At 45.7% G+C, this 144,179-nt stretch overlaps 1 protein-coding gene and 1 pseudogene across 2 annotated transcripts; one reads left to right on the forward strand and one right to left on the reverse strand.

Annotated features, from left to right (window-relative positions):
• Positions 1-33,173: 33,173 nt before the first annotated feature.
• On the forward strand, positions 33,174-34,892 carry LOC121498196 (annotated as a pseudogene).
• An 11,313-nt stretch (positions 34,893-46,205) lies between these two features.
• FAM167A (family with sequence similarity 167 member A) lies at positions 46,206-90,886 on the reverse strand. Of its 2 annotated transcripts, none has more exons than XM_041768255.1 (4): positions 90,779-90,886; positions 84,099-84,198; positions 71,373-72,169; positions 46,206-49,445 (listed from the first exon to the last, which is right to left on the reverse strand). In XM_041768255.1, exons 3-4 carry the CDS (start codon positions 71,739-71,741, stop codon positions 49,182-49,184), a joined length of 633 nt encoding a protein of 210 aa, XP_041624189.1. In that variant the 5' UTR covers positions 71,742-72,169; positions 84,099-84,198; positions 90,779-90,886; the 3' UTR covers positions 46,206-49,181. The 2 variants fall into 2 exon arrangements, with proteins under 2 accessions (XP_041624189.1, XP_041624188.1); XM_041768254.1 differs by lacking the exon at positions 90,779-90,886 and adding an exon at positions 90,180-90,329.
• Between the last annotated feature and the right edge of the window lie 53,293 nt (positions 90,887-144,179).

Below are 144,179 nucleotides of genomic sequence, written 5' to 3' on the forward strand. Positions count from 1 at the left end.
GAGGGTACCTGTCACTCCACATCCTTAGCAGCATTTGGTGTTGCCGGTGTTTAGAATTTTGGCCATTCTACTAGGTGTGTAGTGGTACTGTCATTTTGTTTTTCAATTCCCTAGTGACATTGATGCTAAACATCTTTTGCATATGCTTATTTGCCATCTGTAGATCTTCAATAAGGTGTCTGTTCAGATCTTTGTCCATTTTTAAATTGGGTTTTTCATTTTCTTATTGTTGAGTTTTAAGTGCCCTCTATGTATTTTGGATAACAATCTTCTTCCAGATCCATCTTTTGCAAATATTGTCTTTTTATTTTTAGAGGGAGAGCACACACTGGGGCACCTGAGTGGCTCAGTTGGTTAAGCAACCACCTTTTTTTTTTTTTTTTGGTTTAAAAATAGTTTATTTCCTTCTTCACAAATACTTGAGCCTTCTGCCCATTATGCAAGGCACCACAAATTAAATAAAAACATTTATTAGGGGGATCCCTGGGTGGCTCAGCAGTTTAGTGCCTGTCTTTAGCTCAGGGTGTGATTCTGGAGTCCTGGGACTGAGTCCCACATCAGGCTCCTTGCATGGAGCCTGATTCTCTCTCTGCCTGTGTCTCTGCCTGTCTCTCTCTCTCTCTGTGTCTCTCATGAATAAATAAATAAAATCTTTTAAAAAAACACTTATTAGATTCTATTTGTCTTACATGATTCAAAATCAGTGGGATTTTCAAAGCAAATAGGTGCCAACTGTGAGGGGCTGGGGTGGGGTGGTAGGGGGCATGAATGTAGGAAATCAGGACAGAGGGCACATGCTTTTCTACACTGTCTACTCAGGCAGGCAGTGATAGTACGTGAGCATCAGATGAGCAGTAATTAAAAATGAGCATACCCAGGAGAGGTATGCTGCATCTCATGGGTTCTCTGTCTACAAGATACAATGCCTCAAGTACCTCCCTAAAAAGACTTCTTCAATAGTCTTGATACCACTAACAAAGTACTATTATTAAACATCTTCAATGTGGTTTTCATTACAAAAAAAAAAAAGTTTCACATAAAAGCTTCATAATATAATCCAGAAATAGAATTAGTATATGTTTAAAATCTGAAGTCAGGCTGGCTATTTCTGATCATTTTTTTCATTACTTCCAGTGTTGTTGTTTTTTAATAGTGATAAATATGCACCCAGTTTCCTACCAGTTGAAACATGCATGAAATACTTTGCTCCAGTCAGGATCTCAGGGTCCTGGATCAAGCCCTGTGTTGGGCTCCCTACTCAGTGGGAAATCTGCTTTTCCCTCTCCCTCTGCCCCTGCCCTCCTTCCCATTCTACTTGCTTGCTCAGTCTCATGTTTGCTCTCTTAATTAATTAATTAAGAGAATTAATTAATTAAATTTTGACTTATTAAAATGATTTTAATGATTTATTTATTTAAATTTATTTATTAAAGATTTTATTTATTTATTCATGAGAGACACAGAGAGAGGCAGAGACACAGGCAGAGGGAGAAGCAGGCTCCATGCAGGGAGCCTGACATGGGACTCGATCCAGGGTCTCCAGGATCAGGCCCTGGGCTGAAGGTGACTAAACCATCCATGTGTGCTTAGTTTCTTCAAAATCTCTGCTGGGATTTACATTGAATCTATAGATTAATTTGAGGAGAGCTGACATCTTTACAATGAAGTCTTTAAATCCATGAACAAGGCCCATCTCCCAACTCCATTATCTTTTTATCCAGATAATTCTTTTTTGATTTTATTTAAATCCAATTAATTAACATATAATATATTATTGGTCAGTGATTCATCAGTCTTATGTAATACCCAGTGCTCATTATATCACATGCCGTCCTTAATGTCTATCACCCAGTTACTCCAAACCCCTAACCCCTCCGTTCCAGCAACCCTCAGTTTGTTTCATATGATTAAGAGTCTCTTACAGTTTGTTCCCTTCTCTAATTTCATCTTGTTTTATTTTTTCCCTCTCTTCCCCTATGATCCTGTTTTGTTTCTTAAATTCCACATATGAGTGAGATCATATGATAATTGTCTTTCTCTACTTAAATAATTTCACTTAGCATAATATCCTCTAGTCCCATCCACATTGTTGGAAATGGCAAGATTTCATTTTTTGATGGCTGAGTAGTATTCCATTGCATATATACACCACTTCTTCTTTATCCAATCATCTGTTAGTGGACATGTGGGCTCTTTCCACGGTTTGGCTATTGTGCATTGCTGCTATAAACATTGGAGTGCAGGTGGCCCTTCAGATCACTACCTCTCCCAACTTTACATTTTCTATAATTTTTCTCAGTTGTGCTTTTCTTATGCAAGAGAAGACTTGCATCTCTTGTTAGATCTATTCCTAGGTACTTCATTTTTTTCAATGCTATTTAAATAGTCTCTAAAATATTTTCGTTTTTTTTTCTTCTTTTGTACATTGGCCTATCTAAATTCCTTACTAATTTTTATAGTTTATAGATTCTTTTGGATTTTATTTTTTTTTTCTTTTGGATTTTCTATAAAAAAAAGAAATCACATCACTTGTGAATCTTGACAATTTTGTTTCTTCCTTTCCAATCTTTATGCATTTCTTTATCTTGCATTTTAGCACTGGGTACGACTTTGAACATGAGGTTGAGTGGAAGTGATACTTGTTAGCACATTTGTGTGTTCCCATCTCAGCGGGAAGGCTTTCAAGATATCACCATTCAGTATAATATTTGCTTTAGGCTTTTTATAGATATCCTTTATTAGATTAAAGAAAATTCCTTTCCTTGCTTATTTGCTGTATGTGATCTTACTATGAATTTTATCAAATGCTTTTCTGCATCTATTAAAACAATCACATGATTTTTCTCCTTTATTCTGTTGCTATGGCAGATTACATAGATTAATTTTTGAAAGCTAAATCAATTCCTAGAGATACCAGTTTTTTCTAGTATTACTGGTTTTGATAATATTTTGTTTAAGATATTTGGATCTATGTTGAGGAGAGACATTAGTCTATAATTTTCCCTTTTTTTGCATCTCCTAATTAGGTTTAGTTATCAAAATTATGCTGGCCTCATAAAATGAAGTGAGGACTATTTGATATTCTTCTGTTCTCTGAAATGGTTTGCATAATGTTAGTGTTATTTTTTTCCCTTAAATATTAGAAGAATTCACCAATGAAGCCATCTGGGCCTGCCTTTTTTTTGGGGGGGGGGACAAAATTTTTCTGATAAGTTCTTTTCAGCTGAAATATGGCAAAATTGATTTCTGTTGCTTAGAACTGTGGTAGTATTATACAATATTATAGATCATAATGAAAGAAGGGAATCACAAATGGGTCTAGATTTGAGAAAGGTGAAGTCATATACTTTGGTTTGAACATTATTAAAATTAATGCGATGTCAAAAAAGGAGATCTTTAAAAAGTAGGTTCAATATTCTTTTAATCATTGAACAAAAGAATGTTCTATTTTCTTTCTCTTTTAAAAATGGGTCACATTGTTTTCTGTGAGAAAGTTGATTTTTCTCCTATTAAAGCTTAAAAGGCTAAACTTATTAGAGAAGTTCAGAAAATGGAATTAAAGAATTCTTAACCTCATAGATTTTGTGATTGTAGGAAATGAGTGAATTCAATTTATCAAATGATGTGGGAAACAAAGGCAAAAGAGAAATTATTAAATTTCCTTACTACCTACAGCCCATTGACAAGTCCTTGAAATGGGCAGAGTGATATTCCTCTAGGGACTCAACTGTCTCCATGCTGAGGGCAAAAGGGAATCTTAACCTGACCCCCAGGACCCTGTAAGTCTACTTTAACATATAAACGTTCCCTTGGAAACTTCTTTTATCTCTACCCCCTAAGATACATTTTGGCAATCATCCCCCAAGCATATGGCCCACTGATACACATCTGAAGGGTCTCATGACTCAGGTTTTACTAAACAGTAATAAATGACCCTTTCCCAATAATGGCTAGCCCCCTCAAGGTCCTGGAAACCTAGCTCCCAATATTCCTCAGAGACTTATGCTATCTCTAACCCCTTCCCAACTTGAAAATATATAATGTGCCAGTCCTCATGATCCCAGTGCAGCTCTTTCTGCCCACAGGTCTTGTCCCTGTGCTTTAATAGAGCCACCTTTTTGCACCAAAGATGTCTCAAGAATTCTTTCTTGGCTGTTGACTTTGAAACCTAACGTCTTTCCTACATTATTACATATTTATTTTGTGCATCCAATGAAAAGAAAATGATAAAGTAGGTGTTGGCAGATAAGTAGACAGTCTCTGTGTTTATGGGATTGGCCATCTAATGGAGACATCTTCAAAGGTAGTGTTTCTAGTAGTAGATGTGAATTGTCATAAATAAAATGTACCTCTTATCTTACACAATTGATCTTTTAGATCTATATTAGTGGGAGTGATTTAAAGCCTTCAATATAGCAGTTAAGTCAATGTGGCTCAGGCACTTAAGCAACTGACTCTTGGTTTCAGCTGACTTCATGATCTAAGAGTAGTGAGATTGAGCCCCACATTGGGCTCTGTGCTTAGTGCGGCAGTCTGCTTGGGACTCTCTCCTTCTTCCTCTGCCCCTCCCTCCTGCTCTCTCTCACTCTCTTTCTCTCAAATAAATGAATAAATCTCTTAAAAAAAAAAAAAAAAGAACCAGCATCAACCAATGGGACATAACTGGCATTCATTAAGCACTTTGCCCAACAGCAGAATACACATTCTTTTCAAGTGCCCATGGAAACTCTAGCTAGATAGACCATATCCTTGGCCATAAAGCAAATCTTAACATACCTGAGTGGACTGAAATCATATAGAATGTGTTTTCCAACCACAATGGAGACAAAGTAAAAATCCACAACAGAAGCATAATAGGAAAATATCTGAACAATTTGAGACTAAACAACATACTTATAAATAATCCATGGATCAAAGGGAGGTTTTAAAGAAATAGTTGACAGGGATTAAAGAGTGTACTTGCTGTGATGAGCACCAGGTGATATATGGAAGTATTGAATCACTATATGGCTCACCTGAAACTAATATTATGTTAACTAACTGGAATTGAAATAAAAAGTTTTAAAAAATTTAAATAAAAAATATGTGTTTCTAGAAAAAAATTTAAAGAAACTTTTAACATATATTAAACTGATTTTTTTTTTCTTTTCTTTTTAGAAAGAGAGCTGGAAATCATCACTCTGTCCTAACAAAAACTAAAAAGCTGAGCAAACTGGGGCACGGGAGTGGCTCAGTTGTTCAAGTGTCTGACTCTTGATTTCAGCTCAGGTCTTGATCTCAGGTGGTGAGTTCAAGCCCTGGTTGGGTGCCATGCTGGGCGTGGAGCCTGCATTAAAAAAAAAAAAAAAAAAAGCTGAGCAAGCTGGAAAATCAACAACTCTTAGGTCTGTCAGATAAGTGAGGTCACAAGGCATACTGCCACCATCCAAAACTGAAGAAACTTACAGGTGAATATAGAGAATCACACTCCCCAGAGCAGAAACCCCGGAGCACAAACCTCTGTGGAACTAGTCCGAGATAGGAAGCCCACCCTGCAACTGATGAGCTGCTGGAGGCTCAGCATGGACAAGTCTGAAACGAAATCACAAGGAGACTTCTTCACCCGGGGTCCCTGCACTTTGGTGAATTTTACTTATGAGCTTGAGTGGATTCTCACATGAACATTAAAAAAAAAAAAATCCCCTCGTGAATCTGACGTAATTTTGGAATATAGGTGAGGTTTGGTGGGGTGGGGTCCAGAGCCAATGGCCAAGAAAGAATTCGTGAGATATCTTTGGTGCAAAAAGGTAGTTTTATTAAAGCATGAGGACAGGACCTGTGGGCAGGAAGAGCTGCTGCCCTGGGGTTTTGAGGGGCGACTGATTATACACTTGGGAGTTGGGGGAGGTAAGGAAAAGGGAAATTTCAAAAGGATTTTCATATGTTAATTAAACTCACAGGATCCTGGAGGCTTTGCTATTGTCAAGTTAACGTTGTTTTTCCCTGTAGCAAGGCATTAAAATTAAGACCCTGGGAGCTTCCTGAAGGAACATTACACTCTGCCTCAAGTATCTGTCAATGGGCTGCAGCTTATAAGGATATTTCATTATATCTACATTTTCTTCTGGAAGCTAGATTATTGATAAAAATGCTTTGTTCTTGTAAATCACTAAGATATTTATAAACTGAGGGAGACTCCTGTCTTGTGGGACTGTGATCCCTGTAAGTTAACCACTTTTCCGTTTTCTTAGCTTTAGGGCAGCTAGGAGTGCCTAAGGAAAGTCACACAGATCCCACCTGGGGGCAGGGGTTGCCGGGTGTCAACTTCTGCTTTGTCCTCAGCTAGCCTTCGGCTCCCTCATCAAGTCTGGCATGAACTGAGGAAAAAGAACCAATTTAAAATATGCCAGAGGATTCCATTCTTCTTAACATGAAGAAGCTGGTTAGTCAGAGCCTAACCTCCAGAGATTTTATCAATTAACTGCCCTGGTTGTAGCCTTCTACATGGGAGAAGGGAAACACTCAGCTCCAGCCCCTGGAACTGTCCTGTCCTACCCAAGGGGGCTGGGGCGTGGTGATGAGGAAGCAGAAGTAAATGTAGATACAGTTAAAAGTCCTTATAATCTGCAGCCCATTGACAGATACTTGAGGCTGGCAGAGTGTAACAGTCCTCCAGGAAGGTCCCAACTATCTTAATGTTAAGCCTTTACTAGAGGGAAAAACAACCTTAACGTGACCATGGCTAAGCCTCCAGTATCTCACAGGTCCTCCTTAGAATTTGAAAGTTCTTTTGAAAGCTCCCTTTTCCTTACCTCCCCCAACTCCCAAGCATACAATCAGTCGTCCCTCACTACCCCAGGGCAGCCACTCTTCTGGCCCACAGGCCCTGTCCTTGTACTTTAATAAAACCATCTTTTTGCATCAAAGACATCTCAAGAATTCTTTCTTGGCCATCAGCTCCAGACCTCACTCCACTGAACCTCACCTAAATTCCAAAACAACATCAGTGGGACTAGGAAGCTTTTGTGAAGTTCATAGTCCAGAGGTAGGGACTCATGATAAGCCTGAGACCCAGTCACAGGATTACAGAACACTCTCCGTCCCACACACCTTATTGATGAAGTTTTGGAATATAGGTGAGGTCCGGAGCCAATGACCGAGAAAGAATTCTTGAGACGACTTTGGTGCAAAATGATGGTTTTATTAAAGCACAGGGAAAGGACCCATGGGCAGGAAGAGCTGCTGCCCTGGGCCTGTGAGGAGTAACTGATTATATACCTGGGAATTGGGAGGGGTTTGGGGGTAGCATACTCTCCAAGGAATTTTGGAATAAGGTTTCCAGGACCTTGAGGGGGCTCGGTATTGTTGGGAAAGGTCATTTATTACTGTCTAGTAAAACCTAAATCATGAGACTCTTCGGAGTGTATATGGGTGGGCCATATGCTTGGGGAATGATACCCAACACGCATCTTGGGGGTGTAGTGATAAAGGACATTTCTAAAGGAATTTTTACATGTTAAAGTAGACTTCTAGGATCCTGGGGGTCGGGCTAAGATTGCCTTTTGCCTTCAGCAAAGTAGGCAGTTGAGTCCCTAGAGGAATGTCGCTCTGCCTGTTTCAAGGACTTGTCAATGTGCTTCATCCTCAGCTAGTACTGTTCCCCCCTTATTACCAGCACATTCCAAAAGCCTATTTACAGCAGTTCCTTTTACCCAGTACCTCATGTTCAGTTATCAAAACATTGGGAGAGGTACTAAAAGGTATAAAACAGTTTAAAGAGATGGAGAGAGCATAACCAGATTCAGTTATGATGAAGATGTTGGAATTATCTGACTGGGAATTTAAAATACTATGATTAATAGGCTAAGGGCTCTAGTGGACGAAAGAGACACCACACAAGAACAGATGGGCAATATAAGCAGAGAGGGAGAAATTCTAAGAAAGCATAAAAAAGAAATGCTACAAACCAAAAACAGTGTAACAGAAACCAAGAGGGCTTTTTAAAAAGGCTTATGAGTAGACTGGACATTGTTGGTTGAAGAAAACCAAAAATCTAAGTTTGAAGCTATCTGAATGGAAACCTCAAAGCTGAAAATCAGAGAAACTGAAAAAAAGAAACAAACCAACAACCCTCAGAACAGAGTATCTAAGAATCGTGGAGCAGCTATGAAAGGGCTAGCTATGAGAAGCCCAGAAGAGAGAAAGGAACAAAAGAAATATTTTTAACAATAATGACATAAAATTTCTCCAAAGTAATATAAGACACTTTTTTTTAAATTTTTTTTTTAATTTATTTATGATAGTCACAGAGAGAGAGAGAGAGAGGCAGAGACACAGGCAGAGGGAGAGGCAGGCTCCATGCACCAGGAGCCCGACGTGGGATTCGATTCCGGGTCTCCAGGATCGCGCCCTGGGCCAAAGGCAGGCGCCAAACCGCTGCGCCACCCAGGGATCCCATGACACTTAACCATAGGGAGCTCAGAGAATTAGAAGCAGAACAAAAGCTTCCATAAAGGAAATCTTCCCACCCAGGTAGATTCACTGGAGAATTGTATCAAATGTCGAAAGAAGAATGAACACTAATTCTACACAATCTCTTCTGGAGAACAGAAGAGGAGGGAATACTTCCCAATTATTTTGACAAAGTTAGTGTTATATGAATGTCAAAACTAGACAAAGCCAGTACAGAGAAAGAAAACTCCAGACCAGTATTTCTCATGAATACAGATGCAAAGATCCCTAACAAAATATTAGCAAATAGAATTAAGCAATAAATAAAAAGAATCCTACACACATTACAAGTGCTTACCCCAAGGGTACACTTGTTTCAATATCCAAAACAATTTAATACAATACAACCGATTAATAGACTAAAAATAAAAATCACACAGTCATATTAATCCATGCAAAAAAAAAAAAAAAAACCCACAAAAACCTTTAACAAAATTCAACACCCATTCATGATAAAAATGTCTCCAAAAGAGAAAAAAGGAATGAAGAGTGATACCGTTTTTGGGGTAGTGTTGTTGGGCTCTGGAGCCGATGGCAAAAATGAATTCCTGAGACATCTTTGGCGCAAAAAGGTGATTTTTTTTTAAGCCAAGATCTTGGGCAGAAAGAGTTGCTGCCCCAGGATTGTAGGGAGCAAGCTGGGTTGAGGGAAGTAAAGTTAAAGGAAGTTCCAAAGGGCTTTCATATGCTAAAGAAGACTCGCAGGATCCTCGAGACCTTGCTATTGTCAAGCTAAGGTTTTTCCTCTAGCAAGGCATTAATGTTAAGACAGTTGGGAGCTTCTGGGAGGAATATTAAACTCTGCTGATCTCAAGTATTTGTCTATATGGGCTGCACGTTTTAAGGACTTTTGAATTTAAATTTCCTTCCGCCTTTGTTTTCCACATCAGAGAGGAACTTCTTCAATGTTACAAGGAATACTAACAAAAATCCTACAGCTAATACTATATACCTAATGGTGGAAAACTGAATGCTTTCCCCCTAAAACCAGGAATGAGACAAGGAGGACTGCTCTCACCACTACTATTCCACACTGATCTGGAGGTTCTAGCCCGCGTGAAAGAAGTCAGAGAGAAAGGCGTAAAATTGTCTTTATTAGCAGAAAATGTGATGGGCTATGTAAAATATTGTATAGAGTGCAGAAAACAGCTCCTAGAACGAATAGGTGACCCTGGCCAGGTTGTGGGGTATGAGACTCATCAAGCTGCCTTGGCCACTCTGCTCCGAGTTTCACCTTCCTCTAATCAAAGCTCTGCACTGATAAGCATAAGGAATCTGTGTGCCTCACCCCTGATCAGAATTCTTCAGTTAACTGCTTACTGCCTGCAGTGTAAAATCTAACCTCTCAGGCCGGGCTTATGGGCCCCTCCAGGTTTCCCCGTTCTTGTCTACTATCCAGCCGAATTTCTTCCCACCAGCTCCCTTGCATTCAGCTCAAGTAATGCTGACCAATTTACTGTTCCCCAAACATTGCCTGTTCTTTTGCTTCAGAACCTCTATATTCCCCTTCTCTTTTTTTCCTGAGGCATCTTTTCTTGCATCATCCATTCCTACTTCTTCCATGAGCTCAGTCTTCTAGGTCAGTGCTTCACTGATTTTCCAAGTAACTAATAAATTAGTTAGTTAACTGGTTTATTCATGGCTGGAGTGGGTCCAGTTTGTTACATTCTTGGATCACTCCAACCTGCTTCTCTGACTTCCACCATATCACACGCAGCACCATGACGTCAGTACGGGATTATCAAGTTCTTTATCAAACACTTAGGTAGATCTCAGAATGGTAGAACAGTGTGGTTGCAGCCCTATCTATCTTGGTTCCTGGGCAAAGGTTTCTGCTGGGTGCTGGGGGTCCTATCCTCAAAAAGAAAGAGACTGTCTTCTGAGTGGCTCAGAGTCTACTGGGAAAAAGCAAGAACCAGTCGAAAGGCAGTTATGGCCAATTGTGGTAGATGCTAAATAATAATTCTTTTTAAGGTAACATATGATTTATAGGAAGGAGCTTATAGTCTTGTGGTGAGGTGAGGGCCAGGAAAATGTTGGTCTGAAGCATTTCCCTCAAGAGGAAATACTTAGCCTCTGTATCGTGGACAGACTTGTCCATATAGCGGAACTTTTCTCATCTCCAACTGGACATCCAGATGGCATCTCAGACTTGGCTTGTCCACGATATATCTCTTGTTTCTGTCAGGACAGTTTGTGAAACAGTTTGAAATGGGCAAAAAGTTATCAGCATACTCTTCTGGGTTATCTGTGCCTTTCATGATTGTCGAGTTATTGTGTACTCCGTATGTTCACTGAAAGTCATGCAGATGATTCTTGCTCATAGAATGCAAGTGGATTTTATTTGGTGGAGTTACAATGGATTCCTTTCATCGAGAAGTCAGTTGTGTACCTATTAAATTCTTTTTGGCATTCTTCATTGCTCATGCACAGGGATGTGTGTGTGTGTGTGTGTGTGTGTGTGTGTGTGTGTGTGAGAGAGAGAGAGAGAGAGAGAGAGACTCTTTGAGTTGACTGTAACACCTTATTGATTCCCTCATTCATTAATAAGTTAAACACAACCTTTGTTTTATATTTGTATGAGAGTCATAATTTAATCTTTCTCCCCAAGAATCTTTTAAGAGTATTGGAGGTCATCCACCTAGATGTCCAATGGATCCCCATGACAGAACAAGGTAAACTGTGTCACCAGGGTGGGGTACCTCTCCTCTGACATTAGCCTTGACACATCTTTTCCAGATTTCCAGAGCAAATCCAAGCAGCAATAGCTCTTTAACTTTGCTGATTCTTTGTTTCTTTAGTTTATTCTTCCCTCTTTATTGATTTTGTGTTGTTTTGATTTCTGGTTCCCACATGGCCTGTAAGCAATCCCCCAAATAGCAGTGTTTGGTTTTGTGAGTTTTTTTAATCCATTCTCTAGTGAGTAAAAGACGACAGAGAATCTGGTCCATTTGGCTTTTTTAGTTTTTCTGTTTGTCTCTTTTTAGCTCAAATCGATGAAGAATTCTGTGACCCCTGGGAAGAACAGCTCTTTACCACTTTGTGTAAGGTCAGCTCATACTCTTGTGCTTCTGGAATTTGTTCTTTGTTCTATAGCTGAAATTATGGAAACAAACAAAAAAACTGATAAGCTCTCTATATATCTGTTTTGTTGCAAATAAGGAAATTGAATATCTAATACCAATTCAGAAACATTTTAGAGTCCATGTTTGTATAATTAAAATTAATGGCTGGCAGATGAGACTAGTTCAATTGTTTTATTTAAAAAATAGCTTGTCATTTCTCCTATTTATCAGCGTGCCATGCAATCATACCCTATATTTTACTTGCTTTACCTTTTCCAGATGTAGATAGGATTACTTATTGAATAAGCTAACACTTCATGTTACCTAATACTTAGGATTATTAACAATGTAAATTGATGTTCAGCTCAATTCAATCATTCTGAAAGCCTTTTTCTTCCAACTGTAATTGAGGTTTTGTGGCTGATAGATCATTTCCAAGACTTTAAGGCAATCTAAAACCTTGGACCAATATTGTTCAGTTAGTTTAGTGATAATCATTAGATAACATCTAAACACTATAAAATACTCAAACATTGATTACTGACAAAATTTACTTTTATGTGCTGTTGCTTCTTATGTTTATGCCACAGGGAGGCTGTATCTTGGGTTCATTTTAATGACTGAGTTCATTTTTTGCTACTTGAAGATGTAAAAGGGACACGTGTGGCTGTAGAATGTGGCACCATGTGTGGTTGTGAGCTTTGCCATTCTGTTCAGATGCTTGTGTAAGACAAAGAGCTCTCCCTTGACCATCTTCCCCATTGCCCCCTCCCTACCCAGTTTTCTCTGTGAAATAGAAAGCATCACAGTTATAGTTATAAAAATTCATATGACAGTTGGGGCTATACAAGAAGAAATAGTGATGGAGAAATACAACGGTGCTTGGCTTTTGTTTTTTAAAGGGAAGAGAATCCCCCCACTCTCCCCAGGAGTGATTTTCAAAGCTCTTGGGAATTCCTTCAGACCACAAAGCAGGGACCGCTGGTTTCCTCACAGGCACTTCCCCGCAGTACATCTCTTACGCATCTAATCACATCTTGAGGTCAGATGCTCAGAGGACCCAGACTATCATGGGCACTTCTTCCCAGGAACACTGTTATTGTTCACACAGCTGCCTTCTCATGAACTTTGAGCTCTCCGATAGCTGAGTGTTCCCTCTGTACCCCAAACACATCTACATCATACTGAACTACATGCCAGGGAATCAAAGATGCTACGCAAAAACTGTGCAAAAATTGTCTTTGTTTAAGAGGACAGCTGTGAGAAAGAAATGAAAGAGCATTGCAAAAGCACACAAAAGCACCCACAACAGAGCAGATGCATGTAAGTACATGTTAGTTCTTTTGAAGCCTGATATTTACCGGCCTCCCAGTGAAGCCAGTAAAATTCTGAGGCCAGGATCCAAAAGTGGCATTTCAAAACTTCAGCCTCTCAAGGAAGCTTCTACAGCCAGATGAAAAAGATGCATTAGGACCCAAGGAGGGGCAGTCCCTCCCAGCCAGACATGTCAGGGTCTGGATGTATTTCTTCCTTTTCTTCCTGCCCGGCCTCGGACACAGGCTGCCAGGCTCTCATCTGCACAGCCGTCTGCCCCCTGGGAACAAGACCATCCGGTTCCTACCTCCCCAGAGGCTTTCATCCTTGGCCATGTGCTGATACTCTATCTCTCTCCACTGCTGGGGGGCGAATGGCTGGCCTGTACTTAATGCTGCGGGAGTCAAGATACTGGGATCCCTTAACAAAGGCAGAGAAACCTGCTCCCACCTCTTATAGCAGCCAGCATGGTGCATGGTGCATCCCAGCGGGCTGCAGATGTGGCTGAGGAAGCCCGTATGACTGTGAATATGGGTCTCAGGAGAACCCATCCCTCGGTCCAGCTAGACTGTCTTCACAGGAGACAGCCCTGGGGCGGCGGTGGGGCAGGTGATGAAGGGCAGGGATCAGGTTACACAGGCAGGAAAAGGAGACAGTCCCCAGGTGAAGTCCTACAGGTCTGTCTCCAGAATTGGGGACCTATGAAAGGAGCTCTAGGAGCCATCCAGGAGGGAGCAGGGCTCGGGCAATAGCCTGATGAAGGGCTTAAGGAGAGCAGTTCCCAAAAGGATGTGGTCCTTGCCAGAAGTGTGCTCCAGGAAGAAAGAGAAGAGAGTGCTCCTGATTGGGGATCAGTATTAGGCGGTAGAGGAGAAGGACACAGAGGAGCTAGGGGCCAGGCAGGGTGAGTAGCCAGAGCAGATGGAGGAGAGGAGACTCAGGAGGATTTGTGGGAGCTCAGGGAGCAGGGAAAGAAGAAGTAGCCCTGGGGGCTCAACCCCAAACAACCTTCCGGGGTCCCTGCCACCATCGTGGACAGATTGTCCCAGGGATTGAACTCTAGGACAGCGAGCTGGGCCTGGCTCAGGTAGCGATGGTGGAGGAATGTCTGCCTAAAAGAAAAATCCTCCAACAAGGGAAAACATTGGTCAACACTTCTGACACCCAACGTGTGGGTTTTCCACACCAAAGGCTTCTGCAGTTCTCTGTGGACATCAACTGGGCATCCTGTGATTTAATTCAATTCTGACACTACCTAGAGTTAATGCAGACCCACCAGTTAAGGACCTGCCCCCATAGTCCTGCCCTCACTTCAGATGTCAAGTGCAAGTCCAGGCCTCAAGGGTTTCCTCCAACCTCATCTCTGGATTTGATAATTTGCTAGAATAGCTCAAAAATTCATGAAAGCACTTTACTTGCTATTACTAGTTTATAATAAAGGACACAACTCAGGAACAGCCAAATGGAAGAGATGCATGGGCAAGGTATGGGGATGGGGTGCAGAGCTTCCATGCCCTCTCCAGCTATGCCACCCTCCTCGGAACTCCATGTGCTCACCAACCGGGAAGCTCTCCCAAGTCCTCCAGGTAGGGTTTTTATGGAAGCTTCATTATGTAGGTATGATCAATTAAATCATTGACTATTAGTGATTAATTCAAGTTCCAGTACCTGTCCCCTTCTCAGAAGTTTGGCTAGGGCCAAGGTTCCAACCCTCTGGTTCTCTTGGCCACCAGTCCCATCTTGAGGGGTTTTCCAAAAGTCACCCCATGCATATAAACTCAGGGGGCATTGAAAGGGGTATGGTACAAATAACAAAAGTTGTGCCTTTCATCTTTATCAGTCTAGAGCTATCTAGGGAACTAGGGACAAAAATCAAATATTATAACCAAAAAGATGCTCCTATCACTCCTATCACTTAGGAAATTATAGGAGTTTAAGGAGTTCTGGCCAGCAGCTGGGGATGAAGGTCGAAATATATATTTGTCATAGCACAGTACCATGCTGCCCTACCCTGATGCCCAGAGTCCTAGTTCTTCTTGCCTGGTTCTCGTGTAAGCCAAGTCAATCACAGAGTCTCTGTTTTTAGAAACTTGTCACCAGACAAGTTTGCCATGTTCACAGCCTCTTGAAAGCTTTGATATTCCGACTTAAGAGGTTCATTAGGTGGTCCCTTTAGCCCATTATTTGTCTCTGAGACTGATGGTAGGTCTAGTGGATTGAATTGAGTAGGAGCAAGAAGGATCAGTTTTTTTTTCTTTAAAGATTTTATTTATTTAATTTTTTAATTATTTTTTTTTATTGGAATTCAACTTGCCAACATATAGCATAACACCCAGTGCTCATCCCTCCAAGCACCCCCCTCAGTGCCCATCACCCAGTCCCCCAAAACCCCCACCCACCTCCCTTTCCACTACCCCTTGTTCGTTTCCCAGAGTTAGGTGTTTCTCATGTTTTGTCACCGTCACTGATATTTTCACTCATTTTCTCTCCTTTCCCCTTTATTCCCTTTCACTAATTTTTATATTCCCTAAATGAATGAGACCATATAATGTTCGTCCTTCTCCGATTGACTTATTTCACTCACCATAATACCCTCCAGTTCCATCCATGTCAAAGCAAATGGTGGGTATTTGTCGTTTCTAACGGCTGAGTAATATTCCATTGTCTACATATAGATTTTATTTATTTATTCATGAGAGACACAGAGAGAGGGAGAGGGAGAGAGAGAGAGAGAGAGAGAGAGAGAGAGAGAAAGAGGCAGAGACACAGGCAGAGGGAGAAGCAGGCTCCATGCTGGGAGCCTGACGTGGGACTCGATCCCAGGTCTCCGAGATCACGCTCTGGACTGAAGGTGGTGCTAAACCGCTAAGCCACCCGGGCTGCCCAAAGATCGTTCTTTGAAAGATTAAGGGCAGTTTTGAAAGAAAGGGGTTGGGGATATCCCTGCGCTATCACATTATGACCCAAACATTCTGCACCAGAAGACTGGATTCCAGCCTCAGCCCCATCACATGAGACCTGTGTGAGTGAGCAAGTCACGTAAGCAACCTGGGCCACTTTTCATCATATGTTACCTCTCGTGGTCCTTGGCATCGCAGTTGGCACCTGATAAATGTTAGGTGAATAGAAGAGAAATAAATGTATCATCGAGTATTACACAAATGTTAGCATTATGTAACAGTTAATAACATGAATCAAAAGTTAAGTGGAAACTGGCCAAATTGGAGAAAGGTTTGGTAACCAGAATTCAAGTTGACGCAAGTAATCCAAATTATATAAAAGCTCTCCAAATGAGTAGGGTTACTCAATCTGGACAACTCAGACTTCACTGAAGTCTGGACAGGTTTTTCTAGTTGTGCTTTTGCAGCCATCAGTAATTACTGCACATCTCTTATCTCTATTTTGGATTCTTTTGAGGATGAAGCAAATCCAGGTCTTTGAAGTCTAGGTGGTGGCTTACAGTAACATTGCTCAGGAATAAGGCTTAGATATAGAATAAATTCATAGAATAAAAGGAATTCTCTTCCAACATAGTGCCCAAGACTTTATAAATGCTAAACTCAAAGCAAACACAGTAATGCATGAGACACAACGAGAGACTATATATCCATGTCCTGGATCCTCTCTGCTTTTATCAACCAATATGGACACTTCTAGTCACCACCACCCAGGTGCAGAAAGCCATTTAGCTCCTTTCTCGCTCCATGGCCATGCCAGTTATCTACTGGTGTGTAACAAACCTAGCAGCTTAAGACAATGCATAGTTATTATCCGTAGTTTCTGTGGATCTGGAGTCCAGGTCAAAATCCTAAGAGATGCTAAGGAGTTCTCTGCTTTGGGTCACACAAAGCTGCAAACAAAGTGTTGTTCAGGGCTAGGTTCTCATCTGGAAATTCTTTCCCAGTCAGGAAAGAATTTGCTTCTAAGCTCACTCAGGTTGCTGGCAGGTTTCCTTGAAATTATATCCTTGGCTTTTTGCTCACTATTACCAGAGGTCACATTCAGGTCCCAGAAGCCACTCCCAGCTTCTAGAGGCTTTTGGAAGTTTCTTGTCATATAGGCTTTCCCAACATGGATGAAATAATCCAACCAGCAAGAATGGTCTCCAGAGTAATTCTGCTAGCAAGCTGGAGTAGTGTATAATGTAACCTAATTAAGGAAATGACATTCCATCACCTTTGCTTGCTTTCTGTCAGTTAGAGGCCAGGTCTTGCTTATGTCCAAGGGGAGAGGGTTCCCCCAGGAGGCATGGATTGTGGCACCTTATAGTTTGTCCATTACAGTGGCCAAGTTTAAAAATAGTCTGGCAACCTGAAAACCATATGTAGAATTCTACATGATTGTGTTAAATCATTTACTAAATTGGGGCGCCTGGGTGGCTCTGTGGTTGAGCAAGACGTCTTACCTTTGGCTCAGGTCGTGATCCCGGGGCCCTGGGATGGAGTCCCGCCTTGGGCTCCCAGCAGGGAACCTGCTTCTCCCTCTGCCTGTGTCTCTGCCTCTCTCTGTGTGTCTTTCATGAATAAATAAATAAATAAACAAATAAATAAATAAATAAAATATTTTTAAAAATTATTCATTAAATTATTTACTAAGACCCAAAGAGAAAAGGAAAGAAGGAGATAGTTCTGTGCTACTCTCAGCCTTTCATTAACTACATTCTTCTTTGGTCTCCTGCTGGATACTTCGATGGTCAGGCGATCAGGTTGGGACCATCTGAAAATGCTTTGCTAACACCTAACCCCATCAGGTTAGGATGTGGCTTCCTTTCTTTATTCCAGCAGCCATCCCAGTGAGAGTGCTTCCCATTGTTAAAAAGAAAGACTTCATATCTTACCAAGCTGCAATTTTAGCCTCTCCCAGGAGTGGAATTTTAAACCCAACGGTCCAGAATTTCTTGGTCAGTGAGATCATCTGCTTGATAAGATCCCCTGCCTGGGGGCACCCGGGTGGTTCAGTGATTGAGCGTCTGCCTTTGGCCCAGGTTGTGATCCTGGGGTCCTGGATCGAGTCCCACATCAGGCTCCCCCCAGGGAGTCTGCTTCTCCCTCTGCCTGTATCTCTTTCTCTCTGTCTCTCATGAATAAATAAATTAATTAATAATTAATTAAAAAATATTTTAAAAACTCCAAACCCCTGCCTTCCTCCTAAAGGAAGATGACCTGCCTGAAGCATCCTTTCTTTCCTTCTGCTGGTTCCCTTGCTTATCTTACACCTCCTTTCTGCCTATACAAGGCTTCAGTCTTGAACCTATCTTATACCTCGGAGCTGTTTGTCGGGTGAGATGCTGCCCGGGTGAGGAATGGATGAATAAAGCCAACCAGGTCTTTAAATTCACTCCAATTTTTAATGCCATCTTTCCCCTTACCTCAGGGTTTAACCTTAGTTAACACTTCTCTGTCCTCTCCAGGCTCTCAGAGACCTGCACCAGCTTCTCACCCCACCCTCTAGGGAGCCTTGCTATCCTCTGATCCTGGCTGTGTATCAACCAGGTCTCAGAGCGGTCAGAAAACCAAACTCAGCCGTGCATTAGATGCCACATTTTCCAGGTAGAAGGAGTTGGCTTTTATCAGCTTCTCAAAGGTCCTCTTCTACCCCAGGAGGTAAGGAACCATGGTGTCAGGGGATCCTTCCTGGTGCATTCAGAAGAAAATTCAGACAGCACCTGTCTGTGGGCACGGCTGGCCCCTTGCCCCCTTCTCCCAGCCTCTGCCCGGGGGCTCGGTGCTGAGCTGGGCAGCCCTCCAAGCCCCAGCTGCTGGCCGGAGAAGAGCGAGGTGGGGGGGCGTGTGCCCCTGCCTGGAGCAGTTCCCAAGCCCCACTTAGCTTATCGGCCACCCTGCCCTTGCCATGAGCCTCGGACCTTGTGAGCTGATAGCACCCTCTGATACTGCCAGAGTCAACACAGCGGCGGGGCCTGGGAAGCCGGTGGCAGCTCCTAGGGAGGGGGTTGAAGGCCGCCCTATGGCTAAGACTGCAGGTGTGCTTGGCCTTCATCAAGTGACAGGTCCTCTGGCTTCTCTCCTCATTTTTTTCTCTGCCCAGGCCCTACCGGGAATCCAAGGGAGGCATCTCTTTCCCACCTAGGGCTCTCCTGGATCTGTTGTCAAGGAAGATTCACTGTTCTTTAAATCTTGGCCCCGGGAACATTTCTTCTCACCTGTGCTGTCAGACCCTGTCTTTCTGACACCAGAGCCTTGTGCAGGGTTGCAACCTGGGCACCCAGCGGGTGCCTTGAACCCGTGGTGGACAAACGCCCCTGCATTATGACCGGGCAGGCCGCAGGTGCAGAAGAGATGGCAGTGAGCTGAACATTTGCAGGCTCAGGGATGCTTCATAGAGCTGGTGTCTCAGAGGCCTTCGGCTGGGTGCAGGTTCCTGGGGCGGCCCAAGGGTCACAAGGCTTCCACGCCGGGGTTCCGGCCGCAGCCTCTGGAAGAAAGAAGCAAGTTCCGACAAGAAAGACATCTGAAATTAATGTAGACTATGCCTCCTGGGAAGCACATCTGGCTGGATGGGGGGTCATCATGGCAATGACTTATGGCAAAATCGTAGCTCCAGAACTTAGAGACCCAAGAGCACCCTGCCTTCTCATTCTTTGTGAAACAAAATTCATAAGAGGGAGAGAGAGGGAGGCTATGCTGGATGTTGTTGGGAAATGAGGCCAAACCACCAGTTTGGAATGGGGGTCAGCAGCTCAGACTGGATGGGGGGCAGGTGCAATGGGTGGTCTTCAGCTTGCTGGGGTCAGATGGAGGGAGCAGGGACGGGCAGGTCCTCACCTCTGATCAGAAGGCAACCCGAACCCTGAGCCAGTCTGCTACTCTTGTTAATGACTGTGCCTGCTAGTGTGCCTGGGAGCAGGTTCGCCCTGTGGCAGCTGGCAGGCCCTGGGCCTGGTGGGGCAGGCTTAGGGGGCTGCTGTGATTCAGAGGCAGACACTCCTGCCTGTTGCTGTGTGGCATCTCCTGGCAGGTTGCACCAATGCAGAGAACATTCCCCGGGGTGTCAGGTCAGGTGCCAAGGGAGAAGACAATGTGATGAAAAATCCTGGTTGGGGAGGGTGTGGAGAGAGTGCTTTCTCACTTGTCAGAAGCCACAGTCCTGGGGGGTAGGGGGTACAAGAGCAAGCAGGGCATCTTCTCAGTGACATGGGGTGGGCTTGTGTTCTGATGACAGAGCTTGGAACTCGGATCCACTTCCAGGTCCCCTTAAAGCCCTCACAGTGTGAGCCGTAGCCACTCACCGCGAGGATAGATGGCATCAGTGGAATGTGTGGGAAACCAGTGTCCTCAAAGGGAGTGTAAGAATCTCCATCCAGGGCTTCTCAACTGTGGTGCTGTGAGTGCAACATAAATGTGCAGAGATATGGATACCCTTGGCCCTTGGGGGCTCTCGGAGACCCTCAAGGACCCTCAGAGAACCTCAGGGTGAGCACACTGTGTCAACTGCAGCACTGCCTCCTGTGCTCCAGCATGTGGCATGTGTGTTCTCATCTTCCTTGTGTGCCTAGGTGGAAAGAGTGATCACTGATCCCAGACTGAGCTGGGAAGCCACACCCCAGAAAGTGCTTCAAAGTAGAGCCCCAGCCCGAATCATTAGGAGTAGGACAATTAGTTGGAGAAAGCCTGGGAGTGGCCAGTAAATACTGTGTTTGGTGTCTTTCTCCAGCAAGTGGGAAGAGAATTTACATTAAAAACAATAATAAGAGGGTCTCCTGGGTGTGCAGCCAGTTAAGCATCTGCCTTCAGCTCAGGTCATGATCCCAGGATCCTAGGGTCGAGCCTCCCATTGGGCTTCCTGATCAGCGAGGAGCCTGCTTCTCCCTCTCCTCCCCACTTGTGCTCTCTCTCGCTATCTCTGTCTCTCTCTCTCAAATAAATAAATAAAACCTTTAAACAAAAGATACCCAGCAATAGGAACAAGCATTTATTTGCAAAGGGCAGTCAATATTTTTCTCTGAGGAAGAGGTAATGTGATGAAGAGCATTTATTCCCTGGGACACCAGAGACTTGTCAGAGCAGATGCTCCCTGAGAGAGAAACTTCTGGAGCAGGGACTTGACCTAGCCTCCCAGGGGGACCATGTGTCCCAAGTGTGGCCTTCCAGGAAGGCAGCAGAGCTGAGGGAGAAGCTGGCATGTGGCCTGAGAGCTTGCCCCCTGTCCCCTCTCACATCTGTAGCGAAGTTTCTAAGGTCTCCAGTCATCGTATAAAGCAGGCAGAACGCTGGGCCTTGTGTCTGATTGACGTCAGCAGATGGAAGCAGCCTGATGAGGGCACCCCCAGGCTGAGGTAGATCGTCCAGTTTCTCATATGTCTTAGTTGGATTGGGCTGCTATACCAATACCATAGAATGACTGACCTAAATAGCAGGTATTTGTCTGTCACAGTTCTAGAGGCACGATGTCCAAGATCAAGGTGTGCACAACCTCTGTGTCTGGTGAAAGCCCTCTTCCTGGTCCAAGGATGGTCGTCTTGCGGGGTCCTTAGATGGCAGATGGGAGGGGGCACTCTCTAGGATCTCTTTATAAGGGCACTAATCTCATTCATGAGGGCTCTACCTTGTGACCTAATTATCTTCCAAGGCCCCACCCCCTCACATTGGGGGTCAAATTTGCAACAGATGAATTTTGGGGGAACACATTTGGTCTATAGCATCTTAGCTCACCCACCCTTAAAACAGAAACTCCCATGATTGCTTGGGTCCTAGTAATGTGACTTCTACCTCTTTTCTTGTGTTGCTGCTCATAGCAAGGGACACCAATCATGATCGCCTGCCAAGTCAGAATTAGCTAAGTTCCACATGAATGTTTTTGAGAAACGTTGTTCTACAAGATACTAAATTAGTGATATGGAAAAGAATGATCTCTGCAGGGGGAAAGGATGGCCCTGGGAGCCACACTATCATAGTTTCAAATCCTGACTCCACTGTTCCTGCCCATGTGACCCTCTGCAAATTACTCATCTCATCTGAGCCTCAGTTTCTCACCTGGAGAATGAAGACAATTGAGGTACCAACTTTTTGTGGGACTGGGGGAAGAATAAATAGGCTGATGGATGGAAGCACCTGGTACGTAGTAGGGGCCTGATGGATGAGAATTTTCTGGAGTTTCCTTCTTAGTAGTTTCTTCACTAGTGGGGCTGAGGAAATGAGTGTCTTTATTTTTATTTATTTATTTTTAAGATTTTTATTTATTTATTCATGAGAGACACACACAGAGAGGGGCAGAGACATAGGCAGAGAGAGAAGCAGGCTCCATGCAGGGAGCCCGATGTGGGACTCAATCCTGGAACTGCAGGATCACGACCTGGGCTAAAGGCAGATGCTTAGCCGCTGAGCCACCCAGGCATTCCAAATGGGTGTCTTTAAAAGCACTCGAGTAATTCTGATGCAAGGGCAGGTGATACTGCTTCATATCATTTATACAACCAAATACCTGGAATGGTGCCCAGAGAGTGCCCTTGTGCATCTGTATGAGGCTGACCAGCGTTGGAAGTGAGACTCCTTACAATGAGAAAGAGAGATTGCGATGAGCAATGGTCCAGCCCCTCAGAAGTGTGATGAGGAATAGATTTGCCCATCCTCACTTGGGTTTCTCATCGCTCCCTGACAGTGGCAGGTGTGGTCAACTTTCAGTAAAACTTGAGACAGGACCTTCGAGCCTTCCGTAGTAGATAAAGGGGCACTTGGCAAGCAGGTCTGGGAACTGACGAGTGAAAGATCACAGAATGAAAGAATGTCCATGGAGATGATGGAAATTCAAGGAGAAAGATGGAACTACCCTCCGAAGGGAAGGTTCCCAGCTGAGCTGGCTCTTTGCCCTCTGGCTTCACTGCTCTCAAGGGAGTCAGACTCCTTGCTCTGCTGAGTTGGCCTAAGGGCTCATTCTGGGTTTCAAGTAAGATAAGATAGAAAACAAGGCACTGGTCCATGGCAGGTCAAGGTAAACCCTTGCCAGAAAGGGTTATCATTCTGAGGTCACATGACCATTATATAACTCTCAAATTGGGATATTTCTGCAGCTGGGAATTTCTGAGACCTGTTTATATAGATTTAGACCTACTTATAAAGGATACTGTGACAACTGTCATATTCACCCCGGCTCTCCAGCTGCCCACTTCCCACACCCCCATCCAGGTAAACTTTATTCTATCTTTCCAGACCTTTAAATATGCAAATCCAAGAAAATAAAATACTAGATTCTTACCCACCTCCTTACCACCTCACACACCTTTTTTTCTGAACATGAAAGTAACCTGTTAACACATACTGGTTTGCATCTTTCTCTTATTCCTCATTTTCTTAAAAAAATTGGTAAAATACACATAACATACAATTTACCACCTTAACCAGATCTGTTAGGCTTGAAATAGGTCAGTTATTTAACCAGCAAAATTATTTTATTTAGGAATAGCAGAGGAACTACAGTTTAGTACAAGCAAACTCTGGAGAACTGTAGGCAGGCCTGAAGAGACAAAGGGAAGATCAGCTTTTGTTAGGTTTAGGAAGAAATTGGGGAAGGTTGTTTTAATTGCAAGTTCATAGGAGAAAAACAAGAGCTTGAGGTCTGGCAGTTTCTCGTTGACTGTGAGCAGTGGTTAGTGCTTCATTGCTGAACTGGGTTGGGTGGTGGCGGGGATTTCCCTTTTTTTCCTTAAAAGCAGGAGATAAAATTCCTATGTAAGAACGTCTTCCCTAATGGAGATAGTTCTCTCTGTCCTTTCTGCTGGTTGTGCAGGCTGCAGGAGGGGTGTGCTGCAGGAGAGGCTTCCAGGCTCACTTCAAATGAGCTTTCTTTAGTTTCACGATCTGTTTATAGCTATAGTTCAGAGGTACTAGGTCCATTCGTATGGTTCGTAGCCATGACCACCATTTATTTTCTAGCTCTTTCCATCTTGCAAAACTGAGGCTCTATCCACTAAACTATAACTCCCTATTCTTTACCTCCCCCCAGCCCTTGGCACCCCCACTCCCCCCACCACATTCTACTTTCTGTCTCTGTATTTGACTGCTCTATGTACCTCAAAAAAGTGGAATCAAACAACTTTTGTCCATTTCTGACTGGCTTATGTCACTTAGCATAATGTCCTTAGGGTTCATCCACATGGTACATAGCATGTGTCAGCAATTCCTTCTTCTTTAAGGCTGAATAATTTTAGGACAACTGGGTGGCTCAGCGGTTGAGCCTCTGCCTTGGCTCAGGGCATCCCACATCAGGCTCCCTGTGGGGAGCCTGCTTCTCCCTCTGTCTTTAATGAATAAATAAATAAAATATTTTTTTAAAAGGCTGGATAATCTTGTATGTACTGTGTTTATTCATTCATCTGTGATGGGCACTTGGGGTGCTTCCACATTTTGGCTATTGTGAATAACGCTGCTTAGGAACATGGGAGTACAGATATCTGTTTGAGTCCCTACTTTCAATTCTTTTGGTACATATGCACCTTGCTTTTTTTTTTTTTTAGATTTATTTACTGAGAAAGAGAGAGTGCGCATGCCTAGGGGGGTGTGGTGGGGGGAGGGGCAGATAGAGAAGAGAGAAAATCTCAAGCAGATTCCCCTCTGAGCCCAAAACCCACCATGGGGCTGGATCTCACAACCCTGAGAGCATGACCTGAACTGAAATTAAGAGGGGGACGCTTAACCAGCCGAGCCACCCAGATGCCCTGCACCTTGCTTTTTTTACCCAACAGTATCTTAGAGATACTTCTTGACCAGTGTAAGATTCATGTTATACATGAAAAATCTGGGTTCTGGAGAAAGAAACGTTGACACTGGAACTAGGCTTCCAGACAGGCCTCCTACCCTCAGACCAGTGTTTTTTCTAGTATTCTTTTAGTTACATTAAAATTAATACTAGTGCACAAGCTCAAGGCCTAAAAATACCATTCTGTGAATAAGTGAAAATGAGGAAATTTGAAATGTGGTTTCCACCTCAGGGCTGGACTCCCTTTTGCTCACAATGGTGAGCTGGGAGAACGTGGCTGTGAATTCACACGTGATGGACTAAACAAACTCTTTATAATTTATGTGCATTTTATTTCACAGTGTACCACAGATATCAAAGCATAAAATTTCCTTCACTCAATGTAATGGGAATATTTGCTCAGTAAGCTTTACTGTTGAATGTACTGGTCCGTGTTTTTATTGTCTTCACAATGTTCCTGCTTTGAGGGAAGGAGGGAGCATTCTTCTAGTATTCCCCTACACCCCCCCCCCCCACCATAGGGATGCTGTGTGATCAACCACAGTGTCCAGTCTCCTTGGCAAGGGTGGTGTCCAGTGATTTCTGTTGAGTTGAATTGTGTCTCCCCTAAAAATGTATATGTTGAAGTCCTAATGCACCTCAGAATCTGACCTGATTTGGAGATAGAGTCTTTAGATAATCATATTAGAACACAGTCATGAAGGTAGGCCTTACCTAATCCAATATGAGTGATATCTTTCTAAGAAAGGGAGAACTGGACAGAGATAGACATATAGAGAAGGAAGACGATGTGAAGGCAAAGGGAGAAGACAACCATCTACAAACCAAGGAGAGGGCCCTGAAAGAGACACTCCCTCATAGCCCTTAGGAGGAACCAACCTTAATCTTGGACTTGTGGCTTCTAGAGCTGTGAGAAAATACATTTCTGTTATTAAGGCCCTTGGATTAGATTGCTTTTTTAAGGCAGCCTGAGCAAACTGGTAATTCCTTTCTTGGAATTGGTAAGTGGATCATAGAAGGAAGATGTTCTTTGTTTGCCAGACTTGCTAAGCTGCAGTACTGTGAATTGGGGTGGTGGAGGCCCCTTTCCTAGATGTGGGAAGAGAAGCTGTCTTCAGAACTGAGCCAAGTAGACAGAGGTAAGAGACAGATGGACAGGGACAGGCCTGGAAGCTCTAAGGCCTTTCCAATCCTCAAGGCCCTGTTCCTGAGTTCTTCCTTCAATCCTAGGTACCCTCCAGCACCCTTCCCAGTCCCCTTGGAGCAGATTGCAGTTGACAGTAAGTCTTTCTTTTTTTTAAGGTTTTTATTTATTCATGAGAGACACAGACATAGGCAGAGGAAGAAGCAGCCTCCTCACAGGGAACCCAATGCAGGACTCAATCCCAGGATCCCGGAATCATGTCCTGAGCTGAAGGCAGATGCTCAACCACTGAGGTACCTATGTGTCCCACATTTGAGAGCAAGTCTTGACCACACTATATGGCAAGCATGCTTTCTCTTTGAAGATTTCTTTCCTGCAGCCATTTGTAAAATGGGCCACTTCCCATAAGCCCACTCTCTCCTTGGTTCCTTATATCTTTTCTCAAAGACTTTTCCATAGCTGGTCCATGACTCAGCATTCCAAATCCACTGTCAGCCACACTCTGCCTCCCCACCCCCACCCCAAACCAGGTCCTTACCTCCCAGCAGTCAGATTCAGGAGTAAAAGGTTACCCGCAACCACTCATGGCCATGCTCATGTAGGGGAGAAGCATCATTCTACTAATAAGAAAACCAGAAAATTGTTTACATTTGTCTGATAAATGTTCCAGAGCAGGCCTGAGACTAAGGGTGAGGCAAATGAAGTACTCTTCTCAGGTGCAGAATTTGAGGAGAAGTAAAAAGACCCCAGTAATCAAGACAAATAATATTTTAATGCAGTATTTAGGGAATTATGCTAAAACATACATCATGTAAAATTTATCACTTTAACCAATATTAAGTGTATAGTTCAGTGGCTTTAAGTACATTTCACATTCTTTTGCAACCATCACCAGCATCCATCTGCAGAACATTATCATCTTCCCAAACTGAAACTCTGCCGCATGAAACATGAATACCCCACTTCCTCTTCCCCCTAGTCCCTGGAAACCACCATTCTAATTTATGTCTTTATGAATTTAATGATTCTAGGAACCTAAGTGGAATTAAAGTATTTGCACTTTTGTGACTTGCTTATTTAACTTAGTATAATGTCCTTAAGGTTCATTCATGTTGTAGCCTATGTCAGAATGTCCTTCCTATTTAAGACTGAACAATATTCCATTGTATAGATAGACCACATTTTGTGTATCTCTACATTTGTCAGTAGATACTTGGGTTGCTTCCACCTTTTGGCTATGGTGAATAATGCTGCTATGAACATGTGCATACAAATCATCTGTTTGAGTTCCTACTTTCAGTTCTTTTGGCTATTGACCCAGAAGCGGAATTAAATATTTCTATTTTTAATTTTTTTAAGATTTTATTTATTTGTTCATGAGAGACACCGAGAGAGAGAGAGAGACAGAGAGAGGCAGAGACACAGGCAGAGGGAGAAGCAGGCTCCATGCAGGGAGCCCGACATGGGACTTGATCTCGGGACTCCAGGATCAGGCCCTGGGCTGAAGGCGGTGCTAAACCACTGAGCCACCTGGGCTGCCCACTATTTTTAATTTTTTAAGGAACCTCTATACTGTTTTCCACAGCAGCTGCACCATGTTAAATTCCCATGAGCAATGCATGAATTCTAATTTCTCTACCTCTCCAAAACTTGAATTTTTAAAAAAATATCTTTATTTATAATAGTCTTCCCAATCAATGGATGTGAGGTGGTATTTTATTGTCATTTTGATTTGCATTTCCATGATTAGTGATGCTGAGTATCTTTTCATGTGTTTATTGGGCCATTTATATAGCTTCTTTGGAGAAAAGTCTATGCAAGTCTTTTGCTTGTTTTTTTTTTTAAGATTTTATTCATTTATTCATGAGAGATGCAGAAAGAAAGAGAGAGAGAGAGAGAGAGAGAGAGAGGCAGAGGGAGAAGAAGGCTCCATGCAGGGAGCCCGACGTGGGACTTGACCCCAGGTCTCCAGGATCAGGCCCTGGGCTGAAGCCAGGCACCAAACTGCAGAGCCACCCAGGGATCCCCTTTTGCTTGTTTTTTAAAATTGGGTTATATATTGTTGAGTTTTAGGAGCTCTTTATATATTATGGGTATCTTATCAGGTATGTAATGTGTAAGTATTTTCTCCCATTCTGCATGTCTTTAATAGTGTACTTAGAAGCACAAACGTTTTCAATTTTGAGGAGTTCTAATTTATCTATTTTTCATTTGTTGTTTGTGAGTTTTTGATGTCATAGCTGAGAAATCATTGCCAAATGCAATAAAAAATCCAAATTAGTGCAAAAAACCCCCCATATGAACAAATTATCAAAATCCAACTGACACAGGATCCTATCTGGACTTGCATCACTCACTTTACTCACTTTAGCCCAATCTCAGCCCTATCCAATTTTGTGTTTACTTAAAATTTTTGACATTTTGTTTATCATGGTTTGGGGCATTTTGACCTTTGACAATATTGCATTAAAATACCAGTCATCTTGGTTACTGGGGTTTGGATAGCCTCCTAAAATTTTGTGCCATAGGCAAATTCTTGCCTATTCTCTCTGTAGCGCCGACCCTACTCCAGAGATAGCAGCTAGCCATGGATCCCTGGGGCGGTACGGTTGTCTTCATACCAGGCCAGTTCTTTGTAAAGACTAGGTAGGGCAAGCCGAAAACTGACCTCTGCAGGGAAGCCCTGTCCCTCATCAAAGAAGGGCCAAGTAAAAAAAATTATATGTAAATGGATTTTTGATGACAAAATTCATAAAAACTGTGACCAATGTTCACAAAGCTGTGAATTGCTGATGAATGTAAGTTAATAAAATTAAACCAATTATTGAATATGATGTTTCACTAAACATTTTTATGACCTAGTAGGTAAAATAAATATTGATTGTTTAAGAAATATTGAATAAGTAGGAATATTAAATAGTATTTTAAGAGCTAAGAAAATCTTTGGTGAAATTCCCATTAGTTCAATAGAAGTCAAGAGAAGACTCAGCACCAAAAACTAAAACTAAATTGTTGATGCTAAGAGAAATGGACTGATTAAGACAGAAAACCACCACCAAATATCAACCTAATGTGGAAGTTGTTGAAAGAGTTTCATATGGGGTCCCTGGATGGTTCAGCCGGTTCAAGGTCTGCCTTCAGCTCAGATCATGATCCAGGGGTCCAGGGATTGAGTCCTGCATCAGCTCCCCCCTCAGTGGGGAGTCTCTCCTCCCTCTGCCCCTCCCCCTTGCTGGTGCTCTCTTCCTTTCACACTCACTCTTTCCCCGCTCATGCTCTCTCTCTCAAATAAATGAATAAATAAATAAATACATAAATAGTTTCCTGTGATTCCCTAAGTTGAATTATGGTTCAGGCAGGGGTATCATCTGGCAGGTAGCCATAAGGAAAAAAAAAAAAAAAGAAACTACTGCAAAGACTTCTAAAAAGGAACACATGATTTGGGAACAACTGAAACGATTTGATGATTTATTTTTATAGTAATTTACATTTCTTGATAAGCCTTTGTGGTTTACGGTATCCACACAATTCAGTTTATTTAGATATAAAATAGAAAAGTATATCTGCTGATCTAATTTGCATATGATTTACATGATCATTCTCGCTGTTAAATATTTTCAGATGCAGCTGCACGGGAAGCTCATTTCATTGAGAGACTGGGGCTGAGTTTTAATTGATAAGTTGGGAGAGAGGCTTCAGCTACACACTGTACATGAATTGGAGCAAAAGCATATGAAAGACCTGGTGTAGGCAGGTGAACTTCCTTATTGTTTCATTCAACAAATATTTACTCCTGTAAAAATCTACTATGTGCCAGATGCTGTTTGTTTTAACTGTGAGGGATACTTCAGGGAGCTAAGAAGATAAATATTCTGTTTTTCATGGACCTTACATCAAGGCAGAAGACATAATCAAATACAGAGTGACTTTTTAAAAATAGAAAATTTTGGCTTTTGAACGTTATACAAGTCTCTGCCACCAGGGGGCGCCCCACTGTCGACCAGATGGACGCAACTGGAGAAAGAAAGGGTTTAATGGGTTGGTGTTTGCTAAATTTGTTTAAGAAGACAGGCAAAAGTTATTTTGTGTGTCATGAACAAGGGGCCACTTGTGTAGGGACCATGTGTATCTGAGGAAGCCAAAAATCAGGTTTGTGTCACGCTTTCTGCTCCATATGTGTTTCACGTAAAGAAAATGCATCAAAAGTAATTAATTTTGCATATAATTATGTAATAAAAGTTAGGTGTAGTTCACTTTAATTTTTCAAATAAATGTGCATGATGTAGCACTAGAGAACGAAAGATGAATATGTCAAAACTTTAAAAAGGGGGATGCCTGGGTGGCTCAGTGGTTGCGCATCTGCCTTTGGCCCAGGGCGTGATCCTGGAGTCCCAGGATCGGGTCCCACATCAGGCTCCCTGTGTGGAGCCTGCTTCTCCCTCTGCCTATGTCTCTCTCTCTCTCTCTGTCTCTCATGAATAAATAAATAAAATCCTAAAAAAGAAAATCTCTAAAAAGGACTGAGACCCACAAAACCAATGGGTGTCCATTCTGTTCTGTTACTACCTCTCAGTGTCTGAGCTTCTCATCCTGGAAAATAGGAATAACAGCCTGTGCTTTCCTTCCCTTGCCTTCAAAAGCTTGGGCAGAAATAAAGGGAATGGTGCTTATCACAAAAGTGTCTCTCTCTACGCCACCTCCTTTCTGAGAGGGATGTTTGCGATTCGAGGTATATGTGATGATATGTAAAAGAGGTGCCTTGAAAATTTGTAGGGGAAGATGTACGAAGACCCGGGGACTGTTTCCTTGGTGTCTCAGATTTGGCAGTGTTGTTAACACACGACCCCAAATGTAACATTAGCAATTCTTAAGTAGCTTGAGGATGTCAGGCTTGAGGCTTAAAGCCCAGTACAGAACAGCACTCTGTTCTGGATTCTGATTTAAATGACTCTTTCCTTTTGTGGCCACCAGTGTTCTGTGCTTGTAGATCCTGCCTCCATTCGGATTTGGAAAACACCATGGTACTTCTTGGAAAACAGGAAATCTGGACGTGGACCCTTCTCTTCTCCGTTCTGTTAGTCATGAGCTCTGGCAGTGAGCTCATGGGGTTTCGGGAGGAAGTAATAGTCGGTGTTAGGACCACACACGGGAGAAAACAGGCCTACGCTGGTCAGGAGGGTCCAGGGCTGACTTTTGAGCTTCTGGAAGGCAAAGACCGTGTTTTACTCCCAGCTTCCAATGATGCCTCACCTGCAGAATATTCGTTGAACTGAAATACTAAGTAAAGCCTAGTTGAACACAACGAGCAGTTACCGTCACTCCCTTCTTTGAGAAATACACGTGGCAGGAAATACATGAGCGAGAAAGCGAATGTCCCATCACAGCTCTACCTCTTAGATCTGTTATCGGTCTGTGATTGACATGTTATCCCTCCTGGTGATTCTAATTACGTGACAACCGAAGTTATTTTTCCCAAGGACAAAATGATAGGGGATGTGAGAGAATTTGGAAAAGAAAGTTCCTTGGCACTTTGGACTTGAACCGGGGGTCTGTTGCTGTTAGTGTGACCCTGGGAAAGTCACTAAGTTCTCGGAGCCTCCGTCTCCTTTTCTGTAGTAACAGAGGTGACGGTATCTGAGCAAGAGCAGATGAGAGGATCGAATAAGAAGTGCATGTGAAGACGTCTGGCTGCAGACCATCAGATCCAACGTGGCTATGAAAGATCCATGGTGACGGTGATTGTAACTGTGTGCAGACACAGCCAACAGCTGGTACAGAGGAAAAGTCAGCAGAGCCCACAGATGACCGCAGACAGGGTCCTGTCCCTCGTGCCCTCAGCTATACCTGAGACCAAGGCGGGGGAGAGGATTTCAGAGAATCTCACTTGCTTTACATCTCCTTTCTTCTAGCCTCTGCCTCTAGGACTCCATAAAGTGGTGGTTTTCCTTTTCATATGTTACTTACTAGTGTTTTTAAAACCTCCTTTTTGGGGCACTTGGGTGGCTCAGTGGTTGAGCATCTGCCTTTGGCTCAGGTTGTGATCCGGGTCCTGGGATTGAGTCTGGCATCCTGCTCCCCGCAGGGAGCCTACTTCTCCCTCTGCCTATGTCTATGCCTCTCTCTCTCTCTCTTTGTCTTTCATGAATAAAAAAATAAAGAAAAAAATTAAACCTCTTTCCCCCCCAGACTGCTTAGGGATTTGTTTTCTATTTTGAATTAACTTTATTGAGTTATAATTTACTGAGGTATAATTTATTATGCAACCACACCCCATTTTGATGAAGTTGAACAAATTTATACATTCATACAACCACATCCAAGATACAGGATATTCCTATTACCCCCAAAGTACCCCACGTCTCATCCACAGTTAATCCCTGCCTCTGCCCCAGGTAACCACTGATCTGCTTTCTGTCACCATAAATTGAATTTGTCTTGTAAATGAAATTATACAGCATGTACTCTTTTGTGTTTTGCTTCTTTTGCTCAGCATAGTGTTTTGTGTTGTTGGGTTTTTCTAAGATTTTATTTATTTATTCATGAGAGACACAGAGAGAGAGGCAGGCTCCATGCAGGAAGCCCGAAGTAGGACTCGATCCCAGAACTTCAGGATCACGCCCAAGCCAACAGCAGATGCTTAACCACTGAGCCACCCAGGCGTCAGCATAGTGTTTTTGAGATTCATTTATGCTACGGTTTAGCATATTTCTTTTATGGCTAAGTAGTATTCTATTGTATACCACATTATTTTTAAAAAAGAGATAGAGAGCCCACGCTCCAGCAGAGGGTAGAGGAGGAGAGGGAGAGGGAGATAGAGAATCTCAAGCAGGATCCATGCCCAGCACAGAGCCTGATGTGGCACTTGATCTCATGATCCTGAGATCATAACCTGATCCAAAACCAAGAGTTGGATGCTTAACCGACTGAGCCACCTGAATGCCTACCACCATTTTTTATCCATTCATTTACTAAAGGACATTTTACGCAGTTTCTATCTTTTTTTTTTTTTTACTATTATGAATAAAGATGCTATGAACATTCATGTATGAATGGTCTTTCTGTGGACATCTGTTTTCACATCTCTTGGGCATATCCTTAAGAGTAGAATTGCTGGGTAGTGAGGTAAGTATATGTTCAACCATGTAAGAGATTCCCAAAATGTTGGCTGTACCATTTACAGTTCCACCTGCAGCGTATGAGAATTTGTTCCACATCACTAATACTCTGTATTGTCTTAGTATTGGTCTTTTTAATTCCAGTCATTCCCATGGGTGTGCAATGGTATACCATTGTTTTTTCCTTGTAATTTCCCTGATGGCTAATGATGTTGAACATCTTTTCATGTGCTTATGGGCCATTTGTGTATCTTTCTCTGTGAAGGGTTGGTTTGGCCTCACTCACCTCCAATGGCCTGCCTCACTGCCGGCACATTCTGCCACTGTCCCGAAGAAATGCTTCGATTACCCACAGTCCTCTGCCAGTAGCCAGAGTACGGGCTCCTCATCTCACTCAGGCCTGTGCCAAAGATGTAAAATTTGGTGCAGATGCCCAAGCCTTAATGCTTCAAGGTGTAGACCTTTTAGCCAATGCTGTAGCCGTTATTATGGGGCCAAAAGGAAGAACAGTGATTATTGAACAGAGTTGGGGAGGTCCCAAAGTAACAAAAGAAGGTGTGACTGTAACAAAGTCAATTGACTTAAGAGACAAATATAAAAATATTAGCACTAAACTTGTTCAAATTGTGGCCAATAACACAAACGTAGAGGTTGGAGATGGCACCACTACTGCTACTGTCTCAGTAGGTTCTATTGCCAGGGAAGGCTTCGAGAAGATTAGCAAAGGTGCTAATCCCGTGGAAATCAAGAGAGGTGTGATGTTAGCTGTTGATGCTGTAATCACCGAACTTAAGAAGCAGTCTAAACCCGTAACAATCCCTGAAGAAAATTGCTCAGGTTTCTTTGATTTCTGCAAATGGAGACAAAAAAATTGGCAACATCATTTCCGATGCAATGGAAAATGTTGGAAGAAAGGGTGTCATCACAGTAAAGAATGGAAAAACACTGAATTAGAAATTATTGAAGACATGAAGTTTGATTGAGGTTATATTTCTCCATACTTTATTAATACATCGAGAGGTCAGAAATGTGAATTCCAAAATGCTTATGTTCTATTGAGTGAAAAGAAAATTCCTAGTGTCCAGTTCTTTGTACCTGCTCTTGAAATTGCCAATGCTCACCATAAGTCCTTGGTCATAATTGCTGAAGATGTTGATGGAGAAACTCTGAGTACACTCGTTTTAAAAAGGCTAAAATTTGGTCTTCAGGTTGTGGCAGTCAAAGCTCCAGATTTTCGTGACAATAGAAAGAACCAACTTAAAGACACCGCCATTGCTACTGGTGGTGCGGTGTTTGGGGAAGAAGGATTGACTTTAAATCTCGAAGATGTTCACGACTTAAGAAAAGTTGGAGAGGTCATTGTGACCAAAGATGATGCCATGCTTTTAAAAGGAAAAGGTGACAAGGCTCAAATTGAAAAATGTATTTAAGAAATCATTGAACAGTTAGATATCCCAACTAGTGAATATGAAAAGGGAAAAGCTGAATGAACGTCTGGCAAAACTCTCAGATGGAGTAGCTGTATTGAAGGTTGATGGGACAAATGATGTTGAAAAGAAAGACAGAGTTAGAGATGCCCTCAATGCCACAGGAGCTGCTCTCGCAAAAGGCATTGTTTGTTCTGGAAGGCGGATGTCCTGCTTTGGTGCATCATTCCAGCCTTGGTTTCAATAACTCCAGCTAATGACAATCAAAGAATTGGTATCGAAATTATTAAGAGAACACTCAAAATTCCTGCAATGACCATTGCTAAGAATGCAGGTATTGAAGGATCATTGATAGTTGAGAAAATCGTGCAGAGTTCTTCCAAAGTTGGTTACAATGCTATGCTTGGAGATTTTGTGAATATAGTGGAAAAAGGAATCATTGATCCAACTAAGGTTGTAAGAACTGCTTTATCAGATGCTGCTGGAGTGGCCTCTCTGTTAACTACAGCAGAAGTTGTAGTCACCGAAATTCCTAAATAAGAGAAGGACCCGGGAATGGGTGGAATGGGTGGAATGGGAGGTGGTATGGGAGGCGGCATGTTCTGATTCCTAGAATAGGGCTTTACCATTCTTAATGAACTGAGAAGAAGCTCAAGGCTGTGCTCCTCAACCATAACTTCAGAGAAGTCAGTTGAAGGAAATGACTAAAGAAAAGGCTGGCTGGTATTTAAGAAAATCGCTATAAACATCAGTTACTGTTTCAGTTGACAACATATAATGGTTTACTGCTGTCATTGTCCATGCCCACAGATAATTTATTTTGTATTTTTGAATAAAAAGATGTTTGTACATTCCTGATAACTTAGTACAAGAGCCATGCACCAATGTACTGCTTTCAATTTAAATCGCATTTTTACTACTATTCTGTTAAAATCAGGATTTTAGTGTTTGCTATCACCAGATGAAAAGTTAAGAAGCAGCCTTTCTGTGGAGTAAGAATAATTGTGTACAAAGTAGAAAAATATCCAATTATGTGACAACCTTTGTGTAATAAAAATTTGTTTAAAGTTAAAAAATGAGTATGTTTGATTTTTTTTGCCCATTGAAAAAATTAGGTTGCCTTTTTTCTTTCTTAAAATTGTATTTATTAAAAAATAATAAAATTGTATTTATTTATTTGATATTTATAGAGAGAGCACAAGCAGGGGGAGCAGTAGAGGGAGAGGGAGAAGCAGGTTTCCCACTGATCAGTGAGCCTGATCTGGGGCTCCCTCCGAGGACCTGGGATCATGCCCTGAGCCGAAGGCAGATGCTTAACTGACTGAGCCACCCAGGCACCCCTAGGTTGTATTTTCATTATTGAATTGTAAGAGGTCTTTATAGTTCCTGGATACCAGTTCTTTATCAGACACATATATTAAGAATATTTTCTCCCAGTCTGTGGTTTATAATATCTTTCAAAGAGCAAAAGTTTTTTTTTTAAAGATTTTATTTATTCATAAGAGACAGAGAGAGAGAGAGAGAGAGAGAGAGAGAGAGGCAGAGACACAGGCAAAGGGAGAAGCAGGCTCCATGCAGGGAGCCCGACGCAGGACCCAATCCTGGGTCTCCAGGATCACGCCCTGGGCTGAAGGGAGCGCTAAACCGCCGAGCCACCAGGGCTGCCCAAAGAGCAAAAGTTTTAAATTTTGATGAAGTCCAGCTAGTTTTTTTTTTTCTTGGTTTGTGCATTTGGTGGTGTTTTTCTAAAATATTTTGGCTTCCCCGAAGGTCATAAATATTTTCTTCTATGTTTTCTTTCAGAAGTGTTATGATTTTAGTGTTTATATTAGGTCTATGATTCACTTCAAGTTAATTTTTATATATGTGGTGAAGCCTAGGGTTCACTGTTTTTCTCTATGAATAATGAGTGTCCAGTTCTTTAGCACAATTTATTGAGAAGGTTATACTTTCCCCCACTGAGTTGGCAAGTTGTTGAAAATCAATTAAACATATACTTGGGGGGGGTCTGTTTCTGTACTCTGCCTTCCATCCATCTATATGTCTGTCCCTACACTGATACGACACCGTCTTATTTAATGTCCCTGCACAATGCCTTGAAATCACATAGCGAGGGCCTCTAACTTTGTACTTCTTTCCAAGTGTATTTTGGCACTTTACAATTCCATGTAAAATTCCATTTTTAGAGATTTTATTTATTTATTCGTGAGGGACCCAGAGAGAGGCAGAGACATAGGCAGAGGGAGAAGCAGGTTCCCTGCAGGGATCCTGATGCAGGACTTGGTCCCAGGACGGGGATAAATGACCTGACCCAAAGATGGATGCTCTGAGCCACCCAGGTGTCCCTCATGTAAATTTTAGAGTCAACTTGTCAATTTCCAAGAGAGATCCTTGCTGGAATTTTTTTTTCCTTGCTGGAATTTTGTTTGGAGTTGTATCACATCTATAGATGAGTTAGGGAAGACTGAGTTTTCTAATCTATGAAAACGGTATATTTGTCCATTTATTTTCACCCTCTGGTTTATCTCAACAATGTCTTATGTGTCTCAGTTATAAGTCTTAGCTATATTTTGTTAAATTTATCCCTAATTACTCATGTTTTGTCATGCTAATTTAAAAGGTGCAAGTTCTAATTGCTAATATATAGAAATACAATTGATTTTTGTATATTGACCTTGTAACTGAGACATTGTTAGTCTCATTTATTAGCTCTAATAGTTCTTTTGTAGGTTTGTTAGGATTCTCTGTATACATGACCATGTAGTCTGCGCTAAAGATAATTTTACTTTCCACCTTCCACTCTTTCTTTTTATCCCTTTTTCTTGCCTGATTACATAGGCTAGAATCCCCAATTTACTGATGAAGAGAAGTCATGAGAACAAGCATTTTTTTGCCTGTTCCCAAATGGAGGATGGAAGCATTCAGTCTTTTGCCATTAAGTATGAGGTTAGCTCGAGGTGTTTCATATTTCTATATGCATTTAAGAAGTCTTCTATTCTTAATTTGCTAAGAGTTTTAAACCTCAATGAAAATAGAATCTTTTCAATGTTTTCACCTACATCTCTGAAGATAATCTTTAAAAAATTTATCCTGTTGTGGTGAACTATGATTTTTAAATTTTAACTAACCTTAAATAGCTGGGATAAATCTCATTTTTTTTTGTGTATGTTGCTACATTGAATTTTCTAGTTTTTTTTTTCATGAGGGATATTAATCTCTACTTTTCTTTCTTTTTTTGGTAATGTCTTTTTCTGGTTTTGATGTCAAAATAATGAAGATCTCATAAAATGAGTGGGAAAGTGTGCTCTCCTTTATTTTCTGAAAGAGTTTCCAAAGGATGGTCTTCTTTTTCTTTCTAAATATTTGATAATATTCACTGATGAGACCAATTAGGCCTGGAGTTTTCTTTGCGGGATGGCTTTTTTTTTTTATTTTTAATTTATTTATGAGAGTCACAGAGAGAGAGAGAGAGAGAGAGAGAGGCAGAGGGAGAAGCAGGCTCCATGCACCGGGAGCCCCATGTGGGATTCGATCCCGGGTCTCCAGGATTGCGCCCTGGGCCAAAGGCAGGCGCTGAACTGCTGCGCCACCCAGGGATCCCCCTGCGGGATGGCTTTTAATTAAGAATTCAACTTCTGTAGTAGCTATAGAATTACTTGGATTATCCGTTTTTACTTTAGTTAGTTTCAGTAGTCTGTGTTTCAAGGAGTGTTTCCATTTGTCTAAGTCGTCTAATTTAGGTGGAAAGTTTTTCATGACGTCCCCTTTCCATAGGAATCTATGGTAGTGTTCTTGTTCACTCCTGCTATTGGTAATTTGTGTGTATTCTCCTTCCTTCACTTTAGTTTATCAGTTTAGCTGAGGTTTATCCATTGTATTGATCTCTTCAATTAACTTAAGTTCAGCATCATTGACTTTCTCTATTGTTTTTCCATTTCTATTTAATTGATTTTTGTGTTAATGTTCGTTTTCTTCCTGATTATATCAGGTTTAATTTCTCTTTTTCCTAGTGCTTAATGTAGATAATTGGGATATTTGTTTAGGAATTTTATTTCTTTCCAATAAAAATGTTTAAAGCAAATTTCCCTCTAATGGTTGCATTGATCGGAATATAAATTTTGTTATATCATATATCCACTTTGCTTGACTTAAAATATTTTCTTTCTTTTGGAGGGCTTAAAATGTTTTCTAATTTCCATCTTTGATTTCTTCTTTGATTCATGGGTTATTCAGTAGTATGTTGCTTAATTTTCCAGTTATTTGGAGATTTTTCAAATAGATAAGTTTAGAGAAGAAGAAATTTGTACAAATTCAGTTGGTTTTACTTCTCATGACTTTAGAACATGGAATGCTTAAGATTTTTCTTTTCATCAGTTATCTCTAATGTGTTCTAAAATAATGTTTGTTTGTTTGTTTGTGAGATTTTATTTATTTATTCATGAGAGACACGCAGAGAGAGGCAGAGACATAGGCAGGAGGACAAGCAGACTTCCTGCTGGGAGCCCAAGGTGGAACTCCATCCCAAGACCCCGGGATCATGCCCTGAGCTAAAGGCAGATGCTCAACCACTAAGCCACGTAGGCAGCCCTCTGTCTAATGTTTTCTAAGCTCGATTTTTTTTTTCTGAGATCCAGATGTGATGTCTTCATCACATCCTCCAAGGATGCTTTGAGGTTTGGCCACGCCTAGAAGGCCAAGTCTTGATTTACCTTATTCATGAACAATTGGAAGGAGCACCGGCAGAGGGAGCTAGAGACTCAGGCCAGGGGAAGTGACCCACCTGCCTTAGAATGTCTGCTTTTTGCTCAACTCAATCACAGCCATAAGATAATGCTGTTCTTTCTCAGGATCCAGATACCTACTTTCTGCAAACACTTGAGATTCATAAAATAATTCTGAGCCTATTCACTTTCCTCACTTTTATTCAGGGCCCTGACCATTCTGGGTACTGCGTTAGGCACTAGGAGTTTAAAGAGGAAACTTATAGCCTTAGTGTGGAGTCAGGTACTCACAGGAAAAGAGGATCAAATGCACAAAAGGGCAGAGATCAAATACACACACATAGTAATATACGTTAATCACTGATGTAGACCATAGGTCAGAAATATTCTGATGTTAAGAGTTATCATATAGGAGTGCCTGGGTGGCTCAGTCATGGTCCCAGAGTCCTGGGATTGAGCCCCGCATCAGGCTCCTTGCTTAGCAGGGAGCCTGCTGCTCCGTCTCCCTCTGCTTGTGCTTTTTCTCTCTCTCTGTCTAATAAATAAATAAAATCTAAAAAAAAGTTATTGCACAGTTTTGTTGCTTAAAGTTAAGATGTTCACACTTAACAATTTAACATTTGGTGACAAACATCAATTTGGAATTTGGGCTGGTCTAGAAAGAGAGAATCACACGTCCAATTCCTGAGATTATAGAGGTTGTTTGGATTGGTTTGGGTTGTTTAAACCTTCCTTTCAATCAGTTTTGCATTCAGGTTTTGAGAAAAAAATGATAGGTCTGAATTGCAGTATTTTTTGAACTCGGGTTAAGAGTAAGCTCCAGAAAGTCCCTCCTCTCCCCTCCTACTTTGTTTGTTTGTTTTAAAAAACTTTCTTAGTAATGTATCACATGGAGTTTGCTGTCATGACAGTTTAGATCTTGGTCTGCTGCCAGGGACAGTGAAAGTGCAAGTATGCTGTTGGTTGGAAAGGAAGGTGGCCATCTGGAGAGAGGGGTGCAAATCTGAGAGGCTGCTTCTCCAAGAGGTTAAGAAAACAGAACAAAGCAAGCAAGATCACAAGATCAAAATGAATTGAGACACATCCAAAGAAGCCCAGTGAGTCATGAGGAAGCACACAATAGGCAAGGGGGAGGGCTTGCGAATGTAATAATTTTGTTCCTAACTCATGGGAACAAAGATGGACAGAGAGGGGACCAGCAGAAAGATGGAAGGGGCAAATTGAGTCACTGAGAAAGTTGTCTCTCTTGAGGAGAAAGCCAGATCTCTGCTGCTGGCTGAGGGGGGCTGCTAGAGTTTTGAACCTGAGTGAAGCCCATGATGGGAAAACCTGGGGTGATTCAGGTGTTTTGAGAAAGCAAGTGATAGAAAGATGGAAAGCTTTCTCCCTCCTCAGTATAATTGGGGGAAATGGCCATGATAATTAGGAACTGTAGCTTGGAAAAGCGAGAAGGAAGGTACCAAATGAAACAATAGATTTAAAAACTTCACCTACCATTTTCAGGTTAGCGGCTAGCTTATTTTCTTTATAAAGGATTGCATTCTGGAACTAAGATAAGACATGAGTTTTGCTTTAGACAGTGTGAAGGCAACCAAAGTGTGTGTTTCCTGGAACAGGTGCAGTGCTTGGCACAAATTCAATATTAAAAAATTTTAGCAGGGGCAACCCTGGTGGCTCAGCGGTTCAGTGCCGCCTTCAGCTCAGGGTGTGATCCTGGAGACCCAGGATCGAGTCCCATGTCAGGCTCCCTGCATGGAGCCTCCTTCTCCCTCTGCCTGTGTCTCTGCCTCTGTGTCTCTTGTGAATAAATAAATAAAATCTTAAAAAAAAATTATCAGGTTACTGACATGGTGACAGAGTACTCCAACTAGAGATTTGGGGTTTGGAGTGGTGGCAATAGCATCTGAACTTTGTTTTTTTTTAGCAAATGTAGAAAGGATGACAGTCACAAACGCCAAGGGAATCATCAAACATTCAGGTGTAAAATGATGGTGGTTCTGGAACTCCAGGGGAAAAAATCCACATGTGAACAGGTTTCTCAGTTTCTCCAGCAGAGGGCACTTTAAGGTTTCTGCAACACAGTGGGTCTCCATGACAAAAGTCTGAAAAAAATCTGTTTACAGAAGGAAGAATTTCACAGATTTGTTTTCTCAGACCTCTCTGAGGTTCTGGCCAGGTTATGGGTGGTGGAAGGGTTGCAGGGAAGAGAGGGTGTTGGGAAGAGCCAGAATGAGGATGCATTTCCAGCTCTGTACCAACTGGGCAGCGACCTTGACCAGCCACTTCAGCTCCTGGACCTGCTTCTTTGTTGGTAGTAGGAAAAGATCATACTCTGATTGCTCCAGCCCTGATGCGACAACATGTGATACACCCTATGTCGGCAGCCTGGGGTTGGTAGGAGGCCATGGCTCCTTTTGTATCTTGTAGGATTTAATTCGGAGCCCCATTTCATCACGGCATGTCTGTGTCTCTCTTCTCCCTTCTTTCCTGAGACTCATCACCCCATGATGCTGCTCTTTGCTCTCTGCTTTGCCCCCTGAAGGGAAAACTATCATCTCCAGAAGGTCTGGGCTCCCAGGGCTACAGCCTTGCGGTTCTTCATGTCTATGATTGATGGCATCCAGCCTCCCCCCTTGGAAGCAGTCAGACATTCGGTGTGAGGGGTGCTTCAGAGACGCTGTAGCACTTTAAAATCCACAAGGCGTCCAGATCCCTTTCTTTGGAAGGCTTCTAGGCCCTGACACCAATTTACCCACTCCTTCCTAGCAGTCATCGTGGGAGCTTGACCTACTCTTGTAGGTGCCAAGAGTCAGCTCGCCCTCCCTGAGAGCAGTGGCTGCTGACTTGCCTTTCATCTACTTCCTGAAAGGGACCACTCAGGAGGTTTTTCTAAAGGAGACTCACTGTCTCCTTTGCTAGAAATAGAAGTGACTGGAAACTTAGAAACTTGCTTTTAGAAAATCTAGTTCCACCTCCAAGGACACCCTGCAGCATTTTTGTGATGGTTCATTCGGTCTGGTCTTTCCTTAGAGTTAGCAGAGCTCACCCCCAACTTTAGGCTGGGGTGGGAGAGAGGAGGGGGGATTCAGCAGATGACATTTTGTGTTACTGTGTCTCCTGCAGGCAGTGGCAGTGGGGACGTCCCCCCTCCCTGTGGCCAGCCCGCAGGCTCTCCCCTCCCTCTGTGGGCTAAGCTCTGGTCATTTCAGCAGGGCCTGGTGAGGGGACAGGTAGCTGTGCAGGAGGCGGCCTGTGGCCTGTCAAAGGTGGGGCAGACAGGAAGGGAGCTCTGCTTTGCTCAAGCTAGTGTGTGGACTCCAGCGGCTTGTGGGGTGCCTGGCCATTCCTGCGCCTGCTGGGCCTTGGATGCACGCCTGCCCCCTGGGACTCCAACTCAGAAACCGAGATTTCTGGGCTCTGCTCTGAGAATCAACCAGGACCTTATTAAAAAGGTGGGGGATTCAGCTCAGGAAGGGAAGTTTATTTCATGTTCTCTGACTTGGTGCCAACTCTACACTTTAGGAAATTCTCCCCTCTTTTGCTTTTTCTTGTACCTTCTCCCCCTTTCCTCTCTCTCATCCTCCCTATCTTTCTTCTCCCACCCTCTGTTTTCTGCTCTGTGGTCAAGGGGAGCAGAGCCCAGACCTAACTGGAAGGGGTGCTGTACCTTTTGCCAAAGAACTAAAGTGCAATGACCAGCTGCTGGTGTCCACAGAGGGACACTTGTCACGGGACATACCTGTGTGATCTCTCAGGAGAAAAGCATCAATCCCTGAGTCCCATCTGGCCCAGCCCAGTGTCCAGCAGCAGGCTAAGGTCCAGGACCTGTCTCTGCAGGCTAAGGCTCATTTGTTTGCTGTTGTGCTCCAGTGGTAAGAAGTGTTTTGTGCGTACCCCTCTTCACACTTCACAAAATGTATTACTGTAGCAACACATTATGCACGTTTATTTATTTTTTTAAACAGATTTTTACTTATTTATTTGAGAGAGAGAGAGCATGAAGGGGAGAGAGCAACAGAGGCAGATGGAGAAGTAGACTCCTCGCTGAGCAGGGAGCCTGATGCGGAGTCAATCCCAGGATCCTGAGATCATGACCTGAGCTGCAGGCAGACACTTAAGCGACTGAGCCACCCGGGCACCCCACATTATGCACGTTTAAAGCATGTTAAAAATAGAAAGAAAGAGATTAAGAATACTAACAGAACTTCTCATCTTTTCTTCTTGCCCCCACCACACCATCTTGTGCACTCCCAAGTGCCTATCCCATGCCTTGGACTCTGTGGGCCAAGGCGTCCTTAGGGCTACAGGCCGATGGACTTTTGCAGGTCGCTCAGGGTGAGGTGGGAAGAATGCTGGGTGTGGTCATTGCTATCCTGTTCCCAAACATTCCAGTTCTCCTCTGCATGGGGCACACATTAAGCTTGCATTTCCTCCTCTCCTGGAGGATTGGTTTGGCCATGTGACTTGTTCTGGCCAAAGAAATGTGAGCAAAGGTGCTATGCATCACTTCCAGGTGCAAGCTATGAGAAGCAGGGATAGAGGTAGAGAGAGATATAGAAGAATAGCAGGTGTCTTAGCCTCCTCCCGCCGTACAGTACAAAGTCCCTCAGACTCGTGGCCTCAGTAACAGCCATGTACTGTCTCATGCTGCTGGAGGCGGCAAGTCTGGCAGCAAAGTGTCCACAGGGTTGGGTTCTCCTGAGGCCTCTCTTCTTGGCTTGCAGACAGCCGCCTTCTCCCTGTGTTCTTACATGGTCTTCCCTCTGTGTGTGTCTGTGTCCCAATGTCATGTTTCTATAAGGACATCAGTCCTTTTGGATTGGGTCCATTCGAGTGACCTCATTTTACCTTACTTACCTCTTGAAGGCCCTATCTCTACTTTTTTATTTTTGAAGATTCCATCTATGTATTCATGAGAGACACAGAGAGAAAGAGGCAGAGACATAGGCAGAGGGAGAAGCAGGCTCCCTGCAGGGAGCCCCATGTGGGACTCGATCCCAGGACCCCAGGATCACGGATCACAACCTGAGCCAAAGGCGGATGCTCAACCACTGAGCCACCCAAGTACCCTGAAAGCCCTATCTCTAAATACAGTCCTATTCTGAGGTCTGGGGTGCCAGGACTTCAACATTTGAACTTTGAGGGGACAGCTCAGTCTGCAACCATGCGTGATGCTGTCACTTCCCAGTGGTGATGCAGGCAGAGGTGGGGACAGAAGGCCTCTTGAGAAGCAGCCACTCGGGTCCTGCAGGAGGCCCTGGGAGGCACTTGCCCAGCGTGCTGAAATCCAGCGCACTTTCAAGATGACCTCTGTGAGCCACCTCTCCCAGCAGCCACTTCCCTGACCCTTCTGATAGTTCTGTAGCCCAAACCCCTTTATCAGGTCCTTCGCCTCCTGGAATTCTCACAGCCACTTCCACTTTCCTGCCCCAAACCCTGACTGGTACAGGCAGACAGGGAGGAGAGTCCCCGGCCCATGGCACCCCTTCCAGGTGAGGCTCCCCATGCAGTGGGTACAACCCTTCCCTGTGATGCCTGGGCCACAGACTGGGGAGGTGAATCCCCCAGAGGGAGATGGGGAGGCTGGCTTGTCACTCCCTAACTCAGGTTTGCCTTGGGACCCTGGGTGTTCTCTGGCAAGTCATCCTTCTTAGCACTTCAGCTGTCCTTGTGTGGACAAGTGAGTAGGTAGGGGAGCCGTGGCGGGGGATGGGGGGCCCTCTGTGTGGTGAGATGGTTTAGGGGACACACTAGGAGCCCATGAAGCTGGGCCCAGGGAGTTTGCACACACTACCGGTGCACTGACTGCTGGTCAGGGAGATGTCCACAGTGAACCTAGCACGTCGTGGTGAGCGGGGATGACTGCTTGCCAAGGCCTCAAACGTTTGTGGTTTCCTTTCCTAAAGCAACTTCCTTCGGAGACCGCCTTGCTGTCTCCATCACTGTTGGCTTCGAGCCCGCGAGCAGGGTACTTAAAAATAGCCAGGTCTGAAAACTTGCAGTGCTCCAGAGTGGTTTCCAGCAGAGAGGGTCTGGGATTGTGACAGGCCTGTCTATCCTGGCAGGGCCACCGTCAGCCACACTGCCTTCCTCCTCCCCGTGGGTCCATTGCAGCCTTCCTGGCCCAGCTGCCAAGATCACAGACTCCGCACCTTTGCCATAGTCAGGAGAGGGCTTCTCCTCCTGCTGAGAAGCCAAAGGGAATGTTGTCAGCAGATCTTATCTATCTTAGAAATAAATGAGATAGATGAAATCTGTAGGTGGCTCTAGAAGCCACTGTTTTTGACCTATTTCGCCAGTCCCAGACGAATACACTTAGCTGCGGCCACCGGGCAGGTAGGGTAGCATCAGGCTGTGTCTCTGAGTGGAGAAGCTGTATCATCCCTAAAATGTCACTCTGCTCCCCTCATTGACTGGGCATTGACTGGGCATTGCCTTCCATTCCATCTCCAGACCTCTAGATGTCAGGGTCTTAGGATGCTGTACTTAGCCCCTGACTCTTGCTTTTTTTTTAAGATTTTATTTATTTATTCATGAGAGACACAGAAGGAGAGGCAGAGATACAGGTAGAGGAAGAAGTGGGCTCCCCTTAGGGATCCCGATGTGGGACTCGATCCCAGAACCCCAGGATCATGACCTGAGCCAAAAGCAGACGCTCAACAACTGAGCCACCCAGGCATCCCAGCTCCTTCTTCTTTTATGTCCTCTCTCTCTTCCTTCAGGAATTTATACAGGCATGGTACTTTTAATGTCATCCAAATATCCTATGCCAGAATCCCAAATTTATGTCTCCAACATTGGCCATTTCCTGTAATCCAGATCCCTATATTCAACCACTTATACACTCCCCACATGGATGTCTAATAGGCATTTAAATGTACCATGCTTGAGACACAACTACTGGGTGTTGCCCCTCTGCCCCAATCATGCTCCCCTCAAAGCTTCTTCATCTCAGTAAATGGCACCCCCTCTGTCCAGCTGCTGGCCAGAGGGTGGTTCTTAATTCCTCCGTCTTCTTCACACACCACATCCAAGCTGTCAGCATGTCTTGTTGGCTTTACCTCCAAAGTATATCCAAAAGCGTGTCCCAAACCCATCCACCTCCACCCACACTTCTTTCCTTCCTTCCAACCTCCCTCCCTCCCCTCCTCTCTCTTTCTGTATGTGCTACAATAGGAACAAGGTAAAAGAAAAGAAATCTCTCCTCCTTATATAGTATCTTCTTTTGAAATATTTTTATTTCACTTTTTCTAACAGCAATATAGAAACAAATAATAATAAAAAATAAGATTATAAATTGTCCATCGATTATGTAATAGCACTTGGTATTGCTACAGGGAGGAGGCCCGGGGCTGGATCAGGCCCTCTCTAGCCTCCCCAGGCTCCCCGGGCCTCTGTGATCTCTGCTGAGTCCGTGAAGGCATCACACACTGCTATGTAATGGCAGTGTCAGTGGAGACCTCGTGGTTTACACTCAGGGTCCTTGGGGATGACACAGAGGTGGGTAGATAATGAGTCAGACTGCAAATAGTACTGTGTATAGGTAGGACACCAGAAGGTGGCCCCAGGATGCTGCGATGGCACAGGTTAGGTTGCAGGTGATCCACAGACATCTCTTGATCCCCCCAACCAGGCAGGGACTTCACACAGCTGAACAGACCGGGTGAGTTAATTGTGTTTCCTGTGGGACTAAGGGAACTCCCGGACACTGGATGATGAGTCAGGGGACGCACCCGGTCTGTCCCCCTCTGCTGTCATCTCTGGTCCCCTCCCCTTTCTCCACCATCCTCGCCCCCAGATTAAATTCTCTTGGGGTGAGCTAAGCAAAAAAGAGGAGACATCTAATCTATTCAGAAAAAGTGTTTCTTGATCTGGGCTTCCTCTCAGAGAACAAAGATGGGAAGGGACCATTAGATGACCCGAACAATAAATTGCCCAGCTGATGCCAACTCCATTGGATTGACAAAATCAACTATATCACTCAGCTTTAGTAGAATCCAATTTTTTCAATTACTATAATGACTGATTTCTAGAAAGAAAAAAAAAAAACCAAAACACCAGTTTGGCATTACTTTCAGAATATGCAACGGGCTTTTTGGTGTGGGTTTTCATACGTGTACCTGTGTGCCTCTCGAGAGTGAGTGGTGTGTGCAGACCAGCCTGCCGCCCTGCCCTCTCAAGGAGGCATCTCAGAGAAGCCTGGCAGGAACGCCTCTGCAGGACTTGGCAGTGCTTGGATGTAATCCCTGAGGAGAGAGGGCGCTGGGTAGAGAAAGTCCCCTCCTTCCCTGCCTGAGGGGGAGCAGGTCTAAGGGTCCTGGCATTGCACTGAGGTCTTTTCTGTGGACCAGTCCTCTGGGCCTCAGGCTGCAGTCATTGCTCAGAGTCAGGTTGAGAATGAATTTTAGCTGTGGTGCTGTACCTTCTTTGAAGGAAGCATAAACCCTCTGGCTCTTTGAAATCACAAGAAAGAGACCAAGTTCTTTTCTAACGAGGGACCATTCATTCACATCCTCCCACTGCCAGCCCACAAAAGAAAAACAACCAATGTGAGTCAGGGTGTGTGTGTGTGTGTGTGTGTGTAAAAGTGTGCATAGGCCCCAGTGAGACTAAACAGGAAGATGAAACATGAAAGAACATCAGGACACCTTACTTCGACTATGGAAATGTGATTGGTAAATGCATGGACTGCGGGTCTACTTTCCAGGCATTGCTCTGACTTTGACCCAACTATTCTGACTTGCAAAGTGAGAGGTACATGTAGGGGCTGCACGAGGTGGAGAGTAGAGGGCTTGGCAGTTTGTGGGTTTGGCAAAGGATTAGGACCATCTTTGGGGTTCAGGTTCATTGATATATGATTGGTCTAGGCATTTTTAATAATGATTTAACATGTTGATATTCTACAGCCACTAAGGAGCTATGAAACCTGAGGAAAGTCATCTCCTTCCCTGGCTTCACTTCACTCCATTATGAACAAGAAGCCTCGGCTAGGTGACGTCCAAAGCCACCTCACCCCCAGCTGGCGGGAGAACATGCTCCACGCAGCATTCTATCAGGTTAACTTTCCTCCCTGTTGAGGTGTCAGCCCTCACCTTGCTGATCTTCATGCCCGATGTCAGGGACAACCCTTTACAGTCAAATCCTTAACTACTGTACTTGAGCTACCCAATTGGCATCACCATTTGGACAAAAATCAAACAGTTGTTAACAAGTTAGCAACAGATTAGTAACAGTCTGATTCAATTAAAATTAGTCGTTTAAATCAGGCACAGAATGTCAGAGGAGGCTCAGGGTGAGCTCCTGAGCTCCGTGGAGTCTCTCTGGGGAGGGCAAGAAGGGGACAAAAGTGACGCCATCAGGAGAATTCGGTGGTGGGAAATCCACCGACACACTTGCCTGGTTCTCTCAGGCACTCCCCAGGGGGCTCTTTGGAGACTGGGATTGGTGTGTGCGGCCAGGGCGGCAATAGAGGGCATCTGTGCTTGCTCCACCCACATTCCCTGGTGCGTCCTGGCACGCGCTGGAAACAATTTACACGGTGCTGGTGGTGCCAAGGTCTAAGACTGACAGTTGCCCAGACCAGCCGCTCCCCAGAGGCGCTGGCCAGGGCTGTGGGGCTGCGTCCCCAAGCCCCCACTTTGTCATTCCTTCTGGTTTTCCTTTCCAGGTGAGTCCCTGTTAGGGCTGCTAAGTCACCTGTTTACGGTGAACTTGAGCCTGTACTTAGAGGACAGCAACAGGAGATGGGTTCATCTGACACACCTAATCACCTCCTCCCTGGATGTGCAGTGTCCTTGGGGAAGCTTTCTGCAAGAATTACAGCTCTGGGGGTCCCCCTTTGGGATCCCAGATCATAGCACCAGCGATTCCAGGAAACAGGAATATGGGTGAGTGAGGGGAGGATGGAGATGTGTCATGCTGGGAGCCAGGTCTCATTGAACATCTGGATGGAGCGGCCCTTCTGCAGGACACTTTGGGTCACAGGCAGTCAGGGGGTTGTTGGGCTCCACAGCCGGAGCCCCCGGGGAGAGCACCTGCTGTGGGTCTGAGGGTCCAGGTTCACCAGTCACAGGGAAGTCCTGCCTCTGGGGAGACCCACTCAGGGTAACTCAGCCTCAACTCCCTTGCCACGTCCCCTCCCCGCCTCCCAAACACTCTGCTCTGTACCCCACCCCCGCGCCCCCTTCCAGGGCTTCTCAGCACAGAGAGAACCTCCGGGAGTTGATGTTCATCTTGGTGACTCCGATGAGCTTGAGCGGGGTGGAGAGACTGAAGGAGGAGGCCAGCGGGGAGTCGCAGAAGAGATCAGACAGCTCGTCCCGTTCCTCCAGCTCGTAGGTGGCATCGTTGAGCATCCTCCGGTGCAGGTCACAGGTCTGCTCGATCTTCAGCTTGTTGATGTCACTGCGCAGCCGCATGAGCTGTCTGGCCAGCTGCTGGTCCTGCAGCCGCATCTCCATCTGGAAGGGAGGAGAGGAGGTGTCAGCCAAGAACGGGGCTGGGGTTGCCGCTCCGTCGCCTCTGACAAACACACACCTGCTGATTGGAGACCTGATTAATGGCTCGATGGCTCGCATCGTCGATTGGTCCACCTGGAGATATTGGACAGTCCCTGTTCAGGAAGGTGAAAGCACACACAGAGAAAGATGACACATGGGGACAGATGGGTTTCCTAAACAATACTTTGTTGTTTTTAAAAAGATTTTATTTATTTGAGAGAGAGAGAGAGAGCACACAAGCAGGGGGAGCAGCAGGCAGAGGGAGAGGGAGAAGCAAGCTCCCTGCTGAGCAGAGAGCCTGATGGGTGCTCAGTCCCAGGACCCTGAGATCATGACCTGAGCCCAAGGCAGACACTTACCAACTGAACCACCCAGGCGCCCGTCCAACAATATTTTGTGCTAGGCTAGATACTATGTCTAAGTCTGTCTGGAAGAGACATATGTCAGTCCTGGCTTACTTAAAATTTCAGTCTCATTGTTTACAGATATGTACAGATGGGGATGGAGTAAGAGTATAAAGGAATGCACGGGAGTGATAAGTACCAAATTCAGGAGCATGATTACCTCTGGGTGGGAAGGAAAGAAGGTGGTTGGGGAAGGTATATGAGGGCTTCAGCTGTATTGGTAATATTTCATACCTCATGCTGGGTAGTGGTTATGCTGTTATTCTTTAAACCTTTAAACATTCTAGAAGGCCTGCGATGTTCTAAAAAAGATTTTATTTATTTGAGAGAGAGAGAGAGAGAAAGCAGGGGAAGGGGCAGAGGAAGAGAGAGAGAGAGAGAGAATCCTTAAACAGACTTCCCACTGAGCCCGACACCAGGCTCCATCCCATGATCCTGAGATCATGACCTGAACTGAAACCAAGAGTTGGATGCTCAACCCACTGAGCCACCCAGGTGCCCCTGTCTGCAATATTTCATAATAAAGTTTCAAAAAAAAACAAACAAATATGTAAATATATGCCAATATTTACTGAGTGTTTTACTATGAACCGGGCACTGTTCTAAGCTCTTCAGGAATCTATTAATCTGCTCAGGCTGCCATACAAAATACCACAGACTGGGAAGATTAACCAATAGACAAACTAAGATTTTTCATAGTTCTCGTGGTCAGGAAGTCCAAGATCAAGGGGTGGGCTGATGCCATCCTTAGGGAGGACCTTCTTCCTGGCTTGAAATGGCCACCTTCTTGGTTTATCCTCACATGATGGAGACAGAAAGCTCAGCTTTCTTTCCTTTCATAAGGGCATCAATCTCATGATGGGGGCCCCACTCTTATGACTCAAACTCTAATTACCTCCTAAAGGCACACCTCTAAATACCATCACTCTGGGGGTAAGGGCTTCAACATGTGAATTTGGAGGGGTGACACAAAAATTCAGTCTATAACGGGTATATCAACATGCTGCAACTCTAAGTAAAATCACCATCACCATCCACCAGTTAGAGATGAAGAGACAGAAGCTGACGAAGTCGGTCACTATGTCAAGCCACAAAGGGCATAAATGGCAGAGTTGAGATGAGAAATCCAGACAATCAGTCTCCAGTGCCCAAGCCACCGACAAGGAAGTCCTGGTTCCTTTGCTACTGTTGAGGAGGGTGGGGCATGGAGCTAGTCCTGCACTCAGTGAACTAACAAAAGGCTCATGATCTTTTCGATGCCTTTTCTATTGAGGAAGGGGAGTGATAATACCCCCACACCTGGTCTAACATCTTTACAGTTTCCAAAATTCATCCTCATGCTAACTTTATTAGTACTATACAGCCAGCCCCGAGGGATCAGCAGAGCAGGTTGGCTGAATAGATTACAAGTCTGGAAGAATGTCAAACAGTTCTCAGTTTCACAGTGGTGCCATAGCAGAGATGGGAATTGGAGCTCACAGGATCTCCTCAGGCTCCCAGCACTTTCAATTAATTTTTTTAAAATATTTTATTTATTTATTTATTCATGATAGACACAGAGAGAGGCAGAGACATAGGCAGAGGAAGGAGCAGCCTCCCTGCGGGGAGCCTGATGCAGGACTCGATCCCAGGACCCCAGGATCATGACCTGAGCCAGGGACAGACGTTCAACCACTGAACCACCCAGGCATCCCAGCACTTTCCATTAATAACCCTTGTCAATAGGACAGGTCCTCAGCTGCTCCTACTTGATACAAATCTGATTCCTTCTCACTGTTTACTCTGCCTGTCATTGCAAGTGGCTATTGTTGTTGCAGTTTTGTGTCTTCAAGCTCAGCCACATCCTTCACATGGTGCTTGGAACCAAACTGATGTGGAGAAACCAACCATGAGATCCCAGGGGGACACCTCCCACTGTTATGCAAGTGAATACAAATGGTCTCACTTTTACCCTGTTAAGGTTTGGAATCCAGTGCATTGCCTCGTAGAAAAATAAGCAACTTCACCAATAAGCATTTTATTGTTCTTTTTTTTCTCTTTCATGTTTAAATGTATTTCTACAGATCCCCTTTCTTTTCATTTCGCAGATAAGAAAAATCAAGATAAAAAATCTTGCATGGGAGGGATGCTTGGGTGGCTCAGTGGCTGAGCATCTGCCTTTGGCTCAGGGAGTGATCCTGGGGTCCTGGGATTGAGTCCCACATAAGGCTCCCTCAGGGAGCCTGCTTCTCCCTCTCTGCTTATGTCTCTGCCTCTCTCTGTGTATCTCTCATGGATAAATAAATAAAAAGCTTTAAAAAAAAGTCTTGCATGGGGATCAGCAAAATATTTAATGGCAAAATTGGTATTAAAGTTCATAGCTCCTGTTTGTTAGTTTCTTAATCCTTGGGCATAAAAACCCAAATTTTATTGCCAATCAGAAATTCTATTGGGGCACCTGGGCGGTGCCCAGGTGGTTAGGTGTCAGACTCTTGATTTTGGCTCAGGTCATGGTCTCAGGGTCCTGGGATCCACGCTCAATGGGGAGTCTGCTTGAGATTCTCTCCCTCTCCTTCTGCCCTCTCCCTCAAATGAATAAGTAAATCTTTTAAAAAAAACTCTACTGATTTAGAACAGCACCAAATTAATGATGGCTCGCTCATCACAGGGCAGTTGGCCATTCATTCATTTGTCATGGAGCTTGGAAGTGGGCTAGGTGTTCATTGGTCATGCATGGAAGTGGGCTAGGCGTTGTCTAAAACCCTTCTGAAGGAGATAGTGGTCAAATTTGTCTGAAAGACAGTGCCAGCTCATGCCCATTGCTTTATTTAATATGGTCTTCGAGGAGTCTTGATTGAACCACTTCTCTGGGAGTATTTTATCATTTGAAGATAGAGCTCTTTGAAAAGATGGGAACTTCATGGTTTTGATTTAAGCTTTGGCCCTGAGATTGGATCTGAGGTCTGAAAAGATCCTTAAGGTCGGAGAATTTCAGGTTTGAGCAGGTGTCTAGGAGTATCTGTGAGATGTGGCCCATAGGGGTGCCTGATAGAAGAAAAGGTCTATTTTCCTATGGCCAATAGATCAAGTCAAAGGTCAGAGAACAATTTAGGGTTGAAATCCCATCAGAGTTAGCGGGAAAGAGGGGTGAGAGGCATATGTCCAGTTTTCTTTGACTGGCCCAAGGCCACCTTGATGAAGCCACTTCACAGACTCATTCAGCTTGGACTCATTTGACTCTGCATAAGAGAATCAAGAGAAATAAGACCATACTTTCAACAGGGCTGAGGATTCTGGCCATTTGACTTGTTTGTACTCCCAAAGGACCATGACGGGGGATGGGGAAGGGGCTGTTTTCCCTGCAGACCCTGGTTCTGAGGGCGCCTCAGTGTTAGTATCTGCCCTACGAGTCACTCAGAGTATATATTTTGTTACAACCCCTGAACGTAAATCAGCCACTGCATCTGATGCTCAGAGAAACACTTCCAATGCCACAGGGAAAACCGGCTGTGTTGGTCCTATTCTCACTAAAGGATTTCCCAAGGGTGACTTGTACATTAATTTGAGGTATTTCTGCCCTGCCTTAAGAGGTAACTTCAGGGGAGGCCTGGGTGGCTCAGCGGTTTGGCGCCTGCCTTCCGCCCAGGGCATGATCCTGGAGTCCCGGGATTGAGTCCTGCGTCAGTCTCCCTGCGTGGAGCCTGCTTCTCCCTCTCCTGTGTCTCTACCTCTCTGTCTTTCTCTGTGTCTCTTGTGAATAAATAAATAAGAGATCTTAAAAAAAAGAAAGAAAGAAAGAAAGAAAGAAGAAAGAAAGAAAGAAAGAAAGAAAGAAAGAAAGAAAGAAAGAAAGAAAAGAGCTAACTCCGGTAATCAGACCAAATCTATACAGAAATGAGCTCCCATTGCTAAAAAATAAAAATAAAATTTAAAAACCTAAGCAAAATGTGCAGATTCCCCACCCCACTCCCAACACACCGCCTAAAATTTTTCTTTTGTTTTTTTTCATTGTGGCAAAAATACACATAACCCAACATTTTTACAATATTAATTGCTTTTAAGCATACAGTTCAGTGGTGTTAAGCACATCCTCACTGGTATGCAACCATCCCCACCATCCACCTCCAGACCTCTTCATCTTTTAAAACTGAAATTCTGTCCCCATTAAACAACTCCCACCCCCCTTCCCCTCTCAACCACCATTTCACCATCTCTGTGAATTTGACTGCTTGATGTACCTTATATAAGTGGAATCATACAGAATTGGTCCTTTTGTGACTGGTTTATTTCACAAGGTTCATATAGCTATGAGGCTTTTTAGAAATTAAACCTTTTCCAGATATGTTTAGTGAACATATGTCTTTGCTGATCCTATTACAGTGAGTCAGGCCCCCCTCGCTTTTTTTTTCTGCTCTGCCAACAAGGTACTCAGGCATCTATGATCTCACGCCCCATCTCCTGCCACATACTGTCAGGCGAAGTGTCAACTAACGTTATTACTTCACTGCATCTGCTCACAGCTCTAGATGAGAGGTATTTCAGTCTGTTTTACAGAGGAGGAAACCAACTCAGAGAAGTTAAGGGACTGTCCAGGATCGGCCAGCCAGGGCATGGTGCCCTTGGATCACCCCAGGCCCCTCAGAGCCCAGAGCTGGTGGCCCTTCCATGGCTTCTGCTTACCTGGAGCTGGGCTGGATCCCAGAGCCCATTGAAGTGGGAAATCCACTGTTCTGGGGTTTGGATCTGGGTTCCAGTGGAAGCCCCTCCTCATGAGCTGTGTGGCTTTGGGTGAGTCACTAACACTCTCTGAACTTCTGTCTCTTCATCTAGAGAGAAGGGACACTGTCTTTTCCAAGACTACGAGAAGCACGGTAGATAATAAGTGGCATGCCAAGTGAGCTGAACGCTGCCAGTCAGACAAAGGTAAGAGGTTCACCGGTTAAGCTCTTTCTCTCCAAGCCAAGGTGCAGAACGTGGAAAGTGGCCAGAACCTCCCACTTATGAGACTTTATTAAAGAAACTGAGATGCTGGCCCTAGGTCACCCTGGGCCCGCTGACTCAACCATCAGAGTATGGGTTAATGTTCTCCCTGGCAAAGGCTCAACTGTAGGACGTGCCGATTTCTAATCCCCTTCCCAGGGTGGCCTGTTGTTCCTGCAGAATAAAGGCGCTTGCTGGATTCTCAGAGGCGCGCCTACAATTCCAGTAATCCTGTAATTAGGGCAGAGTGCTCGGTGAAAGGGGAAGAAATGGCAGCGTGTTGTGGCCATCAGCACATTGTGGTGACAGGGCGTGTTCCTATCAGATGAGGAAGCTCACGAAAGAGGTGGCAGATGGGTGACTTTGCAGCAATGGCCATGCGCAGCTGTAGCCAACGCAGGTAGGATGGCCAGGCGAGGAAATTCACACAAGTACCTCATGTGAGAGCGATCTGCTCTCAGGGGGAGTTAGAAGACGGGCTGACTTCTGCCTCTGAGTGGGGTGGAATAAATTTTTTTTTAAATTTTTATTTATTTCTGATAGTCATCACAGAGAGTCATCACAGAGAGAGAGAGAGAGAGAGGCAGAGACACAGGCAGAGGGAGAAGCAGGCTCCATGCCCTGGGAGCCCAATGTGGGATTCGATCCCAGGTCTCCAGGATCGCGCCCTGGGCCAAAGGCAGGCGCTAAACCGCTGCACCACCCAGGGATCCCTGAGTGGGGTGGAATAAAAGCAAACATTGCCTTAAACTGATGTGGAGAACAATATGGCAGTCCCTCAAAAAAATTAAACGGAGAATTACTACATGACCCAGCAATTCATCTTGGGCATATCTCCCTGCAGGAATTGTAAGCAGGGGCTTGAACAGAGATACTCGTACACTTGTGTCCGTAGCAGCATTATTCGTAAGAGGCAGGAAATGGAAGCCACCCACCTGTCCACTGATGGATGTACAGATCAACAAAATGCGGCCTGTCCATCCAGTGGCATGTTATTCAGCCATCCTGGCGTATGCTACAGCATGATCTGTAAGTGAGAGACTTGCCACTTATATGACGAATCTAAATAGTCAAACTCAGAGAGGCAGAACAGAGAATGGGGGTTGCCAGCAGCTGGGGGGGAAGAGGAGAATGGGGAGTTAGTGTCTTCTGGGGACAAAGTTTCAGTTGGGGAAGAAGAACGCACTTCTGGAGATGGACGGTGGTGATGATCGCACAAGACTGGGAATGTACCTAATGACTTGTATGCTTAAAAATGGTTACATGGTAATTTTACGTTTTATATATATTTATATTTACATTATATATACACACATATATATTACCACAATTAAAGAAACCACAAAAGCTAAAAATTGGGGTGATCACCACGATCACCCAAGGTTTGCCCAGAACCCTCCTGGTTTTAGCTCCCCAAGTCCCATATCCTAAAAGCCTCCCTGATTTGGGGCAAACTGGGGTGGTTGGGGAAGAGAGTGTTTTGTTCTTAAGCAACGGCCCCTGCAGCATTTTAGAGAAGCGGCATTTTGGGGGCAATCTGGATGATTTGCTTCCTTCCTCAGTGCCCGTTGTCCACTTGCTCTGTGCTCACTTGCTCATTCTAAAACACTGAATGACGTCTTGGCATTCCAGGGAAGACAGCATGTCAGTGTTTCTTTTAATACTTAAAAATGCAAGGTTCTGGCTAATACCTTTATTCCTAGTTGCCAATGGAATGTGCTAGGACACTTTCTTGGGTCTGCTTTCTGCAGGTCTAAAATGCCCTGAAGATTTAAGGAGTTTGAAAAAAATACAAAAATCACGTAACTAGCAGATGGTCAGGAGCACAAGAAGCCATTCCTCTGAACACAACTTTGCCCCAGCAGCTGGTGCTTCCTCAAATGAGTACTAGTATATGGCCTGTGGACACACCCTCTTCTCTCCAGCACCCGGCCTCCCTGCAGCCCTGTTCCTGAGCTGCTTCATTTCCATTCCCTAGTCCTTCACTTTCTGCGATCTTGCACCTTTCCCCCTGAAAATTTGTTCTCTTAATTTGGAGAAACAACAAGATGGGGACAATGGCTTGAGACACGGCCCTGTGCACACCTGCAAGCACATTTGGGGCCAGAGGTTTGCAAATCTATCTCTAAAGCTCACCCCAGAGAAACCCGTGCACCCAGGGCAAACCAGAGGAGCTGCGAATGATCTGGATTGAGGCTTGTTGGGATTAGCACAGATGCAGGAAGACAGAAGGAATCCTGAGGTGATCAAGGGCATTTCATTTAACCCCCATTTCTGAGGCTCAGATCTAAGGCATCCTAGCCCAACAGTCACAATTATGCTCTGACTGATGTTGAAGAGAGACTGAGTATAAAATCCAGGCCATTTTCTCAGCCGTGTATGAAAGGACGGAATGCTCCGTATTCTCTATGAGACTGAATGCTTGAAACTTGGAAATGGTTTGTGTAAACTGTCTGATGGTTTATATAACTTCACCAAAAGGTCCAGCTTATTGTTTTAATCAGTGCTGTGTAGGAACACACTTAGAAGCCTGGAGAAAATATTATTCATTATTTGATCTTCGGTTTGGCCTCTGAGAAGGAGCCAGAATAATACTGTTAGGAAAGAAAGCAAGTGGTGTCATTGAAATGTGCTGCTAGAGGCAACTTTAGGGTCCGGGGAAAAAAAATTAAAATTTTTTTTCCAAACACCTCTAGAAAGCAAACTGTTCATGGACTGATTTTCAAGCAAAGCTGTTGACTCAAGTGAAGGTTTCTCAAAGGTCTCTACTTGGGCGGCGACAGACCACTCTGCCCGGCAAAGTAGAGGCTGCAGTCACAGCTGCCTCTCTGCAGGTGTCAGGCTGTCCCTGCCCCAGGCTGTGGGTGGGCAGAAGGACACCTTGGCTCTCATCCCCTGGGCAGAACATGACTAGTATGTCTGGGCTCTTCCGGGGGGCTCTTGTGCTCTCCTTGGAGCCCCTATCTGCTGGGAGGGAAAGTTTGAGCAGAGCCCAGAGCCAGGGAAGATGTGCTTCAGATCCTGTCCGGACCGTCTGTCCTCTGTGGCAAGAGTCAAGCTCTCTTTCTTTCTTTCTTTCTTCTTTCTTTCTTTCTTTCTTTCTTTCTTTCTTTCTTTCTTTCTTCTTTCTTTCTTCTTTCTTTCTATAGATTTATTTATTTATTTATTTATTTATTTATTTATTTATTTACTTACTTACTTATTTGACACGTAGAGAGAGGCAGAGACATAGGCTGAGGGAGCAGCAGACTCCCTGCCGGGAACCTGATAAGAGACTCAATCCCTGAACCCCAGGACCATGCCCTGAGCCAAAGGCAGACACTCAGCTTCTGAGCCTCCCAGGCATCCCTCAAGTTCTATTGCTATGATAAGGTCTTTGATTTTCCAACTTGGAAGGTCCAAGGCCAAACTGAATCTTTACCCATGAGGCTGGCACATAGAGTGATGCACTCTGAATAGCCCCCAGATCTGTCCCCAGAGGCTCTGGGTTCCAGTTTGCTTTGTGTGACCCCTAAATTCATATGTTGAAACCCTAATGCCCAGTGTGATGGAATCTGGAGGTGGGGCCTCTGGGATGTGCTTAAGTCATGAGGGGTGAGCCCTTGTGAATGGGATGATGAATGCTCTCATAAGAAACTCCAGAGAGGGATCCCTGGGTGGCGCAGCGGTTTAGCGCCTGCCTTTGGCCCAGGGCGTGATCCTGGAGACCCGGGATCAAATCCCACGTCGGGCTCCCGGTGCATGGAGCCTGCTTCTCCCTCTGCCTGTGTCTCTCCCTTTCTCTCTCAATCTGTGACTATCATAAATAAATAAAAATTAAAAAAAAAATTAAAGAAACTCCAGAGAGCAACCTCACCTCTTCCCACTATGTGAGGACTCAGCGAGAAGTCTGTGACCCAGAAGAGGGCCCTGACTATGCTGGTCCCCTGACCAGAGACTTGCAGCCTGCAGACTGTATCAGATGGCTGTAGCTGAGAAGCTACCCAGGCTGGGGTATTTTGTTGCACCAAAGGACTCAGACACAGTTCTAGATCAGCCCCTAATGAGATGAGTGGCTCTGGGCAGCGATGTGACCCCTTAATGGAGAGGGGATGCTGATCACCTTCTCCTAGCCAATAAGGCTGCATCCTGGACATGAGGTGGGCCTGGAAGCTGTACACCTCAGAAAGGATTCCTGTATCCTTGAGTGGGAGCAGAAGAGATGGGTGCTATTGCTGAGCTGGGAAGGACAGCCAAGACTGGCATGCCCACAGTCACCCCACACCCCACATCATGGGTTCCTCCCTGCTCCCCCCTCCCATGTGTGCACTGGCTCCTACACTCAAGAGGCTGATGGACAGGTCTCCTCTTTATTCAAACCTTTCAAATGCCCAACCAACCCTCCTGGCTCCCCTGCTCTCTCCAGCCTCAACTCCCCTCCACTGAGCCTCTTCCCCTCCACAGTAGTCATACTGCATCCTTCTTCCCTCCCCTAAAACCACTCCTTCCCATCCCATCCTCCTTGCCTCCAAACCTTGCAGGTTGGGTGACACTCACCACCATGGGTGCTTCCTACCCCAGCACCTACACAAGGCATTTGTTGACTCATCTGTCTCCCTGCCAGGTGGTAAAACACCAAAGAGGAATGACTACTGTGCCTTGTGCATAACTCTCATGCTCAAAAGCCATTTGTTGAATGAATGTATGAATGAATGAATGAATGAATGAATGAAGTCAATGGACGATATCTCCCCAGAGCCAGGTTTTGATTTTCTACAGCTGGGACAATCCTAGGGGACCTTTCCTGACTTCCTCACCCAGGCTGCCCTCCAGGCCTGTGGGGAGGCAGTGAGCTGAATGAACAAAGCCCTGGCTTGTGGATTTGAAGTCCTTCATTTACCACTCACCGGTGGTGCTGCTCTGGGCAAGTTGCTCAAGTTGTCTGAGCTTCCATTTCCTTATCTGTGAAATGGGCATAATAATAATACCTGCTCTGAGAATTACATGAATAACACATATATAAGACACTCTGTATAGGATGTGAGGTTCCATAAGTGTTAGTTTCACTTTATCCCCTAGAACTGCAGAGCTAAGCAGTTAGTTATTTCCCGTATGACACTTATCTCTCTCACTAAGTTACTGGGGTCCTTGAGTGCCCAGGCCCTATATGATTCTTCTTTGCTCACCAACAGGGCCTGGAGCAGAGCTAGTCACCAAATCATGCTTCCCACACACTTTGCAGATGATTACTTGCACCTGACACCTGTGTTGCTCTTCACACTTAAGCCCAGTCCCGTGGGATTGGCAGGGTGGCATTAGCATCCCCTTTATCACCTGGCTTATCTGTGTCCATGGAACTCATAATGCCAAAGCATTTCGGGATTTGAAATGGAGGCAGAGGTCCTTAGCTTGGCCAGTGTGCATGGGCCTTCCCCAACTTCTTGGCCACTGCCCTGGACAGCCAGTGGGGGGTCTTGTGGAGCCAACAGCTAGTCCTAGGACTGTGTCACTCATGCCAGGCTGCTGGAGCAGGGCCTCCAGCCAGACTGCAGGGAGGGTGGGCCTCCTTGCCTCTCTGAACCAAGACGCCCTGCTAGGCTGTCTCTGGATGAGAGAGCTGACAGAGAGGAGAAGAGACACCCCTTCCTCCCCTCCCCACCGCCCCACCATGGCGACTGTGTTTCTACTCTACCATGAGCTCCTTGCACTGCCTTCAGATTGTTCCTACTGGGAGCACTAACTATCCCAGGCAGGGATTGTGCTTCCTTAAGAGATTGCGTGGAGATAAATCAGCTGTGGCCAGGGCAGTTGTCAATTGAATGAAAGACGAATGAAGGACGCTGAGGCGCCCTGACTTTCTTCCACGAGAGACCCCTAGAGCACCAGTGTTGGGACTTCAGATTTTTCCTGGATTCTGGGCTTCCCAGCTTGGAAACTGCTAGAGTGGGAGTTCCACACTGGTGCTGAGCAAGCCCACGAACCAGCCAGAAACACTACTGACCACGAGTGAGGGGGAGCCTCTTGTGGGACAGGAGCTCTCTAGAACTGGGGCTTGTATGAGTAATCAAGGCTCTCGTGCACCTGTAGTTTCTATCTATAGATTCTCACTGTGCCTTCAAGAGGAAGTGAAGCCCATCTCTTCTCTGCCCCACCTTCCAGGCGTGATTGAGGCCGTTTTGCTCTCCAAAGTCATTTCACACTCCATTAACCCCGGAGCCTGCCTCCTTAGGAAGAACAGATGGTTTGGCCTCATCTACCTGGGGGAACTCGCAGCAGCCTTGGGGCCTGGTGTGTGTGGGGGTGTGGGGGTGTGTATGTGAACTCAAAACCCACCTAAGGGGAGTATTTGCAGTGCCTGGGAAGCGGCTATGACCTAGCTCCAGATCAGAGTCCAGAGTTAGGGCGAGAGTCAGGGCTGCACCCCTCCCCCACAGGTCCCAGGGGCTTAGTAAGGTCACCAACCGCTGAGTACTGTGCAGTGTGGCCCGAGATGGCCCCTGGGGCTGCTGGCAGAGTGTGAGCCCGGAGCGGGTGGGCTGGGGAGGGCGGGGCCCGAGTCTGTGACAGCTGATGGGTGGACGCTCCTGCATTTCTCCACATAGCATCTTCCCCCTTTGGACAACGAGGGTGATGGCCCTTGGCTTCTGGCTGCTCTAGCATCTGGGGGGTCTGCGCATCCTGCTGGCTAGCACTGTCAGAAGGAGCCCTAGGAGAGGGGTCCTCAGGCACTGGTGCATGCCTGCCCTGCGGGGGGCAGTGGGGAGGCAGAGAAGCCAGGCCCTCGCACTGGCCTGGGCCGCTCCTCCTCCCCACTGGGGTCCTGAGCGGCCTGCAGGCTCCCCTGGCCCACGGCGCGGGGACCCGGGGCTCCTAAGGCCCAGGCCCATAGTGCACAGCCCGGCCGGGGCTCAGCCGCCTTGAGTGAGCCTGTCACCCTTCCCTGGGATTTGCTTGCTTACAGGCTGTGTCTGGCTCAGGCCTATGCCCAGGGACATGACCGACAATAGCCATGGGCAGTGCTCGTTCCTTTGTTGTTGTTGTTTTTCCCCTGGTAGCAGCTTGGGGACTAGGTTGGGCCCTGAAGCTTATAAAATAATACATCCCTCAGAAAGGGGATGTTCAGGGGCTCCTGGGTGGCTCAGTGGTTGAGCATCTGCCTTTGGTTCAGGTCATGATCCCGGGGTCCCAGGATTGAGTCCCACATCGGACTCCTCACAGGGAGCCTGCTTCTCTCTCTGCCTCTCTCTCTGCATCTCTCATGAATAAATTAAAAAAAAATTTTTTTAAATAAAGGGGATGTTCAGCCCAAGGGCGTGTCTTAGTCTTGAACAGTCCCTTCTGAACCTCTGTGCCATGAGACCCAGACTTCATATTAGAATAATGAAGACTTCTCAGAGAGAGAAGGGAGTTCTTGGAAAAAGTGCAAAATCGAGTGAACTCTGGAGGACAGCAAGCCTAGAGTTCCAGGAATTGAAAGAGTGTGTTGAATGAGCCTAAAACGTCATAAAATACAAAGCGGATTCATGCTCATTTGATCACAGGAGCAATTGATTGTGCAGCAGCTGTTCAAAGCAGGGGTTCCGAGGTCAGACAGACCCGGGTTCAAACCCCTGCTCGACTGGTTGGTCTTGGCTAAGTTATTTTACCTCAGTTTTCCCACCTGCAAAATGGGGACAGTGCCTAAAAGAGCGCTATATTACATGATGTGATGAATATAAATGTGCACAGTCCATTTAGTACATAGCACCTGACTATTTCGATAAATATTTATTATGTATGATCTATATTACATGATGTGATGAATATAAATGTGCACAGTCCATTTAGTACATAGCACCTGACTATTTCGATAAATATTTATGTATGATCTGGCAGGGAGGTATTTATTAAACCCATTTTTACAATGACAAAACCTGGGTCTGGGTTAATTGTTTTCCTAAAGTCACACAGCTAGGGTATAGTAGAACCTGACTGAAAGTCTAGTTTAGTTACAAATTTTATGTTTTTGCTGCTCCGCCTGTGACTGGTTAGTGACCTAGTTGCATTAGAATCACCCTCGGGCACTTGTTAAGTTCCTGACACCACCCCAGATTTATGGAATCTGAATTTCCACGAAGGGTTGAGAAGGATCTGTATTTTTAACAAATGCTCTGGATGCCTCTTCCAATAGTTACTACACACTAACATACTGCATAGTTATAACTGGGCGGGTGCACATCAGAGGAATTGGGTTTTCCTTATTCAAGGAAAAATGTGAATGGAAAATAAGGAGCAGCCTAATGTCAATCACACTTAACGACATGGATTTGTTGCTGAAGAAGGTGGGGATTTGTGTATTTCTGTTTGGTTAATTTTATTGTACACTGTGCCTGGCGCAGTGACCGCTCAGCGTGCACCTCGGCTCCCCGAAGCATTTTGGAACTGTATTTATTTTACCTCTAGTATAGCTCTTGTCACACCGTGTCATTGTGTTTTGTGTCTGTCTCCTCCATGAAAGGGGGAACCCCATAAACGCAGGAATCCTGTCCCAGTCACCCTGGCCCCCACCTGCACCCAGCTCCTAAGCTCAAGCACTCCATGAACTCTGGCTATGCTGGATGAACTGACGGTTGGATCAAGGGATCCCCCTTCCCCAGCCTGTCTCCTATAGCCCCAGGATTGCCTTATGCTGCTATTCTGGTTGGGTACCATCATCAAGCCTCTGCTCCTGTCTCCCATCTCCCACTCCTTTCTTTTTCTTTTTTTAAAAAATGTTGTATTTATTTATTTATAAGAGAAACACAGAGAGAGGCAGAGACACAGGGAGAGGGAGAAGCAGGTTCCCTGAGGGAACCTGACGCGGACTGGATCCCAGGACCCCAGGATCACGACCTGAGCCAAAGGGAGATGTTCAACTGCTGAGCCACCCAGGTGCCCTCATCTCCTCCTCTTTTCAACTGCCAGACAGTCAAGGGAAGGAAAGAGGCAAGACCTGATTCTTGGAGTCGGCTTCATCTCACTGGCCAATGGTCCCCACCTCATCGGCTCTCACTGTGAGTGGGGAATTTGGGGGGATCCAGGACTCCCTTATCTTAGTCTAGGAGATTCTATGCCTTTTTTAAGACCTATAGATTACAAGGTGAGGAATGTATACCAGTTACATTGACAAGACAGAGGGGAGCTTGAAACCTTTCTTTCGTCTTTTATTTTTAAATCTTTTTTCTTCCTAGTTGTATGCAATGTATTCCTATTTGGGAACTCTCAGGAGCTACAGAAAAGTCCAAAGAATGATACTGGGACCCAGAAATGAACGTCACTGATGTTTTGTTTGTTTCCTTTGCTGGTACCTCTGTTTATAAATATTTGAGTAACTGCTGAAGGGTTAGATGAATAGAACAGTCTTATTCCTGCAGGTTGCTCCTGCCAGACAGGCTGAAAGCCCCAAGTTAAACTGAGAAGACTTAGAGCCAGGCAAAGGAACACCTGGACTAGAAACTCTGGGGACTCGGACCCCAGCTCAGCCAGTCCCTCGCTGAATGGTTCTGAGCATACCCTTATCATAATATGGCCAGAGCTGTCCCTGTCGCCACTACCGGGTGGTTATGAGGCATTGCTAAGAACTCTCTGTAATCCTTTGCATGTGTCCTGTTCTGTAATTAGCAGGGTTTTCAATACAGGCTTTTGAACAACTCCTGGCTCCACAGACTAGCACTGAGTGTCAGTGCCTATACCTAGTACAAAGGTAAGTGCTCTGGGGGCTCCTGGATGGTTCAGTGCTCAGGGAGTGATCCCAGGGTCCTGGAATCCAGTCCCGCATCGGGCTCCTCACAGGGAGTCTGCTTCTTCCTCTGCCTATGTCTCTGCTTCTCTCCCTGTGTCTCTCGTGAATAAATAAATAAGATCTTAAAAAAAAACAAAAACAAAAAAATGGTAATTGATCTGCATCCAGAGCCAGGAGATGTGGGTCTAGGTCTTGGTTTGGCCATTTCCTTGCCTATGTATGACCTTGGCCATATGGGCAAGTCACCTAAACTCTCTGATCTCAGGCTTAGCATCTTTCTGAGCCTCAGGCTTGTCCTCTGTAAAAATGGGAATAGCAAGTACCTCCAAGCCTTCTCCCAGGATATTGTATATAAAAGTGCTTTGGGGACCATGCCATGCTCCTTAGATGGGAAGTATTACCATGGCTGTGGGGGATCCCTGGGTGGCGCAGTGGTTTGGCGCCTGCCTTTGGCCCAGGGCGCGATTCTGGAGACCCGGGATCGAGTCCCACATCGGGCTCCCGGTGCATGGAGTCTGCTTCTCCCTCTGCCTGTGTCTCTGCCACTCTCTCTCTCTCTCTCTCTCTCTCTCTGGCTATCATAAATAAATAAAAATAATAAAAAAAAGAGAAATATACCATGGCTGTGATCAGATGATGCTCGGTGCATTCAGCTGTATCATTCAGCAGAAATGGATCATGCTGGCCTTGTTGGCCGTGCCTGGGATGCATCAGCCACATGCTTGCCAAGCGGGCAGCACAGGCAAGAGAGGCTTAATCAGGAGAGGCTGAAATCAAGCTGCAGCCACAGAGGGGCCAGCCGAATTCAGGTCCATGACCTCCTGCCATGGCAGCCCCTTGAATTATTAAAACTTGTCAGGTTCCTCTTCCCTTTTTCTAACAACCATAAACACCTTTTTGGGGCTTTCTGTGGGTATCAAACACCTGCATGAAACTAAAATAAAAACAGCTGCTCATGTCCCAGGATTCTTGCCACAAAGACAACCCCATAGGAAGCTGGACTATTTTGCTTTGTCTGTAGTTTTGGCAGCACACAGGCCAAGCAGAAGATTTTTTTCCCTTTTCTTTATCTTTCGGGTTGGCAAGGGGAATATTTTAGCAGGGTTGAAGGGAGAAGACAAGGGAGCGTCCCTTTTACCCGGGTGCTTCAAGCTCTGGGACAAAACACAGAGGTCTGTGAAATGTTCTGATTTCCAGACTCAGCTAGAGAGCTGAGTCCCACAGCATCTGGGACACACTCACTGGTTCCTGAAGGATTGCCCCCACCCCTTGGCCACCTGGGGAGGCTGCCCCAAAGGCAAGAAGGTGGAGGCTGAGACTTTCTGCTAACATAAGCAGTCTGGAACAAGTAGAGCTGTGCCACAGCCTCTCCTGCATACAGAAGTGGGAGCTCTACCTGCCACATCCAGATGGCAACAGGCTCCCTGGATACCCTGGGGGGGGGGAGGCAGGTGGCAGGGGGCAAAGTTCAGGCCTGCCTAGCTTGGAGGAGTAATGCCAACAGGGTTTGAGGGTCTCTACCTCCCTTGTATCTTCCAACACGTGAGACTGAAGGAAAGGTCTGCCCTACTTACAGGTCCCAGGAGCCTGTCAGGAATGACTTGTCATTTTTCCCTGTAGCTGGAGAATGGAGAGGGAGAGGGAGCCCCTTGAGGGAGTTCTTAGGATCCTTTCTTGCCTTGGAAACAAGATTCGGGCAGTCACTTTCTGCTTTGGAGCTCGCCTTGCAGGAGACAGGGGCTGGACTAGCCCATCTGTCCAGAACCAGCGTGGCCTGCCTCTAAAAGGCTCGACGATGACAACAAACACCTCACTGGTTTTACTGACTGCTCCTAGGACAGTGGTAATCCCAGAGCCATTGGGGGCCTCCCCTTTACTGATCACAAACCCACTGCAGAGCCAGAACTTTCAGCACATTGAGGGTTTGGCATCCTGTAGAACAAACAGCCACCTGGTTGTCCGGATTCCAGATTTTAATTGGCTACCTTAGCCACATCAGGAGAAAAGACAGATGTGCACAGGAGCCTGACAAACTGGCAGAGAGAGTCTGCCCAGGTATAGAGGAAACTTAAATTCTGGGCTTAGAATAAAACAAAGGTTGTTTGAAACCCCCTTCACTGGGTTCAAACAACAGGTTACATTTTTAAAAAATGATTTTGTTTATTTATTCATGAGAGACAGAGAGAGAGGCAGAGACACAGGCAGAGGGAGAAGCAGGCTCCTCACAGGGAGACCGATGCTGGACTTGATCCCAGGACCCTGGGATTAATCTGAGCCAAAGGCAGATGCTCAACCACTAAGCCACCTACGTGCCCAAAACAGGTTAATTTTTAATGACATCTTCAGTGAGTTGATAGATGACGAATTAGGAAAACAAATGACACGGAGTTAAGTGTTTCGACTGAAATGTTAAAAATGTGAAAGGGTGCCTGTTGTTCAGATGTTGAACTCTGCATTTTCCATTCAGTCCAAGGATTTTACAAGTTGCCTGTGTTACTATTTAATCCCCGAAGTGGAGTGAACAGCACTGCCTGCCAGGCTGCATCTGAGCCGCTTCTGACCTCAGACTTACAACCTCTGATGGAATCTGGTTCTTGGACACCTCAGTGTGGCATGCTGGGACTTCCTTCCCAGAGGCCCATTTACTGGCCGAGCCCCAAGCCAAAAGGGCAGCTCTGGCAATGGCTCAGCTCTGGGCACAGGCTTGGAGATCCCGGGGGCTTCCTCTGAGACCCCTTTCTGGCCTCCTGGCCCCCGTCTTGCCTGCCTTTTAGTCCTTGCTTCTCAAAGTGGGGTCCATGGACCAGCAGTATAGCATCACCTTGGAGCTTGTTGGAAATTTGAAATCATGGACCCCATCCAGACCAACAGGATCAGAATCTTCATTTTAACAAAAGAGCCAGGTGATCTGTATGCCCGTTAGTTCGGGAGTCACCACTCTAAGAGATGCTCCCGAGTGATTTCTAGAGCTCAAATCTGCCCCTGTCATCCAGCATGCTCATTCAGCATGCCCAACTGGGACCTTTGCAGGAGGGCCACCTCTCCTGCCTCTCTCCCCAGTGGTGAAGGCTGAGTTCAAGCTCTGGCTCTGGCACTCACTAGTCATACAATCCTAGGCAGGGCATCTGACTTCTATGAGCCCCACTTCACTTATCTGTAAAATGGAGATAATTACAGCCATCACACAGGTCTAATGTAAGACAAAGGAATAATGGTGTGAGGACTGGGACTCTAATTCAGTCTGGTTTCTCCCTTGGCCTCTACACTCATGTGTTCTGTTGACTGCTGGCATCTTTGTGAATATACATTTTTAGGAATCACCCAGCAAAATCCATTGCCTTTGGAAGATACTGCGTATGGTGGCTAAGAGGATTATGGGCAATGCAACCAGATGGGCCAGAGTTCAAATTTCAACTCTCTTGCTCATTGCTACATTTCTCTCTGAGCCTCAGTTTTCTCCTCTGTAAAATGGGATTGATGGGATAGGGATGTGATGATCGAAAGAGGTAAGTAATACATGTGAAGTGTGTGGCACACAACAGACACCCAGTGACAAATCTCAGTATTATTATTACTATTCTTACCCATTCCTGGTAGCACAGAGAAATTGTGGAAAGGGTGGCAAATGCCATGCAAATAAACTGGCACAGCCACTCTAAAAAACAGCATGGAGGGACGCCTGGGTGGCTCAGTGGTTGAGCATCTGCCTTTGGCTCAGGGCATGATCCTGGAGTCCCAGGATCGAGTCCCACATTGGGCTCCCTGCATGGAGCCTGCTTCTCCCTCTGCCTGTGTCTCTGCCTCTCTCTCTCTCTCTCTCTCTGGGTCTCTCATGAATAAATAAATAAAATCTTAAAAAAAAAAAACAGCATGGAGTTTCCTCAAAAAGTTAAAAATAGAGGACTCCTGGGAGGCTCAGTCAGTTAAAGCATCTGATTATCTGATTCTTGGTTTTGGCTTAGGTCGTAATCTCAGGGTCGGGAGACTGATGCCCACATCAGGCTCCATACTCAGCACCGAGTTTGCTTGTCCCTCCCTTCCACTCACTCATTCCCCCACCTGCACTCTCTCTCTCTCAAATAAATAAAATCTTTTTTAAAAAAGTTAAAAATAGAACTTCCCTACAATCCAGCAATTGCACTACTAGGTATTTACCCAAAGAGCACAAAAACGCTAATTTGAAGGGATACATGCACCCTGATGTTTATAGCAGCGTCGGCTACAATAGCCACATGATGGAAGCAGTCCAAGTGTCCACTGATGAATGGATAAAGAAGAGGTGGTGTATATATATAGATAATGGAATATTAGTCATCGAAAAAGAATGAAATCTTGCCATTTGCAATGACATGAGTAGAACTAGAGAGTATAGTACTGAGTGAAATAAGTCAATCAGAGAAAGCCAAATACCATATGTTTCACTCATAATGTGGAATTTAAGAAACAAAACAAACCAGTTAAAGAGAAGAGAGAGAGAAACAAACCAAGAAACAGACCCTTAACTAGAGAGAACACACTGATGGTCCCCAGAGGGGAGGTGGGTGGGGGAATGGGGGAAATAGATGGCGGACATTAAGGAGGGTACTTGGGATGCACTAGTGTTGCATGAGATTGTTGAATCACTTTCTACACCTAAAACTAATATTACACTGTGTTAACTATACTGGAATTTAAATAAAAACTTAGAAAAAAAATTACACTGTGTATATGGAAAAAAAAATATCCTGCAAATATAAAGCATTATGAATGCTAATATTCCCTGTACTTGAGACAGCCTTTGGCAGACAAGTTAGTCTGGACAATTAGTATTTCTTTCTCTGCCTACAGATCATTGCTCTCTGCATTACCCATGGTTGTCCTTGACCTGGCCCTCCTGCTTTTTCTCAGCACATAGTCTGGCCGGGGCAGTCATGCTGCTTGGCTTGCAACGGCCAGGCAAGAAAAAGGGGCCCAGCCCGCAGATCTACAGCAATGCTTTTGAACCTAGGCTGCGTTTGGAAGTACCAGGAGAACTTTAAAATCTGATGCCTGGGTCCCACCCCACTGACATTCATTTTGATTGATCTGCATGTCTAGGTTCTGGGACATTTTAAGGCTTCCCAGGTGACTCTAATATGCAGTGGGGTTGAGAGACACCTCTCTCATCTAGAGGATGAGGGGGGATGAGCTCTAGAGAATTCCCTCCCGGTTTACTCACAGGGAATTCCTTCTCTAATCTCCACCCCAAAGCCCCCCACCCCCACCCCCAGAAGGAATGCTAATTTATTTAGAAAGCAAAAGCCTCCACTCCCAGAAGCAATAAAACCTCAAATGGACCCAGAGCCAAGTAATTGAATCCTTGATTGATGGGGATATTTTTGTTCTCTTTGTGAAAACAAATGAAAGCAGTTCAGCCTGGGGATCTTAAAGACCAGCTTTAAAGAACAGGGGCCAGCGTGTGTCCCTCTGGACTCACCTCCTAAACCTGCCAGGAGCACCCACCCAGTGGCAGTGGAGTGTTCAGAGACACAGCATGTATCCACAGGTGCCCCATTTTCTATGCAAGCCAACTTTACACCCCACTTACTAAAGACAGACATGGTGGAAGGGTATATTTTGGGAAGCAGTTTCAATACTAAAGATTAAACATTAAAACCAGAAAAGATTGCCAATTCATCAGACACCTGAGTCCCTGAGCCTCCCCTCCTGCCCCAATTACTTATTTCAACCGTGAGGAATTCTAGGCCCCAAAGGGGATTTATATTTCGTGATTTTGCAGAACAAACCAGGGAGGCCTCTGCCTACCCTGTTGACACAGCAGTTATGAGTGGCTCTTCAAAGCAGCTGGCTGTTGGTGCTGGCTCACCTGTGTCCAGAGTGGCCTGACAGGGCAGGTGTTACCTGGGCCACAGGTGAGGAGGAGGGACAGGAGGTCATGGGGAGCATTAGCACCGTGCCTGGCTTTGCCGAGGGGCCATGATGCCCAGGACCAGTGATTCTCCCCTGGGCAATGGGCACAAAACTCTGAACACCTATTCCCTTTCCCACCTGCTGAGAGATGCCACTGATGGGAGCCTGCTGTGCCTGTGGGCAGAGGAAAGCTGCTGCCCTCCCCCTCCCCAAGCATACCTGTTACTCATGCTCATTCCCCCAGATGCCCCTCCAGGTGCTGACTTCTGGGCAGACTCTCACTCAACCTCCAAGACCCAGCCCAAAGCTCTCAGGCCCCATCAACCGCGCCGCCCTCACAGCAGCTCCTTACACACAGCTCAGTATGAAGGGAGCACTGTGGGCTGACCTTGAGCCACGTAGAGCAACCCCCAGCCACACAGCTCTGGGCCTGCACAGCCCCATCTGTACTCGCCCCCTACGGCCCCAGGGTTCCAGCACAGCGCCCCCTCCCCACCCCCATGGAGCAGAGTAGCCTTGGCTTGCTGAGGAGGGCTCCTAGCAGGTGGGATGGACAGTGAGAACATTTTGGAGGGGAGGGACATCACACTCCAGGGACATCACACCCCAGGAACATCCTTAGCAGTCCAGGAATGAACCTATGAGACCCTGTGCAAGGAGGGCATTGGGGAAGGTGGGGGCACACAGGCTTCCTCCTCCTGTGACTAGGGGCTGATTGGCATGTGGATCTCACGTAACCCCACAGTAATGAGGTCTACCCTTGATTTAATGGGGGAAATGACAGATGCGCAAATGGGGGGGATAGAGATTGGGGGAGAGGCGGAGAGATAAAGAGAGACACAGACAGAGGAGAGAGATATGCCTTTTCTGGGGATTCTTGGAGGGGCAGCCACTTACCAGTTCCTTCCTGAGCCACGCTATAGCTTCGTCAATACTTTCAAAGCCTTCCAGCTTGCCGGTGGGCTGGGGCCCAGCATCCTGGCTGGCACGCCTGTTAGGTGGGGGATGCTGCTTGGACCCCCTCCTTGGGGATGAGGGCTCCTCCTGCCCACACTCCCCCTGCTCAGCAGCTGGCCTCGGGAAGGGCCATGTCTGCTCTTCCAGCTTGGCTTGCCATTCCAAGTAGGAGGGCCTCCGGGTCTCCAGCCTCAGTTTCTCGGTGAGGGCCTTCAGGCTCCGCAGGTGGTCATCGGGAGGCAGGGCTGCTCCTGCTGGCTCTTCTTCCCCACCAACCACTTCTTCTACTTGGATCTGAGGCACAGACATCCTAGAGTCTGCTGGGGCGGCCAGGCATGGGAGGTGGTGGGGGGCGGTGTGGGAATCTTGGTGGGTGGCAAGATTGGTTCCCCCTCAGGAGTGATCTCATCCAGCTGGGTTCAAAGCTGCTGAGGGCATCGCTGGGATGTGAGCAGCTCCTGGAGCTGACAGGGACCGGGATGTGGACGAGCCACACAGTGTGCCCTCCGGAGCAGTGGTGGAGGTTCAGTGTTTAAGATTCTTCCCGGAGTCCTGTGGGTGCCATGCTTCACAAAAGGCAGGAACAGACAAGCGTCAGCAGGAATTTTGGGGGGGCAGATTTGCCAAGATCAGTCCTGGAGGTGCAGGCAGATCAGAGAGAGACAGGAAAGCAGGACTGAGCTCCCTCATGGGCAAGGGCAGGCGGTGAGAAGCTGCCTGCCGGCTGGTAGGAGGCCCTGCAGGAAGGATGCAAATGATGTCAGTACTAATCCCGCCCCTGGCAGACCTGCTACATTCCTGAGCTCCTTAGGAGGGGAAACTGAGGCTCAGAGAAGTCAGGTGACAGGGCTGCGGATAGTTCGCTCAGGACTAGAAGTGAGGCAATTTCAAGGCTTAACCCAATGCAGAGAAGTCAAGAATAAATCAGGGCTCTCTACACTTTTGAAATGATTCCACCTCCATTATCACATTCAATCCTCATGGCAAGTCTGTAGTTACTTCTCCGAGTTCCCATTTTGCATGGGAGGAACCTGAGGCTCTTAGAGGTTGAATGACTCACCAGAGAGCTCCTGGCCATTAGCAAGGACAAGTCTGGGTTGTCTGATTCTGAAGGATCAGGTCTCTCCTCTGAGCGACAGCTACCTGAGGGTCCCCAGGCAGACACTGTTGTGCCATGGGTCTCAGGTCAGGGACCGCTGACCCCGCCCAGCACAGCCCCCCACCCTTCCTCAGGCACTGGCTCTTCCAGGTCTTACTGCGCACTCTCAGCTGCTTCTTCCAAGAACAACACCTTACCTCACCGCTTCCGAGGAGGAAGCAAATAAACCTGCAATGGCTGAGGGAAGAGCCGACCTCACTCAAGGAGGATTGTTAAACCAAGCGAGGTTTGTGACTCACCATTCTAGAAAGATGGGTCGCACATTTACCTAAAATGCCTGCACCGCAGTGCCTCGTGGACAAGGGCTGTCGCTTTCTGATGTGACTTGGCCTTCCCATCTCTGGGGAGCGGGTCTGAGGGCAGGTAGAGAAGTCACTCTGAGTCCCAGTCTGAGTCCGAGTGAAGCTCCAGCCTCCCAGCCCCATCCCTGTGCCCATAGAGTCCAGGCAGGTGGAGATGGAGATAGGTACATCAGAGTAGGGGATGTTTGACTTGGACCAAGGAGAGAAGTCCTTGGTTCTCAGCCAGCTCTTGAAAAAAATGTGTGCTGAGGGCATGCTGAAAAAGCATGAATTCATACGGAAAGATGTCCAAGATAAAGCTTAGGTGAGAAAACCCAAAACATTCATAGTCTGGAGAGTACACTGTTGGTGTGGAAGAGGAGAAGGGGAAGATTTTTATTGATTTCTATATATCTAAAATGATCTCTGCAAAGAGAAAAATGAAAACTAAGAGTCCTGATGACTTGTTTGGGTGACAGGAACTGGGCATGGGTGTTGGTGGGCAGGCATATGAAGAGGCAGAGAATGCGGGGAGTGGGGAGCAAAATAAAAACAGAGACTTGGCCCCCTGGGGAGGCTCTGGGGCTTCTCTCCCACCGAGCAGTGGAGATATTCAAGAAGAACAGAACTTGCTGTCTTTCTGGACTGTTTCTACAATCCCCGTCTGCAACACGATCTGACCAGAGGAAGTCTGGCCATCCTCCCCATGCTCTGAGCCTGGCCCATTTGAGGGCATCCCTGAGGAATGAGGAGGAATCATCTACCTCAACTAATAGCAGAGAAACCTACTGTTCACCTCTAGCCACCCAGATGGGAATCCCCAGAGGAACCTTCACAAAAATGGATTCCCAGGCTCCATTCCCAAGGGGTTCTGATTCAAGCAACTTGGGGTGGGACTTTAAGGCTCCGCAGGTGATGTGAGGAAACAGCCAGGGCTGAGAACCACTGGTTCTGAGCTAGAACACTAGACTAGAGATCGGATGGCGTAGATGCAGGGGCTGTCAGGCTTGCTGAGCCTCAGTTTCCTTGCCTATAAAATGGGGGTGATCATACCAATCTCCTAGGTTTGGGAGGATTGGCAAACTAAGGTTCGTATCCACTTTCTGCAGGTTTAGCATGCTCTGCAAACGTGGGGGTGTTCTCGCGAGGGGCTTTCAACGCACTCTCAAGGTTACACAGGCTATTTTAGAGTCTCTCTGAATCTAAAGAGCTATTAGCAGCCCCTCCCAGGCACTGCCTCTTTTGCGGAGGTGCCCCAAAGTGTTTTGAGTGTGCCTCGGGGCATCTCTACCTTCCAGGACTTCTTTCTACCAGACTGGGGAGCTCTGATCATTTCCAGCGAAGCCTTTTGGAGAGGATCTAATTGTGGACAAACCCAGAGCAGTGCTCTCTCCACACCACAGTTGTGTGAGCAGACACTGACGGGAAGTCTCCCTTCATCTCTCCCTGCACACTTGACCACAGAAGGCAGGGGCAGCTATGGCTGCAGGGAGAACCTGTTAGGGAAAGGTCTTCCCTTTGGAGTGTGAAGTATGACTCCATGACTCTATGAGGCTGCCTCCAAGGGTAGGGGGAGTTTATTTTAATTGGTGTTTTCTAAAGCAATCCAGAGAAGGCCTGTGAAGACGGTGTCAGAAGGACTTGGAGGCATTAACAGTAGCGCCAATGCACGGTGAGTCAGCTAATGATGATCCTTTGATCTGCTGAGCTTAGGGGGTGTATGAAAGCACCCTTGTGTGCATCCTCTCGCTCAAGTCTCACAGGGGCCCCAAGGAGCAGGTGGGATCACCCCATTTCACAAATGGGAAAATCGATGCTGGGAGGGGTGAAGTGAGTCACTCTTGACCACAGACAGGTGTCAGCAGTGGGACTTGGGCACAGTCTTCTGATGTTGGCTGGCCTTTGCCTACTCCAGAAGGCGTGGGCCGTGGGGTTAGACCCTCCCAGGGCGCCCAGTTCTGTGATCTTGGACATGTTACTTCTCGACCACGCTGTACTTCTGTGTCCTTTTCTAAGAAGTGGGGATAACCAGAATCGTCTATATAGTTTTCCGGGCTCAGCAGACTATATGAAATGAAAATGCAGAGCTCCTTGTTGAACAGTACTAAGAATTTCAATCTGGCAACAGCAGAGCATTTCCCCAAGCACAGGGCTCATTGGGGCTGCTCGGGTCCCTTGCTCTTGAAGCTGGCCCTGGTGGTAATATTATCACCTTCATGGGACCATTTCAAGGATCAAAGTAACAAATATTGAGCCCTTCACATGGTGCCTCCTCTATGGTAAGTCCTAGACAAAGTTAAACTTTAAAAAATATTATTCTTAAGATGATGAAACCTATCGGTGCTACATCAGTCATATGACCAGAAAAAAACGCTCTGCACTGCACTGAGGAATCACCCTGTTGGTCCTTAACCTGCTGGGTGCACCCTGCATCCTTCCCTGGAAGCTGACTGAGATGAAGTTGATTGGTCCCACCTCCCCCTAGATGTTCAGGTCTCCCCCTTAGATTCTCATCACGCAGCGGTGACTAGCAGGTCTTCCATAGGAAGGAGGAAACAAAAGCCTAGTTTAGGAAAACATGATTTTATGTCCCCACTCCCTCCCTCCCTGCTCATTTTCTAAACACTCCTGTCCACAGCTCAGGCCCTGGGGGTGACCTAGTTTGACAGTGTGTCATCCACATGGTAAGCACAAGGGTAGGGGGCTGAATGCCTCACCTCTGGTCTCAGATCTGCTCCCCAGAAACCCAGTGCTGGGGCTCAGCTCTCTCCTCTTAGTCTCAGTTTCCAACTCTGTATAAGGGGGCTTCCTACCCCAACCCGCCTCACGAGGATGCTGTGAGGATCTGCTGGATTCTGGTACATAAAAGCTCTCTGCAACCTTTGAAGAGCTGTACCCACCTGGGGATTATTATGATCATCAAGGCATGTATGGGGTATGGAGCAGCCTGAGTCAGGGACTTGCCGCTTGGGGGGCATGGCGACACGGAGCGGGCAGGGACAGAGCCCTAGGCTGCTTCCCCTTGCCCCCTCACCAGGGGGTGAGGATTTGCTGAAATAGGATCTGATCTCCATTCTCCTGGTCATCAGAGGGTGTCCCAGGGATTACTGCCCCTCTGGATGTGCAGGTGCCCTGAGAGCCTCTGTGGAGGTGGCTCCTCCCTCCCTGCCAGGTTGCCAGGGCCTGAGCTGGAATGTCACCGACTCAGGGCACTGTAGGGCTTTGGGTGCTGAGCTGGTGGAGAGGTGTCGGCTGGGTGCAGGGGAACCGAGGCCAGCACTGGACGGTTTCCTGGGCTGAAAGGGCAGGGGAGGAAGAGCCCTCCAACACCAGGGCAAGCGGGCCTTCTTTTATCTAACCAAAGTCCTTCCTGCAGCGGGGGAACATAGTGTCTATCACTTTGGGCCTTGCAAAGGTGGACAGCCTGAGGAGGAAAGCCAAAGAACGCTGGCAGACCTGGGCACCCAGAAAAACAAAGTCAGACCCTAATCCCCACCAGGCCTGGGCGTGCTCTGCTAGGCAGGCCACCTGGCTGCGGGGCAACACAAAATTTCCCTCAACAGAAGACAAGCCTCAGGGGCGCATCCGCCTTTTTTGTTGGAGCGACAAGACAGCGCCTGGGGACGTACGCTGCACAGGAGGGCTGCTGCTCCAACACGCTCCTGGCTCACTCCAGCCCACAGTGGCTGCTGCGAAGGAGGCCGTGCCAGCCATGAGCTAATTCTCAGGCTGCTCGAGGAGCCAGGTGGGTGCAGCTCAGTCATCCAGCCAATTATGCCCTCGTGTTATTATGACCTAATCTGTTCACTTGAACAGCTTTCAAACCCACTTCCTAGATGGACTCCTTGGGCAGGGAAGGGTGTGAGGGCAGAGGGAACTGCTAACCCACTCTCTCTGTCTCTCCCTGTCTCTGTCTCTCTCAAGGGTGAAGGTCGGATGAGACTGTTCCCTGACAGGACTCACTCCCTTATTGCTCTACGGTCTAAGAAACTCAAAAGCCACCCTCACCCCCTGTTGGGACTCCCAGGCTCGCGCCTGCTCCCTTCAGGCTGGGGTACAGGGCTAGAATGGTTTCATTTCTTCTCCATGGTGTGCAGCTTCCCCAGTGCTCCTGTCCCATGGAGGAGCATGCTTTCTCACTTCCTCAGGGCTTTGCACAAGCTGTTCCTTTAGCCTGGAACACCCTTCCCTCCCTCTACCCCTCATTTCTCAAGGGGTTTCTTTTTCAGGAAGTTTTCCTTGACCCGCCCCAGCTGTGTGTGCCTGGGATGCAATAGAGAGAGAGCACATCAGAGAAACAATGATCTCATCACAACAATATTAGCTAACGCTTACTCAGAGCGGACCACACCAGGCATTGTTCTAGAAGCCTTACATGTAATAACACATTAATCCTCAAAACAACCCTACAAGGCAAGTAGTAGCATTGTCTCCATTACACAGATGAGGAGACTGAGGCACAGGAAGGCTGAGTAGCTTGCCTGAGGGCACAGAACTGATGAATGGGAAAGTAGGGATCTAACCTGTGCAGTCTCGCTCTGGGCTGGCCCCTCAGCTACCGGATTTAGTGGTCCCCTCGAGCCATAGCCCTTTCCTAATGGTTCCTTTACCAGACTCTGGGCTTCAGGAGGGTGAGAACCAGGCTTTGTATCCTGGAACAAGCAGCACTTAGCACCATGCTGCCTTCTCTGAATGTTTGTGGAATGAACAAGTAAATAGAACAGATGCCCCCCAGGCACCCACCTCGGGCATTGTGGCCTATGCTCACTCCAGTCTCAACCAGTATGGACAGGCTCACAGAAGCAGAGGAGACCCGGTCCCCTCACCACTTGTCCTCATGAGACATGCCCTGACCTCAGAGTCCCAGACACAGGCTGTCAGGCCCTAGGAAGAACGGATAGCCCCATCCTGCATCAAGGGCCAGGCCTGGGAGCTGGCACACAGGGCAGTCCAGCATCACAGGTCCAGTTGGAGGGGCCTCCTCTGTGTCCAGCATCATGAAGTAGTTTCCACCCTGTGTCCTTTATCTCTTCTGGAAAGAGCATTTCTCTGTGCTTCCTGTTGAGTAAGGGACAGGTGGGGTGAGGTAGATGAGGTAGGGAGAGATAGGTAAGAGGGAAGTGATCTGGGCTCACCAAAAATCCCAGAAATGCTGAGGCTAACAGAGCCAGATAAGGGAACATCACCACACCACTTTGTCTTAGCACAGAGGAGATATTCAAAGGGGAAGTAATGATGGTGCTATCAGAGGTGACATCAAGAAAATTTAAGTTCCCTGGTCAGTTTTCTATAAAAGACCAATCATAAAAGGCCTCAGGGGTCCCCATGCAGGAGCCCTCTCACTCCAGAGAGCTATTTTCTTTCCTTTCTGTTCTCAACCTTAATAAACTTTCACTTCACCTCACCCTTTTGTATCTGCGGATTCAGAGATTCATTCTTCCACTCACGGAGACAAGAACCCTGCAACCCTGTAACATTTCGGGATGGGTAGGCCTTCTCTGTCCCCAGTAAGTAGTCACATGACTCCAGCTGGGCCAATCAGAGTCCTCTTAGGTTTCAGTACCAGAATCATCCAGAAACCAGCCGGTGTTCCGTGCTGACCTGGGGTCACTGGGGGCCTTGGTCACCACAGGGAGAAACTGTGTTTCTGACATTTATAACCAGCATAAGCATGTGTTGGAGAAAGAATATAAATAACATCTGGCGTCAGTGGATATTTGTGGGCATTTGTCTTGTTTGTTTACCATAAACTGTTTTCAGGGAGCTCTTCATTTTGTGCTAGACAGCCGGCAGGTTGGGTATATCTCCTCTGGAACAGACAGGATCATATCCTCCTTCCTGTCCTGAGCCCTGACATAACCAGCTGTGAGCATGTGAATTGAGCTTGGCCAATCAGATGCTCAGGCCCAGGCCTCAGAATGTGGTGCATGTGAGGCCCTGAAGGAGAAATGGTTAGGAGTCGTTTGTGGCCACGTAAGCCTTGGAGCAGATGTGAAGTGCAGAGGAGGTGGCATTATCTTAGCCAGATCATCCCCACTAAAGGACTATTGGAGGATGTGATATATAATAAGAAATAGATATTTGGTTTCCATCCCCAATTTCTCGTACAGAGAGAAACCCTTGGAATGTCCTGAAACCCTTGGGATGTCCTAACTGATGAGAGCAATAAGAATATTTCTTCTTCAGACGCCTGGGTAGCTCAGTGGTTGAGTGTCTGCCTTCGGCTCAGGGCGTGATCCGGGATCCAGGATTGAGCCCTGCATTGGGCTCCTTGCAGGGATCCCGCTTCTCCCTCTGTCTGTGTCTCTGCCTCTCTCTCTCTCTGTGTGTGTGTGTCTCTCATGAATAAACAAATAAAATCTTAAGAAAAAAAAAAGAATATTTATTCTTGTAACATCTAGGGTTTTGTCCTTAGTTCTTGAAATGGCTATAGACCCAGAGAGGTGAAAGGAGTATCTCACTATTCATAACAAGTCCCTTTCAACCACACCTGCGTTTATGTTAATGCAGGGACTCATGGAAAACCCCTCAGGATGGGGCTGCTTGTCACCAGGGGAACCGACTCTGTAATTAGAGGGTTGGGACTTACAGCCCCATCCCTGTCCTGGGGGGCAAGAGGGAAGAGGCTGGAGATGGAGTCAGTCACAAATAGCTACTGATTTAATCAATCATGCCTATGTAATGAACCTCCATAAAAACCCTACCCTAAGGAGTTCAGAGAGCTTCTGGGTTGGTGTGCACACGGAATTCTGGGAGGGTAGCACACCAGGGGAGGGCACGTGAGTTCCGCACCCCTTCCGCACACCTTGCTGTATGTACCTCTTCATTGGCAGGGACATGCAAGCAAATGCTTCCCTGAGTTTTGTGAGCCATTCTAGCAAACTTGTGAATCAGAGGAGGGGTTTGTGGGCAATTCTCGGTTTATAGCCAGTAGGTTGGAGGTACAGGTGGCAATCCGGGATGTGCAGTTGGCGTGTGAGGTGGGGGCAATCTGCCGAATTGAATCCTTCACTTGTAGGATCTGACACTGACTTTAACTAGATGGTGTCAAAATTGAGTTCAATCATAGGACACCCAGTTGGTGCCTGCAGAGAACCGGAGGGTTGTTTAGTGTGGAAGAAATCACACATCTGGTATCAGAAATGTTTGTGTGGGGGTAGAGTGTGAGTCAAATCCTAGCACTCCACTGAGTCGGTCTCAGACAGTTTAATTCACAGGGCTTTGCCTCTCACTCTTTGTTTTCTGGAGCTGCCTTGGTTCTGCCTGTCTTCTCCCTTGGGTCTTTACCTCCTGCCAATTCTGTGAACACCTTACAGTAATACTGTTTTCTGTTGCTTAGACCAAGAGCCCTGATTGAAAGGTAGAGGATGAATAATTCATTTGGGGAGACAAAATACATCATTGAGGGCTAAGCAGTGTCATAAAACAGCATGACAACCAAAAAACTCTCTCCTCTCCACGTTTCCACGTGTCCCTGGGAGGCTGGTGGTGCCACCCCCAGTTGAGAACCACAGGGCCTCCGTTTTGAAAGTGAGGTGGCTGCAGTGTCCACCCTGCAGAGCTATAGTGAGGATGAGAGAGTGAGGGCAAAGGGCTTGGCACACTACCATGTGTTTTATAAACTTAAATTCAGGGCAGCTCAGGCCACAACTCACACCTGAATTTGTTTCTTTCCTTTTCTAAAGCGGCTAATTCTTTTATTTTTTCCCCCCAAGTGGATGAGGGGTCAATAGGTCTGGGATGTGGAGGTGGAGCTCTGACCAGGCAGCCTTTTCCAGCTAGGTTTAATCATTAAAACCCTGATGCTTATCTTGAATGGAGAGCCCAAGGCCCGGACTCAGGCCTGACCTCCGGTGGTGGTGACCCACGCAGGCTGGCCGTGAATTTCTAGTGCGTGCTCTGCACACTGGCAGGAGTGCTAATGACCCTGGGCTGAGAGGCCAAGGGACACAGCCCTGCACCCTACTGAGCTGCCCAGAGGAGCCAGGGAGCTTCCAGGAGCTGCCAGAAAGCGTGTTTTCTCTCCTATCAGAGGTTGCCATGGTGACCAAAGCAGGAGGGGACACCCGCTGGTCTGGCCCCTGCATAGCTCATCTTTATTCCAAGTCTTGGCTGAGCCAGTGTGGGGAGGGAGCTCCTGAGGTGGGGGAATGACATCTTGCAGAGACTGGACCCTGGCGGGGGTGAACTGTGCTGGGACATTTTGTGTGTGTGTGTGTGTGTGTGTGTGTGTGTGTGTGTGTGGTAGGTTATATTGTTGCATGAGTGCTCTGGGTGCATGGTGGGGGATGACAGTAAGGGAAGGAGGATGGTACCATGGCTGTGCCTGTCAGTGGAACCTTTCTCAAATGCCCCCCCTGATCTATACCTCAGGGGACAGCTCACCTACGGGGCTGCAAGCTGCCCACCCAGAAGACCCCTTCATTTTCCACCTCCTGGAAGTCATCTGTTTGCTGCCTGGATTACTCCTGGCAGCAAGCCACTGTGAGAATCCAGCCATTTCTTCTAAGAGTCTGAGGCCATGCTGTCTGCCCTCAAGTCTTGGCTCCACACAGAGACTGGCTCTGACCATCTTATGGAGACATCCTTCTTCCTTTGAACCCATAGCTGTTATCACTCATCATATAACTATGCTATATGTTGATTTATTTACTTATTTATTGTATGTTTCACCCACTAGAATGTAGGCTCTGTGAGGGCGGTGATGGTCTCTTGTGTCTCTAGCACCCAGGACACAGTAGGTGCTCAGTAGCCTTGTTGAACGAACGAATGACTTCTCCGGGACCTCCCTGCTCTCACAAAGACTAAAACTCTGTTTTTGAGCTCAGCTGAGAGGTTGCTCCCACTCAGAAGTCCTCAAGGATACCTCACCTGCCAGGTCATTCTTTGAATTCCCCCGGGCACTGGCTTCTGTTGCGCTCACCACCCATTAGGCAGTTGATCTTGAGCTTTGGGAGTGTCTTGCCTCCCTGACCAGATGTCTAGCTCCTCAATAGGAAGAACACTGCTTTCTCTTTTGCGTCCTGAACACAATGTTCTAGAGACCATAGATGTTCAGTACAGTAAGTGCTGAGGATGGTGATGCTGTGAATCAGTGACCACATCCTAGTTGCAGTAGTTCTACCTCCAAACCTGCCCAGCAGAAGACCTCCTGCAAGTTCATAGGTAAGACTTTCAAGGTCAGAATGAGTCTGAATTGGTAGGCGGGATGGCTTGTGGGGCTGGCCTCAACTTCATGTTTTATCCTTCCCCCAAAACCTCATGTTTGAATATGACCGAGTCTTTGAGCCTACTTCAAACACCACTTCGTTCTAGAGCCTTCCACGTTCTTTTTGAATGGAACCGATCGCTTTTTCCCCTAACTAAAATTTTTTAGCACTTTTCTGCACTGACTAGTCTTAGGTATTGACTATTTCTCTCCTTGGATCACATTAGTTACATTTCTGATGCTCCCGTGAGGTGGACCAATGTCTTCAGCATCCTTTCTGTGGGTCCTCTCCCAGCATCATTTTAGTGTTTAGAAGGGACTGTGAGTCAGAGCTCCTTGCCCATCATTCCCACCCCCAGGGATGCTCGTGTGACCCACACTTAGAGGTTCGTTTTAGCCGTTACTCTGGCAAGAGCGACTGGTCTGATGGATGTATGCATGGCCAAGCAAGGCCAGTCTGAATCTTTCCACGGAATTTAAATATAGACATTTGAAGAAACAGGGCTTTTCGGCCTGGAGTTTCCAGGGTGCATCATTGTCAGCCTCATGGAGAACTCATTTTCATTGAGAAGGAATAAGCCTTTAGGAAGGGGAACCAAATGAGAGACAGAGACAGAAAGATGATAACATCTTCAGAGCCATTGGACCCAATGGTGTCCAAAGACATAAACTCCCTATTTTTATGCACTAATGAATTCTCTCCTTTGTTTGGGCTAATTTAAGCTGGACTTCTGTTTCCTGCCACCAAAACAGGCCCTAGTCATCTCCCTGCACTCACTGTGGGATCTGTCTAGGCACTATCTAATTCCATTTCTTCCCCATACTTCTTATAGCTACTGGTTTGATATTGCCAGTTCAACTTTAGTGTGTTTTTCAGTATAAATAAAAGAAATATATAAGTGGCCATTTCCCCTCAAACTGAATACAGGAATAAAAATACAAATTTCTAGAATCAAGAGGAAGAGGGGAAGAGAACCATTTTCCAGTGGCTACCATGCACCAGGCCTTGAAATGGCCCTGAGATAGGAATATCTCTGCTTGACAGGTCATATACAGGTAAGTAAGAAACGACCATCTGAGCCCAAGTTTTCCCAACTCCATCATTTTGACCATGTCCTCAAATGACTTCATATGTAGAAAAGTAACAGGAACATATGCTTTATAGTGTTTCAATGTTTTAAAGCCAGGAGCAAATAATACCATTTAAATAGTTTATGGCAATACTTCATTTTCCTTTAAAATTAATCTGCACAGTCGAGGAGGTTGAGACCCAAGCACCTAGACTGAAGTCCCTTTCTATTGACGTTGATGAGCAAAACTACTGCAGCACGAGGGTCTCTCTCCCAGTCTAGAGCCCTCCTCTGAGGGCAGGGTCTGGCAGTAAGGGGACCCAAGCCTAAGCAAAGTTCTGCTGTTTAATGACTGTGACAACCTCCCAGACAAATTACATGACTTTTTGGAACGTGAGTGACGTGTCTGGTATGGGAGACAGAGCTCATTTCTTCTGTCCCTGGTGTTTTTGTTGGAGGTAAGTTGGCTCCCAGGCAGGTCCCAGGGGCCGCTAGGATTCCTAGACCTGAGGCTGCCAGCCTGGGAGGATGCGCCGTTGGGTATGAGGCCCAATGTGGGACCCCAGCAGGTACAGAGAGGCTCAGTGGGCTGTGTTCCTCACTCCTCTGGACTTCCCTGCTCTGGCAACCCAGACAGCCTCCCAGCCAGGGTCACAGCACTGCTGCCAGCAGATGGAAATGAGAGAGATCCAGGCCAGGGTGGGAGAGAAAAGAGCTCCTGGCCTGAGAGTCAGCTCCAGGGACCCTGTCTCATCCCAGGTGACTGCAGCAACTCATTTCCCTCTCAGGGCTTCGCTTCTCTCCTGCAAAACATGCAGTTTGGGCGCATAGGCCTCTGCACTTCCTTCCATCTTGACACGTGCAGAGTTGAGACCACAGCAGCTGGTGGGTTATCACCATGTCACCGAGCTGCACCCATGAGGGGTGGGGGCAGGGGAACCCACTTACCCACGCTCTCCCAGGGGTGTCTCCCAGTGAAGCTCCGTCTCTGACGTCCAGCGCTAATGGCTGTACCTCCACTTATCATCCAAAGCTTCTGTTTCCGTACCTGGCATAACAAGAAAAATCACAATAATTTTGAAATCATCCTGTAAACAAAAGTTCACAATTTTTCGCCCCACACGCTATGGTCTGGGCTGGAGAGAGGCCTTCCGGAGATAAACCACAGACAAACCACAAACCAGAGATGTCTTGAGACTTGCCTGGGGTCACACAGCTTTGTCCGTGGGGTTTGTCTGGGATTGGATTCATCTTCTGACTCCAAGCTGGGCTTTTACTGTCTAGAATACCGGGAAACCTTGTCTCATCTCTCTGGCATATTGTGAGGCAAGATTCTATAAAAAACACTTGTTCAGACCTTTGCACATTCAAAGTGCTCAGCCCATGCTGAATAATTGATGGGCTCTGCTCTCGGTCACTCAGAGCAGACGCACAGGCCTCCTGCCACACATACGGCTGGGAACGTGGAAACCTTTCCTATGGTTTCACCCAGTGAAAGAAGTTTCCCAGAAAATCACCAAGAAAGAGTTGTGCTTCCCTATTGCTGCAGAGAGAGGCCTTGGCTCCTGGGACCTGCAGATCTAATTTACTGCCTCAGTGAAAGGAGAGAAGAAAGCATAGGGCTGCTACAGGGAGGGGGCTGCTGGGCCACCCAGAGTCCACGATGCCACAGTGTCCCCTCCAATGCTGTGAGGCCCTGGGAAAGGACTGCTCTGCTGTGACAGGCAAGGAGAAAGGTGCCTGAAAATCCTCAAGTCCCATACAGGGGACAGGCTGGCAGGCAGGGGGGAAAGGGGGAGGGGGGGGGCCAAGGGAAATGCAGGGTCTGAAGCAGGGGCCCTCCTCCAGGGAGAGCCTGTTCAGGCAGGGATGCCCAGGAGGGGCTGAGCCAGCCCATTCACCGTCCCAGCCCACTGCTGCATGTGACCAGAGCACTTTTCTGGCCAAAGGCCATGGCATTGGGGATTAGGGGGTGGAAAGCAGACACAGAGTAGCCTTTAAAGCAATTTGCAGAGATCAAAGTAGAACACAGTTCAGGCGGGTGTTCTGGCTATAAAAGTAGGGAAGGTTTCACAGCTGACTAGAACTCAGGGTACCATTTCACAGATAAGGGCACTGAGGTGTACACGGCCCCCAGGTGGGGTGCAGGCCACCAAAGTATCTCCCGACTAGGATTGGTCTCAGCCCCTACACGAGGCAGAGTTAGGACTACCCAAATCCACAGGATAATTGGCTTCAACTTCAAACAGACAGAGTCAACAAAGTCCAGCTCAAACGGGAATTTGTTTTGATGATGGGCTTTCTGTTTTATTCCGCATCACAAGTTCCAAAGCCTCGTGGTTTTAGCAAGGACTTCCTAAGAAGTTGCATGGTGTGCTCGGTGCTTATGCAAGTCACTTCCCTCTCACAGTCGGTCTGGGCGTGCTGACCTCTCCAGGGACTGAAGGGCCCTTAGAGTCTCCCTGTGTTTGGGCAGGGCCCATCCCCAGGAGCTGGGGATGGAGGCCGGGAGTGGCTCCGGCCTGGATTCTGCTTGCCTAGCAACGTCCAGGCGGCCTGCAGCTAACCCGAGGTGCGGGACTGCACCGTCGCTGGGGTTTGGAGGGAACAGTTGGCTCAGGGAGAACAAGAAGTGGGATGCATGGCCCTGCTCCCTGCTTGTGTCAACTTGAGCTGAGTGTCGCTGGGCCGCTGACCTGCTTGAGTCCATAGCTCCCAGAGGGCAGAGAAAGAGATGGAGCAGGTTAGGGGTGGGGCAGGGTGGGGTGTTGGGGGGACAGGGTTTCACAGCCCAGTCCCAAGACTTAACTAAATATACCACCTTGGGTAATTGATTTAACCCACTAGGCCTCAAGTCCCTCATCTGTGAAATGGGGGTCATAATGGAATAGATCTCAAAGCTTTGAAAGGATCCAATGAGATAGAGTATCCTGAATTCTTAGTCACGCCCCTACTAGGACTGCCTCCTCCCATCCATGCAAACCATTCAAGTTAGCTCATGTAGGTCTGTGTGCTCCAGAATGTTCGGAACATCACTTCTCTGTCAGCTCGGTACTCTGGGCTGCTCAAATTGTCTTTTCTAACCTGCAACCCTGATCAGACTCCACACTGCTTGAGGGCAAGATCATTGTTTCATCGTGATACAATGTCTATTATTGATCTTAAAACCCTTCGTAGGTGGAGTGAGAAGTTCTGTGCAGTTGCGTCAGGCTAGCTGGAACGAGGGTGCATTTAACAAAGGTACGTTCAAATTGGGACTCCCTACTCCTGGCCAGCAGCCTCAAGCAGAGGGTCTGTGTTCCAGAAGGAGCTATGGCAGGTGTTTTGGCTGTCTTTCTCTCTGCTCAACACTAGGCATCTGATAATTAAAAGAGTAAATGTTAGAAATGCATTCTCCTTGGTGAAAACAGAGGTATTCAAGATATGTGGCTTGGCCAAAATTACTTGAGACACTCTTGACCTGAAAAGGTAGGGGGGAAAGATACTAGTGAGCTCTTAGGGGAGGTGTGGTCAGGGCACCTAGAGAGATGGATAGCTGTGACCTCACTGAGTCCCCAGAGCAAGCTGTGTGAATTCTGTTGGACCTGTCTGCAAATACATGGTTGTTCAAAAAATGTATGTACATGTATGGCAGACTTTGGTCTGAGGCTTGCTTTCATCCAAGTTGCAAACGAAGTTCCTCTTTACCTTTGTCAGAGTTTGCAGTAGTTACTGTCCAACAAATGTAAAAATGACAAGCCACTGAAGCCTGAGAGTTATGACCAATTGGGCTTATGTCAGTTCATAGTATCTCAGCGTCCCCAGGGCACAGCACATGTCAATGCTCACAGGACTAAGGAGATAGTGTCACTTTTAACTTTAAGGGGCTGAGGGTAAGGGGACAGCCAGGGCCCTAAGAGGCCTCCCAGGCATGGATCCTGATCTAGAACCTTCCTGGGCATGCATTGCCCTGAGAGTTCCCCAGCTGGCCTCTGGGGCTGAAGTGCCCAGCTCACACTCCAGGGGCTCTATTGGTTTCCTGGAATGAGGAAATGCTGCTCGGCTGTCAATAAACCCCGAAACTATGGCCACAGTGGAGGTCACTGTCTGGGCCCATTTTGTACCTGGAAAACCAGCTCTGAGCTGGGCCTTCCCTTCCAGGTCTCAAGGGACAAGCCCTATGAAGAAGTCTCCTGGGACCCATCACTAGCTCCCACAGTTATATCAGATTCTGTGTGTGTGTGTGTGTGTGTGTGTGTGTTTGGGGGTGGGGTGAAGCGGATTTCTGGCCATGCTGGAGAGATTGTCTTGAAGAAATGGAGCTCAGGCTATTCTCCTGGATAAGCTGAACGCTTGCCTCTTCTGGGGCTCTGCAAAGGCTGCTGGGGGTGAGGAAGCCCCTGATGCCGGAATGCTCACTACTCCTCCACTCCTAGAGATGAGAGACCTTCCTTGACACTGCCCTGGGCACTCCCTTCTCTAAGGGCTTTTTCTGGGTGAGCACTGTTCAGAGTCAGAATAGCAGGGATGGGTAGCATTGAGGAGGAAAGCAGACGATGCGGGGAGTGCCAGCCTCTAACCTCTCCTCTTACCCTCCTTCTTTCTCCTTTTCTTTGTCTCCCACACTTCAGAGAGAAAGGGGGAGGGCTGTTGGGGGGGGGGTGGCTGGGGAGGGAAGCTCTGGGCTTTCCTGCACCAGGGCAACTGTCCTAACCATGGAAAAGCTGACATTTGCAGCCTTCCAAACTCATGTTGGCAACTTGACCCTCTAGAGCCGCCCAAACTCTACAGGCTGATGGCCAAGTTGCTGCTAAACCCCTTTGCCATCTCCAGACTCTTCCTCCCTGCTCCCACCCTCTCTGCAGCCCCTCCCCAGGCCTTTGAGGTCTGCCTCGGGATCACTTCAGAATTTGCCTTTTCCTTCCCTTGTCCTCACCCCAAACCAAATTCCAGGGTACATTTGCCTCTTGAGAGCCATCCTGGCTAATCCTAGGAGATTGCCGATGAGTAAGAACTCCCTCACCCCTCTTCTGTAAACTGGGGAGCAAACTGGTCAGCTTATCATTCATCTTTCAGCTTTGCAAGTAGCTCAACATCCCAGTCAAGCACAGAACCACTGCCAATTAGAGTACAGCTCCTGGAGGAGTCTAAAGATTCCAGGTGCCTGTGTAGGGCCGTAGGAGCTTTCCATGAGCACAGTTTACCTAGAGAAATCCATCCAAGTGTGTGAGAAGCCTAACAAGCAGTTTCTTCCCCCTTGGCCTGGGGCTCTGTGGGTCTCCCTCAGCAAATAGTTAGGCACAGTCTTAATTTACTTCCCCGCCAGAGCCCCTCTTTGGATGGAGGCCAAGCTGGTAGATACGGAAACAGGACTATTAATTTTGTGGAAATCCATGCATGTATTTGGGAGGACAAGACAGGAAAAAATGCGTGAAAAGTTGAGGGACTTCGGGTAGGCATGGAGGAGAAGGCTGGAGGAAAACTCCTCTCTCCACTTCAGGAAAGCAGGGTTGAAGCGAGCCAGGCCTGACTGCAAAGCCTTTCAGGCTCCTGATGTAAGAAATGGATTTCCTGGCTCCACGGGGTCCCTCAGGATGGTAAGGGACAGTCCCAGGACCCAGGATGAGCCCTGCCACACAGCTCTCATTTTCTCTGGGTGCAACTGGTTTCCTCCCCCTCTCTGGGCCTCTCCCCTCAGATCTCCTAAAGCAGCCTTCCTTTGAGGGCACTGTCTTTAGAGTCAGGCATGTGAGGCTGACTCTCCCTCCTCTTTCACTAGCCACCTGAGCTATGCAGAGTTACCGAGTCTCTTGGAGTCCCAGGGGCAAAATGGGGATAGGATATCCCCTCCCAGGGCCATCGTGAGAACAAAATGACCAAGGGATGCAAAGTGTTTTCAAGCAGTGCCTGCTCGGTAAATGTACCCTGAAAAGAGCTGTCATCTTTATCCACTCTAAGCACAGCTCACGGCTGCTTTGCCAAACCTCTTAAAAACATGCTAGCAGGAACTAGTGGACATGGTCAGGTCAGAGGCGCCATGGCCACCTCTGCTCTTCCACGACTTTGCCCAGCACTGTCCCCTTTCTATCCCCTGCCTGGTGGGTGGCAGGACCATCTCTGGGGCATCAGAAGGGAAGTTGTTTGGAGCCATGGCTCCCCTGGGCCCTTAGGGGATTCTCCTGTTGATGGGGACCTGAGCTCATCCCACCTGGGATTCACCAGGAATGGCTGGGAGTGGATGGAAATTTAATCTGGGAGTTCATGCCTGTGGGTCGAAGATGAGGTCGTGGCCCACCAACCTAGAACCAGCCTCCCTTCCAGACCTCCTCAGGAGGAACCACATGCCACAGAGAATGAAAACCAGATACAGACAATAAGAGATTATTTTAAAAGTAGAACATCTAACCTGACTTGGTGGACGGAGACACCTGTGTCCTAGCCAAGGACCATAGACATTCCTGCCTTCTCTTAATGACCCTCCCCCCGGGAGGGGCGGGGCCCAGTCTCAAGGCTGACCTGCTCCTTCCCCTGGGGCCCTTGGGGCTGCACCGTTCCCTCTGATCAAACTGGCCTCAGCCGGGCCCTGGGTCACTTCTGAGTTAGGGATTGCTTCCTTGGGGCAAGAACTTCACGTCACTGAGCCTGAAGTAGGTTGGAGGGGACAGGGCGGGCTTAGACACGACCGGCAGTGTGGGAGCAGACCTGGGGTGACCGAGTGGGGCTCCTCCCTCCCAGACCGTGCCCCCCACATCTCCATCCAGATCTTAGCCGTGGACCGGGGCGGCAAGGAGATGGGAGATAGCGTCCAGCAGGCTGTCCCACGCCCCAGGAGACGAGCGAGCCCCCGGCGACGATGGGGGAGGACCCGGCTCTCCCGGGGCGGGTTGGGGGTGTCCACCCTGGGTGCTCCCCAGCTCCGATGCACCAGGCTGCACTGTCTGCAGGTGCCTGCTCCGGGGACCCGCGGCCCCGAGCCCCCTCCCGCGGCCGCCACCAGCCGCAGCCCCTGCCCCAGTCCTGGGAACGTCCCCGCCCGGGTCGCGACCCTACCTTCCCGGGCGCTCCAAGGCCCCTTCCGAGGGTGGTGCACGAGCTCCCCTCCTCCTCCTCCTCCTCCTCCTCCTCCTCCGGACGCGGCTCCCGGCGCCCAGTCTCTGGCCCCGGCTCGGGGCTGAGCCCGCTTCTGCCTCCCTTTCTCTCCGCTCCGTGAATTCTCAGCACTATTCTTTTTTTTTTTTAAGGGACTTTTTTTTTTTTTTTTTTTTTTTTGCGTTGCGTCAGGGCTGTTGCCTGGCGACGGCGGAGCTATTCCGCGGGAGCGGGCCCGGCGCAGTCCGAGCCCCGCGGGCCCCCGGTGCCTCCGGGCCCGGGTCCTAAAGCCCCGCTGGTGGCCCTGCCCGCCCGCCCGCCCCAGCCGCCGCCCAGCGCCGGGAAGCAGAGCACCCGCGTTTGCCAAACCCTACACGAACCAAACCCAAATGCCTTTTTGTTTTAATTAAACCCGCAACCCGGGCAGTCTTCCCCCCAAACATGTTAACGTGGCTTTGCCACTGTCAGCAGCCTGCCTGCGTGGAGGGGACCGGAGGCGCCCCTTGCAGGCGGCCGGAGCTCAGGCTACCCGCAGCACGTCCCATGACTGAGGGCCTCACCTGGGCCACACCGTCGGGGCCTCTGCAGGGCAGGTGTGGGCATCTCCGGCTTGCGGATGAGGAAACTGAGTCTTAGAGAGGCCAAGTGGGAACCAGAGGTTAATTGGAAACAGACGCTCTTCCAGATTGGTCTCCCAGACGAGCTGGGACTGGTCCAGAGGGGCCTGCCCCAGAGCACGTGTTTTCCCCCACAAACCACAGGGTGCCTTTGGGCTGCACTACTATGTGCCGTGGCAACCACTAGCGATAGTTATATTCTAACGTCCAGTCTCTGCTGCACCAGAGCCTAGGCTCCAGGCACCTACAACACATAGGGACCCAGCCAGGGCTGCCCCATCCTGGCCTTTAAGGTGGGTCCTGACTGGAGACCCAGGGCTCCAGTCCAGAGCTTAAGGACTCCTTTCCTCCTGGAACCTCTGACCCCAAGGCTGATTTCTGGAAGTTGGCTTCATTCTTAGGGCAGCCTGGGACATGGCCAAGTTCCTTTCCTAAGACACTTGAGGTTGGCAAGATCCTTCAGAATGACCTAATCTGCCATCCTCACAACACCAGACGGCTGGGGTGTGTGTGTGTGTGTGGGGGGTGGTGGTGGTGCAGGGCAGGCCTTGTTTTCCCCATGAACAGATGAGCACACCAAGCTGTGGGGCCCCGAAGTGACCTGCCCCAGGTTCTGGGGGCTGGGCTGGTGGTGGCAACTCAGTCCCCACAGATCCCCATCCCTTTGTGCTGCCCCCTGGTGTCCCATCCTTCCTCCTTTGCTGCAATTCCTCATCTGAGTCCTGTCCCACTCCTTTCCTTTCTGCCTTCACTAGAAGTCGGCTGGGGGACTTTGTCTAAGGAGACATCCTGCTGATGTGAGCACCCCTTCACGCTAACAGGTTAATGTTTCTAGCTAGCAAACATACTAAAACAGGGATTTTTTGGGGAAAGTCACATCATTGACCTAACCTTGATTCTAGAAATAGTGATCCAATCCTTCCACTTCTTCCCATCCCCTTTGCCATCACCCTGGCTCAAGTCACTGTCAGCTTGCCCCAGCTATAGCAGCAGCGTCTTACTGACCATGCTGCCCCCACTCTTGACCCTTCCCCTGAGCCAGTTACTCATCCACAGCCAGAGCACACTTTTCCAAATAGAAATCCAATCTTGGCTTCTCCCTGCTTAGAACCTTCCAATAGTTCCTGTTCCTCTCAAGATTAAAACCCAGCATGGCCCATCAGGCCTGCATGGTCTGGCTCTGCTCACCCCTTGGATTCCACCTTGCATTGCAACTCTGCTCTTCTGGGTCCTTCTCCACACCCACTCCTTCTACATGGAGTAGTACTTCTGCCTCCTAAGGGAACCCCAGGTTACACATTCTCATAGCCTTACCTACCTGTCCTTCATGGACCGGTTGTAAGTTTTATCTTTATTTGTGAAGTTATTTGATTAATATCTGTCACCCTCTAAGGCTGTAGGCTCCAAGGGACAGGAACCATGTTTGCAGGCAGGGGGCTTGGTTCAGACTCAGGGACTCTGTATACTCTTGGGCTTGCTGTACCTGGCCACACGGGCCTGTGCTGAATACTTAGCATTTGCCCTACTGCTGTCTAGTGTATTTTGGCCCTAGCATCTGGAAATTCTAACATTTTCACTCTCCTAACCCCTCATTCAGCATGGGGCTCCTGCTCCGCTTTCCTATGAGTGCACTGTCTTCTGTCTTCACATAGATAGGCAGCCTGTCCAGGGCAGGGATGGGGTCTTACCTGGTGCCTCCTGGGCAGGAGGGTAATCAGTGATGAAGATCAGGAGAGTCAGCGAGGAGGGAGGAGCAGAGAAGGAGGAGAAACTGGGTCTCTGTTGGAACAGTCTCAACCCTAATATCTAACCATATGCAGTGGTCAAACAAGTTATATTTAGAGCTCGAGCATAGAGTAGGATGCAGTCATACAGATATTTTCAAAAACTATTTGATGATGTAGGAAAATGTTACTGATTTCATGCTAAGTAAATAGGGCAGGGATACCACGTGCCTAAGTAAATAAGACATTATGAAAGCTTTAATTCTAATATCTAATGTCCAATTTTTGTATACGTGTAGAAAAAAGATTGGGAGGGTATATGCATGTATTAGCTGTGGTTATCTGTGGATAGTAGAATAATAGGATTTAAAATTTCTTCTATAGATTTGCATTAATTCTCTGTGTTTCCTACAATGAATAGTTGTGATTAGCAACATTAGGAAATACTGCTACAAACTAAACATGGCCCAGTGTTTGGGGTATGTGACATCTCCTGCTTTCTATGGCCTTTTATGTCTTTTATGTGGGGGTGCTCTGAGGCTAGGCTGGAGCCCAGCGATGAGTGGGGGATCCCCAGGCCCAGAGCAGAGGACCATCTGGGCACTTGCCTACTCCAGTTGGCCATGCGGACCAGGAAACAGCAGGCCAAGCCTTCAGGAACGAGTCAGGACAGCACACTGGTTCTAGGACTGCCTCCTGGCTATCCAAGGTTAACCTCTTGGTTATCCAAATTGGTCCAGTTTAACCTCTTGGTTATCCAAATTGGTCCAGTTATCCAATTTGACTTTCAAGGGGTAAGATGTGATGTTGGATGACATGGCCCGCCCAGGTGTCTGGAGCACTCGAGTGAGCACATATGCTGGCCGACAGTGGCCTCACTGACAGTGCAGCACTTTACAGGTTACAGAGCCGCCTCCTTTCCAGCAGTTCGGAGATGAGTGAGACAATGCGTCTCTTGTTCCTACAGAAATCCTGTGAAATGAGGGAGTCCAGAAATATTCTTCCTCTTACCTACAAGGGTGCTGAACTTGGAAAGGTTAGGGGACTTCCGCAAAGTCACATGGTTGATAGTGGCAGGACTCCCAGGACTGTTGGTGCAGAGTCTAAGGCACAGCCTGTGATGGGTCCCTGATCCTACAATTCCTGTGAGCTACGGGCAAGGCAGCTTCAGTGATCATAATGTGTTCAATCTGTGCATGGCAGGCAGGGATGGCCTCATAAATGAGGTAACTATAGAACAAAGATTTGAAGGAGAGGAGGGAGTTGGTTACGAGGTATCTGGGGGAAGTAACAGGGAACAACTATGACAAAGGTGCCTTGTGAACAAACGTGTTTGAACCAGTCAAGGAAAAGCAAGGAGAGTGCTGTGATGGGGGAGGGTGACAAGAGCTGTGGGAGATGACACCGGGAAGGTGACACGGTGGAGATACTGGGGCACATTCTGTGGACCTGGCAGGCCATTGTAAGGCCTTGCCTTCCTCCCAAGGGAATGCACAGAATGCACAGCTGTGTGGGGTCTCTGCCTTCTCGGCCCATCTAAATTCATCTCACCTTCTCCCACTGGAGAATTTTTATGCTACTCAAGGGCAAACTCCACTGTCTAAGGCTGCTGTGTATCCCTCATGGTGATTAAAATTTGGTCCCCATTCATTGAATGAGACAAGGAAGGAAGACATTTCTCTTTGGCCAGATTGTATAAGACCATGGAGGGGTGACGCCCTCTCCTGCTCCAGGGAGCAATTAGGATTTGCAGTCCTGGGCCAGAGTCCACTAGCTTCCACCATCTGCCCTCAGGAGAGACTTTTCCATCCAGGGGCCTCAAGAGGATCCAGGAAGTGTTTCAAGAGGATCCAGGAAGTGTTTGTCATTTGGCATTAATGCTAGCAACAATAATGGCTGTTTTCTGCCCTTATCTCTCAGAAGGGGTTCATTTGGGCTGAAACATGGAAGGGAGCCCGGGGGCCGGTTCCCATCTTGTGGGGAGCTCATTAGGTCAATGAGCATTTGTAGGTGGCTCACTCTGTGTGCCCGGGTACTAGGCATTGGGGTATGGTGCCTGGGAAGATAATTAACAAGAACTGACTTTAGAATTGGACTCAGGGAAGTGATGGATGTCATCCAAGCCCAGATGAGAAGGATGAATGGGAACTGGTTAGGAGAAGTTTTGGGGAGGCCTGGCAGTGGCAGTGGAGGGTGACAAGAGAGGGAAGGGCAGAAATGCACTTGAGCAGATGGCAAGAGGCCACAATGGACCCAGAGAAGGCCTTTGGAGATGATTCTGAAGGAATGGGTTAAGAAGGGAGCAGGTTGTGGCTTTTGTATCTCAGAGAGGCTGGACCAGTGTGGGGACAAGACAGGAAGCAAGGTGACCAATAAAGAGATCATTTGCATTTCACTGAGGGTGGGAGGCGCTGAAATCTATACCCATGACAGGGAGGGGCTCACTGCTTTTCCTGGGTGAGGATGGGTGTTGGGGAAGTAGCATGGTGAAGGGGAACAGCCGGTATTTGGAGGCAGGCAGACCCACGTTCAAGTCCTGGCCTGTAAAAAGTCACTCGAATTTTCTAAGCTGCAGTTACTTCATCTATAAAACATAAATAATTTTAATAGTACTGTCCTCCTAATGGGCAAGAGGGCCTGCCTTGTATCCCACACTATAGAGAGCCCTGCTCTGGGCCTCTCAGGAAGGGTGGCCATGGGGTCAGGGGACATGCCCACTCAAGGTCCACTCCTTCCCTCCTACTCTAAGCTGTAAATATCCAGGACTCAGGAACTTCCAGCCCAAATTTGGGCCTTGTGCAGGCCTCTTTTCTGATCTATGGAATGTGGGAGAGGGCTGGGGTGTCCCCCTGTTTAAGCACAGGGTCCTCATATAGGAAAAGAAAGAGGGAGGGCCTTGGCTGGAGCTGAGGCCTTCCTCTGCCCATCCTTCCTTGTTCCAGGAATCCAGTGGTATGGAATTAGAACCTGCCTTTGAGGTTGTTACAAAGATATATTTGTCAAGGCAAGAGGAAAGAGCAAATATTGTCCAACAGTTTGTTAGCCTGGTTTATAACTCTCAAATATTTAGACACATGGCATGTGGGCCTCCATTTGTACGTTTGCCTTGGACCTCTCCAGTGTTAGTGGTAGGCCTGATTACAGGCCTGCCTTGCCGCCTTGTTTAAGACGCAAAGCACACTGCATGCTGCCGGCAAACAGGAGCTACTGCTCTCTGGCTCACTCACTCCCCCATCATGGAATTGCAGTATCTCCTGTCAAGTTTATCCTTTTATCTTGTGGTCACTCATAAGAATCATGATCTAGAAGATTCTGCAGAGATTATTTCCAGCACCAGCACCAGCACATCCTACTGGGAACGAGGCCTCCCTGGACATGGGCAGGCAGTATTTGAAGGAAACCAGAAACGATTCCACTAATGATGTCAGTGAAGTAGCCCTGATGGGCAGGGGAGAGCCTTCTAGATTCTTCTAAGCATTATCTCACCCAAGTAGCCTGTTTCCTTCGAAAGATGGAAAGGAACCAGGAGATCCAGGCTCTAGTCCTGGCTCTGTTACCAAGCAGACCTTGTCAAATCATTTCCTACCCACCACCCACCTGATCAATGAGGTTGAAAAGAAGTATATTGTAGTGCACAGTTCAGGCTTTGGGGGCCTTGGGTCCTGTCCTTGGTCTGTCATTGGCCCTTAGGCTGCTTGGGGGCAAATATTTAGCCCTTCTGAGCTCCAGTTTCTCATCTACACATTGTGGGTAAGTATCTTCCACGGTGGGTTATTGCGAAGATTAGAATTAATGCCTATAAAACGCCTGACATAATGTTTGGCATAAAGCAGGCACCCAAGAAATGATGCCTCTTCTGTCGTCTGTGTGCCAACTGATGCTTCGATTGTGTACCATCTGAAATGAGGCGTGCCTGTTGCTCTTTCTAGTCTAATGCACAGCATGAGCAAATGTTAAACAATCAGGCTGGCAGTACTCCCGAATATCTTAGCTGCCTCGTTTGTCTTCTTAGAACATGAGGTAGCTCTGTTTGGAATCTGACACCAGGAAAACAGGATGAAGCATGGGGCAGACAAACATGCCCTGCAGTTGGGCCACAGTTTTCAGGCACGGATTCAGAGCACTCTTTGGTAGGGAATGTAGCAAGCCGCCTCAGCGTGGTCGGCTGCCATTCTGCTGATTAACATCTCATGACACGGACCATTCCTGGTTCACAGAGAGAACCAGGCAGGAGACAGAGAGAGAATAGATGCAGGCACACGGAGCTGGGCTTCCTTGATGTTCTCAAGGGTGGGAGAGACCAAGGCACAATTGACAGAATGATGGACACAGAGAAATCACTTCTGCAGGATCCCCTGATAAATCACTTCCAGGTTAATGTTTCATGATTGGTTCAAAATGTTCAGCAAACAGAATCAGCCCTCCTTGAAGATGGTTGTTTGTGATGATATGAGTTTCTAAGAAGGAAGAAGAGAGTACGAGAGAGACATAGGGAGGGAGGGAAGGGGAGAGAAGGAGAAAGAGAAAGAGAAGAAAAAAGGAAGAAAAGAAGAGGAAGATGTTCAGAGTAGTGCTATGATCTACGTGTATCCCCCTCCCCCCCAAATTCATATATTGAAACGTGACCCACAATGTGATGGTATTAGGAGGTGGGGGCCTTGGGAGTAATCAGGCCATGAGATGGAATCTTCATGAAAGGGATGAGTGCCCTTATAAAGAGAACCCAGAGAGCCCCCTCTGCCCATCTGCCATGTGAGGGCACAGTGAGAGGACGGACAGCCAGCTATGAACCAGGAGGTGGGCTCTCACCAGACACCCCATCTCCTGCTGCCTTGATCTTAGACTCCCAGTCTCCAGGACTGGGAGAAATAAATTTTCATTGTTTATAAGCCACCCAGTCTGTGGTGTTTTGTGATAGCAGCCCAAAAAACGAAGACAGTAGGATACAATCTCCCTCAGCAGCCTGGTCTCCTGGAGTCAGGAGCTTCTGTAAGTGAACATGACACAGCCAGAATGAACCCATAACCCAACTCTTCCTCCTGATTCTCCCCCCTGCTCCTCTGATGAAGATCTTGGTCCATGTAGGCCCTGGTGGTCTAACTGTTGTAGGAAGGGCAGGGTCAGCCTGGGGCTAAGAGCTGTGCAGTTAAGCCATGCCTTCTCTCTGTAGGACCCACTCTGTTCTCCCTGAACCTGACCTCCATTTCAAAAGCCAATTCCCCACATGGGCATTTCTGCATCCTTGCAAGTCAGGGCTCGTGGCACAGAAGAGGTTGGGTTCTCAGAATTTTTCTAATGGGGGTAAATGGCCTGTTGTCAGTAGGGAGAGAAGAGCAGCTTAGAGTGACTATATAAAATCCTCTCAAGCCCCCTCCTTTGCCCCTCCCTCCCCCACTGTCCTTCCTTACCCTGAGGTCCAGCTGTGCAAAAGACTCAGGCCTGTGCAATCTCATAGGCTAAAAGAAATCAGATGGAGCCCAAAAGGAAGTAGTCAGAGGCCAAGTTTAAAATAAGACTCAAACTTTATTTTTTTTTTTAAGATTTTATTTATTTATTCATGAGAATACACAGAGAGGAGAGAGAGAGAGGCAGAGACACAGGCAGAGGGAGAAGCAGGCTCCATGTAGGGAGCCCGAGGTGGGACTCGATCCCGGGTCCAGGATCACGCCCTGAGCTGCAGGCGGTGCTAAACCGCTGAGCCACCGGGGCTGCCCCAAGACTCAAACTTTAAACATTATAGTCCTTCTGAGCTATGTCTTTACAAAAGGCTTCTTGCCATCAGAAGAACCATTAGATTTTTTTAAAACCCACTCACATACACACATGCAGACACAAATAAATCCCATATCTCAAAATATGAGGTCCCAGGCTATTTATACTTGTGTGATCTACTTTAAGTGTTAGAAGCGAGTAGAGATGTTCAGTAAATGTTTAATAAATCTAGTCAGATGTCCCTATTTCAGATCCTAGAAGACATAGATTGTCCAATCTCTCCCTAAATATATTAATTCTGTTTATCTCTTCCCTTCCCCCAATATCCACTCCTCTAGCTTGAGACATTCACCCTGAGGTCACGAGTCTCTTGTCCCTCTCTCCTATAGATCCTAAGCCCTGTGAGGTGAAGGATGGTGTCTAACTTCTGTCCCCAGTGTCTGGGACAGGGCTGGAACTTGGTAGGCACCTAATCAGTGACAAACGAATGAGTGAATGAGTGTGAGTTCTTATAAAACCTTATGCCTAGTCTCCTCTGCTAAAGAAGAAATGGGCGGGAAATGAGCTAAGTCAGGGATGCCAGGAATGTTCCAGATGGGCAGCTGGCAGTGGGATGGGTGGTTTGAAGGCTAGGCCGTTTTTCCACTGGCACCTAAGAATGAGCTTATTGGGATCTATGAGGGAAGTAGATTACCTTATTTCCTTTCCCAGGAAGTCAGCAAGAGGCAAACTTTGCCACGTCCTGTCTGCAGATGGAGAAGCTGAGGCTAAAGAGAGGACACTTCCCAAAATGAAGGGAAGTGGGCTCTTCAGCAGTCCTGCAGCTAGTCCCGGACTTCCTTCTCCTCCAGCCCTGAGCTCAGGAGGAAGGCACCTGGCAATGTTTTCCATTCAGGAGTCACACCTGGGAAAGTTCCACGGCTTGCCCCACCTTCCCCCAAGCCCCAGGCAGCTGAGGTATGTCATGCACCTGGGTATCAGAATATTCTTGAGCCAAGCAGGGCAGAGCAAGGGAAAGAGGCCCCAGTGGGTTTCCCACCTTGAATCTACTCCTGTGATGGTTGTCCCTCCTGATGGCTGGAGCCAGGGAGTGGAAATTCAGGCCCCCTCAGGCTTCAGGCCCTGTGGAGGCCAGAAACTCTCCTATGTGTTTGGGAGACTGTTTTGGGCTGGAGTGTGGGAGCCTGGGCTGAGGCAAGACCAGAGTCACTGGGAGAGAGACTGGGTTGGAGGGTGTAGTGAGGGCAAAACAGGGTGACCCACTTCTTGAGAGGCCCGGGGGGAAGAAGAAGTGAGGCCTACGGGTTAAGGCAGCCTGGGTCTTCTCACTGCTGACTCTGGGTCTGGCCTGGCCAGACCCTGACCTGCTGGGGTCACCACTGAGACCCCTGTTCCCAGGGGTAGTCCAGGGACAGAGGATTTGTGCACTTGGTTTTTAGTTTGGTCCCATTTCTTCGCAGAAGTGGGAAATGTTTTGTGTTTTTTTTTTGAGATTTTTATTTATTCATGAAAGACATAGAGAGAAAGAGGCAGAGACACAGGCAGAGGGAGAAGCAGGCTCCCTGTGGGAAGCCCAATGTGGGACTTGATCCCAGGACCCTGAGATTACACCCTTAACCGAAGGGAGACACTCAACCACTGAGCCACCCAGGTGCCCCAGAAGGTGGGAAATTTTAGAAATAAGGAAATCAAAAGGTTCTAAAGGCAAAGAACAGTCATACATATTTCTACCATTCATAATTATTATTAATATTTCAGCATATTTGCTTCTACATTTTTCCATAGTACATATTATCTTAACAAGTATACTACCTGTAAGTAGATTGATTCTTTCCAAGGCTAAGCCCTTTGTGACCAGCCTCTACCACTTTGCCCCTCCCCAGGACTACTTCTCTCTCCTGCTCCTCCCAGAAATAAGCACTACCATGAGTTTGGGGTACATTTTCCTTATTCATGATTTTGCTTTCACACATGTATGTATACAAAGCACACACACACACAACTTCATTCTGTTTTTTCTCCCCCCAGTGGCATAATCCTATATGTCTTGCTCTGCAATTTGCCTTTTGCCTCACCAGTAGGGTTTGGTGGTAATACACATGGGTCTGAGCCACTTGGATCCACTCCTTTCCTGATGGATATTTCCAGTGTTCCCCATCACAAGAGTGCACTATCATCCTCATCTACCTGTGCTTCTCCAACGTTGGTTCCTGGGGTGACATTTCGTTTTTTGCTAGATACTGATGCATTCCCCTCCATATAGAGATGTAACAATTTACATCCCAATGGGTAATACCCATTTACCCATTAACCAAGCCGACTCCTGGTACTGTCTGACCTTTTTGTGTGTGATGTGGGATAATGGTATCTTGCTGTTCTTCTTTGTTTCTCAAGTTACCACTGAGGTTGAGTATATTTTTTTCCCTACCTGGATGTCCAAATACTCCAACATCATTTATTGAATCATTTATCCTTTTCCCATTGGTTTAAAATGCCAACAGGGGGGCGCCTGGGTGCTCAGTTAGTTAAACATCTGCCTTTGGCTCAGGTCATGATCTCAGGGTCCTGGGATCGAGCGCCATGTCAGGCTCCCTGCTCAGCAGGGAGCCTGCTTCTCCTTCTCCCTGTCCTGTGCCCCCTGCTTGTGCTCTCTTTCTCTCAAATAAATAAATATATAAAATCTTAAAGAAAAATGAAATAAAATGCCAACTTTTTAATATATTTTATGTTCATATACACACACATCATTCTAGTTAGTTCTACTTACCAAGTTGTCTATTCCCGAATCAATCAATGTCACCCCGTTTTTATTATTATAGCTTTATTATATACCAGTAACTATCTCAGTCATTCCAGGCTGCTATAACAGAATACCACAAATTGGATGGTTTAACAACAAACATTTATCTCTCATGGTTCTAGAAGCTGGGAAGTCCAAGGACAAAGTGCTGTAGATCTGCCATCTGTTGAGAGCTCTCTTCTTGGTTTGCAGATGACCACCTTCTCGTGGTGTCCTTACACGATGGAGAGAGAAACAATCTCTCTCATGTTTCTTATCATAAGGGCACTAATCCCATTCATGAGGGCTCCACTCTCATGACTAAGCCCTTCCCAAAGTCTGCATCTCCTAATGCTGTCACACTGGGGCTTACAATTTCCATGTATGAATTTGTGGGGGGGGGGTGGGCATAAATGGTCCTCAACAGTGCCAATATGAGTTTGCTAATCCTAATAGAAATTCTGTGAGGGTACTTGTTTTTCTCTTTTTATAGATGAGGAATCAGAGCCTAGAGAGGTAACATGATTTGTCCCTGGTCTATCTCACTCAGGACCCAAGGCTGAAACAGGTTTCAAATGGGGTTCTGTTGATTCCTCTGCCTGTTTTGTTTTCCTCAGGTCTTGCCAACTTTTGGTGTGACATGAGCTGACTATGGTGCCCTACAGAACACAGCCTCATCCCTGAGCTTTTGTGAGGAGTACTGAGGAGTTATGCCCTACATTATATAGTGTTCCCCACCCCCCTACCCCCAAGAGGACCCACCAGACAACTCTGGAGCATTGGATGGACTTTTTTTGTGTGACCTCAGCCTCAGAAGAACTGAGCTTTTTTGAGCAGCTGGTTTGGTTTTCTCTTTCAGACATTCTGATTCTTGAGCTGTGCTCTTCACTCTGGGTTCTAGAAAACTCAGAGCCAAGTGTCTGGCCCTCCTTAGCAAGTGGAGAGGACTTCATAGCAGGCTTTGGGTCTACTGTCCTCATTCCTGGTTCCGTCTTCCTTTTCTACTCATTCTGTCCTTTGACTCATTCTTCCTCTGCTTTTAAAATGTTTTATTTTAGTGTATTGTTGATAATGTATCTTTTTGGTTAGATTGCAGTCCTTTCTGGAACAAAGTAGTAAGATGACCTATAAATGAAAAGTTAAAGTATTTCAGATAGTGGTGGGAGCTATTTGGGGCGTGATCTCAGTAAGTTAGAAGTTTCCAAGGTTGTGTGGGGGCCTCTTCCACCTCAATGGGGAGAATTCTCCAGATTTCAACCCCTGCAGCCACTGAGTCTCTTCAGCCTCAGCCCCAGAACTGGCCTGAGGCTTGGTCTGTGTTTTACTGAGTTGCCTGTTTCAGTCTCAGCTTCTACTACTGCCCTGTGAGAGGCCAGGACCCTTTTGGGCACTCATCCCTGAAACAGCTTCCACTGACTCAGCCATGACTCACCAGCAGTGGGCCCCCAGCAGGCCTGGGGGCCCCTGGGAGGGTTGTCTGGGGAGGGCCTAGAGTTGCCAAGCTGCAGACATTGCTGACCTCTCTTCAAACTACTGAGAAAGTCTGATTTGTGGTATCTCAGCCTTCAGGGTTTGAAACTCCTGGAACATCTGCTCTCAACCCAAACCAGTCATTAGTGGGATTGTGGAATGGATGTCTGGGAAGAGTTTTCTAAACAGCCAAGTGTTGGAGAGAAAAGAGGACTGGACTGTGGGTCAGGAAACTTGAAATCCAGTCCTGGTGTTATGTCTTGCCAGCTTGCAGCCTTGAGCAGATCTCTTTTCTTCTCTTAACCTTATAAAATGGGGATCCTTCAATTATTCAATAACCATGACCAAGCACCTTCAATGTACTAAGGACTGCTCAAGGGGCTATGGCTACAGTGATGGATGAGAAAGTAAGGCCCCTTCTTGTGGGGCTTACCTATACTCTAGTGAATGAAGACAAGCAGTAGAAACCAAATAAACCAATGAACAAGGTAACTTGAACTGTTGATAAGTACCATCAAGAAAATAAAATGGTGACTCAAAGGGAAATCCTGGGGAGAATGGAGTTGAAAAAGTGCTAGAGAAGGCCACTGATGCCTTGTACTGGAGTGACAGCCATGGAAGTGGAAATGAATGGGCAGATTTTAGATCACTTTGGAGATAGTGCCCATAGGATTTGCTGATTGGGAACCAGAGGGTGACTAGTAGACATTTTAGATTGAGTAGCAGAGTCAATGATGATATTGATTCATTGAATGGGAGAAGTAGGTCTGGGAGGCAAAATCGAGAGATTGGTCATGGACATGTTAAGTCTGAGATTCTAAGTTGACACTCAAGTGGGGATAAGATGAAGGCAGTTGGGCACCCTATTTCAGAGTGTGATATAGAGCTGTAGAGCAGATTCAAAGGGCTCGCACATGGTGAAGGGCTAGCAGAATTGTTTGTGCCAGTTTCTAGGGTTCTTTTTACATAGCCCACCCATTCCATCACCTTTCAAATATCCTCTCACTGGCCCCATCTCCCACTGCCTTAAGCATCCCAGTGCTGGCCCCAAACTTCCTCTGTTGGTGGCTCTGGGGCTGTACTCATTTCTTAGCACAAAATCCATACCAGTTACATCCTGGGCCCAGGATGGGCTCAGTTAACTGACAAGTAGGAAAGTAGTCACAGACTACCTTTTGCAGAGGTATCAGTGATAGTGGGCATCTTTTTTCTCTGGTAGGGTATTTTCCCCCTCTCTTTCTGGGCAGGGGGTAGGGGGTAGGGGGAAAGTTCATGTAGGGGCAAAGGAACAATGCCCCAATCCAAAGGCATCATTGGTGAAGTTGTTGGCATATTTTAGGTTGGGGTCTGGCTTTGAGCAGTTCAGTACCCTCTGAGGCCTTAGCATCTCCATGTGAGGAGCTTTCTGGTGCAGAGGAAACCCCCTTTCCCAGAGGGAACTTTAGAAGACAAAAAAGATGCCAGCTCCTGGTAAAGGGGTACACCAAAGACTCCATTTGGCAGCTTTCATTCTTGCATCAGGCATTCTTGCATCTTATAGGTTTGGGTACAGCTTAGAGATACAGCTAAGGTCAGTAAACTCTGGGATAAAGAAACATCTAAGCAGTTCTAGCAATTCTACAGATAATAAGCTCCATTGTCTCTAGGTTGTACCAAAGTGATGAGCATCTGATCCTTGCCCAATATGAGATCCCTTTCCCTGTCAGTTCTTTTTAAACCCCACAATCAGTCTGTTCAGTAGATATTGACATCTTCATTTGCAATCAAGGAGCAGGATGGCTGATTAGGCTGATTAGGGGCTGTTGGCCAAGTTGAGATCTTTACCTCATCCTCAATACAAGGCCTGGGATCTTTGCAAGAGGGCAGGTGAGTTCTGACCTGCTCAAGGGTCCAGCAGAGAATAGCTTATGCTCAGTGACCGAGATGGGACTCAGGGGCCAGCCCCATCTCCCTGTTGCCAGAGGAGGCCAGTGGAGAGTAGAGGATGCCAATATTATCTCACGGAGGGTGGTTTTCAAATACAGTGTGTCTGCTGCCTCTTCCTTTGGGCACTATCAGCTGAATGACCATGTTTCTTTGTTCTCTGCCTGCTGGGGAAAATACCCACCCACTGTCTCTAGCTTAGTGTCCTAAGCAGACAGCACAGGTACTAGAGTCAGACTATCTGGGTATCTATTCAGCTCAGTCTTTTGCTAATCTTGTGACTTTGGGTAAGTCATGTAACGTCTCAGGGAATAGTGAAAGAAACCACCCTATAGAGCTATTTGAGAACTAAAAGAGATAATACCCATGAAGGGCTTAAAACAGGAGGTGGACATAATAAGATAAAATCAAAGTTAGTTGTCATTACTGTTATCACTACAGCAATCAAAGGGCTCTTGTTGGCCATGCTGGGGTCTAAGACCAATCCCTATTGTCAGAGAGGTAGGGTATTATGGCTGAGACCAGGGAGCATGTCTGCTACCAGAAGTAGAGGGATGGGAAATTTTGAGAGGCAGATAGAAAAGGCGAATAGAACAAAACAAAAACCAAAGCAAAATGAAAAACAACTTCTACAATCTTCCACAGATTGCTCCATACTGTTTTGTCTACTGTTTTAGAGAACAGTAGGCAACTTAAATGGACACTTCAGCAGCATATAGCCTGTGGCCGTCCTTCTGGAGTTGAGCGTCATGGAACTCTGTATTGGATGACTAGTGCTACCATAACAAAATATCATAAACTTGATGGTTTACACAACAGACATTTATCTCATAGCTCTGGAGGCTAGGAGTCCAAGATTAAGGTATCAGCAGATTTTGGTTCCAAGGCCTTTCTCCTTGGCTTGCAGATGGCCACCTTCACCCTGTGTCTTTACATGATCCTTCTTTCCTTTGTATGTTTGCATGTTCTGTGTCTCTTCTATGTATTCAAATTTGTCTCTCTCCTTCTTTTTAAAAGATTTATTTATGTATTTGAGAGACAGTGTGCATGCATGCAAACAGGAGGAGGGGCAGAGAAAGAGGGAGATAGAATCTTTAGCAGACTCCCAGTTGAGCATGAAGCCCAATGGGGGCTCAATCCCAGACCCTGAGATCATGACCTGAGCCAAATCACAGTCAGAACCCCCAACTGACTGAGCCACCTGGGTGCCCCTGTGTGTTCAAATTTCTCACAAGGATGCCAGTGAGATTGGATTAGGGGCCATTTCAATGGCTTCGCCTTAATTTAATCACATCGGTAAAGGCCCTACCTCTAAATACAGTCACATTCTGAGGTGCTGGATATTAGGGCTTTAATATATGAATTTTGAGGGGGGGCACAATTCAGCCCAGAACTAATTCCATCCACAGAATTCTGAGATGTACAGAATAAATACACAGACTTTAGGAAGTTTTCAGAAATCACCAGCTGGAACTCAGGAACAGCCAGATGGAAGAGATGCATAAGGCAAAGTATGGTGAAAGGGGTTGGAGGTTCTTTGAATATCTTTGATGCGATATTATCCCCAAATCTTCACCTGTTCATTTACCAAGAAGTTCTCAGAAACCTGCCCTTTTGTTCTTTTTTTTCAGGAAGCTTCCTTATATAGGCACGATTGATTAAATCATTGGCCATTGGTGGTTGAACTCAATCTTCAGCCCTCTCCATGCCCCAGAGTTTGGTGGTGGGACTGGAAGTCCTACCCTGTAATTACTTGCGTGGTTTCCCCAGCAACCAGCCCCCATCCTTAGGCTATCTAGGGGCTTTCTAAAAGCGACCTTATTAACATAACAAAAGACACTTTGGCAATGCACCACTTAAGCAATTCTAAGGATTTTAGGAGCCTTGTGCCAGAAACTGGGATGAAGACCAAACATACAGTTCACAATATCACATGAAGACTTGAACATTTGCCAGCCATCTTTATCCTGCATCTATCCCTGCCCCTGCCCCCAGCAACACCTGTTAGATTTGTTTTGTTTTTCAGTCAAGACTTTCTGCTGCAAATAATTGAAAACGCAACTGGAGTGAATTTACCATCTCACAAAGATGGAGAGTCTAGAAGTAGGCCAGACTTCAGGCTTGGTTTAATCCAGCAAAACAGCAACATTGCAAAGGACTGGTTCCTTTACATTTTTCTATTCTTTCGCCTGCAATGTTGGCTTTCCTTAATCCTGTTCCTCTATGATCCTAGGATAGGTACCATGGGTTCCCAGACCACATTGCAGAGAGAGGGGTATTTAGAGAAAGTAGGACGTTCAAATCAAGCCCTCCTATCTTATAATTCCAGATGAGAGTTCTCTTATTCACCCTGGTTAGATCCACTTTGAACAATTTTCACCACTTAACCAATGGCTATGGTCTCAGAGATGGAATATGCTGATCAGTACCTAGGTAGTTTGGGGCCAGATTTCCTCAAATCACTTGGACTTGAAAAGGAGAGGAGAGGTTCCCCGAATAAAAAGCTGACTTTCATGAAAAGGGGGAAAAGGAGTGGATATTATAGGCAACCACAGATCTTATGACATTTGCTAACTCTCTCAGCTGCCCGCTCCTGGTAGTCAGGCAATGACGGGAGTCCTCACCCCTGTTGTTTGGGTATGAGAAATGTGCAAGTGCAAACTTTGCTCCAAACTCTTCTCAGTTCTCCCTTGCAGACATCTTTGCAGACATCTTTGATGAATGTCTTGTATATACTCGACACCTGCCACTCATTTCTTGCCTGGTTCTGATGCCTGAGTAGGCCAGCTGGCCAAATCCATACTATAGTTCAGATCCTAGGACATTCTGAGTGCTCAGACAGCCCTAAACAACCATATCAAGGCTCTGCCCATCCTTGTTTTTGCATATTACTCTAAGCTGGATTCTACCTCATGTTTAGCTCTCTCCTCTGAAGCAGGGAGGGACAGTCCAAGGGTGTGAAGAGGCCATTCTAAGCAAATAGGTACAAGTGCAGTGCTTTTAAAAGATTTAACAGCAACAAGTCAATGTAGAGTTTGGCTGCAAACCATCGGTGCAGCTGTGCCAATATGGACGTGCCAAATGTTTAGTGCTCCCTGTCCTCCCTGGGGAAACTTGGCTCTTTTCTCACTGTCACTTGTTTCCTGAGTCCAGCCAACACAATTACAGTGATGATGGTCAACTTCTACACAACCTTCAAGTGTTGCTCCCATGGCAATGATAAATGTCTACACAGTATTCACGTGTCATTACAGAGATGGTGTAAGTGTCTACACAGCATTTATATGTCAGAAATCATTCTAAGTGGGCAGCCCAGGTGGCTCAGCAGTTTAGCGCCTGCCTTCAGCCCAGGGCGTGATCCTGGAGACCTAGGATCGAGTCCCATGTCAGGCTCCCTGCGTGGAGCCTGCTTCTTCCTATGCCTGTGTCTCTGCCTCTCTCTCTAAGTCTCTCATGAATAAATAAATAAAATCTTTAAAAAAATCATTCTAAGTGCTTTGTATATATCAGCTCATTGAATCCTCACAAAACCTTAAGAGACCCTAAGGTATTATTATTGACACAACTTTAAGGCAAAGAAACTAACCCCAGCTAGGTTAAACACTTGCCCAGGTTCTTGGGGCTGTTAAATATCTATGGTTTGACTCAGGTAGTCTTACTTCAGACTCCAAGGTCTTAACCACTAAGCTATTTTAGTGAGGACTCACTTATAAGGACCCACATTCTTGGGGTATTGTGCCATCGTTTTAAAAGAAAAGCTAATGAACATTTTCTGAGTGCTTTTTGAGGGCTGGGCACTTTGCATATCTGCTGCTCAAGAACCCTCAGGGTTGGGTTTTGTTATTTTAGTTTTAGAGTTGGCAAAGTTGATATTGGGGGCAGTTAGGTGACACAATAGATTCTCACAGCCGGTGATTTTATAAAGGTGGGATTTCACTTTCAACCTGTGCAATGGTAAAGCGTGTGCTCTTCACTCTGGACCCACTTGCTTCCTAGGCTCCCAAAAGTCAAGGTTCTTTATGCCAGTGGTTTTGGCTCCATGGAGCTTGATGACTGAATGGTAGTAGAAATCAATTTAGTATGTCAAAACCAGCATTTAAAAAACTGAAATAGGGCAGCCCGGGTGGCTCAGCGGTTTAGCGCCGCCTTCAGCCCAGGGCCTGATCCTGGAGATCTGGGATTGAGTCCCATGTCAGGCTCTCTGCATGGTGCCTGCTTCTCTCTCTGCCTGTGTCTCTGCCTCTCTCTGTGTGTGTATCTCTCACGAATAAAATAAAATAAAATAAAATAAAATAAAATAAAATAAAATAAAATAAAATAAAATAAAATAAAATCTTAAAAAAAATAAAATAAGCAATATAAAAAACTGAAATAGAACAAAGAATAAAGCACACAGAAGAAAAGAGATAAAAATAGAATACAATAGTATAAAATAGAATAGAAAATATAAAAAAATAAGGAGAAGTATTTTTTGGTGAAACTTTGCATTTAGTTATTCACATTTATGAGTTGTAATGTAAACTCTGGGTCACAGTAAAAAAAAAAAATTGGAAAATACTGCTCTGTGCTCTCCTGACCCTGCTTGTAGGTACCTCCTCTAAGGCCCAGGGGTTATGATATTTATGACAAGCCCTGTGCCCTCTCCAGTTTTGAACTGAGCTATTTCTGAAAAAACAAGTCCATTTCCTGTTGGTATACCCAAGGATAAGGGACAAGACCACCAATATGGTCAACTTCAGGATGGCTGCTAAAAAACACATTTATGAGGCATCCAGATGGTTTGGTCTGTTGAGCTTAGGACTCTTGATTTCCACTCAGGTCAAGATCTCAGGGTCCTGGAATGGAGCCTGAGCTCAGTGGGGAGTCTACTTGAGGATTTCTCTCATTCCCCCTCTGCCCCTTCCCCGGGTTGTGCAAGCACTTGTGCACACTCTATCTCAAATAAATAAATCTTAAAACAAACCAACAAATAAACCACCTTTCCTTGCTACCTCTTCATCCAGCACTCAGATTTTTCTCAGCTCCACAGTCCCAGAGTCTCCCTTTGTGTCTGGGCACTATTGCACCTATGGGTAGAGAACATTTCCTCCCCATATCCTAGGTCATCCTGTTCTCTCTCTTGATTTTTCTTCTTTTAAAAAGATCTCATTTTAGGGTCTATCAAGGCCATACATGTATGTGTTTTAAAGACTCAGAGAGACTTGCTATGAAAACAAAGGGCTTTCTTTGCCTCTGCCAACTGCCTGCCATTTTCTGCTTCCCAGAGTCTTAACATTTCCAACTGATACTTGTGACATTTACTTCCATTTCACCAAATAGCATGCTTGGATTGCTATTTCCTGATCTTTCAGTTTTAGACAGGATCTTTTTACTTCTTACTATGAAATAAATTTAGCTCTTTTTCAGTATCTCAGAGACACCCTGCTTATCTTTTCTGTCTAGCTATATAATAATTTTTATTAGATAATTCATTGTATGCTGATTATAAAATCTACTACAGCTGAAAGATACAGTATACTATGCTTATTTTTTTCAAACACAATATTAAATTTTCCCTGGATATAATTGACTTGATTTTGCATTTGCTTCATTATCTATGTGTTTATCACTAATTCAACAACCCCCCACACCCCCAAACTAGTTGTCCATAGTTGTGTAAATCTCTTCTCAACACATTGAAATACAACCAGCAATGTGGTAATATCACCTCACCAAAGAAATCCTCTAGAGGCCTCTGACCTGCTCCGAAGTATATGGGTTGCTTTCTAAGCATGCTGCACAGCTGTACCTCTCCTGAGAAACAATGTTTTAAGATGTTGCATGCCCCCAAATTGACCTTATTCTGCTCTCACCCTAATTAAGAGTTGGGCTTAAGACAGAATTCTAAGTTGGAAATAACTTCCCTTAAAATTTTGAAGACATTATTGTATTACTTCTTAGCTTCTGGCATTCCTTTGAGGAGTCTGAAGCTATTCTGGCCATTGGTCCTCTGTTCACTGGTTTCCTCCCTGGAGATGTGTAGATATTCCTTTTACTTCATTGATCTGATATTTTATGCTGTAGGCCTTGGTTAATCTTGACCCATTGTGCTGACCCTTCAACGAGTCTCTCCAATCTGGAAACGTGCGTCTTTCAACTCAGACATTTAAACTAGTTCTTGAATAATTTCTTCCTTTCTGTTTTATGTTTTTTATCTTTGTGAGGTTTTTGTTCTTGTTAATTTAAAAGTTGAACCTTCTTGATGGTTAATTTTCATTTCTTTTCTCTATCTCCTTTCTTTTTCTCTATTTCTTTGAGATTTCTTCAGCTTTATCTTTCAGCCCTTCCATTTCTTTGTTGATACCTAAGACTCTTTTTATTTTTAAAGTCTCTATTTCTGGGATGCCTGGGTGGCTCAGGGGTTGAGCATCTGCCTTCATCCCAGGGCGTGATCTTGGGGGATCGAGTCCTACATCAGGCTCCCTGCATGGAACCTGCTTCTCCCTCTGCCTATGTCTCTGCCTCTCTCTGTGTGTCTCTCATGAATAAATAAATAAAATCTCTAAAAAAAAATAAAGCCCCTATTTCTTCTTTTTTAAACATCCTGTTTTTCTTATATCATGGTTCAATATTATTAGCTAACTCTCTAAGAATATCAGTCAAAGTCTTTTTGAAGTTGTCCTTTCCTGTGAGGGTTCTGTTTCCTCCAATTTGTTTTTCCCCACCTCCTGTTTGTTTTGTCTGATGTAGTAGAGGCTTTTTTCAAATACTTATTCTTGACTAGTTGCTCATATTTCAGAGTAATGTACTCAAAAATCTTTTTGGAAACTCTGAGCCCATGGGTGGGGACTGTCAACTTGTTCCACTTAGAGAGTGATATGGCATGAGCTGTTTCCCTGGAAACTCTCATGCTAGTATCTTTAGACTCGGGGCTGGTCAGAGCGCCCAAAGAACTTTCTATTCTCCAGCTTGGAAGCACAAGCCTTGATGCCTGTGCTTTGGATGTAGAGTTGGGAAGAGAGCTGAAGTTGGCAGTTCTCAATCTTTATTAAACAAATTTTCACTCACTCCCTCTGAGATCAGTATATAGCTGTACCTTCAGTTGTGCCTGGAATCTCCCAGTACAGAGTCCCTCTGTTGTAACTTGACTGAGAATAAACCTTTAGGCTTCTGCTAGGATGAAAAGGGGCAAATACCAATGCGTGCTGAGTAGGAGACAAAAAAGCAAGGGGGTGGAGCCTAACCGATTTTTAAGTAAACTTTCATCAATTATTCTGTTTTTAGCATCCATTTACCCTCATTTTAAATTCCTGAATCTTCTGGAGATTCTGTGTTGAAAATGGGGTCTTCTCTTTTCTTTATTGATTGGTCTAAAGGATTATCAAAACTATCATTTGGCTTCATTGATTTTCTTTTTGTTACTTTGTTTGCCTTCCATTTCTTTGGCTCCTACTTTGATCTTTATTATTTTCTTTCTTCTACTTACATCAGATTGGATTTGCTCTTTTTTTTCCATTGAATTTAGTTATTTCTTTTATTCTTTTCTAACGTTGACATTTAAAACTATAAATTTCCCTATAAATACTATTTTTGCTACTGCCATAAAATTTGATGTACTTTTTAAATTTTTGATTCAGGTCAAGATATTTCCTAATTTCCCCTCTGATTTCTCTTTTTTGAGGTTATTTAGAAATGTATTGTTCATTTTCCACATCTTTGGAGATTTACCAGATTTATTTTTATTATTGATTTCTAATATAATATCGCTTGTGGTTGGAGAGTGTGCGTGTATAATTTCATTCTTTTCACAATCGTTGGGGCTTCTTTTAGGCCTAGAACAGGGTTTATCCTGGTAAATGTCCCATGCAGACTGGAGAAGAATGGATATTCTGATGTCCCTGGATGGAGTGTTTATATGTCAGTTAAGTTGAGTTAATTGATAGTATTTCTCAGATCTTTCAACTTACAAGTTTTCTTTCTACTTATCTACCAATTCCTGAAAGAAGACTATCAAAATCTTCAACAATAATTTTTGGATTATAAACTACATTTTAAAAAATTATTTATTTGAGAGTGAGAGAGTGAGAGAATGTGCGTATATACATGTGCAAGTGCGGGAGGGGTAAGGGGAGAGAGAATCCTCAAGCAGAACTCCCAACTAAGCATGGAGCCTGATGCAGGGCTTAATCCCAGGACCCTGAGATCATGACCTGAGCAGAAATCAAGAGTCAGCTGCTTAATTGACTGAGTTACCCAGGTGTCCCTAAAGTTTTAACTTCATATGCTTCAAGGATTTTGTTGTTAAGTGCATACACTTTTAAATTTTTTTACATTTTCTAGCTTTATCGACCTTTTGTTACTTGAAATAAGCCTCTCTTTTCAGTGATAGCTCATCTTAAAGTCTATTTTGTTTAATAATAATAGAGACACTCTAGTTATATTTATTGTTACCATCATATAGGTTTTTCTTTTACTTTATTTGTTGGTCTAGCTTTAATGTTGGTCTGAATTTATTTATTTTATTTTTAAGGATTTTATTTATTTATCTGAGAGAGAAAGAGAGAGAGGAGCAGGGAGACGCAGAGGGAGAAGGAGAGAACCTTGGTCAGACTCTGCTCTGGGTGAGGAGCCTGATGTGAGGCTTGATCTCACAAGCCTGAGGTAATGACTTGAGCTGAAATCAAGAGTTGGTTGCTCAACCCATTGAGCCACTCAGGAGCCCTTAATATTGGTCTGAATTTATTTATTTTTTTAAATTTTTATTTATTTATGATAGTCACAGAGAGAGAGAGAGGCAGAGACACAGGCGGAGGGAGAAGCAGGCTCCATGCACCGGGAGCCTGATATGGGATTCGATCCCAGGTCTCCAGGATCGCGCCCTGGACCAAAGGCAGGCGCCAAACCGCTGCGCCACCCAGGGATCCCTGGTCTGAATTTAAAGTGCATATTTTGTACTCGGAATGAGCTTGGATCTTGCTTTTTTTTTTTTTTTTTTTCAGTCTGAGACAATTTTTGCCTTTTGATTAGAGTGTTTAATCCATTCATATTTGATAATTGTTTATATTTAGATGTATGACTTTACTATTTGTTTTCTACATGTCTCATCTCTATTTTATTCCTGTATTCATCCTTTATTGTCTGATTTTGTATTTGGGTACACCTTTTTAATTCCTCTTTACTTTTTCCATCAGCTTTTTTCCTTTATTTTTCTTTTCTTTCTTTCTTTCTTTCTTTCTTTCTTTCTTTCTTTCTTTCTTTCTTTCTTCTTTATTTTATTTTTTATGTTGTCATAAATGTTAAGATTTCCTTCTTTTTAAAGACTATTATATATATATATATGAGTGTGTGTGTGTGTGTGTATATATATATATACACATATATATATAAAAACTTCATCCATTCATCGATTCAGCAAACACTTATATTGTTTCCATATCCTATCTATTTTGAATAATGCTGAAATCTACATAGGAGTGAAAATCTCTTTGAGATGCTGATTTCATTTACTTTAGATATATGTCCAGAAGTGGGATCATAATGTAATTTAATATTTTTTATTCCTTGAGGAATCTCCACACTATTTTACATAATGCCTGTATCAATTTACTGTCTCACCAACAGTGTACAAAGATTCCTTTTTTGTGGTGCCTGTGGTTCAGTCAGTTGAACAGCCAACCATAGTTTTGGCTCAGGGCATGATCTCAGGGTTCTGGGACTACTTAGTGGGGAGTCTGCTTGAGGATTCTCTCTCTCTCTCTCTCTCTTCCTCTGGCCCTCTACTCACTCTCTAAAAAGTAAATAAATAAATAAATATATTTTTTTAAATAAATATTTTTTAAAAAGATTCCTTTTTCACCACATACTTGCCAACTTGTTATCTTTAGTCTCTCTGATAATAATCATTTTAATAGATGTGAAGTAATACTTCATTGGGGTTTTGATTTGCATTTTCTTGATGACTGGTGAAGTTGAGCACATTTTCATGTACCTGTTATCCATTTGTATGTCTTCCTTTGAGAAATGTCTATTCAGATCTTTTGTCCATTTTGTTTTGTTTTGTTTTGTTTTATTGTTTTGTTACTGAGTTGTGAGTTCCATATATACGTTGGATATTATTCCCTTATCAGACATGGTTTGCAAATATTTTCATCCATTTCTTAGTTTGTCTTTTCATTTCATTGATTTTGTCCTTTGCTGTGCAGAAGCTTTTTCCATTTGATGCAATCCTGTTTCCTGTTTAGCTTTTTTTTTTTTTCAATCTGAAGAGTTAAAGCATTCCTGCAAGTCATGTGTAGTGCTGATGAACTCTCTTAGTTTTTGTTTGGGAACATTTAGCTCTCCTTCATTTTTAATGGATTATTTTGCTGGTTATAGTATTCCTGGTTTGTAGATTTTTCTTTCAATACTTTAAATATATGATTTCAGTCTTTCTGGAGTAAAGAAAGACTATTCCAGAGTTATGGAAATGCAAGGTTTCTGCTGAGAAATCCACTGATAGTCTTATGGGGTTTTCCTTAGATGAGTCTCTCTTCTCTTGCTGCTTTCAAAGTTCTCTTTGCCCTTGACTTTTGGCAATTTGATCATACTATGTCTTGATGTAGTCCTTTTTAGGCTAATCCTATTTAGGGAATTTGAGCTTCATGAATTTGGATTTCTTTTCCTCCCAAGATTTGAGAATTTTTCAGTCATTATTTTTTAAACTAAGTTCTCTCTCTCCTTCTTCTAGAAAACCCATTATGCATAAACTGATTCATTTGCTAGTTTCCATAAATCGTGTAAGCTTCATGTTTTCTCATTCCTTTTTCTTCTCTAACTAGATAATTGAAAATTGTTGAGTCTTTGAGTTTGCAGATTATTCTACTTGGTCAAGTCTGCTGTTGAAGCTGTCTATTGCATTTTTCATTTTACTAATTACATTCTTCAGCTGCTCAGTTCTTTTAAATGACTTCTATCTCTTTGTTAAACTTCTCATTGTATTTATGTATTGTTTTCCTGATTTTACTGAGTTATCTATCTGTATTCTCTTATGGCTTTCTAAGCTTCCTTAAAAAAAACAATTATTTCGTTATCAAAGATTTATAGATTTCCATTTCTTTGAGATCAGTTATCAAGACATTTTTGTGTTCCTTTTGTAATGGCATGTTTCCTTGATAGTTCATTTTCATTATAGCCTTGTGTTGATGTCTGCACATTTAAGGAAGACACAACCTCTTCCAGACTTTCCAAACTGGCTTTGGTGGGGAAAGAGCTTCATCTGTGGCTGGATTCTAGGGCACTGCATGGGTGAGATGCTGCGTCTCCAGCTCTGGGTGCAGAGTATGGTTTTAGCTTTAGATCTGGGGAAGGCACAGTGGTGTATCCTCTGTTTCAGCTCCAGCAGCTGAAGTCAGCATCAGCAAAGACTGCGGAGATTCCCAAGGCTTCAGGTCTTCCCAGTGACAGTGATGGGTCCTTGTGTGTTGGGGTCTCTGTTGGCAAAGGTTTTTGGGATTCTCCTGTTCCCTTTATTCTCTACAGGGGAATGTTGTGGCCAAGAAGATCTTTCTTGGTGCTGGGTTTAGCATGCAGTCATGTTCACTATGGTGGTAGCACCAGTGTCTGAATACAGTGAAGTGGTCATAGTGCCAGGTCTGGTGCATGATCATGTGTAAGGCATCTGTAGCTCCAGAGTCAGGGGTTCAGACATGCTCAGTGCAGCAGGAGCACTGGTGTCTAAGATGTAGGCAAATGTCAAGTGACCATGACTCTAGGATCAACAACACAGTTGCAGTTGTGGTGGTCATGCCATTGTCTGAAGCATGACTGTACACAGAGCAGTTGCTGAGCTAAGGTATGAGGCATGCATGCAATTGTTGGGCAAGGGGGTGGGGGGCATGGCAGCCCCAGCCCTCGGGGATACAGCAGCTCCTTCTTAGAGCAGGGAGCGCAGCAGTGGTTCTTTGGGGTCAGGGAGAGGGCATAGCAGTGGCTTCTTCTTTGGGTAGGGGGCACAGCAGCATCAACTCCGGGTAGCTTCATCATCTGAAGTCAGCAACAATAAATACTGTGGGAGTCTTTGGTGGTAAAAGCGTTTGGGTGCCTGTAGCATTGGTAAGGTCTGCTGAGATCCTCTTGATGTCCTTTTTCCACATATGAGGAAGTCATGCTGAAGGAATGTCTTTTGATACCAAGTTATATCAGGGGCATAAGGTGGTCCAGATAAGATACTTTCCATGCTTTTCTACGCAGCCATTCTTGGTTTTGTGCTCCATTGCATTGCTGCAAGTTCTTCATTGTATTCCAGAGCTCTCTCAGTGCTATTTTCATTTTTTTGTAGTTCTTTATTCGTACTTTTGTTGTGTTGTGTTTTTTTGTTTTTGTTTTTGTTTTTAAGAGAGGGACAAGCACTAGGGACCTCCTACTATGCTCACTTGATAAGATCACCTCTTTGCATCTTCAATTTATCACAATCGACTTCAAATGAAAACTGATTTTTTTTTTTTTTGGTGAAAAAAGAAACTTTGCTCTAGTATAGCTCCATTTCTCACCCCTCCTCCATGTTATTATTGTCATATATGTTTATATGTGCTATAAACCCTCAGTGTGATGTTGTAATTTTTGCTTTGAACAATCCTCTGTGTTTTTAAAAGTTAAGAGAAGAAAAAAATGTATTTACATTATTATATGTGTATTTCTATTTACCTTCATGCTTGCCATTCCCAGCAATTTTCATTTCCTTTTGTGAACTGGTTACCACCTGGTGCTATTTTCTTTCAGCTAGAAGGATTTCTTTTTTTCTTACTTTCGTTCTTTCTTTCTTTTCTTTTCTTTTCTTTCTTTTTCTTTCTTTCTTTCTTTCTTTCTTTCTTTCTTTCTTTCTTTCTTTCTTGTAGTTTAAATCAGATAAAAACAATTTCACTTTTCTTTATCTGGAAAAGGATTCATTTCACTTTTATTTTTTAAAAATATTTTATTTATTTATTTGATGAAGAGAGAGAGAGAGCACAAGTGGAGGAAGCAGCAAACAGAGGGAGAGGGAGAAGCAGGCTCCCCGCTGAGCATGGACCCCCCCCCACACACACACAGGGCTTGATCCCAAGACCCTAGGATCATTTACCTGAGCCAAAGGCAGATGTTTAACCAACTGAGAAACACACCTCTTCGCTTCCATTTTTAAGATAATTTTATTGGATAGTAAATTCTTAGGTGATAATTCTCCAGTACTTTTTTCTTTTAGCATTTTAAATATGCATTTCACTGCCCTTCAGCCTCTATTGTTCCCAATTCAGAAGTTGATCTTGAGTTGAATTGTTACCATGTAATGTGATGCATTATTTTTCCTCTTGCTGTTTGCAAATTATCTCTTTTCTTTGGTTTTCTGTATTTTGACCATGATGTCTAGATGTGGATCTCTTTGTATTTATGTTACATAGAGTATGTGGCTTATAACAACATACACTTATTTCCCACTGTTCTAGGGGCTGCAAAGTACAGGATTAAGGTGCCAGCAGATTTGGTGTCTAGTGAGGGTCCACTTCATAGGTGGTTATGTTTTCACTGTAACCTCACATGGTGAAAGGGAGGGGAGGGCTCTTTTGGGCCTGTTTCATTCTTGGGCACTAATTTTCATTCTTTTCCAAATAAATATTACCGAGAGAATTTGATTCTATACAACTCACATGAGGTTCCACTCGCATGACCTAATCACCTACCAAAGACTCTACCTCTTAATACCTTCACTCCAGGCATTAGGTTTCACCATATGAATTTTGGGGAGACATAAACACTCAGATGATAGCATTGACTCTTTAAGCTAGTGTTATTTACTAATGGTGGAGAATTTTCAACTATGTTTTCTTCAAATTATTTTTCAGCCTTTCCTTTTTCCTCTCCTTTGGGGGTTCTATTATATTTATATTTGAACCATTTACATTGTCTGGCACATCTCTAAAGCTATGTTCATTTTTCTTAACCTTTTTTTGGGGGGGGCTATCCTTCTTTGGATTGGATTACTATTTATTGCTCTATCTTCAAATTCATAGCTTCTTTCTTCTGCCATCTCAGATCTGCTGTTGAACCTATCTAGTGAATTTTCAATGTTAGTTTTGTAGTTTTTCGGCTCTAGAAAATCCATTTGATTCTTTTGTAAGAATTTCCATTTCTCTGTTGAGATTCTGTTCTTCTTGGCTCATTAACATAAATTCCTTTCATTCTTTGAGCATATTGTCCTTTAACTTCCCTGAACATAACTATAATATTTGCTTTGAAGTCTGTCTGCTAAATACAACATCTGGGCCCATTTGGAATCAGAATCTAGTGACTTTTTTTTCCTGTTTCTTTGCATGTATGATAGCTTTTAGTTGAAAATTGGACACTGTCATGACTCTGAATTCTGTTTTATTTTCCTGAAAGTTGTTGATTTTTTTTTTTAACCAACTTATCTGCACCTAGATTGTGAAGTTGTTTTCCTCCATGGTGTGCAGCCACTGATATCACTGTGCAGTTCTTATTTTTGAGTATTCTATTTTGCTTTTTAGTCTAGCTTTCTAAGGATAACCCCTGTTTCTGCACTGTTTAATGGTCAGGCAATTATTTGGACAGGACTTATGCTCAGTCACCTTGAATAAGTAACCTTCCACCTTCAGCTGCCTGAGCTGTGTGTGTGGTTGGAGGAACAAATTCAAATCAAATCTACAGCAAGCCCTTAGGTTTCCTTTGGTTTTCACTTTTTGCTTCACTCTCTCAGTTCTCCCCAACTCATGTACATTATAGCACTTTGCCAAAGAGGTAGGGGGTGTTTATTAGCTCAACCATATCATGGCTCTCTTACTCCCAGGATTTCCCCCCATTACATTTCTGGGTGATTTACTGCCAACTCTGAACAGAGGCTATAACCTCAAGCAAGTAAAACTTCAGGTTCTCACTTCCTGTTTAGAACTGATTCCATGACCTTTAACCCGTAAAATCAGATTTTCATCTCCTCATCATAGACCATATCTGTCACCACTAGATGGTAAGGCTACTGTTTTTCACTAACAGCCCTCAAACCAAGCCCACCATTCATTCCCACTGGAAAATCTGGGATTCTCATCACTCAAGCTAATGGTTGGGAGGTGGGGGGTAGAACCCATAAGAAAGAAGACCATAGACTCATGGTCCTTCTAATGCAGTAGCAGTTTTTTAAGATTAAATACTTCTTAATTTGTTGTCTGCCTTTGGTCATTTTCCAGTGTCCTGAAATGGTTGGTTTTGACATCTTGGTCTAGTTTTATACTACTTTTCTTCAAAGGGAGATTGCCCAGCTTCTCACTCCACTATTCCTGTAGTGAATTTTTGACTGGAGTATTTTAATGTTTCTCCTACTCAAATATTTTATTGACCACAGGTTTTGATTTTGATCAGAAAGGTACTGGTGTCAGGAGGTTGTTGTAGATACATGGAAGCAGAGCTCCAAATTTTGCATAAGTCACCTCAAAAGTGCAAAAATAAGTAGGGGAGCCAATGAGGCTGAACACTAAACTGGGGGTTTCAGAGTCCAATCTCAGTGCAGCTATTAAGAGCCCTCTCTGAGGTTCTCTAACAAACATATCTAAAAAGGATACTCCTAGCCTTACCTAACACATTTCACTGCTTCCTATCTTCTCCCCTGGGTCCTACCCCCACCTCCTTTTTGCCTTTCTCATGGATTCTATGACTCCGTGATGGTGAAAATGGCTGAAATTAACTTTCACTTCTGCTCAGACATGTGAAACCCAAGAGCAAGGTCATTTCCTCGTTCTTTTCTGAGTGGCTGCTAGAATCCATTTTTGTTTTTTTTTCCGACCCCTGACTACTGGAGGTGGATAGAAAGGTGACATTTTTTTCCAGACAACACAAAGTCCAGTTTACCTTCCCCTTCCTGCAAACACTCACATCTTCTTGTGTTCTAATCTTGAATAGATAAGCCAGAGTCAGAGGAAAATAGATTTTCTCCTTCGGGAGGTGGATTTCCTGCTCCCCACTATACTCTCAATATCATTAGGTGCAAGTACATAAAATTTGTCCAAAAGTCACTTGTCTAGTCATTTATTTAAGTAGGCATAATGGGACATAACTCAGGCAGCATCACTACATCCTTGTTCAGTAAGACTCAACCTATGTATCTGCCTCTGAGAGTTTGAAGGATTCTTAGTCACAAGTCATGTTCAAAGCCATCTGCTTGGTAACTTCCCCCAATAATCCCTGATATTCCTAATGCTCTTGCCTCTGTTCTAATACTGTGCCTTGTTGGGTTCCTACGGCCACACTTCCCACATCCCATTATAATGTGTGTCTACCAGACACCCTTCCCAGGATCCCTAGGCTGATTCCCTCAAAGGAGGGTAATGCTCATTTATATCTCTATCCTGAGAGTCTGACGTGTTCTTACCACAGAGCAAATGCTCAAAAAAGTTTATTGTGTTAATTGAATTGAAATAGTAAGGCTAGGGGATCCCTGGGTGGCTCCGCAGTTTGGCACCTGCCTGTGGCCCAGGGCGGGATCCTGGAATCCTGGGATCGAGTCCCGCATCAGGCTCCTGGCATGGAGCCTGCTTCTCCCTCTGCCTGTATCTCTGCCTCTCTCTCTCTCTCTAACTCTGTCGTGAATAAATAAATAAAATCTAAAACAAAAAAAATAGTAAGGCTAAATAATCGCAATTCAAGTCAGCAATTTTTAAAATGTTTAAGGAATTTGAGATTCTTTAACTTGTGTTTAATGTTTAGATCCAACTCTTAGGTGTCAGGAGATGAATATAATAATAAATTAATAAGAGCTGTGATTCACTGAGCACAGTTGGTATGGGTCATTGTTCTGGGCTCTTCATTACCAAGGAAAAAATAAGAAAAAGCAGTGTTAAGGATCAAATTTGGGACTTAGATTAGGTGCAGTCACATCAGCTACCAGTTATTTGGAGTTTATTATCTACTTAACACTGTAATACATATTTTTTTATGCATTAATCCATTTATTATCACAAAAACCTTTTGCAGAAATCAGATGGATTGTTTTCAAGAGGGCTTAGAATCCAAAAACTCTTTGTTGCTGCCGCTATTACTATGAAATCTGTCAAAAAGCCCTTTCTTACCAAAAGTTCACAGCAAATTACTGTCTTGGTTCTAAAATCCATAAGGAAACTGAGATTCTGGACTGTGGCCCCAAGCCAGCAGTAGAAGCAAGCCTGTCTCAATCCTGTCACTACTAAGGTTCCCAGATGTAAAGGCAGGAGAGGAGCATGCCCATGGGCTCCCTTTCATCCCTGTATCAGAAAACAGGTGAGCAGTGGCTTAGCATGTGTGGCTGGACCCACAAATCTCCTGAGGTTATCTCAGCAACCTTCGTGGTCCTATTGGTCCCTCAGCTGGTGTACTAGAGGACAGCACCTCACCACTCCTGATAATAGGGTCCTTCCCACACCACCTCCATCATTCTCTGCTCTCCTGAGTTTTCAGAGCCAAGTGAAGTAGCACAATTGAAGAGGCTCTGCGATCAGAATCAACGACTGGTTGGAGTCCTATTTTTAAAAAAATGAGAATTAGTGTTTATTGGGAGCCAATTCTGTGCTCATCACTCACAGCCACTTTATCATTTGTGGCCATAGTATCTCTGGACTAGGTATTATCAGCCCTATTTGGAAGACAAAACAAAACCAACAAGGCTGAGGGAAGGGCTGCCCAGGCTCACACAGACAGCACAAGGCTGCAGAGACCAAGCTCTTTCTTGTCTAGCAGATAAATGCTGCAAAGCAGAGTGAAATACCTTGTAGAGTTAGCTTGGAGGTTTACTAACTGCCAAGTTTGGTGCAGAAAAACACCACCCATGTTATTAAACCAAAACCCCATGAGAAAACATTCTAGTGGCAGAGGGTCATTGGAACAGTGGCCCAGGGCTTGAGAAAGACCAGCTGCTTATGGTCCTTCCTCACAGGTTTTTCTGGGTCAGCGGTGCCCACTGGACCCAGCGAACCCACAGAAGCCTTCAAAGTGCTCCGTGAGAGGGGCGGGGCTCCTTGGGGGAAGCTGGTGAGGCTCTGACCACAGAGCCTGGGGAGGTGGGGAGCCTGCCACCCCTGCCTGGTGCTTGCCACCAGCAGGAAGCCACGAGCTACGTGAACCGATTGAGACAACAGGGATGGGCTTTTTCTTTGGGATTGTATCAAGAGTTGCCGGTTATAGCTAGAAGGCTGCTGCGTCACAAGGACGCTGGGATTGAAAAAGCTATGGTGATAAGCCACTGAGCATCATCAAGGTAAGTCTCTGCATCTTTTGCTTTTTCAACCATCTTACTCTTTTCAACTGTGCAATGCTCTGAGGCCTGTAGTTGGGAGAGGAGGCAGGAACATTACTTTGGATGTTACAGATAGAGAAGACATTAATATGATCTTAGCCACAGCTGTGAATAGATTGTCCCTTTTTTGGTTCATTTCTACTTTAGAGAGTGTTTTGTTTTGTTCTGGTTTTGATTTATAAAAGTTCAGCCATCCAGGGAGATTCACTTCTTGAGCTTTCTAAGCTGGAAAAGTCAGAATGTGCCACAGAGGAAAGACAGAAGAAGTGTGTGGGGTGGGAATATGGGTGGGCACATGCATGAGGGCTGTGGGGCTCCAGGCAAGTTACTCAGTCTCTTTATAAACAAGGTAATGGTACCTCAGGGGCAGACATAGGAGAGGTGAGCAGTGATGTATGGGGAGTGTCTGGCTCAAGGCAAATGATTGGTGGTTGCCCTTTTAAAATTTTGTTTGTTTTTAAATATATGGTTTTCCATTTTTCAGACTTCGGGGGTCAGGTGATGGAACAGGTTTAATGATGACGTTTTTGGCTAAGAGATCAGTTTCTGAAAAGGAATGAGCAGTTGATAACATATTTGGAGAGGAGTTTTAAAATTCTAGGGTTTAGACAACTGTTCTAGTCATTTGCTATTTGGCCACTGTTTTCACCCCCAACTATCCCAACATTACCCAGGAACTAAAGAATTGTTATCAGTGTGTTGCCATAGTTAGAAAGAAAGATTGTGCATGATATATGTAGATACTTCTCCTTTCTGGATGGAGCTTGGCTCCCCTCACCTTCAATGCAGAAGGGACTTAGAACAAAGCATGGAAAGGAAAGAACAGTAGTTCTGTGGTGAGGAATGCTGGCAGACACCATCTTAAGCAGGTGAATCACGGTTAACATCTCAAGGGATAAGTTGTATTGCATCATATAAGTTTGCCTATGGTGCAAGGAAAAAAGTACTTCCCCTCTGTGCTGTTCTTCCCCCAAACCCTTAACCCCAGTCTCATTATGAGAAAACACCAGACAAACCCGAAGTGAGGGACAATCTGCAGATTACTTGACCTGTGCAATTGTCAAGGTCACCGAAAATGAGGAAAGATGGGGAAACTGTTATCCATCAGAGGAGAGTAAGGAGACATGACAACTGAACCTGGAGCTCACATCTGGGATTGGGAATTGGAGTGGATCCTAGGGGGGAGAAAGTCCTTAATGAAAAATAGGTGAAATCTAAACGAAGTCTGGAGTTTAATTAATACCATTGTGCCAATGTGGATTTCTTTGTTCTGGCAAATGTATCATGGTTGGGTAAGAAGATAATATTAGGGGGAGCTGAGTGCAAAGTATATGTGAAATCTCTATACTATCTTTGTAACTTTTCTGTAAACCTAGAATTATTAGAAAATAAAAAGCTTGAAAAGGATTATACTCATCCTGCCTTAGAGCAGACATGGTCAAAAGAGGAATCCATGGCACAGTGGTCTCTGCCCTCTCTTTGAACTTTCTGGAACATAGCAGGCCTTTGCATTTTTACCATTGTCTCTCCCAACTTCCCTCACCCCCCACCCCTCTTAATCCTGGAAAGTTCTATATTTCTTTCTTTCTTTTTTTAAAAGATTTTATTTATTTGAAAGAGAGACAGAGAGAGTGAGCATGAAGGGAGGGGAAGAACCAGACTCTCTGCTGAGCAGAGAGCCCAATGCAGGGCTTAATCCCAGGACCCTAAGATTATGACCTAAGCCGAAGTCAGATGTTTAACCAACTGAGCGACCCAGGCTCCCCTATATTTCTCTTTCTTTGTGGCATTTCTTATCATTCAATTATTCTTTTATTCGACACACATTTTTTTGACCTCTGTGTCAGGGGCTTTAGGGCTAAGTACCTCACCCTCTGTCTGTCCAGCAGAGTTCACTGTGCTGGCTCAGGCTCTCAGGACTCCAAGTGCATGCCCAGAGACCCAAACCTGACCCCCTCCTTGGTGACGAAGTGGAAAGCCAGAACAGAAGCAAGTGAGGCCCCTGACCTTGTGTGGAATACCAGGATGGAACCTGCCATCCTCTGGGCCCAACCATCCCCACAGAATCTGTGGCCAGCCAAACACCTTGAGCTGTGCTGGAAAACAATTCCTGTGAGCCATGCTGTGGGCTGAGGAATGTAGGACCAGCTCCTGCTTTAGTGACAACCTGGTCTGGGAGCTCGCTGTTCTTGCTGCCCTCGAGTCTGCAGCAGCCAGACGGAGCCATGTCTGGCCCATGTCAAGGGGCCAGCATCTTTGTTTGTGAGGGTCAGGTGAGTGGGGAAGTAACAAGGGAGACAGAGAGACCTGACCCCACTCCTCCCCCCAACCCTCATCCCCAGGCCCAGCAGAGCAGGTGTGCCCTGGTTCTAGGGTGATGTCCCAGCCAGATTACAGAAAGAAAGAATCATGAAACTGTAGGAAGACAGCACTTAGATGAAAATCACAACACACAGATGAAGATCAGAACTGAGATCATCGATTACCACTGGGCCTGGAGTACTCTTCCTGTCACATCTCCTGTTCCCCCCACTGCCTCCCTGTCTTTTTTCACTAAGCCAGCCTCACTTCTCTGGGCCACTCCAGGCCATGCTCCTGCTGCTCCCTCAGCTTGGAACCCCCTCCCCACCTTCTCATCTGGGCAAGTTCCACCTGTTCAAACTCCTGGGATCAGTGCCACTGTCTTCTCTTCTATCACCAATGCCCAAATCCATCCCTGTGTCCCCGTGAACCTCTGACACATGCCAAGGGCTATTTGTTCGCTGGAGTTCTGGATCTTTGCTCCCCCAGGACAGGGAGCTGGTCCTCTTTCATCCCCCTCTGGGTGCCAGGGCTCAGGACAGTGTCTGGAGCAGGGCGGGTACCCTGTGAAAAGGTTTTTGAGAGAAACGGAACAAGGGCAAGCTCTGGAATGCCAGTGAGGATTAAGACAGGAGGAAGAAAGCTTGAAGGTAGAAACACACATAGATTTAATAATGACCCTTAGCCACAAAGAGCTTCAGTGCTGTCGCTGTGCCCAGGGTTTTAACGGGAGCCCTTGTGGCAGAAGGTGTTTGTGACTTCGTTTCTGGTGTGTTCTGCTCACTGCAAGGCGAGGTGTTGGCCAAGGAAGATGCTGGGCCTTGAAGCCAGCCAGTTCTGCATTAGGACTGGATTTGCCACTTCCAGCTGGAGGAGTGTGAGCAAAGGACCCAGGTTTCTGTAAACTAGCATTCAGCTTCAAGCCCAAATATGAGAACTAGATTGAGCAGGATGATTGGAGCTGGAGCCTGAGGCATAGAAGAGGCTCTGCTGTGTTGCCTGCTGACCCTGCAGGACCTTCATTCATCACAGACTACTGTGTGCTTTCTCACCAGAGGGCTGATGTTTCCAAAATCAGGTTGCAGAAGAAAGTTCTTCTGGGTTCCTTGTCGTTTACCTCTTTCTGCTGGCTCCTCTGCATACCTTGATACTTGAGCCACTGGGCTAGGACTGGCGTGAGGCAAGTGAGTCACCTGGGGTCCAAAGTGTCAGGAGGTCCTCACTCTCAGGGTTGCTCCAGTGCAGGAAACGTTTGCGCCTGTTTATGTAGTGTCTTCAAGGACATGAGGTGGTCTGCGCTTAATGGATGGAGTCGGGAGTTCCAACCTCTGAGACTTCGGACCCTTGATGAGTTTCACGGGGTCTCGGAGCTCTCTGAACTTGTCTGCAAGCTTTTATGCAGACACATACTCTTCCACTTGGAGCGCTCCTGGCTTCTACTACATTCCCAAAAGGATCTGCCAACACCAAATATTTGGAATCACCAAGTCCGATATTTAGTAATGATAATTTAATTTTATCTCCCAGTGGGTTGTGGATCCCATGAATTAGAAAGAATGTGGGCATAGGAGTACACCAACAAAGCAGCTATGGCCCAGGGGATTCTCTAACATAGAGGTTGGATGGCCAGCCTGTGGACCAGAGGGCTTGAGTTCAAGATAGCACTGCTGCTTCCTGACTATGTGACCTTGGGCAAGTCACCAAATGTTTCTGTGAAATAGCAATAGTTGACCTCACTCTGTATTGACATAACTCAGATAAGTTGCTTCAACCCTGGAGTCTTATTTCTTTATTTGTTGGTAATAGCACATCATGGTGTTCACAGGGTTAAAAGAATTAAACCCCAGAGGGGATCCCTGGGTGGCGCAGCGGTTTGGCGTCTGCCTTTGGCCCAGGGCGCGATCCTGGAGACCCAGGATCGAATCCCACGCAAGGAGCCTGCTTCTCCCTCTGCCTATGTCTCTGCCTCTCTCTCTCTCTCTCTCTCTCTCTCTCTCTCTGTGACTATCATAAATAAATAAAAATTTAAAAAAAAAGAATTAAACCCCAGAGCCCTAATTCTTAGGTGAGTTAAAACTGAAAAGTCTACAATATTTCCACCTAGACTCTATTCAGTTCTCCATGTGAGAATCATCAGAGGAGTCCTTGTAATTTGTAAAAAGCACATTTCACGTTGTAACTTTTAAATTTTGCCTTTATTCACAATATTTATTTTGAAATCTCAAAGGGAGATCATGGTTTTGTTATGTTTCTCAAAGAGGAAATGTGTTGAATACAACTGAGAAAAATGAATCTAGTTATTTTGGGGATGCCCTCCCCCTCCCCCGCCTCTCTCCACCGTCAAGCTAGTTGGTCCGAAAGCTGTGTGTCTGGATCTCAGGGATTGCATTCCAGAATCATGCTCGGGCACCCTTTCCTGGTGAGGGCATGTCATCCTAGGCTAGAGCTGATGGCTGCTGTAAGAAACAAGGTAGGGAACTTACCGTGTCATCGTAAGCATCGTAGCCGAGACTGCTGTCCACCATTCCACTCAGGACCACAGTAAGAGTTGCAGAATTACTGTCAGGCTCCAGACTCAAGAAATCCATGCTTCTCTGGAGCAATGGATGTCCTAAAGATACTGACTCTTCACACCAATAATTTCCCACCTTGTGCTTTGGACTCCAGGACACTTAGAGCCTAATTTGCATTTAACCGCTAGAATTGGGTAGCCCCACCTCATGGTCTGTGTACCAGCTTTACCCTCAATTTGTTTCTCTGCCCTAATTTACACCTTGGTTATGATTTCTTCATCTATCTTTCTCTCCTATTGTTTCATGTTTGTTTTTATAAGTGGCTTCAAATCTTTCCAGAAGCACCAGAAAATGAATAAATAAACAAAAACAGGATAGCATTTTTGAAAGAGCTTGGTGCATATGTGGGTGCTCAATAAGAATTAGTTCCCTTTCTGATGAATACCTACCATTTTCTTTGACGTGAATGGAACTGGAAGGTATTATGCTGAGTGAGATAAATCAATCGGAGAAAGACAATCATCATATGGTTTCACTCATATGTGGAATATAAGAAATACTGAAAGGGACTATAAGGGAAAGGAGGGAAACTGAGTGGGGAAAAATTAGAGAAGAAGAAAAACCATGAGAGACTCCTAGCTCTGGGCGACAAAGAAAGGGTTGCAGAAGGGTTGGGGGTTGAGGGATGGGGTAACTGGGTGACGGGCGCTAAGGAGGGCACTTGATGGGATGAGCACTGGGTGTTATACTATATGTTGGCAAATTGAATTTAAATTAAAAAAAATTTTTTTAAAGAATTAGTTCCTTTTCTTTGTACAAAACATAGACCAATTCCTTGTTTATTTGTTTTACCCAAGGGGCCAACCTATGGTGAAATACTTGGCTGTGAGTCTATTGTAGGTATATAAACAGCTTGTTTCAATATTTTTACAGATATTCTATCTTGTATTGTTACAGAGATTATATGTAGTTGTTCCATGGTAAGATTCTCTTTATTCCTGCCATTTCTATGGTACAAAAAAAGTTTTAAGGTTTTATTTATTTATTCATGAGAGACACAGAAAGAGGCAGAGACATAGGCAGAAGGAGAAGCAGGTTCCCTGTGGGGAACCCAATGCGGGACTCAACCCCACGACCTCGAGATCATGACCTGAGCCGAAGGCAGACGCTTAATCACTGAGCCACCTAGGTGCCCCACGATCAAAATTTTTTAAAAAGAAAATGTATTTATTTATTTATTTATTTAGAGACCACAAGCATGAGTTGGGAAAGGGGTTGGGAGAGGGGAGGTTCGAGGAGGAGGGAGAAACATCTTAAGTAGCCTTCATGCTCAGTGTGGGGCTGACGTGGGGCTTGATCCCATAACCCTGAGATCATGACCTGAGCCAAAATCAAGAGTTAGACACTTAACTGACTGAGCCACCCAGGTGCTCCACAGGAAATTTACCTTTTTTAGTAGTATTACATTTGGAGATGGGATCAAAAAGTAATAAATAATGCATTTCATGATTTTACTTGGGTGGCATAATGGGAAAGGCTCAAATCTATTTTCCCTGTGCATTCATGTGGAAAGGAATCATTTAATGTTGTGGTATCTGTCTGTCTGTCTGTCTGTCTGATGGGCTCCCTGGCAACTGTCAGTGCAGCAGTGGCAGGGAAGGGGGGGTGGTGCGGTGGGGAAGTTAGGTGAAGATAGATATCTTCTAGACTGAGAGCAGTAGTATGCTGCTAAATGTTCAACAACCCAATTTCCGGGGAACAAATGTACACACACTCATACACACATATGTTTATTAACAATTTCACTGGTATAAGGAATATGTAGCACATAATTTACAAATAATAACAACATATGCAATATTCTTTATTATAAATAACACAGAGCCATCGATTCTCCATAGAGTGCTTTTGTTGACTTTCGCCAAATTCTTGTATCCACGGTCAAGCTACGACTGCAATTGACACACAAGTACAGGGGCGGCATGAATATTGCAGGTATTTTCATTTATGTCAAGACCAAAGTGACAAAGACATACTGGGATTGCATTCGGTAGGCAGTGAGGTCACTGGCTTCTTTGCCAAACTGGATAACAGTTTTTAAATACTCAAAAAATTTTTCTCAATTTTTTAGTGCTATTAATGGCTACAAATAGGACACATTTTAATGTTTAACCTACATTCTTAACGTTTTCTCCATCACTGTATGAAGCCCATACAAACAATAAAAAAAAAACAAATCAACCCAAGTTTGAAGCCCTTGCCTCTTCCTGTGGTGTAAGCACTCCTAGCTAGCCAACTTCAAGCTGCCAATGTGACCTGACTGAACAGGGGGCTGGGAAGAAATGTGCAGTAAGCACATCATTATATAGCATTTCCACCACCCAGACACGATTGATGTAAACAACCTGGAAAGCAGAGATAACAGTGAAAGGTAGTGAAATAAATAGGGAATGAGGACATCTGAGAATTTATTACCTTCGTTTTTAATATAATTCATTTAATTGTGTTTTGTATAATTTATTTTGATTTTATATAATTTAAATTTTATATGGTTTAATCTTGAATAGTGATGTACTTAACAAATGGCTCACAGAATTCCCCAAATTTAATAACTGATTGCTACAAACCTGTACAAGTTGACCTGGACACACTGCTGATGAGAAGCAGAATATCTCAGTTTCAAACCACAGATCAGCATCTTCTCTGCATCTGTCTTTGCAAAACAGAGATGAGTAGAGAATAACCTGCCTCCTGGGATTTCCTGAGTTCTGAGCCTTGTGAAGGAGGCCCAGGCACCCAGGGAGTCCTGCTGTGTGTTTGGTGACAGGAAAAGAGAAGAGGGTGCATGATCCTGGATAGAGACCCTCTCCCTACAAGGGTCATACCCCTACACCAGTTGCTGTGGCTAGTGACCTAACTTTTGGAGACCATGGATCCCTGATGAGTTTCCTGGAGCTTATGAGCTTCTCAAAGTTGCATGCAGGCATTTGTGGACATGGGCAACCTTCTGCAAAGACCCATTTCTGGCTTTCATCAGATTTCATCAATTCAGGAGGATTCGGGACTGTTGGCACAAAAAGGATTGTCTTCTAATTAACTGCCAAGGAGTAAAAGTGGCTTTCCCATGTCATGGGAACATGGGTCAACATGGGATTCTCTTCCTGCTCCAAGAATCACCTCTGAGAGGTCTTTGCCACCAGTGTCAGCTAGATATACAAAGCAGAGGTGAACCGGGCTCAGTGAAGTATGGCGTGTTCATTGTTGGCAACTCTCTGAGGCTGAGATTGGCAGGGCGACAGCTGCTCAAGTCTGTCTTGACAACCATGCCTGGTGGCTCTCTCACACGTGTGGAAGAGGTAAAGTAGGGTGTCCTTTCTACCCACATTTCTGCCAGAGCCTAACCTTAGCTAAAGCTACTTGCCTCCTGGGCTGTCAGAGAACAGAACCAGCTCCCATCCTCTCTTCCCAGTCAAATACATCTTCCCAGGCTCCTTTGCTCCATCCTGTCACCAAGACAAGTGATCTCTGAGAACCAGCAAATGGGAAGTGGAAATAATACCCCCAGAGATGCTTCTGGCTCAGACATGAGGGGACAGGCCCTGTGACTGACATCTTCCTCTGAGCTAGGACTGTGACCTTTAGAAAGATCTCATTGGCTTGTATGATAGTTTCCTGGCAGAAAGGTCACTCTTTTGTGGTATAGAAAAGGGGTTTAAAACCTTCCTCCATGAGGTCCCTTGGTGAGGCTGAGCACGGTGTGCAATCAGTTCAATGCATCATTCACTGGGTTCCTGCAGAATGACACTGTAACATTCATCTCGGTGGGTTTGGAGCCTTCTGCTTTCAAATCAGGTTCCTCTAATTGCTGCCTGCACATAAAGCCACTTGTATGATGTGCACTCCACCCTCCTCCCATTCCGCTCCTCCTAGTTATTTGTGTATTATCAAACCTGCTACTAAGAGACTGCCTGTATGTAAGCAAATTGACACCTCTGTGTTTGGTCCTTCTCTTCCTGTTGATTGGAAAGCCCATTGACAATTGAATGAAGAAAGAGTAAGAAGAACTATGGGCCCTTGAGAGCTGGTTTTGTCCATATATAATGCTGTCATGAGTTTCATATTTAAGACCTATGGATACTCATGGTTACATACCTTTAGCTCCTTGCAGTTGGGAGAGGCTTCTAGCCATTCTCCACCAAGCATGTGCTCAAAAATGTCTCCAATGTGGTAGTTTGCTCTTGGAGTTTGGCCTGAGTGACTAAGGGTGTCCTGCATCCCCTACACCCATGAGATTCAGCCTGAGAAGGGCTTGTGGTTTTAGCCTTGGACATCCTGGAGCTCTCTACCATGTGGTGTTTGGGGGAAGCTGTCCGTTTGGACCTTGTTTTAAAGATTTTATAGCTAGAAAGACAGAAAGGAAATCTCTTCAGGGAAGGAGGGCATTTATTTTTTTTAAGATTTTTATTTATTTATTCATGAAAGACACACACAGAAAGAGGCAGAGACATAGGCAGAGGGAGAAGGAGGCTCCCTGTGGGGAGCCTGATGTGGGACTTAATCCCAGGACCCTGGGATCACAATCTGACCCAAAGGCAGACACTCAACCACTGAGCCACCCAGATGCCCTGGGAAGGAGGTTATTGATGTAGGATATGGTCTCTCTCTCTGTCTCACACACACACAGATACGCACAGACACACATTCACGTGGACATGCACACACACACAGATACACACATGCACAGACGTATGCAGGCACACTCACAGCCACAACACACGCATACCTATCCACAACAATGAAACAGCACAAATGCTGTTGCAACAAAATGAAGGAATAAAGTCTGCCTTATAAAGTGATTCCCAAGCTTCATCTATTTTGTAGAAATCCAGCTGCCAAAGCATCATCCTCCCTAAAGTTGTTCTCATTCATTCTTTCCACTGTACAAAGTTTTCTGCTGCCAAATGGCAAGAAATATCTGTCTTCTAGTCTGAGTGGGTCCTGAGAAGGGAGGGAGCATCCCCTTCCTACCTCCCTCAGCTCAGAGCCCAGACAGGTACATGGATGGCCAGCAGCTCCCTGGGGGCTCAGGGCTGGGGTGGGGGGCTGTCTGTCACAGGAGGGGCCCATGGAGCAATAGAGAAGGAAGATGAAGGCTCCAGGTGTACCTCTTTCCCTGGGGGTGGCCTTCCTTTGGCTGATTCCACAGTGAAGAGGTGGGGTCTGAAGCCCTCAGGCTCCCTGTCTGGTCCTTTGCCGCCTTGCTAAAGGTGACTCAATCCCCTGGCATCTCTAGGAGGGGGAACTGTTCCCCACAGAAGAAACCTAAAGCATGGGGAAAGTGGGAATCTCTGCAGAGACTAGAGGGTGAGCTCACCAGTTTCCCTGAGTGAAGGCAATGCTGTAGTAACATCTGTCCCCGCCTTTCTCGGACATGTCCCCAGATTTCCATGGCTTCAGCTCAGGCCATTTGTGCCTCTCGACTGGACACTGGAGCTCCTGCCTCCTCCCGCAGTGGCCTGCACTGCCCTCCGTCCTCTGTGTGGCCAGCAAAGTGTGTCTGAAGCTCAAAGGTGGCCCTGTCACCCCCAGGGTAAAATCTCCATTGACTCCTCAGTGCCTGAGAACAAAGCCCAGGCCTCACAAGACCAGACATCTGGGTGTCCCATCCTAGTTTCCCTCTCGTCATCCTTCAGGCATGTGGCCCCAGTGGTCCTGTCCCCTGTGACTCCCTGTTGCTCCTCACACCTCAGAGCTTGTGCCCAGCCCTCTTCTCTGCCTGAAGTGCCATCACCCGGAGAGCTCCTGGGCATCATGGAACTTCCAGTCCCGAGATCTCAGGCTTGGTGAGCCTTCCTGTGGCCAAGCCACCTCAACCCAGGCACCAGCAGGCATGGCTGGCAGCTTCTGTCACTGAGACCAGCAAGTGGCTATGATGGCAGAGGCCTCCAGCACCATGCCAGGTGAACGCAGCTCTCCACCCTCTCGGTCCCCATGTGCACAACCCGCTGTGGTATCACCAGGTCCCAGCGGCACCCCCAGAGAGTGGAGTCCCTTTTATGAGGTCACACAGCAGTAAGCCACCTGACCCTCAGGCTGGACCTCCCAACTCCTCACTCTGCTCAGCCACATTGTAGGGTGTCTCCCTGAGGCAGCCATGAAACCACCCTGAAGCTCTCCTGTGACCCCTTTGCAAATCTAAGGGTAGACAACGCACAGCTGAATTTGTCCTTTGGCTTTATTCTCTTTTACTTTCCTAAGGTCACACTCAGAAATATGTATTTGGCTCATTTATCGTTCATTTAAAAGAAAAGAATGTGCTATTTTCGAGAGCAATGAGGCTAAGGGGAAGTCTTTGAAACTTGGCAAGGACAGCAGCTTCATAGAAGGTAGATGAGTGGGTTGAGCGAGTTTATTATGAAGGTGGTCCTAACCTCTGGACAAATATCAGGAGGGCTCAGGGAGGTGATGACAGAGCAGATCTATGTGGGGTGAGTAGGAGTCTCGGTCCACACTCAGTGTTCAAAAACAGAATGTCTAGTCTGAGTATCTTGATTTCTGCTGGGTAGTGGAAAATAATCCCAATGAGCTCAGTGCTCTCCTCCTTTCTCTAGGGTTGGGTCCCAGTTCTGGGGGATGGGGGCACAGGGCTTAGAACTTTGGGATGGCTCATCTGGTCTTCATTAGCAATCCACACAGGCTGCTGCTAGGATGTCTCATTCCAACCTATGACTCGAGTCTAGCCTCCCCCCCCAGGACTTCTGGGCCACATCATGGGATGTGGGAGTCAGCCCAGCACTCTCGTGCCACTCTGGACCGAGGGACTTTGGTGAGATCCCCTGGGCTCCTCTCTGTCCAGACCAACGTGCTGCATTTCTCTCCATCTGAGCCAAGAGAGTTCTCTTGTTTCTGCTTTCTCTTTCCCTGTGGCAATGGCTTAAACATGGACAAGGAGCAAAATAATAAAAGAATAGAAAAAAAATTCATTCACAACCCCAGAAAACACGTGTCTGTTCTACCTGCGGATGAATACCATGGATAATCAATGCTGGACTTGTTGATTTGATTTTTTTTTTTTTTCCAACACAAAGTGCCAGTGTAAACCTTGTTTCCATACTGTATCTACATACTGGATTTTTTTTTCTCGTTTGGAGAGTTTAATACATCTGAAGAAATTATTAATAAGTAAGGCCTTACACAATTGCCATTTTGTTTATTGTTTTCTGAATGTTCTGTTGATCCATTGTTTTTTTTCCCAAGATTTTATTTATTTATTCATGAGACACAGAGAGAGAGAGAGAGAGGCAGAGACACAGGCAGAGGGAGAAGCAGGCTCCACTGCAGGGAGCCCTACATGGGACTCGATCTCGGGTCTCCAGGATCAGGCCCTGGGCTGAAGGTGGCGCTCATAGGAGCTATGAGAGCTCCCATGGATTGAGAAGAATAAGGGGAAGGGAATTGAGGCAGGTGGAAGGAGGAAGGATGACTTGCCAACCAGTTCCAGCTCTGGGAGGAATGACACAGGAACTTAGAAGAAAGCAGAGCGCCGCACCTTCTTACCTGTGGCAGACCACCCCAGGAATGATCCTGGATCTGCCAAGTGTGGCCTAGACCACCAGGGGGGTATCGAGATGGGAGCTGATGGATCCTGCTGAGGTGGAGTGTATCTCCGCCTCTGAGGAGGGCAGATTACCCTGATTGGAGGGGAAGACAGCACCCACATCCTCAGAGCCATCAGGGGAAGGAAAATGAACACTCTAAAAGAACTTTAATGGGACAGAAGCCTGGTGACCCCAATGGAAATAAAGGATCTAGCTCGGGAGGCCAGACAGTACTTGGAATCTAGAAGTGGCCAATCAATCTAGAATTCCAATGGGCAGTCTTGACAGTTTGGGGAAGGATACAAGGGTTCATGCGAAGACAAAGTGGAAAGGGTGTCAAAGATCAGCCTGGCATTGGGGGGTGCAGATGACTTCAGTAAGACAGGATGGTAATCTCAAATTAGGACTGGAGGAGCAGCCTGAGACAAATAGGGAGAGGAAACCAGGAGAGCTGAGAAGAGAATGGCCAGGAGTGCCAAGCTAGTTCTGTCCCTGAAACTTTCTACAACTGGGCACTGGAGTCGCCATCTCGGCTGGGGCACTTCCTCTCTCTGGGCTCAGGTTCTGATTCTGCCAAATGAGGGGGTAGGCTAAATGGGCTCTGAGTGTTCCTTCCAGTCAATCCTTTGCTGATCTACTCGGCATATGATGCACATCCGTCAAGTGTGGAAGAGCTGCCAGTACTTGAGTGCCAAGACATGCACCAGGTGCTTTGTGCAATGATCTCACTTAATTCCCACAAAAGCGCTGTGGTGTCATCAGGAAGGAACTCACCAAATACCAGAGCCCAGATGCAGACTCAGGTCTGTGTGACTCCAAAACCAGTGCTCTTAGCTCTTCATTATTCAGTCTTTCAGCTGCCCATTGTGAGTAGAGCCCTGACCCAGGGCTATGGTACGGGCAAGAGAAACTTAGTGCCCACGTCAAGGCAAAGGCTACCCGTGTGCCGTGAAATCCTAGCTTGCAGAACCACAGGCAGCAACTGTTCCAAAATGACAGCCAAGGATGGAGGAGCACAGGGTGACCCTCACTTAGCATCCGAGAAACCTCTTCCCCAAGGAGGCATCTAGCACAAGCTTGCCTGAAGAAATGGCCCTCCAGAGACTGCCTCTCTTATCCTTTGGGCTGGGTCCTGCCAGCTTGCCTTTCCTCTTCTGGGTCAGCGTCACCCCGGGCAACCCAGTAGCTCAAGCCTCCATGACATCACTGTTCATTTCCCTGTTGCTCCCCACAGCTGTCCACCTTTGGGGATCTGTCCTCTCCTGAAATTCCTCCTGACCCATTCATTGTCTCCCCGCCCGGGGGAGTTGGCTCAGTTGCCTATTGTTATTTTTTGTGACATGCACTAAATCAGCCAGACACACACTAGGCTGTGAGGACACAAATGAAAGCTGCTAAGTCAGACATGTACAACCACCCTCCCCACCCCAATTTGTTTGATAGGCCTGTCACGGAGGTCCTGCCATGTGCTTTGGGGCCATCCGGTTAGGGAGCCACTCATTTATCCAGGGGCCAGAAGAGCCATGATGGAAGAAGTTCAGGAGGAAGGGTTTTACAGGGCAGAGTGAACCAGGCCCCAGCTGAGTGCTCTGGGAAGGAAATGTGTGTGCAGCATGCAGGCAGATTGCTGCCCCTACAAGCCACATGCCCTAGCTGCAGGCACCTAGATGACAGGGAGGCAATTAGGCACTTGGCCTGAGAAAAGTGAGCCAGAGGACTCACTGCTTTTACTTGGGAGGTTCTGTACTGAGTAGTGTGTTGACTATGACCTCTGAGAAGGCCGGGTGGCCTCTTGATAGCTGAAGCTGCTGCTATGGCTGCAACTTTTCTGTAATCTCTTCATGTCTGTTGTGAGAGCTGCCAACCTCCCAGCACCAACCTGCCAACCTCTCTAATTCAAGAGACCCCATGTCTCTATCCAGCACCAGCAAGCATCAGACAAATCATTTACTTCTGACTCTGGAGGGTCAGCTCCCTGTGTGTGGCATGAATCTGAACACCAGAGGCTTACATGGATTTGGACACAAATGTCCTCAGGCTGCTTGCATGAACCTGTCTCCCCACTGGCTAGGTTCAGACGCCAAGGACCTCGGAGGGTCCGCCAGGGTGGTGATGGAAGGTGGGAACAATGAATGGGCTCTCACTGCTCTTTCAGTGGCAGGCTTGGTTTTGTGGGGAGTAGGGGAAGTCTGGGGGAGCTCTGATGGGGTCTGCCCACCTAGCCTGCTCAGAAGGGAAGTCACAGAACGAGCCGGCTGTTTGGAGGCAGGACAGGGCCACAGCCACTTGGAAGAACAGGCTGATTTTGTACAGACTTATCATTTATCTCCTTACTTGACTACTGGGAACATTAGATAATACCAAAAAAACCTTGAAAACAGATACAAATCATCAATAATTCTACTAACCTCACATTTTTAATCCACTACTTGTCTTGGTTCATAGATATTTTTTATGGCTGGAATCATAAGGGGCATAACAGTTTGGATCCTGTTTTTCTTCCTTTTCTTCATCATAACATAAGCATCTTTTCCATGGTGACATGGCTTCATGATGATCATTTTTGTGGATGCGTAACATTTCATTGTTAACTCTACTTCACCATTTCAACTGGACATTTGGTTTGATTCTTCTTCTTCTTCTTCTTCTTCTTCTTCTTCTTCTTCTTCTTCTTTTTCTTCTCCTTCTTCTCCTTCTTCTCCTTCTTTTTTTTACATTATAGAGGGCTATGATTAAAAAAAATAACATGTAGTTTGCAAAGCCATGCTGAGCTCTATGATGTAGCTGAAGCCTATTTTTTCCTGATCCTTTCAAGGAATGCCAATTATCCAGGGAGCCAAAATGTTCATTTTGAGGGTGGAGTCAGGTGGACTTTGAACTGCATTTGATGTCATGGTAATAGTGGCCTGTGTGCTTCACCCTCTCCCATCCAGCATCTTGTGGTCTGCAACCATGTTTGCCAGCTGGGGTGACCAATGTGGTCTTGGCCAGAGAACAGGCTTTCCTCTCTATGAAATGAAGTGACTCATGGAGAAACAAAACTGGGGTGCCTTGGTGGCTCAGGTGGTTAAGCACCGGACTCTTGATTTTGCCTCAGGTCACAATCTCAGGATCCTGGGATTGAGCCCCCTGTTGGGCTCCATAATCAGTGGGGAGTCTGCTTCAGGATTCTCTCTCTTTCCCTCTTCCCTTCTCCCACTCTCCCTCCCTCCCTCCCTCTCTCTCTTTCTCTCTCAAATAAATAAATCTTTTAAAACAAATTGAAGAAATAAAACCCATTGCTTTAGCTTCGTCTGTCCCAAGGTTCCTTTTTTTTTTTTGGATTCTATTTGTTTATTTGAGAGGGAGAGACAGAGCACAAGCAAGGGGAAGAGTGCTGAAACTGGGCACAAAACTGGATACTGTGTGTACAAAAGTATATTTTCTGGGAAAAATATGTACTTTCATCAGATTCTCAAAGAAGGCTGTCGCCCCAAAAATGTTTTAAAAGACAACTGATCTCTCTCCCATTCTCTCTTTATCTCCCTGCCCCCCTCCCCCCCGCACCTGATCAATGCACACACACTCCTCACAGCTCCTTTTGGGAGGCTGGGATTAAAATGAAAGAATCCTAAAGATTTGTGTCTATATACGGAGGTCCAGTCATGGGATGGAGAACATATTATCCCCATTTTAAGGATGAGAAAACTGAGGCTTGGGAATACTTCCAAGGGCTTACAGCTAGCTTGCAGGGAGCTTTGGATTTGAACCCATGTCTGTTTCATACATATGAATACCCATTATATGCATACCCATTATGCTAAGGTGCCTTATGGTTAAGAGAATTGTTTCTATTTTTATTTCTTTAACCAAAGCTAATTGCTCATGTGTTAAGGTGAGGGACTTTCCTATGATTATGGCCATCCATGGTGCTTAACTAAAGGAAATATTTTGGCATTTTTTAAAGCCTTGCATTTTTCTCCAGGGAGTCAGGCTTATACAGAAATATTTGTGGTTAGTTAATTGTTCTTTCCTGCTACAAGCATTAACCATAGGAGGTGAGCTGTGTTTATCAAACTGAAATGTTATCACTCAAGGCTTAAGGAGCCAAAGAAACTTTGAAATTCAAGAGACCAAATTCGACAGTTCAACCCAACGGGTGGGAGCTTTCGGCTCATGATCTCCTGAATATCATTGGGCCTTTTCAAACAGATGTTTTATTAACAACAAACTACTTGGCACCAATAAGTGACTTTAGCTTCCTAAATGTATTTGACTTCCTTTCCCTTAGTATCCCTGTGCTAAATCTCTGTAAACTCCAGGGCTTACCTGGAGGCAAAGAAGATGGGGCGTAATTCCATTTCACTCTCCTTGCTTCCTCTGGGAACCTTTGCTAAATTACCCACTTATTATTACTGAAAATTGGCAGCCCTTCAAGGGGTAAGATTTCCTCAATGGTAATGTAATAGTTACTTGCGGTGAGCACAGCAGAACACATAGATTTGTCAAACCACCATGCTGTACACCTGAAACTCACGTAACATTATGTGTCAACTATACTTCCATTTTTAAAAAATAGGCGACTTCCTGAAATATGGGAAATAATTATGCAATAAAAGAAAGGAAATTATAATTTAATTTTGGGCATCCTAGATATGATACAACATTAAACATTAGATCAATGTGCTTTCTTGGTCTTGAAGTATTGGTTAATGATCAATAATCAGTATTTAGAATAGCACTGGCTTTGGTATAAATGGCAACTTTCTATCATTGTCTTGGTAAATTAAGCTGTTTACTCTTCATGGCAATAGGGTCCTAGGGGTGGGGGGATGGTTAAAAAGGCATTTTCTTATGTTTGGGTTTCTCTGATTGATTAATTCATCCATTCATTCAAAACAAGAGAAAGATTTACTGCGTATTTAATATGTTCCGAATGCTGAGAATGACCCTGAAGATAGAAAGATTAAAAAAAAAAAAATACTCCCTTTCCTTGAGACACTCACAAGGAGTCTGATTTAGAAGACAGGTGTTACAACTGATTAATGCTTGAACACTACACCTGAAACAAATGATGTGCTGTCTGTTGGCTAATTGAATTTAAATTAAAAAAAATATATATATATATATATTAAGAAAACAGACATTAAACTATAGACCTAGTATACTGTGGTTGGTGCTATAAGAAGTGCTGTGGGCACAGGAGAGGGGCGACAGGACACAGAGTGTCAGGAAAGGCTCCCCAGAGCTGACAATGCCTTGACTAAGTCTTAAATGAAGACTTGTTCTTCAATCAAACCCATGGAGTGATACCCAAGAAAATGATGTTGGGTGTTCTTTAGCTCTTTTCTAGAACCTATTATCATTTCTTAACGTGATCTAATCAGGATCAATGAAATCCTCATTCTAAACACTGTACTGCAATCAACCTGCCAACACATCAGTTCTCCAACAGGGATGTGGACAGTCTGAAAACTGATGGTTCTAAACTTTTAGGCTTTGTCCCTGTCGTCTCAACAGAGATTTTTATATGGTACTTTATCATTTACAAATTACTTAATGATTTTGTTTGATCCTTTAAGGCAAGCAGGAAACCTAGTCCTAACCCCATTGTATAAATAAAGCAATCTCTGAGGCATGGAGAGATTTAAAAATCTCTTCCCAGTGGTGCCTGGTTGATTAGTTGGCTAAGCACTGGACTCTTGATTTCATGATCTCAGGGTCATGAGATCAAGCCCCATGTGAGGCTTGTGCGGGGTGTGTGGAGGCCTGCTAAAGATTCTTGCTTTCTTTCTTCCTCTGCCCCTCCCCACCCCTGCTCACATTCTCTCTAAAAAAAATCTTGTCCCAAATCACACAGACTTCAAGATAAATAAATATGATTGTTTCTTGATGGTTTGGAATCACTACTATTATTGTACTATGCTATAATAATAACAACAACTGACATTTATTTAGTGCTTTACTATGTGGTAAGACACTGTTCTAAAGTACATATTTTGTCTTATTTGATATAAAGTCACTCAGGAACTTCCCTTCATAAAAGCATTTTTGACTTTTTTGCCTTTAGTTCATTTTACAGATGAATCCAGATTATTCACTTTCAAGGTTTTCTGGGCAACATAACATGATTGCCTTTCTAAAACATTAGTTATTTATTCAAGGAATACTGAAGTGAGTTTTTCTCAAAATTTTTTGGCCCTTGATAGAATATTTCTTTTCATGTTTTGCCACAATTTACCTCATCCTTTACCTCCACACCCAATGCCTGGATTAGCCCCTGACGTCTACACTCTGGGCCTGGTTGAGGCTGCTGATGACACTGTGTGGCTGGTTCAGGAACCAGGACTCTGAATCTTAAAGTGAGTGTCAACGGGTTGGGAGATAGAGCTGCCCAAGGCAGGGCAGCGAGCCTAAGGGTGGCAGAAATGAAGATCATGTGATTCATGGACCGTGATGAGGGCAGAGGGAGTTGAGAGGAGAAGAGAAACCAGAGAACCATTCCCAGTGGGATCTTTGAAATCACCACCTTGGGCTCCTTTGGGCAATGAGAATGCAGGGGCTGAATCATCTCTGTATTCCATCCTCATTATCAGGAGCCTTCAGCAGAGCCCGAGGTTCCCCAAACCCCACTGTTCTTCTGCACCTCCAGAAATCTGCAGTGGAATTACAGGCCCACAACACGGTAGGGCTGAGGGCCGAGTGATCATCCTTCTAAAGCCCTTGTCACGGGTGAGGAGGTGGAAGCAAAGAGGGGAGGTGGCTCACCGGAGATTGCACCATGGGTTACTAAATTGATACTGAATGACCCAGGGAGGCCCTGAAGGCATTACAGAATGCCAAAGTGCCTTCTGAATACTCAGAAAGAGATAGGACATGCCTGGAAGAGGCTAGGAGCATTTATTAAATTCCACAATACTTAAACTTGGTCAGTTGGCAGACCGCATATATTGTATTGTACGTGGAAGCTGTGTGTGAACAAGATTTTGGGTAACCAGAACAACCCACCAGCCAGATCTCAGTGTTTACCAAAACGGAGAATCCTATGCCTTCGAGGGTATTTAACTTATTGGTGTTTTGTGAGGGGAATATTTAGGATTTTTAAAAAGATTTTATTTATGCATATATGTATGTGTTTATTTGTTTAAAGAACTCAAGTGGGGGCAGGGGCAAAGGGAAAGGAAGAGAGAATCCCAAGCAGACTCCACACTGAGCACAGAGCCTAATATGGGGCTCGATCTCACAACCCTGAGATCATGACCCAAGCCGAAATCAAGAGTTGGACACTTAACCAACTGTGCCACCCAGGTGCCTTAGGATTTTTTCTTTTATTGGTCTCAGTGGCTATGACATTTTACTATATTGAACCTAATGAAACTTGTAATGACACCTGGTCTGCTGATCTGTCTGGACTTTCCCCATCTGGTACAAGGGACCATTTTGTTTCAATAGCTAGGAATTTTAAGGAAAATCCTCTCTTTATATAAATCAGGTCTAGACAGGTTCTCTGTCCCTGATCCCTTTTACCGTGTGCTGCTAATTGCTGAGTCAAGTGGTCCTTCCGGCTCAGCTGAAAATCACAATTAAAGTGATAGGGCCACAGTCTGTCCATGGGGTCCTCCCATCACTGCTCTGTTCACTTTGAGAAAACCCAGTTGTCCCTCTGCGAAGGATGCATTCATGTCTCAGTCCTACTCTGAAGCCAAAGTCATAAGCAGAACTAAATGTTGGGACAAAGGTATCGGTAAGATACCTGCAATGGCCTCCCTGGGGGTGTCTGAGGCCCAGCAGACTACTCAGTTCTCACAAGCCCGGAAGAGCAGACTTCTTGCTCTGAATGCTGAGCTCTGAGAGGTGGGAAGTGGGGAGGAGGTAAGTGTGTGGAGGTGCGGGGGTAGGGAGCAAGCAAGCCTGTGCAGAGACACTCCTGGCTGCACTGCCCTGTGTACCTTCTCTGCCCATCCCACCCCTGCAACCATCCCATCTGCCCGCCTCTGGGTTAGAGTAGCCCCTAGGCCACTGTCTCCTGGCAGCTTCGCTGGTGAATGTGTTTGTGCAGCTGGCAGCACTCAGAGCTGGAGGACGGTGGCAGAGTGGGGGATGTGCTTTAAAAATACAGATACCTGGCCCCGCCTCAGACTTCTTGCATCATGTGAGGGAGCCCAGATGGTGCCTAACACAACCGGCCAGGATGCTTTGCCTGCACAGGAATTAGGACCCACTGACCTCACCTCTGCCCCACCTGTTCCTGGCCACTTGCCATTCCAGGGTCAGTCACAATGGCCCAGCCTCCTTTGGAATCCTCCCACGGCTCCCCAATCAATGCCTTTTCTGGGAATCCTTCCCTCCCACCTCCACCCCCCGCCCACCACCCCCCCTCCCTGGCCCAGCAGTCACCACAAACACCCATAATCCTTATGTATATGTCCAGGGTTTTGCCATCCTGCTCATAGGCATAGCACTGTAAGGAAGAGCTCCCTCCCTGGGCTGACAGTGGAGATGGCCACAGCAGATGAATGAAGGTGGGCAAGCCCTGGGTTGCAGCCCAGCCTGACTCCACACCTGGCTGAGGGATCTCAGGCAAATCTTGCCTCTGTCATCCCCATTTTTTTTTAATTTGTAAAAAAAGTTGTAAATTTATTATTTTTTTAATTTTTAATTTGTAAAGCTTATGTGGTGGTGGGGCTGTGTGGGTGGGATTAAATGGGAGCTAGAACAGAGTGTGAACCCAGGGAGCTTGTCAGTAGCTTAACACCACATCCCCAGGGACTGGCCCAGTGCCCAGAACAATAGGTCCGTGGCACCCATGGGCTCTCCCCTTGCTCCTTTTAACTTGGCATATTTCTCAGGACATGACTTTCCTTTCTGTTGCCCTGTTTCTTTGTTTCCTGTTGCCCTAATCTGTGCATTTTGTTTTCTCCTCCCTTCCATTTTCTTGGACTTATTCTTTTCCTTCTTACCTCATTCATTTGCAGGTCCTTGCTTTTTCCAATAGTAGTAGATGCACTTAAAATACAATTTTTCCTTTGAAGGACAATTTTAACTCTGACACTCCTTTCTATCTAATGCTCTGCACAGTCGTG

Source organism: Vulpes lagopus, chromosome 8, assembly GCF_018345385.1.
Source record: "Vulpes lagopus strain Blue_001 chromosome 8, ASM1834538v1, whole genome shotgun sequence".
Lineage (NCBI taxonomy): Eukaryota > Metazoa > Chordata > Mammalia > Carnivora > Canidae > Vulpes > Vulpes lagopus.

Excerpts from the sequence above, each read along its gene's own strand:
- FAM167A (XM_041768255.1), bottom strand. The coding sequence starts at position 71,741 with ATGTCTGTGCCTCAGATCCAAGTAGAAGAAGTGGTTGGTGGGGAAGAA. Across the intron at positions 49,446-71,372 it reads CGTGGCTCAGGAAGGAACTG|ATGGAGATGCGGCTGCAGGA; the intron begins GTAAGTGGCTGC and ends CCTCCCTTCCAG.